At 45.0% G+C, this 132121-nt stretch overlaps 2 protein-coding genes across 4 annotated transcripts in view; one reads left to right on the top strand and one right to left on the bottom strand.

Moving 5' to 3' along the window:
* Positions 1-10537: 10537 nt before the first annotated feature.
* On the bottom strand, positions 10538-53845 carry FUCA2 (alpha-L-fucosidase 2). The gene is made up of 7 exons (XM_044291185.1): positions 53499-53845; positions 46668-46855; positions 37732-38071; positions 37316-37526; positions 34183-34373; positions 31310-31415; positions 10538-10754 (listed from the first exon to the last, which is right to left on the bottom strand). The coding sequence occupies exons 1-7, from the start codon at positions 53843-53845 to the stop codon at positions 10569-10571; spliced, it is 1569 nt and encodes a 522-aa protein (XP_044147120.1). The 3' UTR covers positions 10538-10568.
* A 31272-nt stretch (positions 53846-85117) lies between these two features.
* The window catches only part of PHACTR2 (phosphatase and actin regulator 2), a 336884-nt gene continuing 289880 nt past the window's right edge, over positions 85118-132121 (top strand). For all 3 annotated transcript variants that reach the window (XR_006388641.1, XM_044289592.1, XM_044289591.1), the window contains exon 1: positions 85118-85417. Coding sequence is in view for 2 of the 3 variants with exons in the window: in XM_044289592.1 (XP_044145527.1) it covers positions 85159-85417 (259 nt within the window). In the remaining variant the exon portion in view is untranslated. The remainder of the gene's footprint in view (positions 85418-132121) is intronic.

The raw sequence follows: 132121 nt of genomic DNA, 5'->3' as shown, positions 1-132121 counted from the left end.
ATATTGTCCATAGTACATTGTATATTGTATATTTGCTCTCTGTATAGCAATATAAACACCTGTATACTTACCGTATTTTTCGCTTTAGAAGATGCACTCCCCCCCAAAGTGGGGGGAAATGGCCGTGCATCTTATAAAGCGGTAACTTCGCTGGCTACTATGCTGCACAGTGCCACAGCTGTTAAGTACATTCAATCCGAACGGGTCCGCAATTACTGTACTGTACTTACTGTAGTACCTTATGTATAGCATTACGATGGCGCAGACCGGCAGCTCTCTCTGTCATGCACCGCCTGCCACAGCTCCCTCCTCATGCGCCGCCTGCCCGAATGCCTGCTTATCTCACTTTATGAATAAACAGGCAGGCGGCGCATGAGGAGGGAGCTGCGGCAGGCGGCGCATGACCGAGGAAGCTTCCGGTCTGCGCCGTCTTAATGATACACATAAGGTACTACAGTAAGTACAGTACAGTAATTGCGGACCCATTCGGATTGAATGTACTTAACAGCTGCGGGGCCCGGTGTATTAGAGTAGAATCACTGCACCGGGCCCCGCCATGAGTGTCTCCGCCTCCTCCCTCCACACTGATGCATCTGATGGGGGATCTGTAGATGACACTTATAGGGATCTGTGGATGACATAAGTGTCATCCACAGACCCCCCCCCATAACAGTGCATCACCCACAGATCCTCCCATAACAGTGCGTCATCCACAGATCCCCCCATAACAGTGCGTCATCCACAGACCACCATTAGTATAAAACCTACCAAAAGCACACCTTTTGGTTCAAAATATTTTTTTTTTTTTTTTCTCCTCAAAAACCTAGGTGCGTCTTATAAAGTGAAAAACACGGTAATTTATCTGTACATAACTATTCCTACTTTCTACACTATCCTTATCTGTATATAAAACCCAGCTTGAATGCTGTAACAAGGCCAGACCCCATTACAATCAATCGCTGCAGCAGGCGGCAGTATCCAGATATACCCGATATGGTACATTCTGGACGGCTGTTCTTCTGACAGAATGTACTGTATATTGCAGCTGTGAAAGAAGCCTTGTGTGTGCGCAATTATTTGCTATACCACTGTAATAAATAAAAATATCGTTTTTATGAAGGAATACTTTATTTTAAGAAGGTCTTTCTTATTAGATTACTTGATTAATCGTAAAAAAATAATCAATAGAATACTCGATTACTGCAGCCCTAATGCAAACTGTATTTCATTACCCTGTATTATAGATGTGTAATGACAATAAAGTTGAACCAAATCAAAATCAATAACATGACCCCCTCCCCCCAATACCAGAGATTGGTAGCATATCACAAATAACTATACGGTTAATTAAAACATTTTTCCATAACCCAGAACTGAACAAAATCACTTTCAGGGCTCATGCACACAAATGTATTTTATTTCGGTCTCTGTTCCTTTTTTTTGCGGACCGAATACAGAACCATTCATTTCAATGGGTCTGCAAAAAAAACTGAAGTTACTCCGTGTGCATTTTGTTTCCGTATTTCTGTTCCGCAAAAAAAAATAGAACATGTCCTATTACTGTCCGCATTATGAACAAGGATAGGACTGTTCTATTAGGGGACAGCTCTTCCGTTCCGCAAATTACGAAATGCACACAGACGTCACCTGTAGTCTTTGCGGACTGCAAAATACATATGGCCATGTGCATGAGCCCTTATATTTAGATAAAACTACTCCATATATATCTAGTTGAGGCTCTGTTCACATGTTTTAAGTATTTTGAGAGGATCTCCTGTAGTATACAGTACAGACCAAAAGTTTGGACACACCTTCTCATTCAAAGAGTTTTCTTTATTTGCATGACTATGAAAATTGTAGATTCACACTGAAGGCATCAAAACTATGAATTAACACATGTGGAATTATATACATAACAAAAAAGTCTGAAACAACTGAAAATATGTCATATTCTAGGTTCTTCAAAGTAGCCACCTTTTGCTTTGATTACTGCTTTGCACACTCTTGATGAGCATCAAGAGGTAGTCACCTGAAATGGTTTTCACTTCACAGGTGTGCCCTGTCAGGTTTAATAAGTGGGATTTCTTGCCTTATAAATGGGGTTGGGACCATCAGTTGCGTTGTGGAGAAGTCAGGTGGATACACAGCTGATAGTCCTACTGAATAGACTGTTAGAATTTGTATTATGGCAAGAAAAAAGCAGCTAAGTAAATAAAAACGAGTGGCTATCATTACTTTAAGAAATTAAGGTCAGTCAGTCCGAAAAATTGGGAAAACTTTAAAAGTGTCCCCAAGTGCAGTCACAAAAACCATAAGCACTACAAAGAAACTGGCTCACATGCGGACCGCCCCAGGAAAGGAAGACCAAGAGTCACCTCTGCTGCGAAGGATAAGTTCATCCGAGTCACCAGCCTCAGAAATCCCAGGTTAACAGCAGCTCAGATTAGAGACCAGGTCAATGCCACACAGAGTTCTAGCAGCAGACACATCTCTAGAACAACTGTTAAGAGGAGACTGTGTGAATCAGGCCTTCATGGTAGAATATATGCTAGGAAATAGAGTTGAGCGAACACCTGGATGTTCGGGTTCGAGAAGTTCGGCCGAACATCCCGGAAATGTTCGGGTTCGGGATCCGAACCCGATCCGAACTTCGTCCCGAACCCGAACCCCATTGAAGTCAATGGGGACCCGAACTTTTCGGCACTAAAAAGGCTGTAAAACAGCCCAGGAAAGAGCTAGAGGGCTGCAAAAGGCAGCAACATGTAGGTAAATCCCCTGCAAACAAATGTGGATAGGGAAATGAATTAAAATAAAAATTAAATAAATAAAAATTAACCAAAATCAATTGGAGAGAGGTTCCATAGCAGAGAATCTGTCTTCATGTCAGCAGAGAATTAGTCTGCATGTCATAGCAGAGAATGAGGCTTCACGTCAGCCACCACTGCAACAGTCCATTGGCATATATTTAGGCCCAGCACACACACAGGCAGAGGAGAGAGGTCCCGTAACAGAGAATCTGTCTTCATGTCAGCAGAGAATTAGTCTGCATGTCATAGCAGAGAATGAGGCTTCACGTCAGCCACCACTGCAACAGTCCATTGGCATATATTTAGGCCCAGCACACACACAGGCAGAGGAGAGAGGTCCCGTAACAGAGAATCTGGCTTCATGTCAGCAGAGAATCAGTCTGCATGTCATAGCAGAGAATGAGGCTTCACGTCAGCCACCACTGCAACAGTCCATTGGCATATATTTAGGCCCAGCACACACACAGGCAGAGGAGAGAGGTCCCGTAACAGAGAATCTGGCTTCATGTCAGCAGAGAATCAGTCTGCATGTCATAGCAGAGAATGAGGCTTCACGTCAGCCACCACTGCAACAGTCCATTGGCACCAGTGATGGACCCGAGCTGCGTTGGGTGCCACCCCGCTGTGACCATGCTTCATCCTCATCCTCCTCCACCTCCTCCTCATCCTCGTCCTCCAGTAGTGGGCCCTGGCTGGCCACATTTGTACCTGGCCTCTGCTGTTGCCAAAAACCTCCCTCTGAGTCACTTCGAAGAGACTGGCCTGAAAGTGCTAAAAATGACCCCTCTTCCTCCTCCTCCTGGGCCACCTCCTCTTCCATCATCGCCCTAAGTGTTTTCTCAAGGAGACATAGAAGTGGTATTGTAACGCTGATAACGGTGTCATCGCCACTGGCCATGTTGGTGGAGTACTCGAAACAGCGCAACAGGGCACACAGGTCTCGCATGGAGGCCCAGTCATTGGTGGTGAAGTGGTGCTGTTCTGTAGTGCGACTGACCCGTGCGTGCTGCAGCTGAAACTCCACTATGGCCTGCTGCTGCTCGCACAGTCTGTCCAGCATGTGCAAGGTGGAGTTCCACCTGGTGGGCACGTCGCATATGAGGCGGTGAGCGGGAAGGCCGAAGTTACGCTGTAGCGCAGACAGGCGAGCAGCAGCAGGATGTGAACGCCGGAAGCGCGAACAGACGGCCCGCACTTTATGCAGCAGCTCTGACATGTCGGGGTAGTTGTGAATGAACTTCTGCACCACCAAATTCAGCACATGCGCCAAGCAAGGGATGTGCGTCAAATTGGCTAGTCCCAGAGCTGCAACGAGATTTCGCCCATTATCACACACCACCAGGCCGGGCTTGAGGCTCACCGGCAGCAACCACTCGTCGGTCTGTTGTTCAATACCCCGCCACAACTCCTGTGCGGTGTGGGGCCTGTCCCCCAAACATATGAGTTTCAGAATGGCCTGCTGACGTTTACCCCGGGCTGTGCTGAAGTTGGTGGTGAAGGTGTGTGGCTGACTGGATGAGCAGGTGGAAGAAGAGGAGGAGGAAGCCGAGAAGGAGGAGGTGGCAACAGGAGGCAAAGAATGTTGCCCTGCGATCCTTGGCGGCGGAAGGACGTGCGCCAAACAGCTCTCCGCCTGGGGCCCAGCTGCCACTACATTTACCCAGTGTGCAGTTAGGGAGATATAGCGTCCCTGGCCGTGCTTACTGGTCCACGTATCTGTGGTTAGGTGGACCTTGCTACAGATGGCGTTGCGCAGTGCACACTTGATTTTATCGGATACTTGGTTGTGCAGGGAAGGCACGGCTCTCTTGGAGAAGTAGTGCCGGCTGGGAACAACATACTGTGGGACAGCAAGCGACATGAGCTGTTTGAAGCTGTCTGTGTCCACCAGCCTAAATGACAGCATTTCATAGGCCAGTAGTTTAGAAATGCTGGCATTCAGGGCCAGGGATCGAGGGTGGCTAGGTGGGAATTTACGCTTTCTATCAAATGTTTGTGAGATGGAGAGCTGAACGCTGGCGTGTGACATGGTTGAGACGCTTGGTGACGGAGGTGGTGGTGTTGGTGGTACATCCCCTGTTTGCTGGGCGGCAGGTGCCAACGTTCCTCCAGAGGCGGAGGAAGAGGCCGAGGCGGCAGCAGCAGAATAGGCCGAGGCGGCAGCAGCAGAAGAGGTAGCAGGGGGAGCCTGAGTGACTTCCTTGGTTTTAAGGTGTTTACTCCACTGCAGTTCATGCTTTGCATGCAGGTGCCTGGTCATGCAGGTTGTGCTCAGGTTCAGAACGTTAATGCCTCGCTTCAGGCTCTGATGGCACAGCGTGCAAACCACTCGGGTCTTGTCGTCAGCACATTGTTTAAAGAAGTGCCATGCCAGGGAACTCCTTGAAGCTGCCTTTGGGGTGCTCGGTCCCAGATGGCGGCGGTCAGTAGCAGGCGGAGTCTCTTGGCGGCGGGTGTTCTGCTTTTGCCCACTGCTCCCTCTTTTGCTACGCTGTTGGCTCGGTCTCACCACTGCCTCTTCCTCCGAACTGTGAAAGTCAGTGGCACGACCTTCATTCCATGTGGGGTCTAGGACCTCATCGTCCCCTGCATCGTCTTCCACCCAGTCTTGATCCCTGACCTCCTGTTCAGTCTGCACACTGCAGAAAGACGCAGCAGTTGGCACCTGTGTTTCGTCATCATCAGAGACATGCTGAGGTGGTATTCCCATGTCCTCATCATCAGGAAACATAAGTGGTTGTGCGTCAGTGCATTCTATGTCTTTCACCGCTGGGGAAGGGCTAGGTGGATGCCCTTGGGAAACCCTGCCAGCGGAGTCTTCAAACAGCATAAGAGACTGCTGCATAACTTGAGGCTGAGACAGTTTCCCTGGTATGCATGGGGGTGATGTGACAGACTGATGGGGTTGGTTTTCAGGCGCCATCTGTGCGCTTTCTGCAGAAGACTGGGTGGGAGATAATGTGAACGTGCTGGATCCACTGTCGGCCACCCAATTGACTAATGCCTGTACCTGCTCAGGCCTTACCATCCTTAGAACGGCATTGGGCCCCACCATATATCGCTGTAAATTCTGGCGGCTACTGGGACCTGAGGTAGTTGGTACACTAGGACGTGTGGATGTGGCAGAACGGCCACGTCCTCTCCCAGCACCAGAGGGTCCACTAACACCACCACGACCATGTCCACGTCCCTTACTAGATGTTTTTCTCATTGTTATGGTTCACCACAACAACAAATATATTATTTGGCCCAATGTATTGTATTCAAATTCAGCGGGATATAAATTTGAGGCCTAGTATTTAGGCGCTGGGTGACCGGTATGGATTTAGTGACAGAATTAGACTTGGAAATGCACAGAAGCGGGTGTGTGTGAAGTTATTCTGAATGACCCAATGTGCACCTTGAATATTATATACCCTTTTAGGGATAGATTTCAAATAGCTCTGATATAGCAGAAACCACTAAATTATGAAATTGCTAAATTGGGAATTGTATTTCAACCCAGAACAAAAAATGTGCTTTGACGGACACTAAATAACTTTCCCAGCCACAACAGGACAGCGTTAACGAGAGATTTAGCAGGATATAAATTTGAGGCCTAGTATTTAGGCGCTGGGTGACAGGTATGGGTTTAGTGACAGAATTAGACTTGGAAATACACAGTAGCGGGTGTGTGTGAAGTTATTCTGAATGACCCAATGTGCACCTTGAATATTATATACCCTTTTAGGGATAGATTTCAAATAGCTCTGATATAGCAGAAACCACTAAATTATGAAATTGCTAAATTGGGAATTGTATTTCAACCCAGAACAAAAAATGTGCTTTGACGGACACTAAATAACTTTCCCAGCCACAACAGGACAGCGTTAACGAGAGATTTAGCAGGATATAAATTTGAGGCCTAGTATTTAGGCGCTGGGTGACAGGTATGGGTTTAGTGACAGAATTAGACTTGGAAATACACAGTAGCGGGTGTGTGTGAAGTTATTCTGAATGACCCAATGTGCACCTTGAATATTATATACCCTTTTAGGGATAGATTTCAAATAGCTCTGATATAGCAGAAACCACTAAATTATGAAATTGCTAAATTGGGAATTGTATTTCAACCCAGAACAAAAAATGTGCTTTGACGGACACTAAATAACTTTCCCAGCCACAACAGGACAGCGTTAACGAGAGATTTAGCAGGATATAAATTTGAGGCCTAGTATTTAGGCGCTGGGTGACAGGTATGGGTTTAGTGACAGAATTAGACTTAGAAATACACAGTAGCGGGTGTGTGTGAAGTTATTCTGAATGACCCAATGTGCACCTTGAATATTATATACCCTTTTAGGGATAGATTTCAAATAGCTCTGATATAGCAGAAACCACTAAATTATGAAATTGCTAAATTGGGAATTGTATTTCAACCCAGAACAAGAAATGTGCTTGAACGGACACTAAATAACTCGCCCAGCTACAGCACTAAGGACAGATTTATCTGGATATAAATTTGAGGCCTAGTATTTAGGCGCTGGGTGACAGGTATGGGTTTAGTGACAGAATTAGACTTGGAAATGCACAGTAGCGGGTGTGTGAAGTTATTCTGAATGTCCCTATGTGCACCTTCAATATGATCTACCCTTTTAGGGATAGATTTCAAATAGCTCTGATATAGCAGAAACCACTAAATTATGAAATTGCTAAATTGGGAATTGTATTTCAACCCAGAACAAGAAATGTGCTTGAACGGACACTAAATAACTCGCCCAGCTACAGCACTAAGGACAGATTTAGCTGGATATAAATTTGAGGCCTAGTATTTAGGCGCTGGGTGACAGGTATGGGTTTAGTGACAGAATTAGACTTGGAAATGCACAGTAGCGGGTGTGTGAAGTTATTCTGAATGTCCCTATGTGCACCTTCAATATGATCTACCCTTTTAGGGATAGATTTCAAATAGCTCTGATATAGCAGAAACCACTAAATTATGAAATTGCTAAATTGGGAATTGTATTTCAACCCAGAACAAGAAATGTGCTTGAACGGACACTAAATAACTCGCCCAGCTACAGCACTAACGACAGATTTAGCTGGATATGAATTTGAGGCCTAGTATTTAGGCGCTGGGTGACAGGTATGGGTTTAGTGACAGAATTAGACTTGGAAATGCACAGTAGCGGGTGTGTGAAGTTATTCTGAATGACCCTATGTGCACCTTGAATATTATATACCCTTTTAGGGATAGATTTCAAATAGCTCTGATACAGCAGAAACCACTAAATTTTTAAATTGCTAAATTGGGAATTGTATTTCAACCCAGAACAAAAAATGTGCTTTGACGGACACTAAATAACTTTCCCAGCCACAACAGGACAGCGGTAACGAGAGATTTAGCGGGATATAAATTTGAGGCCTAGTATTTAGGCGCTGGGTGACCGGTATGGATTTAGTGACAGAATTAGACTGGGATATGGCCAAAAAATAACCACACTATTGCTGGTTAAATGCACTTGGTGATGGGCGCAGCTTGCCCCTGATGTAGTATATGGCCAAAAAATGAACAGACTATTGCTGGTTAAATGCACTTGGTGTCACAGCTTGACCAACCACACTACTGAGGGTTAAATGCACTTGGTGACGGGCGCAGCTTGCCCCTGATGTAGTATATGGCCAAAAAATGAACAGACTATTGCTGGTTAAATGCACTTGGTGACGGGCGCAGCTTGCCCCTGATTTAGTATATGGCCAAAAAATGAACAGACTATTGCTGGTTAAATGCACTTGGTGTGATAGCTTGACCAACCACACTACTGAGGGTTAAATGCACTTGGTGACGGGCGCAGCTTGCCCCTGATGTAGTATATGGCCAAAAAATAAACAGACTATTGCTGGTTAAATGCACTTGGTGTGACAGCTTCACCCTGATGTAGGCTTTAGCCAAAAAACAAACGCACCATTGAGGGTTAAATGCACTTGGTGACAGGCGCAGCTTGCCCCTGATGTAGTATATGGCCAAAAAATAAACAGACTATTGCTGGTTAAATGCACTTGGTGTGACAGCTTCACCCTGATGTAGGCTTTAGCCAAAAAACAACCACACCATTGAGGGTTAAATGCACTTGGTCGCAGCTTGTGCTGGCGCACCACAAGACACAAAATGGCCGCCGATCACCCCAGAAAAATGTGACTGACAAACGGTCTGGGCAGCCTAAAAACAGTGAGCAATTGAGGATCAGCAGCTCAATGATCCACAGCTGCAGATCGATCAGTTAATCAAGTCCTTTGGAGGAGTTAATCTGCCTAATCTCGCCCTACTGTCGCAGCCGCAACCTCTCCCTACGCTAATCAGAGCAGAGTGACGGGCGGCGCTATGTGACTCCAGCTTAAATAGAGGCTGGGTCACATGGTGCTCTGGCCAATCACAGCCATGCCAATAGTAGGCATGGCTGTGATGGCCTCTTGGGGCAAGTAGTATGACGCTTGTTGATTGGCTGCTTTGCAGCCTTTCAAAAAGCGCCAAGAAAGCGTCACAAAAGCGCGAAGAAAGCGACGAACACCGAACCCGAACCCGGACTTTTACGAAAATGTCCGGGTTCGGGTCCGTGTCACGGACACCCCAAAATTCGGTACGAACCCGAACTATACAGTTCGAGTTCGCTCATCCCTACTAGGAAACCACTACTAAGGACAGGCAACAAGCAGAAGAGACTTGTTTGGGCTAAATAACACAAAGAATGGACATCAGACCAGTGGAAATCTGTGCTTTGGTCTGATGAGTCCAAATTTGAGATCTTTGGTTCTAACCACCGTGTCTTTGTGCGACGCAGAAAAAGTGAACGGATGGACTCTACATGCCTGGTTCCCACCGTGAAGCATGGAGGAGGTGTGATGGTGTGGAGGTGACACTGTTGGGGATTTATTCAAAATTGAAGGCATACTGAACCAGCATGGCTACCACAGCATCTTGCAGCGGCATGCTATTCCATCCGTTTTGCGTTTAGTTGGACCATCATTTATTTTTCAACAGGACAATGACCCCAAACACACCTCCAGGCTGTGTAAGGGCTATTTGACCATGAAGGAGAGTGATGGGGTGCTGCGCCAGATGACCTGGCCTCCACAGTCACCGGACCTGAACCCAATCGAGATGGTTTGGGTTGAGCTGGACCGCAGAGTGAAGGCAAAAGGGCCAACAAGTGCTAAGCATCTCTGGGAACTCCTTCGAGACTGTTGGAAGACCATTTCTGGTGACTACCTCTTGAAGCTCATCAATAGAATGCCAAGAGTGTGCAAAGCAGTAATCAAAGCAAAAGGTGGCTACTTTGAAGAACCTAGAATATTACATATTTTCAGTTGTTTCATACTTTTTTGATAAGTATATCATTCTACATGTGTTAATTCATAGTTTTGATGCCTTCAGTGTGAATCTACAATTTTCATAGTCATGAAAATAAAGAAAACTCTTTGAATGAGAAGGTGTGTCCAAACTTTTGGTCTGTACTGTATGTCTGACAGAAGACTGTACCATATCCCACTAGATAGGCATACAGTGTCGTATCACAAATAGGTTCCTACTGTAATTTTTTTTTACCATGCAGTACTTTCTTTGATGTATACCTTTGTATGGAATTGGGTAGTCCATTATGCTATTCTATAAGACATATAAAATTATACCAGCCCAACGGAAGCAAAAAGGTCTGGTAAATGGAACCCTATTGATACTTATACATAGGCTCTAATCTAGTTGCAAACAGAGCCTTTATCAGCACTTTACAGAAATCCAAACTTTGTCTGGTGCCTTGGGTTAAATACAGCTTCGTTCAGATTAGTAATCTTCAGTGCCCAGCCCCATGGGACTGCCATTTGTGAAGGATTGGATGTTGGCAGTGACACAATCATTCCTTTCTCTCCCAACGGCAACCATTTTAGGTTTTGTTCATATCCAACCAGATGTACCTGAAACAGAGAATCAATTTTCATCACATTTTAACAGCAACCCTTTTTGTTATTGACAACACAAGTAAAAAAAAATTGGTGTAAAAAAAAAAAAAAAAAAGATTTTAAAGGGAACCTACCTGAGAGTAGCCTGCAGTGTGATTCTAATGATCATTGTCTTTCAGCAATCAGATGCGGCAAAAGCTCTGAAAACGCTCTTTTATCCCTTGCCCGCGCTATTTTCTAGTCATGCTTTAAGTCAAGGCAACTTCGCACCCTTCTCTGACCCTTTGCCTGCGACTGACAGCCGGCAGTTCGGCAAAGCCTGCCAAACTCTCGTGCATAAGTGCCGTCAGTCAAAGTGAAGGGGCAGGATAGGGGGTGCGGTTACCTTGACTTGAAGCAGGACTAGAAAATAGCGCAGGCAGGGGATAAAATAAAGTTTTCAGAGCTTTTGCTCCATCTGACTGCTGAAAGAAAATTACTATTAGAAACACACTGCAGGCTACTCAGGTACTGCTGGCGGTTTGGGATGGTTTTTGGAGGTGACCGGTTCCCTCTAAAAAGGTATATCACAATAAATAGAAGGATCCATATAGACATTCGTTACACAAAATTAAGGGCCCTTTACACTACCCAAGCATCGGCCAGATAATCTCTAACAAGCGTTCGTAGGAACGCTTGTTAGCAATTATCTGCTTGTGTATTAGGGCTGCAGCTAACGATTATTTGAATAATCGATTAGTTGCCGATTAATTACTACGATTAATCGGAAAAAACGACAAAATTACAAAAAAGAGAGGTTTATATGATCTTACTTGAAAAATTATGTTCAAAGGCCATATTAAAACAAATTGTGGACGACACTATTATGGGGGATCTGTGGACGACACTATTATGGGGGATCTGTGGACGACACTATTATGGGGGATCTGTGGACGACACTATTATGGGGGATCTGTGGACGACACTATTATGGGGGATCTGTGGACGACAATATTATGGGGGATCTGGGACGACACTATTATGGGGGATCTGTGGACGACACTTATGGGGGATCTGTGGCTGACACTTATGGGGGATCTGTGGACGACACTTATGGGGGATCTGTGGACGACACTTATGGGGGATCTGTGGACGACACTATTATGGGGGATCTGTGGACGGCGTAGTTATGGAGAGGGGGATCTGTGGACGGCGTAGTTATGGAGAGGGGGATATGTGCACTGTTATGGGCATAACAGTGCACAGATCCCTTTCCTCATAACAGTGCACAGACCCCCCTCCCCATAGCAGTGCCATAGACAGATCCTCCCCCCTCCCCATAGCAGTGCTATACACAGACCCCCCCTTCCCATAGCAGTGCCATAGACAGATCCCCCCAACCCCCTAACAGCCCCGGCCCCGATGCTTGCATCTTTATTTTACCTTTTTACAATGACGCTCCCGCTCCTGTAACAGCCAGGCAGAGCGGACGGCGGCGTAACGTCACTCAATCACGTGACGCACCTGCTCCGCCCACTTCATGAATGAAGGAGGCGGAGCAGGCGTGTCACGTGAGTGAGTGACGTTACGCCGCCGTCCGCTCTGCCTGGCTGTTACAGGAGCGGGAGCGTCATTGTAAAAAGGTAAAATAAAGATGCAGCGACCGCCCGAATAGCAACGAATCGGCGATTATTCGATAACTGGATTCGTCGACAACGAATCCAGTTATCGAATATAATCGATTACATCGATTAATCGTTGCAGCCCTATTGTGTATAGATGCCACCGATTACCTGATGAACGAGCAAAATGCTCATTCATCAGGTAATCGCATCTTTCATGCTTTTCATATGACAACCAGCTATATAAAGAGGGACTATCATTACTAGTCGTAAGTTACTGCCGTTACAGGGGCCGTACTGGGACAGTACCAATGAAAAAATCTCTAAAACTGTCCCCCCAACACAAGGCTTCAGGAAACAAAATTAAGGCAAGGTGTAGCTAAGATTTGCAGATCACATTTTCAAGCATCTAGCTCCAATTTGTGGCATGTGGGAGAAGCTTAAAAGCCAAGCTGAAAGCACAATTTATTAGCCACGTGAAACGTCAAAAATCGTATCAAGTCCCATGGGATGATTCTGCAGTGCCTCCTGTTCTTCAATGTGCCAGCTATTGCTATGTGTTCCAAACTGAGAGGGACAGAATCTTTGAACTAAGAGACCTTGGTTTTTCAGTCCGGCTATGTACCTAGCAAGAGGTATCAGTAGTTGGGAGACCAGAAACGACGTGGAATGGCAGCAATAGTTGCACAGAGGCGAAATTCTGCATGGATGGATCATCTCAGTAGAAGAATGGCGCATAGTGATCCAATTTGTACTACAAGTGAAATTGGATGTCATGTCCCAAACCTAGAATGGCAATATAGTGTATACACAAAGAATCTGAAGACATCTGTACGACATTGGGCTACGAGCCAGAAGACCAGCTACAGGGCTCCACTGACCAGGGGTGGACTGGAAACTTCCCTAAAAGTGTCCCCATTTTGTAGACAGGTCCAAGTTGATAGAAGGAAGGACAACACAAGTAGGTGGGGTGGGGGGGGGGGGGCAGCAATACCGCAGTGCAGCACAATACTGCCACAGCAGGACCAAATACCACAATACAGCACAAAATACTGCTGCCCTTGCTATATTCAACTTTATTACCATCCTGAGGACAGTGATATATTTGAATTAAGGAGGGCACCTCATCAGGTGCATAAGTACCTGATTCTCCTAGCAATAATTAATGCTAATGGGGAGGAGGGCTCTGGTGCCCCCTGGACATTGGCCCACCTGGAAAATTCCTTGTAAGGGCTATGGCCAACCTGCCCATGCCACTCAAAGGCCATCACAGCACAGCAATGGAGGTCTATGCTCTTTAGCGATGAGTCTCGGTTTTGTTTCTGATGTAGCGATAGCTAGAGATTGACCTGGAGACCACATGAGCAATACCAAGAAAAGGCCTTCACAAGTGAGTGTCACAGTGGTCCTAGTCCTGGGATAATAGTGTGGGCTGATACAATATATGATAGCTGGACCCTCTTAGTTTTTATTTCAGTCACATTAACATCTTGGCGTTATATTAATTTGGAGCTGTTTATCAACGGGAGAATGCCATGCTGCATGTTGCTCATGCTACTGTGAGCAGCATGTGTGGCCTAAACTTACTAAGGTGGTCTTCAGCATCTCTAGACTTGTCTTCCGTCGATCACATCTGGATCTGGAATGTGAATGGTCAGCAATGGCAAAGGGAGCTGCCATCAGTGGATCCTGTTGGTTTATGTGCCCATCTGCATTCAGCGTGGGAGAACAAAATTCTCAGGTCTTGTGTTTTTCTTATAGCTACTTTTTAGAAATGTCAGGTGGGTGGATGATAGAATCAATCTGTAACTTGTTATTTGAGGACTAAAGGGACTTTATAGTGATGTGTGGTCCTGACGTGTATAAATGACACATTGATGCCCAGGTAAGAAACAGATGAACACAGAAGTTGGCCCAAAGAGACTCTGTTTGCTGCAGCATGCTCCACAAAAATACATCATGCCTTCATTATTTTTCTTGTGGATTCTCAGTACCCATAAGGGGGGAAAAAAGCCTCCCTGTGCCTCCAAACCCCCTTTTCAGAAAGTGGAAAGGGCGGTATAGAAACACCACTGGCACCTATGGTTTACACTGTTTTACACCAGAAAAGTGGTATAGGCGGATGATAAACCTCCCCCATAGTTTTGTTTTTCATCCTTAGTTGAAAATTGCCCATCCCTAGGAAATATCCATGTCTATGCAAATGAGCCCATTGAGTTAAATTGGTTGCACAGGCTGTTTCAGTTGTACGGATACAAATATCTGTAATTACTATAATAGTGATAACACCAAATCGCAATAAATACCATCTCAATTTTTACTTTACTGTTTTTTTCTGGGGTTTTTCTTGTCTTTTTAGGATTTTAAAGAACAAAGAATATAAGCAAGAAAAAACACTAAAAGAAAAACGGGTCAGTACATGAAACTTGGAAAAAAAATTGAAAAACACAAGTAGACTACATACCTCCTAGATGGCAATGAAAGCAAGATCAGTACCGGAGACCTCAAGTGAGAGAGATGCAGGTGCTAATTGATAAAAAGCCGAACCAATTAGAGAATAACAGCACTCAATCTAACCCACTAAGCCACCATGGTGTAAAAAAAAAACGCCCACATACTACTGAAAAATGAGAAAGTTGTGGCTCTTGGAACGCAGCATAATAAACTATTTATTTTGCATAAGACAAACTACTGTTATGCAAAAGGAGTAATAAAATAAAATAAAAGCATACATATTTGGTATTGTTCTAAATGTACTGACCCATGGTGTAAAAGTAAAATGCTAGTTATGCCACATCCATTACTGCCCTCTAAAAAATGTATAAAAGTTAATAAATAAGTTATATGTACTGTATTTTTCGCCCCATAAGACGCATTTTTCCCCCCCAAAAGGGGGGAAATGTCCCTGCATCTTATGGAGTAAATACTAATGAGCGCTTCCATTATGAAAGCGCTCATTAGTACTGGAGCAGGGGTCTTATTAACATTGGGGGTCTGATGGGGGCTGTGAGCTGATGTCTGATTAACATTAGGGTTCTGACTGCTGGTCTGACCTGAGGTCTAATAAAAATTAATTTTTTTCTTATTGTTCTCCTCTAAAACCTAGGTGTGTCTTATGAGCCGATTCATCTTATAGGGCGAAAAATACTGTATATAATAAATGGTGTCCCTAAAAATACAGTTCATCCCACAAGTCCTCTTATATCTACAGAAAAATAAAGTTGTGGGTTTTGGAAGGCCAAAAATAAAAATTTTTTGCCAGATGTGCCATTATTGTAAAAAAGTAGTAAAAACTGCAGCCTTCCCGCCCTTCTACCCCTCCCCCAGTCACCTGCTGAGCCGGTCTTGAGACTGCCTTAACCCTTCACACCATTCTTAGGCCGACACCTGATTATCTGGGGTTCTTCCCCTAAGTACACTGTGCATGAGTGGAGGATTTAACCCCTTCCTGCCTCTTGTCATTGAGGCCAGCTTCCTAGTAAAAAAATAAATAAATCTTATAAATAATAATAATAATAATAATAAAGGAAATGTGCGTCCATACGGGTTCCCCTCAGCCGCAGGGCCACCCGGTCTGTGTGGTCTCACACTGGGCCCGTGTCCTATCTTGGGTAAGGGGGACCTCACATAGTTCCCAATCCGCCCTCCGGGGCTGTTTTGGTTGATGATTCTCCACCTGTGCAATCCAGTGACGGACCACTGCAGGATCCCAATCCGTCCTCCGGGGCAGTTTGGTTGATAATTCTCCACCTGCTCAATACAGCGGAGAACCTCTGGAATTCCCAATCCATCCTCCGGGGTCGTTTGTTTGATAATTCACCTTCGTAAATCACGTGGAGGACAGCTGAAGTATTCGCAATCCACCCTCTGGGTCGTTTGGTTGATAATTCTCCACCCGCGCCATTCAGTGAAGGATCTCTGCAGGTTTCCCAATCCGTCCTCCGGAGACGTTTGGTTGATAATTCTCCACCTGCGCCATACAGTTGAAAACCTCTGGAATTCCCAATCCACCCTCCTGGGTCGTTTGGTTGATATTTCTCAGCCGGCACAATTTTATACAGGACCTCTGTTCCCATTCCACCCCCTGGGTAGTTTGGTTGATAAGCCCCCACCTGCACAGTCCGCAACTGCCAGGGGCGAGATTCTGAGGGGTAGACCTGCGCGCTAGCGCACCACAGCAGGTCATCTTCTCCTCAAATATCTCCACTCCCCCTCCCTCCCCGCTCAGGCGCACCCTCTCTCACAGGAGCGGGTCCGTCCGAGGGAGGGGGGAGGGGAGGGGGGGGGGGGGAGGGGAGGGAAATCACTGTTTCAGACCCTGACATGAATCTGAAGCAATCTCCTAATGGTGGCCAGCAGCACTTGTCGTAGGCATTACCCCCTTCCTTAGGCGGAGTAATTGCACTACTTCGGGATACAGTACTGACCTTATACATTGTCCCCTGCCATAGGTGGACTAAGTACAATAACACTGATTTCAGTGCTGGACGTATACAGTACAGACCAAAAGTTTGGACACACCTTCTCATGAAAATTGTAGATTTCACACTAAAGGCATCAAAACTATGAATTAACACATGTGGAATTATATACATAACAAAAAAGTGTGAAACAACTGAAAATATGTCATATTCTAGGTTCTTCAAAGTAGCCACCTTTTGCTTTGATTACTGCTTTGCACACTCTTGGCATTCTCTTGATGAGCTTCAAGAGGTAGTCACCTGAAATGGTCTTCCAACAGTCTTGAAGGAGTTCCCAGAGATGCTTAGCACTTGTTGGCCCTTTTGCTTTCACTCTGCGGTCCAGCTCACCCCAAACCATCTCGATTGGGTTCAGGTCCGGTGACTGTGGAGGCCAGGTCATCTGGCGCAGCACCCAATCACTCTCCTTCATGGTTAAATAGCCCTTACACAGCCTGGAGGTGTGTTTGGGGTCATTGTCCTGTTGAAAAATAAATGATGGTCCAACTAAACGCAAACCGGATGGAATAGCATGCCGCTGCAAGATGCTGTGGTAGGCATGCTGGTTCAGTATGCCTTCAATTTTGAATAAATCCCCAACAGTGTCACCAGCAAAGCACCCCCACACATCACACTTCCTCCTCCATGCTTCACGGTGGGAACCAGGCATGTAGAGTCCATCCGTTCACCTTTTCTGCGTCGCACAAAGACACGGTGGTTGGAACCAAAGATCTCAAATTTGGACTCATCAGACCAAAGCACAGATTTCCACTGGTCTAATGTCCATTCTTTGTGTTCTTTAGCCCAAACAAGTCTCTTCTGCTTGTTGCCTGTCTCCTCCTAACAGTTGTTTTAGAGATGTGTCTGCTGCTAGAACTCTGTGTGGCATTGACCTGGTCTCTAATCTGAGCTGCTGTTAACCTCCGATTTCTGAGGCTGGTGACTCGGATGAACTTATCCTCCGCAGCAGAGGTGACTCTTGGTCTGCCTTTCCTGGGGCGGTCCGCATGTGAGCCAGTTTCTTTGTAGCACTTGCTTGTTTTTGTGACTGCACTTGGGGACACTTTCAAAGTTTTCCCAATTTTTTGGACTGACTGACCTTCATTTCTTAAAGTAATGATGGCCAATCGTTTTTCTTTACTTAGAATTTGTATTATGGCAAGAAAAAAAGCAGTCTATTCAGTAGGACTATCAGCTGTGTATCCACCTGACTTCTCCACAACACAACTGATGGTCCCAACCCCATTTAACATTTTTTGTTATGTATATAATTCCACATGTCTTAATTCATAGTTTTGATTCCTTCAGTGTGAATCTACAATTTCCATAGTCATGAAAATAAAGAAAACTCTTTGAATGAGAAGGTATGTCCAAACTTTTGGTCTGTACTGTACATTCCCCCTTCTGTAGGTGGCGGCATTGCATCTCCACTGAGTTCAGTACCTGCCGTATTCATTAGCTCCTTCCATAGGTGGTGGGATGACATTATCACTGGTTACAAGGTGTGCTGCATGCATTACCCCCTTACTTAGGTGCTAATTGCACTCCCACAGGGTACAGGACTCGCCATATGCATTAATTCTCGTCGTGGGTATTAACCCCCCCCTTCTTAGGTGGGGTATTTTCACTACCACTGGCTTAAGTACTCCATACGCATTCCACCTTCCATAGGTAGGGTAATTGCACCACCATTGGATACGGTCCGACTGTCGCGCTATCCTTCCATAGGCGGAGTGTTGCACATCACTGTGCTTCCTGCCTGCCTTACCCCCCTTTAGAAAGTGATCCACTAGCAGGGGAATAACTGGACACAGTTAGATACGGCAATTCAACAGTCGGTTCTCGACGGTGCCCGGTACTCTTACTCTAGTGCTATATGAGTGCCGTCAGTGGATACGGTGGCTATTCCTCATTGTGTTCTTTTGGTGCTGGTTTTGGGCATGATTATAACTCCTCTGTCTTCTCAGTGGGTTTACTAGCACTACTTGTGTCCTAAAGACTCCCATCTCCATGTTCCAGTCGGTCATGATATTGTCTGCATCAGTAGTAGTGCGTACACCATTGCACATATATGGTGAGTACGTTCCAGCAAGTCAAGTGCTTCACTGACTGTATTCTCTATCCACCACTCCTTCTCTGGAAATGTGGTTATGCTGGCACTCTGGTAGCAGCTACAGCGTATTGTCCTCCACAGGTGCAGCCTTTCGCTAATGCTCAAAGTTCGTGATCGCTGTAGTGGGACATCCCCTCAGGTAGGGGCCATACCCTGGCGCTAGCTTAGGAGTTGCTCCTGTTCAGCGCCATTCCAGGTAGAGTTTTTAAGGTTGCTCTACTTAAACTGGGGCATTATGGTACGTTGCTTCTATGGATATAGTCTCAGGCCTCCCTCTCAGTTTTTGCGCTGACGGGGCAAGCGCTGGCTACTACTGTGGGAGCGGTATTGCATTACCACTACATACTTGGGTTCTGTCTGCTCAGCTCTTTCGTCAGGTGATGGACTCTTCTAGCACCGAGTTTGGTGGCCTTTGTGGGTGCCCCCCTCCTCTGCTGGGGTATAGGGCTAGCAATAAAGTGCGACTCCCCTTGCCTGGCTTCCTCCTCAGGCAGAGTTTTTTGCGCAGCCACTTAATCCTTGGCTACTTCTGTAGAGCACCAGTCTCAGATGGGAAATGGGCTTGGACCTAGCCTATTCTTCCTCTGAACTTTTCCTCCTCTGGATCATGGTTCATAGACACCCCGCATGCCTTGGTAGTTCCTATGTTACTACTTTCCCTCATCTGCATTTGCACAGGGTATTCTTTTGGTGGCCTTCCATTCCAAACACGCTCCCCCGACTGGTGGGCTGTGGCGCCCTGCACATCCCTCCTTCTATGGGGACTCCTTCCATTGGTCTGGGTGTGCTAACGGTATCTACAAGAAAGCTCCCCACCTTCTCTCCCGAGCAGGAATTCCGGAAGCATACGACATGGATGCCCTGACATCTCCTTGGCGGGAGTTCTCCCTCCTTACGTGTTTTTTCTCTCCTACCCAGGGTTCTACGGAGGATCAGATGGAGGGCATTCCGACAAATCCTAGTCGGAATTGGCCCAGTTGCGCGTGGTACGCCGACCTCGTTCTCCTTCTAGATGTCCCTCGTCACTTCCACTCAGATGACCTTCTTTCAGGGTCTGGTCTTGCATCAGTATTTAGGGTCTTGGTTGACGGCGTAGCTATTGAAATAGTCATCCTGAGGTGGAGGAAGTTTTTTCGGCGGACGTCGTCCGCACTATGATTCAGGCCAGGAAGCCTGCACCGCCTAGGATCTATTATAGGACCTGGCGGTCCTCCTGGGCTTCTGTGAAAGATGGGACATTCACTCAGTTTTTTCTCTGTCCACGTTCTTATCCTTTCTACAATCAGGGTGGACCTTGGTTTAGCCCTTAATTTTCTTGATGGATCAGGTGTTGACGCTTCTATCCTGGGGCAGCTTCCAGCATCTTCTGGTTCCCCTGCTGCCCATGGAAACTTTCCTTCAGGGAGTGGCACATATGGTTCCTCCGTACCGTCCTTTACCGCCTTGGGATCTGAATATAGTTCTCTCAGCGTTCCAGTCTTCTCCCTTTGAGCCCTCTCTCCGGCTCCTGTCCTAGAAGGTAGTTTTTTTTGTGGCTATCACATCCACCAGACGGGTGTTCAAGTTGGGGGTGCTCTCTTGCAGAGAACCCTTCCTGGGTCTTCACAAGGATAAGGCGATTCTCCAGCCCATTCCTTTTCTCCCAAAGGTGGTCTCTGTCTTCCACATCAATGTAGAAATTGTCCTTCCTTCACTGTCCCTCTTCTCACTCCCTAGGGAAGGGAAGGAAGGGAGTTACGTCATTGACGTCAGCGCTCTGATCATTATTGGCAGCCTCCAATCCCTTCCGGCGTACGGAACCCCCCCTTTTTTTTTGTCATCCGGAGGTTCCATGCAAGGGATTGGCGGCCTCCAAGGTGGCAATTGCATGATTGATTCGGTCTGCAAATGCTGTACCATTCTGCCCTTAGGTGTCACGGCTCGCTCTATTGAGCGGTGGGTGCTTCTTGGGCTCTGAGGCTTAGAGCTTCAGCTGCCCAGTTGTGTAACGTGGCTACCGGTCCCCCTAACACACATTCACTAAATTTTAACAGGTGCATACTTATGCATCGGTGGACGCTGCTTAGGCCGCATGGTCTTGCAGGCGGCAGTTTCTTAGATACCAGCAGGAACGCTTGCTTCCATTGGTCTGTGGTTTTTCCCTCCCCATGTGCTGCTTTTGGACGTCCCACGGTTCCTGTGTCCCACAATGAATATGGGTGAGAAAAGGAGATTTTTGTATAACTGACCAGTAAAATCTCTCTCGCTCTTCATTGGGGGACACAGCACCCACCCAGTATTGTTGTTCAGCCACTGTTGTGGCAGTTGCTGGTTAGAACCCTGTTGGGGCTTTTGGCATGGTTGGTGTTCCATGTTTTTTCTTGGTTGGCTTGCTTCTCCTACTGCGTGTACACAAACTGAAGCTCTCTCTCCAGGCTGGAGGGGGTATAGCTGCCAGGGGAGGAGCTAACAGCTATTACTAGTGTCAACGCCTCCTAGAGGACATAGCTATACCCACGGTTCCTGTGTCCCCCAATCAAGAGCGAGAAAGAGATTTTACTGGTAAGTTATACAAAAATCTCCTTTTCCTATCATAGTGCCGGCCATGTGTGGTCTGCAAAACACTACGGTCGTCTGAATGAGCCCTTATATTGATAACCTATCCTGTGGATAGGTCATCAGTATATTGAAACTGCACAACGCCTTTAAAAGCTCCCCTTCACTCCTTTACCATGTACGAGTGAAGCATCTGAGCATTTCCTTGTCCTTACCTTGTGCAGCGGGCCGGTCCCGCGCCAGGGGTCTCTTCTACAGGTGTTATGCGAGTTTTTTTTTATAGTTTTTTTTTTTTTTTAGTTTTTCGTGACGCCAGTTGCATTTCAGCAACGAGCGACTAAGTCCCCCTATGTAGAAGGGGATGGTGGGACCCAGGTGTAGGAATGCCAGAGTGGTGTAAGGGTTGCCTATAGTGTCCCTATAATACTGGTATTAAAGTAGTTAACAGCTTTACTTGAATAAACTTTCATCAGGAAACAATCTTCCAACTTTATCTTGGTCATCAGCAGATTTAGGCTCAACTTCTGGCAGGCAAACACATTCAGCCCGCTACATCTGTACTCTCTCAGCTATGCTATGTTGGCTAGATTCTCTATCTTCTGTATGCTGCAACTTTACTTATTTGTATCCGGATCTGTATCTTTGTCTTTCGTTCTGTCTCTCTTTATCTTTATCCAGATAAATCTTTCTTCCTGGCTTTGGAGGCACTCAGCTTAGGCCCAGCTGAGCAGGCAGTGCTCTGCTGGCCAACATACGGCTCTACCCTTACAGGGAGGCAAACTCAACTACTACTAACACCTCCCTCTCTAGAGAGGGCTGGAATGGGTACAAGGTTCCACTACAGAGAAACTAGCTTTGCCAATGTTGCCGCCATCTGCTAGTGAACCAGGCACATTACACTTGATCAGTCATTTGCAAGGAAATGAGAATACACATTATGCAGGACATGGCAATATATGCATAAGATGACCCAAGATCAAAATTGGAGATAGTGGGGGTGCAAAAAGGTGGTAATGCCACTCTGGGGCATTACATTCCCTGGCACTTAAGAACCAAGCCGCTCTCGGCTTGTGCTTAGGGTATACATAAATACTGATATATGCTCTTCGGGCACTTGAAACAAAATACAAAATGCTGCATAGGAACAGACTTGCGTAGACTGACATAAAAGACGGCCATCATCCTTGTAAACAGCTCTTTGTGATCTGGTTATTGTAGTTATTAAAGGGGTTATCCAGGTTTTTTCCCCCTAAATTTTGCTGTGGTTGATGTGTGTTATAACACTATTATAGATGACAAAAATTTCCTTACTGCGCCATTGACACACTTTCCCAGTCTAAATAGCTTGCGGGCACTTAACTCTAAATTCCTGCACTGCTTCCCCCTCTACAGACTCTGTATAAAATTGCTATTTTGTTCTTTACGGTGCTGAGGACTGGGTGATTTCTCCCTCTTCTGTCCTTCAGAGTCTGCCATGCTTTTCTCTGCATAAATACACAGCCTGTGTAATTCACCCTTTTCCATTGCACCAGTGTTTGTGTGCATTTTCTAGCTGCAATGTAATTCAGTACAGCCTCTGATCTGCTCTCCCTGAAGAAATTGATGCTTTCCACCCTGTCCATACTCATATGTGCCATGATTTGGTTCTTGTGTACCACCTTAAAACTGCATGTACTAAACACTGAATTACCATTCAAATCAAATCAATTTAAAGACGATCAAATTATAGCTTTCAAATTTCTAGGACATGAAACAGTGAAACAAGTACAACTGGTTTGCACTGGTCACACCCAATTTTCAAGGCATTGGCCCACATTCACTTATCAGTCTATGCCAGTTTGCACTTTAATTATCTACTGATTATGCAACTATTTTGTAGCCATCTCCTCTGTTCAAAAATTGATTGTGGTGGTGCAAGTGACAGTTTACCCTATATCTACAGTGCCTTAAAAAAGTATTCATCCCCCTTGACTTTTTTAGTATTTTGTTACATTACAGCCTTAAGTTCAATGTTTTGTTAATCTACATTTTATGTGATGGATCAGAACACAATAGTCTAAGTTGGCGAAGTGAAATTATAAAATATATAAATAAGACTATTGTTTAGAAATAGAAAACTGCCATGTGTGTATGTATTCACCCCCTTTTGTTAGGGAGCCCATAAAAAGCTCTGGTGCAAACAATTACCTTCAGAAGTCACATAATTAGTGAAATGATGTCCACATGTGTGCAATCTAAGTGTCACATGATCTGTCATTAGATATACACACCTTTTTTGAAAGGCCCCAGAGGTCACAAACCAAACACTGCCATGAAGACCAAGGAACTCTCCAAACAAGTAAGGGACAAGTTGTTGAGAAGTACAAGTCAGGGTTAGGTTATAAAAAAATAAATAAAAAAATATTGAAATCTTTGATGATCCCCAGGAGCACCATCAAATCTATAATAACCAAATGGAAAGAACATGGCACAATAGCAAACCTGCCAAGAGATGGCCGCCCACCAAAACTCACAGAACGGGCAAGGAGGGCATTAATCATAGAGGCAGCACAGAGACGTAAGGTAACCCTGGAGGAGCTGCAGAGTTCCACAGCAGAGACTTGAGTATCTGTACATAGGACGACAATAAGCCGTACGCTCCATAGAGTTGGTCTTTATGGCAGAATGGCCAGAAGAAAGCCATTACTTTCAGCTAAAAACAAAAAGGCACGTTGTGAGTTTGCGAAAAGGCATGTGGGAGACTCCCAAAATGTAAGGAGGAAGGTGCTTTGGTGTGATGAGACTAAAATTTTACTTTTTGGCCATCAAAGAAAACGCTATGTCTGGCACAAACCCAACACATCACCCAAAGAACACCATCCCCACAGTGAAACATGGTGGTGGCAGCATCATGCTGTGGGGATGTTTTTCAGCAGCCGGGACTGGGAAACTGGTCAGAGTTGAGGGAATGATGGATGGTGCTAAATACAGGGATATTCTTGAGCAAAACCTGTCCCACTCTGTGCTTGATTTGAGGCTAGGATGGAGGTTCACCTTCCAGCAGGACAATAACCCAAAACACACTGCTAAAGCAAGACTTGAGTTTAAGGGGAAACATATAAATGTGTTAGAAAGGCCTAGTCAAAGCCCAGATCTCAATCCAATAAAAAATAAATAAAAAAATCTGTGGCCAGACTTAAAGATTGCTGTTCACAAGCGCAAACCATCCAACTTGAAGGAGCTGGAGCCGTTTTGCAAGGAGGAATGGGCAAAAATCCCAGTGGTAAGATGTGGCAATCTCATAGAGACTTATCCAAATCAACTTGGAGCTGTGATTGCCGCAAAAGGTGGCTCTACAAAGTATTGACTTTAGGGGGGTGAATAGTTATGCACATTTACTTTTTCTGTTATTTTGTCCTATTTGTTGTTTGCTTCACAGTAAAAAATAAAATAAAAATCTTCAAAGTTGTGGACATGTTCTGTAAATGAAATTATGCAAATCCTCAAACAATCCATGTTAATTCCAGGTTGTGAGACACCAAAATATGAAAAAAGTCAAGGAGAAGTCAATACTTTTGCAAGGCACATTTTGATTATATATATATATATATATATATATATATATATTTTAGGCCTGCACAATATATCGCCAAAGCAATCGCAATAAATCGCCATATCGCAATCGCCAATTAGCCGACCCAAAAATGCTGCAATTGTATTACCATATTTTTCGCTTTATAAGACAAACTTTTTTCCCCCAAAAGGAAGGGGGGGGGGGGGAATGGCAGTGCGCCTTATAAAGCGATGGTTGACTTTTTACGTGGCTGACACGGATGTATCGCCGGCCGCTATGTTGCACAGCGTGGCCGGCGATACATCAGTTACAGTGCGAGGGGGGGCTGGAGGCAAGTCGTTATTTTAATAAACATATGTTCTTCTATTTATTCTATTTTATTTATCTGTTCTGCGCAGTGCTATTAAGAAAATGGCAAGTTTTGTATTTTGTACTTTTGCAGTAATGCAAATATGTTATTTAATTTAGTAAAAGATGTTTTATTTTGAAAAACACTGTGCAATTCAGTTCTTGAGTTAAGCATAACTACATTTCGGCATTTGTGTGTGCTTTTGCCTTGAAAATCCAAGCAAATAGACCTCTAGCACAATTCCCTTAAAATATCGCATCGCATATTGTTATCGCAATTTTTAGGGCCCTAATCGCAATCGCACAAAATTCCCATATCGTGCAGCCCTAATATATATCTCAAATAGAGAATACACAGCTGTTCATATCTGGTATAAAAAAGATTTTCATACAGGCATACTTTTATAAATGTGCCACATTTAAAAAAAAAAAAAAAAAGAGAGACAAAATTCATGCCATCTCCCAATCTAACTATAATGCCGCTAAGCCCAATAATATTGGCAAATCCTTAAAGGGATTGTCCGGTCCCAAAACCAATTTTAGTCATGGCCCAGAAAGAAATAGCTACTCACCTATTCAACCCTGCTCTGTTCCAGTGCAGAAGTTCCTGTACCCATTCTTTCTAGAAAAGTGCCACTGCATCCCTTCACTGGCTTCAGCAGTGGGTGAGGTCTCCTTAAACGAAACATGACCACAGAAGCTCAGCGGTCACAGGGGACTGGAAGAATGGGGATGAAGTGCCAGTGTTTTTCTTTCCTTTTCATTCTTTTAGGGCCCTAACTAAAACTGGTTTTGGGGTTGGACAACTGTGACAAATAAAGCATGCTGCATTTGTCTGGATGTAATTTTTTTTTTTATCCTTATCATTACAATGATACATGGTCTCTGGTGGTTAGTTTGCATACCTAAGCTGTTGCCCATCCACATAAACTACAGCACAACAAATCCTTGATCTGATAAAGACATATATTCCACATATACAGCCAGGTCCATAAATATTGGGACATCAACACATTTCTAACATTTGTGGCTCTATACACCACCAAAATGGATTTGAAATGAAACAAACAAGATGTGCTTTAACTGCAGACTGTCAGCTTTAATTTTAGGGCATTTACATCCAAATCAGGTGAACGGTGTAGGAATTACAACAGTTTGCCTATGTGCCTCCCACTTGTTAAGGGGCCAAAAGTAATGGGACAGAATAATAATCATAACTCAAACTTTCACTTTTTAATACTTGGTTGCAAATCCTTTGCAGTCAATTACAGCCTGAAGTTTGGAACGCATAGACATCACCAGACGCTGGGTTTCATCCCTGGTGATGCTCTGCCAGGCCACTACTGCAACTGTCTTCAGTTCCTGCTTGTTCTTGGGGCATTTTCCCTTCAGTTTTGTCTTCAGCAAGTGAAATGCATGCTCAATCGGATTCAGATCTGGTGATTGACTTGGCCATTGCATAACATTCCCCTTCTTTCCCTTAAAAAACTCTTTGGTTTGGATTTCTAATCCATTGTGGTGGTGCATAGAGCCAAAAATGTTAGAATTGTGTTGATGTCCCAATATTTATGGACTTGACTGTATATAAAAATTCAATATACAAAAACATAATATTCCTGATATAATCTGAAAGGAAAAGGAGTAGCTGAACAGACATGTCAATGTCAAAAGAAATATGCATGTTTATAAAAGTAAAAAAAAATATGACATAGCTAGCAAAAAAAGATAATTATATAAATTTTGTCCATGCGACCTCATTTGGAGTATTGTGCGCAGTACTGGAGACTAGTGATGGATGAACATCTGCCGGGACGGTTCGCAATCAAATGTTCGCAGCGGGTCCCATTCATTATAATGGCAGGCGAACCAGAAAAACCTTCAGCTCATATTTGCAGCCAAGAAATAATTACTAGAAGTGCACAAATAGTCCCACAACATGGACAGTGACATACCAGATGTACTATTCGAATTTGTGATCTCCATTCATTATTTTTTTCAATGCTAAATATCGGCAATATAATTTTCACGTATGTGCATGTGCAAATGTACTATACAGTACCCAAATGCACTATAAAGAAAGTATATTAGTATATAACACCCCGCTTCAATCAGTTTTTGGGGAGGAGGACTGGTATATCACACCAGTAGAAATTATTGGTTCCAATATCGCTTGTCCCTCTATATACCTGCAGTATCGCAGCAGAACCGCACACAACTGCCGCACAATACGAATGCACTATAATATACTTTCTGACATAGAAAGTATATTATAACATTGTACAAGGAAGGCAATCCATTAGAATATACATAAAGATAAAACGTAACCTTTAATAATTTTACTATGAGGGTCCATTCACCCGCAAAACACGGACACCGGCAATGTGAATTCCCCAATTTGTAGACCGCACATCGCCGACACTATAATAGAAAATGCCTAATCTTGTCTGCAATTGCGGACAAGAATAGGACATGTTCTATTTTTTTGCGGAAACGGAAGCACAGAAACGGAAGTGCGGACCTGCAAATGTGGATCCGCAAATGCGGATGCGGACAGCACATTCCAGCCCCATTGAAAACGAATGGGTCTGCACCCGTTCCGCAAAATTGCGGAACGGATGTGAACCCATTTTGCGGACGTGTGAATGGAATAGATATCCCTCAAAATGAAAATAAATTACATTATTAAAGTTAAGCAAAAAGCATAGATGTGGTAGGCAATAACAAGTGCTCGGCGGCACAAAATCAGAAACCATATGTCCTACCACAATCCGGGGGGTTCCAGTGCACATCCATGATTCCCGGAGGGAAAGCAAAAAACATCTATCCCTGGGCTAGATGATGATGTGGTATTGAAAGACAGGGTGGGCAAAGAACTGTCCATGATATTGCCCTACAGGGGGTGCTATTCTGGCCCTGATAGCCTAACCACAGACCACCCGCCCTGATAAGAGCGACCCCGTCCGGAACCTTACCCTATATAACAATGGCCCTAGTAAGCCCCTAGACTTCAATGTGATCACTATATAGATCTATGTGTTTTTGACTCATTATAAAAGTATATTATAAGTATATCGCACCCCTCCGTGTATCACACCTATCGATAGCACACCTATACCAGTCCTTAAAAGGACTTTTGTGGCCCTATTAGCTAGCGTTTAGTGTCCCTAACAGCCTGTCCCTGCTCCATACAGCAACCTCTCTCTACACTGGCAAAACACTGGATGTAAAATGGCGGCCAGATGAGGTTTATTTATAAGGTAGGGGGTATGTCCATGTGCTGAAATGTCTCAATTGGCTGTCCTGTACCACCTGATGGATGTGTCATGGGTCAAAGTTCTTCATAATGTAAAATAATATGGCGGGGCGCGAATTTCTCCATATGTTCGAATGTGCGGCAAATCGAACACACAAAGTTCGCTGCGGAACAACCGCCGGGCGAACCGCAAGGCCATCTCTACTGGAGACCATATCTCCAGAAGGATATTGATACTTTGGAGAGAGTTCAGAGAAGAGCTACTAAACTAGTACATGGATTGCAGGATAAAACTTACCAGGAAAGATTAAAGGACCTTAACATGTATAGCTTGGAGGAAAGACGAGACAGAGGGGATATGATAGAAACTTTTAAATATATAAAGGGAATCAACAAGGTAAAAGAGGAGAGAACATTTAAAAGAAGAAAAACTGCTACAAGAGGACATAGTTTTAAATTAGAGGGGCAAAGGTTTAAAAGTAATATCAGGAAGTATTACTTTACTGAGAGAGTAGTGGATGCATGGAATAGCCTTCCTGCAGAAGTGGTAGCGGCAAATACAGTGAAGGAGTTTAAGCATGCATGGGATAGGCATAAGGCCATCCTTCATATAAGATAGGGCCAGGGCCTATTCATAGTATTCAGTATATTGGGCAGACTAGATGGGCCAAATGGTTCTTATCTGCCGACACATTCTATGTTTCTATGTTTCTATGTTAACTTTGCTGCAATCGTTTTCAGCCAGCCAGTAAAAGCACTTTTATAACACACAAAAACCTCAATATTACAGAAACTTCCTAATGTGAAACCATACAGACAGTTTACACTCTGCACTTGAATGGTTTACAGAGTATTGATCCATATCAGAATATCGGGGAGTTTTTAGATAAACTGCACGAATGGTGTCGCACAGCTTTTTCAGCCAAAGCCAGAAACGGATCCTGCAGGAAGGAGTATAAATCCTTCCTTTATATTTTTCATTCTCTTCTGACCCACCTCTGGCTTTGGCTAGAAAAAACTGCATCAAAAAGTGTCACAGAAAGCGGTGTGTGAAACCACCGTTTGAAAAGAAAGTTTTTATGAATGAGTCCAGTTCAGCAACTTCTTTTTATGCCACTGTATAAAAAAAAAAATAATAATATATGGGAAGATGGGTAGCTGGCAGGAAAAGTAAAAGAAGAGCATAAAGGTTTGGGAGTAACAACCAGGGTCGGTAATCAATGTAGCATACAGTGGTAGACACATGGAGTCCCTGACCTATGTAAATGAAATCTCAAACTTTGCGTTCCTCACATGTGATACCTCTCCTATAGAAGCAATGCTTTTACATCCGTAATGCAGCATGAGATATTGTGCGCCTTCATATAAAAGCACAATATGTAGGTTCATGTTATGGACCTGTTAAAACTTAGAGTCTCCCTGTATGGTGCCCCTGTAGCACTGTTTCCAGGGGAGAATACCTGCATTATACCCGAAGTGATACACATTCTATATGAATCTGTGAGGCACAAAATGTGTGCGCCTCTATACAAAACCATGCTAAATGGGCATTGTATGTTATGTGTATGTCCTTATACTCCTGAAGAAGGGGATTTGCTATTGTCCCCGAAACACGTTGAGCTTATTTAAAATAAAAAAGTCTTTCTAAGCCTCCATTGAAGTCCCTGGCTACATCATTGGGATACTGAAGTCTACCATACTCTCACGGCGATCTCGGCAAGGGAGGAGTGGGTACTAGTGTCTTCAGCTTATCTTGCACCTCCTATTTTCATTATTTTATTATTATCCATGATGCCACTTTTTATCATTTTTTGGCACTGTACAATACTCAAATCACTGCACCAACGGTTATTGGCGCTCCTAGCATATCTTTTATACTTTTGTTTCGAGTTTTTTGCAGTTCACCCTTTTTAAGTTGACTGTTTAGGTAGCAGCCTATATCAATTGTACTATCAATAGCAGTTTTTTATTTCTCTATGGGAATTTCTTCCTTCTGTTATTTTTGGATACTCTAGTAGTCCTCTGGCGCTTCCACATTTCCTATTCTCCTTCCTCAGTCTCCCTTTTTTCCCCCCTTGTTTTCCCTGGCAGTGACCCTAATTTCTACTTCCCATTTTTTTAAATTCTACAAACAGGCACTAAAGCAGAGGTAGACACAAAAGGGCAGATTTAAAGGGATTGTTTCATCCTGCAATGTGATCCCCTGTTTAATGCAGAGCCGCCAATAGAGATAGCTTTCCATCTTGCTCGTCTAGCCTCTGCAGAAGCATGGCAGTATAACTGTGAAGATTTTTTTTCTGCATGGAAAGTAAGAAGGAACTATATGGTCAGCCTGAGCTCACCCCCTACATACAGATTAGCGGCAGCACCACCAAGGGCTACATGTGGAAGCAAAAGATAATGGAAAAGGTCTTGATGGCATAACGTATAGTAACTGCCTTTCAGGGTATTTGGTATGAAAATGATTTAATGAGCTAAGACCTTTAACATGAACCAAATTCTACTACTGAATGACATTGATATATCTTTTGTTATTTATATGCTTTGTTAGCATACAGCATAGTAACATATAAAATGCTGTATTTCTGTAATTGAATCTGATGATTGACAGCTGCAGACAGGACACCCTTTCTGGGCAATATATAGGTGTCCTATACATTGATGTCATTTAGTGCACACTTTCAACAAACCAAAAACTATTACTGACCTTCGTCTTCCCACTAGATCGGGGTTCTCCAAGGGTTATTTTCCAGCTGGAGGGCCACTTCAGGAATGTAGCATACACAGTCTGCTCTTCAGGTCTACATGTATACCTGTGGAATAAACAATGCATTAGTATTCATAAATATGTTTGTTTATAACAATGCTCTATATTCAGTAAGCAAGAAATTAATTTCTGTAGTTCAGTGCAAATGTATCTGTTTGGCTTGAAAATGCTTAGTGTATTCCTGTGGTCTCGGTACACAACACAGTGACATGTCACAAGTTTTGATGGGTGGAGATCCAGATGCAGAAGTGCTTGGGTGAGCAAGGTCATTGGTTTGGCTCTTCTTCTTGATGCAATTAAGGCCGCGTTCACATCACCGTTTCTCCTTTCCGTTCTCCGGCTCTGTTGGTGCATGCAGGACTTTCGTCTCCGCTCAAACGTCACGTTCTGAGCGGACACCGAACGGACCCCATTATAGTCTATGGGGTCTTTAGGCTCCGTTACGCTCAGTTAGGTCTCAGGTACCTGCAGAATCAGTCCTTTCCGTTTTCCTGCTCCTCAACAGAGCCAGAGAACGGAAAGGAGAAACGGTGATGTGAACGAGGCCTAAGGCTACTTTCACACTTGCGTTTGGAGCGGATCCATCTGGTGTCTGCACAGACGGATCCGCTCCTATAATGCAAACAATGGTATCCATTCAGAACGGATCCGTCTGCATAACAGTTTTTTCAGATCTGATTTTTCACTTCGTGAAAACTCAGATCCGACAGTATATTCTAACACAGAGGCGTTCCCATGGCGCTTCAAGTTAGAATATACTAAAAGAAATGTGTACATGACTGCCCCCTGCTGCCTGGCAGCACCCAATCACTTACAGGGGGCTGTGATCCGCACAATTAACCCCTCAGGTTCCCCCCTCCCTCCCCAGTATTATATTCTTTGGTGGCCAGTGCGGCCCCCCTCCCTCCCTCCCTCCCCAGTATTATATTCATTGGTGGCCAGTGCGGCCCCCCCTCCCTCCCTCCCCAGTATTATATTCATTGGTGGCCAGTGCGGCCCCCCCTCCCTCCCTCCCCTGTATTATATTCATTGTGGCCTCCCCTCTCCTCCCCATCATTGGTGGCAGCGGAGAGTTCCGATCGGAGTCCCAGTTTAATCGCTGGGGCTCCTGGCTGCCATAGTTACTTAGCAATTTTATTAGAAGCCTACTTACCTGCGATGTCTGTGACCGGCCGGGCGCTCCTCATACTGGTAAGTGAAATGTCAGTGCTATAAGCAATGCGCCGCACAGACCTTTCACTTACCTTTAGGAGGAGCGACCGGCCGGCTACACACAGTGCAGGTAAGTATAATGCTTCTAAAATTGCTAAGTAACCATGGCAGCCAAGACTGCAGTAGCGTCTTGGCTGCCATGGTAACCGATCGGAGCCCCAGCGATTAAACTGGGACTCCGATCGGAACTCTCCACTGCCACCAATGGGGGGGGGGGGGGTTAATTGTGGCACCTGAGGGGTTAATTGTGCGGATCACAGCTGTAAGAGATCAGGTGCTGCCAGGCAGCAGGGGGCAGTTATTACACAGTTCTCAGTATATTCTAACTTGAATCGTCCCCATCACTATGGGAACGCCTCTGTGTTAGAATATACTGTCGGATCTGAGTTTCACGATCTAACTCAAATCCAATGGTATATTCTAACATAGAGGCGTTCCCATGGTGATGGGGACGCTTCAAGTTAAAATATACCATCGGATTGGAGAAAACTCTGATCCGATGGTATATTAATAGGGACTCCTGACTTTACATTGAAAGTCAATGGGGGACGAATCCGTTTGCAATTGCACCATATTGTGTCAACGTCAAACGGATCCGTCCCCATTGACTTGCATTGTAAGTCTGGACGGATCCGTTTGGCTCCGGATGGCCAGGCGGACACCCGAACGCTGCAAGCTACGTTCAGGTGTCCGCCTGCTGAGCGGAACGGAGGCCAAACTGTGCCAAACTGAGGCATTCTGAGCGGATCCGCATCCACTGAGAATGCATTGGGGCTGTACGGATCCGTTCGGGGCCGCTTGTGAGAGCCTTCAAACGGAACTCACAAGCGGAACCCTGAACGCAAGTGTGAAAGTAGTCTAAAGCAGGTACGAATCTGCAGCATGTATGAGTCTATGCATCCCTCTGATACATCTCCAAAGACAGCCAAGCAAAGCCCATCATAGCCCAAGTGGCAAAGCAATCAGCTGAGGGCCTGCTCTCCTTCATTTTAGCAATTTGTGGATCACAACTTCTGATAAGTCACCCACAAAAAAAAAAAAAAAAAAAAAAAAACAGTATGTAAATGATGGCACCCCAACGGTCCAGAGAATTGGGGCGACTAGTCCCTTGTTCCCAGCTTCGCTGCACGTACGGTCACTTACGCTCGTTGAGGGTCCAACACCTGCAATCCCTACTAATCAGCTGTTCCCTGCAGCCTCCTGTGAATGTAGAGGTAACCACAGCTCTGCTTAAAGTGTAGTGCCCGTATCATAAGTCATCTCCCATTCATTTCAATGGGAGCTGAGCTGTGGTAATCCAGCACGGAGATGTGGTTTCCTCTACATTTACAGAGCTAGTTCCAATGCCGGAGCCCCCTTCAGCTATCACATAGGACTGACTGATGCCAACTGATATCTATAGACACAGAGGAAGCAGTCAAATAGCCAGTACGGTGATATCCGAATGAGACAGAAAGAGAAGCACAAGTACAATAGTAAGTTGCAGGGCCTGGCAGGCGAAGCACAGGGAAAATGAAAAGTAAGTTCCCAGATAATACCATTAATAATCATAACCAAACAATTTCTGAGTTTTTACAGACAATAAGTTTGCTTGTTTTTACCAAACTCCTGGTGTCGTTGAATCATTCTGAGCTCTCCAAGGCTTTGTACTATAAATGGCCTCTCCATTAACATCAAGCCATTTCCCCATCTGTTTCAAACGCTCTTCAAATACAACAGGAATTCGACCATCATGAGTGGGACCAATATTCATCAGTAGGTTTCCACCACACGATACAGTTTCAACTAACTCCTGTTGAAATGCAAATGTCACATGATTACTTACCTGTACACAATGTACAAAATGTACAAAAAGGTTATTTTTGAACTTAAAGGGGCTATCCCATGACTAATGTAAAAAAATGAGACATCATATAGTACATGACAATACCTTTCTAACAAAGTTAGAACCAGCTCTGTACCTCACATGGGTCCAGAGATCTCTCCATTCATTGCTCTGTTAGAGTTAAATCAAGCTGACAACTCAAAGGAGTGTCCTCTATGCTACAGTGTCAGGAGGCGTGCCCATGCTCTCCCCATCTTAGCTCAGGGGGCGTGTCCATGCTCTCCCTATCACAGCTCAGGAGGTAGTTGAAAGATGATACTGAGCATGTGCGGCCATCTCAGTAAGCAGGTCAAAGAAAATAAGTGGCGCTATACAGTTACATTTTATTGAATAACTCAGTAGCTATACCAAATTTTTAATTACAGGCAATTACAAAAGTACTCAGATCCAGGTGCTGGTTTGAAAACTGTAGAATATTTGTCGTGGGACAACCCCTTTAATGAAAAGTTTAAATCTTGACTCTCGTAAATGGGTTTTCTGAGATATTTTATCTTCGGGATAGGTCATCAATAATCAGATCTGCAAGGGCCGGACAGCTGGTTGAAGAGAAGGCTGCGCTCACGGCAGCGCAGTCTTCTCTCCATTGTTTACTTGCTCACCATTGGCATCGCAGTGGCGAGCAGGTGTAATTACAAGAAGCCGTCCCATTCACTTCAATGGGACAACTCGTTCCTATACAAGTGTATACTACAGAGCCGTCCCATAGAAGTGAATGGGACGACTTCTTGTTATTAAACCTGTTTACAACCAGCTGATTGGCAGGGGTTCTGGGTGTCGGACCTTCACCATTCTGATACTGATGAACTATCCTGAGGATAAGTCATCAGTAAAATATCTCGGAAAACCTCTTTAAGCCATGAAAAACATTATTGACAAGCAGCAAAAAGGAAACTTCACAGACATGTCAGCAGCAACTACTAAGAAGCATCAAGAAATACAGTGCAAATAAGTCCTTAAAAGGGTTGTCCCAGGATTTTGATCTTGATGACCTATCCTCAAGACAAGCCATCAATATCAGATGACTAGGAGTCCAACACACTGACAGCTGCCAGTCAGCCTGTTTTCTGTAGCTCCATCTGAATGCAGGTACCAGCTCTGTCCGCTAGCCAATGGATGAAGCTGTGTAGTTCCAGCGCTGGAGCTACAGCAAAACAGATTATCAGCGGGAATGCAGGGTGTAAGACTCCTGATGATCTGATATTGATGGACTGTCCTGAGGATATGCCATCAGATCAAAATCCTGGACAACCCCTTTAAGAGGTCTTCTTTTGTAAAGTTGTTAAAATTATATTCAGTTTCTTAGCTATATGTGTGTGCGAAATATGCGCAACAACCAACATGGCTGACATTACAGCTATAAAAAGGATTCTCACCCAGCCTTCCCAGACGCTTAATCACAAATGCATTTACACTGCAGCTGCTGGTGCATACATCAAATGTATCCATAGGCGCCATTCATTCAGCCGAAGGCCAAAAGTGTGTCCAGGTGGTGTACCTTTTATTTTTGTAGTATAGAATAGTGTACTTCATTATACTGTGAGTATACCATGGGCGCCTATGGCTAACGTGCCATTGTAAGCATATATGTGAGGTACACACTAACATGGGAGCCTATGGCTGACATATACCACTGTAAGCATATATTGTAATGTACACACTATAACATGGGCACCTATAGCTGACAGATACCACTGTAAGCATATATTGTAATGTACACACTATAATATGGGCACCTATGGCTGACAGATACCACTGTAAGCATATATTGTAATGTACACACTAACATGGGAGCCTATGGCTGACATATACCACTGTAAGCATATATTGTAATGTACACACTAACATGGGCGCCTATGGCTGACATATACCACTGTAAGCATATATTGTAATGTACACACTAACATGGGCGCCTATGGCTGACATATACCACTGTAAGCATATAGTGTAATGTACACACTAACATGGGCGCCTATGGCTGACATACCACTGTAAGCATATATTGTAATATACACACTAACATGGGAGCCTATGGCTGACATACCACAGTAAGCATATATTGTAATGTACACACTAACATGGGCGCCTATGGCTGACATATACCACTGTAAGCATATAGTGTAATGTACACACTATAACATGGGCACCTATGGCTGACATACTGTATGCTACTAGTGTAAGTGAGAGGAATCTGTTGGAAGTAAACATCTGGAAATTCTCCCTGTCGGGAAAGCTGAAGACGGCCCCCGACGTATTTTCCATATGGCAGTCTAGGATATTTGGGTAAAAAGCGTTGGAAGAGCAGTAATAACAGCTATACTGGTGCTCACCCCAACCTTCTCAGATACATCTAAATGATATGTTTAACATCTTGATATGACAGAGAAAAGTCTAGGAGATACATTTACTGGTGAGGTTCTTATTTTAGGGAGATGTGCTGATTAATGTCACCAATAAAGTTCTGTCATTGTGTTCAGCATTAAAGGGGTTGTCAGAGACAGGCCACCAATATGAAATTGCGGGCACCACCACTGATCAGCTGACTGAAGGGGTCAGTGGTACTTTCTTCATGTATACAAGGCACAGCGCCATACTTCTGGTAGTGGTTGTACCCGGTATTGCAGCTCAGTCCTATTCACTTGAAAGAGACTGATGTGCAGAGAGCTACAATACCAGACACAGCCACTACCAAAGGTAATGAGTTCTGCTTGGTAAATAATGGAGAGGACAGAGCTGAAGTGCTGTGGCCCCTCCACCCAGAGGAGTGACAGATGTCATTGATCTGATACTGATGGCAAGCAGTCGATACTGCAGTCCCGATAAAACCTTTTACATTTCACAGTCAGACCTACCTGTACTAGTTCTTCAATCGTCAGTAGCTCAGATATTAATGCATTCCTCCGGTATCCCCAGGAGCGCTTGTCAATAGTCATACAGTTCTCCCATTTGTGAGCTAGCAGGTGACCCGGATTGTAGCGGTCACTACATGTGTAATAGCCGCCATGCTTACACATGCAGTCAGATCCCCACCGGTCATTAGTTACTACGCTATCTTTAACTGGGCTAAAATGGGTAAAGGATATAAAGATATTTATGAAATCATCTGCAATTAATGAGAATAATAATAAACGTCTCCGTCAGTCACAAAGCAAGCTCAGCTTTTTCCTTATATTCCATTAACATTACCGGAGAATCCCCGACCCCTAATAGTCATATCTAATTGACATTCCATAGAAATCTGCACAAAGACTAAAAATGGCCAACTCGCCTTTCATTGTAGAGCCAAGCCAGGAAGCCAGTGGTGTTCCAGTAGGTACTGGGGGCATCACCATCTCCATCTGACCACAGAATTTCTGGTCTATACCTTACGACAATTTCATACAATTCAGGCAAGGATTTGCTATTTGGAAAATAGCACGTTTGGAAAGCATTCTGTTTATCAGTCAGAAAAAGAGGGTTGAACCACTCAAAAAGAGAGTGGTAAAGTCCAAAGCGCAAATCTGTATACTTCCGGATGGCATCTGCCAGCTCACCGACTAGGTCACGCTTTGATCCCACATCCAAGGAGTTCCAATTCCATGAATATTTGGAGCCCCATAAGGTGTAACCTTTAAAGAAAATAGTGTATGATTACAGAAAAAAAACAACAAGAAAAAACGAAAGGGCTACCAGACTATAATCAGAGGCAAATTGGCAATGCTGCAATCAAAATCAGGAACAAAGCGCAGTGCACTACCCAATGTGGTGGGAAAAAAAGCTGCGCGTTTAAAAATTCCGAGAATACCCCATATCGGGGTTCAGCAACTGCTGGCACTCCAGCTGCTGTGAAACTACAATTACCAGCAAGCTCCATTCACTTACACGGGAATTCCAAGAACAGACAAGAATGTGTGCATGCTGAGAGTTGTAGTTTCACCACAGCTGGAGAGATGGAGGTTGCAGATCCTTTCCTATTTGTTGTTAATTTGCACAGATCTCTACCGTGGATTTCTCTGTTTGCATCTGCAGCAAATCTGTATCAAAATCAGCAACTAACACATACAGATTTTTGTACTCTAAGGCCTCTTGCACACGACCATATGGCTTTTTCAGTATTTTGTGGTCTGCAAAAAACGGATCCGCAAAAATACGGATGACGTCTGTGTGCATTCTGTTTTCTGCAGAACGGAACAGCTGGCCCCTGATAGAACAGTCCTATCCTTGTCAGTTATGCAGTACAATAATAGGACATGTTCTATCTTTGAACGGAACGGAAAAACAAAAATGAAAGGCATAAGGAGTACCTTTTTTTTTTGCAGATCCATTGAAATGAATGATTCCGTATACGGAACGCAAAAAAACGGAAAGTAAACGGAAAAAAATAAAAAAGTTTGTGTGCAAGAGGCCTAATGGGACGAGACAACTATTGTCACAGAATCACTTGCAGTAAGGCTACTTTCACACTAGCGTTCGGGCGGATCCGTTCTGAACGGATCCGCTCATATTAATGCAGACGGAGGCTCCGTTCAGTACGGATCCGTCTGCATTAATAACTTTAAAAAAATTCGCAAGTAGCCTGCGCGGATCCGTTCAGACTTTCAATGTAAAGTCAATGGGGGACGGATCCGCTTGAAGATTGAGCCATATGGTGACATCTTCAAGCGGATCCGTTCCCATTGACTTACATTGTAAGTCTGAACGGATCCGCACGCCTCCGCACGGCCAGGCGGACACCCGAACGCTGCAAGCAGCGTTCAGCTGTCCGCCTGTCCGTGCGGAGGCGAGCGGAGCGGAGGCTGAACGCCGCCAGACTGATGCAGTCTGAGCGGATCCGCTCCATTCAGACTGCATCAGGGCTGGACGGCTGCGTTCGGGTCCGCTCGTGAGCTCCTTCAAACGGAGCTCACGAGCGGACCGACGAACGCTAGTGTGAAAGCAGCCTAACGGGTTGTCCCGCCATGTGCATGTCATATTCATTGTATAGACTGTAAAAAATATCAATGATTGTTGTTGTTCACATGCTGAAGAGTTATGACATTTACTTACATAGTATGGCGCCACCTGGTGTATAAAGTGTATAATATTGTGTGTATCCACCTAATGGGCTAAGTGGTGGACACACATGCTCAGTCACTCTCTCCACAGACAGGTCTTTGCATAATGATCTACCGCTAACCACAGAGCGTTCTTCAGGGAAGGGAGCCATTACTATTAAAGGGATTCTGTCAGCAAGATTTTCAATATAGAGCTGTTCATATCAGTCTCCATTATCTAATTAAAAATATACTAGTTTTACCCCCACCTGTCCTTTAATTTTTGAAAGGTCTGTCCCTCCGGCCGTTTGTGCCCAGCCGCGCCCCTTATTTCGTAGCCCAGAGCTGCCCCACTGCTAATTATTCACTCCTCTCATCGGCGATGGTGCGCCGTAATCTCACGCACCTCATGCACCAGCTGTCTGTGCACTTCACTTGCGGGCACTGACCTGTCAGGGTGCATGAGCAAGATTACGGCACACCATCGGCGATGAGAGGAGTAAATAATTAGCAGTGGGGCGGTGCTGGACTACGAGATAAGGGGCACGGCTGGGCACAAATAGCCAGAGGGACAGCCCTTTGGGCCCCTTAGTAAGGTAATTAGCATATAAATAAGAACTTTTTTTTATCAAAAAAGAAAAAAGGACAGGTGATGGTAAAACTAGTATATTTTTAATTCGATAAAGGAGACATAGGATGATATGAACAGCTCTATATCGAAAAATCTTGCTGACAGAATCCCTTTAACTCACTCAATGTAGTGAACACAGGGAGAGAGAGAGAGAGAGAGAGAGAGAGAGAGAGAGAGAGAGAGAGACACAGAGAGAGAGAGACACACACAGAGAGAGAGAGAGAGAGAGAGAGACACACACAGAGAGAGAGAGAGAGAGAGACACACAGAGAGAGAGAGAGAGAGAGACACACAGAGAGAGAGAGAGAGACACAGAGAGAGAGAGAGAGAGAGAGAGAGAGAGCGAACGAGGAGAGACAGACAGAGACAGAGAGACAAGAGAGAGAGGAGACAGAGAGAACACAGACGATGAGGAGAAAGAGACACAGAGAGGAGAGAGCGAAGCCACAGAGAGAGAGCGACACAGATAGAGAGAGAGACACAGAGAGACACAGAGAGAGAGAGACACAGAGAGAGAGAGACACAGAGAGAGAGAGAACAGAGAGAGAGAGACACAGAGAGAGAGAGAGGACACACAAAGAGAGAGAGAGAGAGACAGAGACACAGGAGAGAGAGGACACACACAGATCGACCACAGAGAGAGAGAGAGACACACACAGAGAGAGAGAGAGACACAGAGAGAGAGACACAGAGAGAGAGAGAGAGAAGAGAGAGAGAGACAGAGAGAGAGAGAGAGACAGAGAGAGAGAGAGAGAGAGAGAGAGGAGACGGAGAGACACACAGAGAGAGAGAGAGAGGAGAGGAGAGAGCCACAGAGAGAGAGCACACAGAGAGAGACTACCAGTTGCGTGTCCAAGTAGTGAGAAAAAAAAAAAAAGGCAATGACCAACAAAGTGGAAGCCAAACAAGTCAACTACCCGACAAGGGCAACCAAAACGTAACCTGTAGAACAATAATGATGGGTGGGTGCTGTGTCCCCAAGGAAGAGCGAGAAAGATTCTACTGGCAAGTTATACAAAAATCTTGTTTTCTCGCCCATTTCCTTGGGGGACACAGGAGACCTTGGGACATCCGAGAGCAGTCCAAGAAGGGAGGGACCACAGCCCAAGGCGAAGCCACCGTAGGCATCATGAAACCGCTGCCTGCAAGACCAGGCGGCCCAAAGCAGCATCCGCCGATGCATGAGTGTGCACCCTGTAAAATTTGGTAAAGGTGTGCAAGGAAGACCAAGTGGCCGCCTTGCACAATTGTTCATCCAAAGCCCGATGTCTCTGAGCCCAAAAGGCACCGACCGCTCTGGTGGAATGAGCGGTGACACCGAAAGGCGGAATCCTGCCCTTGGCGCATTAAGTTTCAGCAATAGCTAATTTGATTAAACGGGCGATAGCCACCTTGGAGGCCGCCAATCCCTTGCGCGGACCCTCCGGAACTACAAAGAGAGAGTCCGAGCGACGAAAGGGGCCCTAACAACGTCCACAAGTGGTGAAGTTCCCGTTCCCGAAGGTGGGAAGGGGATAGACACAAAGAGGGGAGGACGATGTCCTCATTTAGATGAAAGGCGGAGACCACCTTCGGAAGGAAGGAAGGGACGGGACGGAGAACAGCCTTATCTTGGTGAAAGAACAGAAAAGGCTCAGAACAGGTAAGGGCCGCCAATTCGGACACCTGTCTGAGAGACGTGATGGCCACAAGGAACTTGACCTTACAAGATAAAAGTCATAAGGAGATCTTCCGTAATGGCTAGAAGGGGGAAGCTTGCAACGCCAAGAGCACCAAATTCAGGTCCCAGGGCGGAATCGGGGAACGGTATGGAGGAACCAGGTGGGCCACTCCTTGGATGAAGGTCTTGACAGGTCCAAAAGGAGCCAGGGGACGCTGGAAGAGGATGGACAGTGCCAAAACCTGACCCTTCAAGGAACTGAGACCCAGCCCCAGGTCCAGGCCGGACTGGAGGAAGGCCAGAACCATGGGGAAAGAGAAACAGAAAAAGGAGGAACACCCAGATTCTTACAGAATCCCAAATAAGACCTCCAAGTCCGATAATAGATCTTAGACGAGGCAGGCTTCCGGGCGCGGATCATGGTGCAAACCACATCCGCGGAAAACCCCAGGGCGCGTCTCCCAGGAGCAGCATTAGATCAGCGTACCAAGACCGGCGAGGCAAATCTGGAGCGACCAAGATCGTGGGAATGCCTTCTGCCGCGATCTTTCGGAAAACCCGAGGCAGTAGGGGAATGGAAGGGAAAACATACAGAAGGGAAAATTCTTGCCACGGAAGAACAAGGGCGTCGGCGCAGTACGCCCTCGGGTCTCTTGCCCTTGGGAAGCTTGTGGTCCACATCCGGATGACCCCCAACGAAGGTTAATGGACTCGAATACGTCCGGATGTAGGGACCACTTGCCCGGATCGATGGTGGTCCGGCTGAGGAAGTCCGCCATCCAGTTCTCCACCCCTGGAATATAAATTGCTGACAGGGCCAGAATGTGAGCTTCCACCCAGAGGAGAATGCTGGTAACCTCTCGCATTGCGCTGCGAGTGCCTGCGAGTGCCTCAATGGTGGTTTATGTATGCCACGGCCGTGGCATTGTCCGATTGGACACGGACGGGGCGGCCTTTTAGCAGGGGAGTCCAGTGACGGAGCGACAAGATCGCCCTCAATTCCAGGGTGTTGATCTGAAGCCTGGACTCCAATGGAGACCAAGTGCCGTGGATTGACCGGGGAGGAAACACCCCCCACCAACCCTGCAGACTGGCGTCGGTGGTAACCACCTGCCATGTCATTGGAAGGAAGGATTTCCCCTGGAGAGGGGTCCGCAACTTGGGGAGTTAGAAGGAAGGACCGGTCCAGACTCTCCGGGGACTTGTCCCAGGCGCAGAGGATCGCCCTTTGAAAGGTGCGAGAATGAAACAGTGAGAACGGAATCACCTCGAAGCAGGCAACCATTTGTCCCATTACCCGCATGCTGGATCGGAAGGACGGATGGCTGTGAAGAAGATTGCAAACCGACCTGTGGAGGGCCAGACGCTTGTCCGTTGGAAGACGGACCTCTGCCGCCTCCGTATCCAGCAGCATCCCCAGGAAGATCAATCATCTGGAGGAAATCAGGGAAGGTTGAGAAGCCAACCGAACCGTCCCAGGGTCTCCACACTGGCGGACATCTGAGGAAAAGAGGGCGCCTTGATGAGGACGTCGTCCAAGTAAGGCAGCAGAAAAAACACCCCTGGAGCGGAGTAAAGCTAGGACAGGGGCTAGGACCTTGTTGAATACCCGAGGAGCCGTCACCAGGCCGAAGTAAAGGGCGACAAACTGATAGTGATCGTTCCCTACTGCAAAGCGAAGGATACAATGGTGACACTGAGCGACCGGAACGTGGAGGTAGGCATCCTGAATGTCGATTGATGACATAAAGTCCCCCTTCTCCAGGGAAGCCACCGCAGATTGGAGGGACTCCATCCGGAATCGCCGAAAAGGTTTAGCCGTTTTAAGTCTAGGATTGGCCTCACCGAGCCTTCCTTTTTGGGGACCACGAAGAGGTTTGAGTAGAACCCCTTGAATCGGTCCACCGGAACGATGACTCCCTTGTCTAGTAGGGTGTGAATGGCTGCAGTGAAGGCGGCCGCACCCTCGATCCGGAAGGGAGAGAAGCGAACTCGATTTTGTATCCGGAGGGTACAATTTTGAGCACCCAGACGTCCCTGAAAAGGAGAAGGCAGCTCCCCACCCGGGTGGGTGGGGGCGCACCTTCAGGCGGGGGGCTGCTTGGCCGTGGAGGGGCGGGCAGCATGTGATTTACGCCAGGTGGGCTGAGCCCGAAAAAAGGGCTTCTTGTTCCTATCCTGAGAGGGGCAAGATGAGGACCGGCTGTGAATATAGACCCGGAGGACCTGCGGGAGAATCAGAAACGAGATGAGCCAGAGCGACCCTGAGGGGTGCCCTTGGGTCTGGACTGGGGAAGATGGGTGCTCTTGCCACCCGTGGCTTCTGAAATAATTTTGTCCAAACGGGTCCCGAATAAACGGGAGCCCATGAATGGTAGCCCAGTAAGGGAATGTTTGGAGGCAGCGTCCGCCGCCCAAACCTTCAGCCAAAGTTCCCTTCTGACGGAAACAGCTAAGGCAGATGAGCGTGCTATGAGGGCACCCGCATCGAGAGAGGCCTCACAGATAGATTTTCCTGCCTGAACTATTAGTTGGGCCAAGAATTTGAGGTCCTGAATGGGGACGTCCGATCCCAAATCCAGTTCATGCTGGGAGCCCCATTCGTAGACCGCTTTCCCCACCCAGGCGGAGGCAAAGAACGGTCTGAGGGCTGAACCTAAGGAAGCAAAGATGGCCTTGGAGAGGGATTCCATATGACGGTCCTCGGTGGAATGAAGTGAGGAACCGTCTGCTACAGGAATGGCTGTAGACAGGCGGGTCAACCTTAGGCGGGGACGCCCATGTGGCAACACAATCCGCTGGATTAATGGATAACATATGTCCAGTTTCTTGGGGGAGGTAAAGAAGGCATCAGGGCGAGCCCAAGCTTTATAGACCACTGAAGAGAAGTCGGCGTGGGGAGGAAAAACCTTGGATGCTTGTTTGGAGCGGAAAAAAGACACGCCGGTCTGATCAGTGTTGGGAGGGTCATCGTGTATCTTAAAAGGTATCACGAATGTTGGTAATGAGGTGACCGACTGCGGAGGCTAGTTTGGACGGTAGTGCCGAGTCCATGTCCCAATCCGAATCCGCCGGATCTCTCTCAGAGGGCGTGTCCAGAGGAGAGGAGAAGAGAGGAGAGGACCGACTGAGTCCGCACGCGTGGCGGGGAGAGAGACGCATCAGAGGAGGATACGCACAGCCACCAGAGGAGGATACGCACAGAGGAGGATAGAGCAGCCACCTCTCACCATCCTGAAGTCTACACCCTCAGTCCATTCCTTCAGCGACTGGCACCGCAGTGGCAGGATGCTGGAAGAGGAACTTGGAGTGTGGGCGACCCTCGAGCTGGCAGGATGCAGGGGAGCTAAGCTGTCCTGGTCCACCTTGTCTTCTGTGGGGGTGGGGGGGGGGGGTTGGGGGGGGGGGGGGAGAGGCAGCAGTGCGGATGACCGGCACTGGCGCAGCTCGACCCCGGGAGAAACAGAGGTCCAGGCGTCTCTGCTGTCCCTGAAAAAATAAAAAAATAAATCTGTATTAAAAATAAAATAAGGTATAAGGTTTAAGGAGAAAAAACAGGGAGTGTCTTGCCTCCTTGGACACTAAGCAAAAACTGGTAGTCTCTCTCTCCAGGCTGAGGGTATAGCTGCTGGAGGAGGGGCTTAACAGTTTTCACTTAGTGTCACGCCTCCTAGGGAGCTGAGCTATACTCTAAGGTCTCCTGTGTCCCCCAAGGAAATGAGCGAGAAAGCTATTTATTTTGGCTGTTCTGCAGTGAATAGACAATCACTATGCAAAGACTTGGCTGTGGGGAAAGTGGCTGTGCATGTGTGTCCACCAGCAGCATTCAGCTCATTACATGGACATACACATTGCAATACCCTCTGAACATTAGGTGGCGCCATACTATGCAAGAAAATGTCATACTTGATTGAAAATATCATTTTTATCCACAATTTCAATGCTGATCTCATGGTCCTTATACATGGGATGATTACTGGGATGCTTATTATACGAATGCTCGTTCCCAATAATTGACCTGTGTAAAAAGTGCTGCCAATCACAAGCATCATTTCTGGGCAGATAGTCCAAAAACAATGAAGATGTGCAATCAGAGTAGAGCTCACTCATCTCCATACAGCAAAGGTGATTGCAGCATGTAGCTCTCACCTCATCTGATGAGCAGGCAATTATAGGTTTGTTCCAGATATTTTGCTACTAATCTGATTCTTCTAAAAGTTCACACCTCCATTTATCTGATCCAGGAGAGAACAGCCTGCGAGAGTTTACTGGATATAGCCCAGCCCGATACTGTTGTTCACTGCCAGACCCTATTGATTATAATGGGATCTGGCGAGGACGTTTTCTGGAGAAATGCCAGGTTTTTCGGCTAGACAAAAAAAAAACATAGCATTTTTGTCCGGCTGAAAACCGGCACTTATGCCAGAAAGAGGCCAGATACCATTAAAGTCAATAGGGTCCGGCAGTGAACGTCACTGCTGATACAGCTGCCAGATCAGTTAAACAGAGGTTTGGACCTACCTTAACATACGTTTGGTAGGTTAGTAAGTATGGGCCAGATGTAGGCGAGTATGACTGCAGGGTCAGGCTATATAAGTTTGTCTGCAGACCCATAAGTCTGTTTCGGAGCTATAGACACAAAAATCTAGATCAGTTGCTTCATTTCTTTACTCCGTATTGGGATAGTGACACAATGGGTTGTGCAGGCGGAGATAGTCTTTTAGCGTACTGCTTAATTATATGTAGTATCATGGGAGCTTTTGACGATGTAACTGAAGAACGTTCAGCCTCTCCACAATATAGGTTCATAATACAAACTGTTGTATGACGGACTGTAGTCTGGAATCCGTTAGAAGCTGGCTACCAAGCTGAAGCAACAATAGTAACCCCTTAATATTCACCTTCATGATGTTTAGAAGTGAGGACGACATACTTGGCACCCGACTCCTTTAATACGTCTGCCCATTGCTTTGGGTCATAGAACTCAGCAGTAAATTGAGGTGCAAAGTCTTCATAGCGGAAGCCTGGAGGATAATTCTTTGACATAAAACGGACATAAGGCTCCGACTTAGATCCTTGCCAATACCACCTAATAAAGAACAAATATTGCCATTGTACTCGATGTTCTTAAAGGGAAGCGGTCAGCTACTTCAGCAGCGACGGGCACTATGTAGTATGTCTGATATATGGCTGCCTCTGCAGGTCCAAAGACATATGCAGTCTATACTGCTGAGAAACTGAGGCCAAAAATGTGCTTTCTCTGAACCTCTGCAAGCCCCAAAATACAATAACTTATTATTAATGTGATCTAATAATGAAATGATCCATAAGCCTCTCTAGCAGGAGATTAAAGCACACTGTATAGTAAAGGGAAAAAACACTGCACACATGACTAAGTGATATGGCTCCTATCCCAGTGGGATGTTATATACTGCCAACATCTAGAAATACTATGACCCCCCTGGTGCCACCAGTACACCACCTTATCTGCTGCAGCTAGAGCCACATCCAGCGGGCCCAAGAGTCTCTGGTGAGGTGACACTGCGGTCATACATAAAAGTGAAACATGGATGTAAAGACGTATTCGTAAGGTTTTCATGATCAGGACACTTTGTTAAAGGGACATACTAAGAAAGATTAAGATGGATGATTGTTTTCCATTTAGAAATGTATTACCAATGCTCAGTCTAAATATCATTTTATATGTATTAGTTTCACATTATCTTTTTTTATTTATAGGGAGTGTATCAGCAGTTCTGACCACTGCTAAAAACTGTAGGTAGGTGCAGGGGACAGCAGGACAAACAAACCTTTTATGGAGCTTTTATCATCAGGAGTAGTGTGAATATGAAGTTTTATTCTGACAGATTCTGCTCCTGAAAGTGCCCAGGCGGTGGAGCTGCTCTCTTCATTGAGCCAATTCTCAGCCCCTACCATCTGCTCTGAGTGACGGCAGCATCATCCAACCAGGAGACCCCTACAGCTGTCCCTCAGAGCAGAGGAGAGAGGTTGTGAAGCAGTTAAATGACAAGAGCACTTTACAGTGCAGCACCACCCCCTGGGAACTTGCAGGAGCAGAACCTGGAAGAATTAAAGTTCACATTTACACTAATCCTGATAATAAAAGCTGCACAGTGCTAGTGCTGTTAGCAGTTAAACATGATCAAAACTGCTGACAGACACCCTTTAAATGTAGCATTTATCAGCAGAAATAAAAAAGTGCTTAACTCTCAACTTGTTGGAACTGGTCACCTTAGGCCCCATTCACATGTCCGTAAAAGGGTCCGCACCCGTTCCGCAAAATGCGGACCCGTTCACTTCCAGTCCGCAGCTCCGCAAAAGATAGAACGTGTCCTATTCTTGTCCGCAGCTGCGGACAAGAATAGGCATTTTTATGGGGGGTGTCGGCCGGGTGTGTTGCGGATCCGCAATTTGCGGGTCCGCAACACACCATGGACGTGTGAATGGACCCTTAGAGTGGTTTCTAGGTATACACCGTAATTTGGCTTAAAACCTCTCCAAATCCTGATTCTTTAAAGGGAGTCTGTCACTGCAAATTCACAAATTAAACTGTTCCTGGTGCCCTGCACTTGACATGTACAGTAACGCAAACATACCTTTATTATCTGACTGAGCCCCTGTAAAACGTCTTTTAATCCATATGCATATGTCTTGAAAAGAGCCCAAGAGGCAGTCCCATCGGTAATGGTGCCTAGGCACTCGCAACTGGAGCCCGGCTCCTCCCCTGAGCACTGAATAGAGCCCGGCTCCTCCCCTGAGCACTGAATAGTGCTAAGGCACATTTACATGACAATTTTTTGACCATGCAATCAAATACATTAAAAATTTAGGCAAAAACACACACTGATAAGATTTAGTAAGAAGTGACAGTACAGCCATTTTAATCCAGTGTTCCTCATCTAGCTCCTCCACTTAGGGTGTACTCAGCAGTAGCGGTTGTGGTGCGATTCTTGCCACTACTGCCATGGGTTTTGTGGTTGTAGTGAATTACCTGTAGAACCACAGCACCTAAGGGTGCCTTCACACACAGCAGATTCTGTTGCAGAAATGTCTCCTAGTGAAAATCTATTCCATTCCTCTGAACCAGGGGTTAATTCCATGTGCTTACCAGTAGGGATGAGCGAACTTGTGTTTTCAAGTTTGATGTACAAGGTTCGGGTTATCTAAGAATTCCGTTATGGATTCCGCTACTACAGATCATACTAGCGGAATCCATAACAGAAAACCTTGTATGCCAAACTTGAAAACACAAGTTCGCTCATCCCTACTTGCCACCAAAACAAAATCTATCATATGTGAAGTTGCCCTAATGCCACCTGCACACTTTGCAGTGTATGTGCATTTTTTCCAACCGGAATCAGGTGCAGAAAAACCGCAGCATATTACAGTACCAGCAAAGCGTATAGGATTACACTAATGCATACCTCCCAACCATCCCGGATCCGGCGGGACAGTAGCGGATTTTAGTGGCTGTCCCATGGTCCAGGGCACAACTGAGCTGTGTATGTGTGTATGTGTGCAGTCAGAACCACACTATGACCACTATATGGGACTACATGCGGACTGCTGGTCACAGTACAGCTGAGGTGTGTGTGTGTGCGCAGTCAGAACCACACTATGACCACTATATGGGACTACACGCGGACTGCTGGTCACAGTGCAGCTGAGCTGTGTATGTGTGCAGTCAGAACCACACTATGACCACTATATAGGACTACATGCGGACTGCTGGTCACAGTGCAGCTGAGCTGTGTATGTGTGCAGTCAGAACCACACTATTACCACTATATAGGACTACACGCGGACTGCTGGTCACAGTACAGCTGAGCTGTTTATGTGTGCAGTCAGAACCACACTATTACCACTATATAGGACTACATGCGGACTGCTGGTCACAGTACAGCTGAGCTGTTTATGTGTGCAGTCAGAACCACACTATTACCACTATATGGGACTACACGCGGACTGCTGGTCACAGTACAGCTGAGCTGTTTATGTGTGCAGTCAGAACCACACTATGACCACTATATGGGACTACATGCGGACTGCTGGTCACAGTACAGCTGTGTGTGTATGTATGCAGTCAGAGCCACATTATGACCACTATATGGGACTACATGCGGACTGCTGGTCACAGTACAGCTGAGCTGTGTATGTCAGAACCACACTATGGCCACTATATGGGACTACATGCGGACTGCTGGTCACAGTACAGCTGAGCTGTGTATGTCAGAACCACACTATGACCACTATATGGGACTACATGCGGACTGCTGGTCACAGTACAGCTGAAGTGTGTGTGTGTGCGCAGTCAGAGCCACACTATGACCACTATATGGGACTACACGCGGACTGCTGGTCACAGTACAGCTGGGCTGTGTATGTGTGCAGTCAGAACCACACTATGACCACTATATGGGACTACATGCGGACTGCTGGTCACAGTACAGCTGAGCTGTGTATGTCAGAACCACACTATGGCCACTATATGGGACTACATGCGGACTGCTGGTCACAGTACAGCTGAGCTGTGTATGTCAGAACCACACTATGACCACTATATGGGACTACATGCGGACTGCTGGTCACAGTACAGCTGAGGTGTGTATGTCAGAACCACACTATGACCACTATATAGGACTACACGCGGACTGCTGGTCACAGTACAGCTGAGGTGTGTGTGTGTGTGCAGTCAGAACCACACTATTACCACTATATGGGACTACACGCGGACTGCTGGTCACAGTACAGCTGAGCTGTTTATGTGTGCAGTCAGAACCACACTATTACCACTATATGGGACTACACGCGGACTGCTGGTCACGGTACAGCTGAGCTGTGTATGTATGCAGTCAGAACCACACTATGACCACTATATAGGACTACACGCGGACTGCTGGTCACGGTACAGCTGAGCTGTGTATGTATGCAGTCAGAACCACACTATGACCACTATATGGGACTACACGCGGACTGCTGGTCACGGTACAGCTGAGCTGTGTATGTGTGCAGTCAGAACCACACTATGACCACTATATAGGACTACATGCGGACTGCTGGTCACAGTACAGCTGTGTGTGTATGTATGCAGTCAGAGCCACATTATGACCACTATATGGGACTACATGCGGACTGCTGGTCACAGTACAGCTGAGCTGTGTATGTGTGCAGTCAGAACCACACTATGACCACTATATAGGACTACACGCGGACTGCTGGTCACAGTACAGCTGAGCTGTGTGTGTGTGCAGTCAGAACCACACTATGACCACTATATGGGACTACACGCGGACTGCTGGTCACAGTGCAGCTGAGCTGTGTATGTGTGCAGTCAGAACCACACTATGACCACTATATAGGACTACACGCGGACTGCTGGTCACAGTACAGCTGAGCTGTTTATGTGTGCAGTCAGAACCACACTATGACCACTATATGGGACTACACGCGGACTGCTGGTCACAGTACAGCTGAGCTGTGTGTGTGTGCAGTCAGAACCACACTATGACCACTATATGGGACTACACGCGGACTGCTGGTCACAGTACAGCTGAGCTGTGTGTGTGTGTGCAGTCAGAACCACACTATGACCACTATATAGGACTACATGCGGACTGCTGGTCACAGTACAGCTGAGCTGTGTGTGTGTGCAGTCAGAACCACACTATGACCACTATATGGGACTACACGCGGACTGCTGGTCACAGTACAGCTGAGCTGTGTGTGTGTGTGCAGTCAGAACCACACTATGACCACTATATAGGACTACATGCGGACTGCTGGTCACAGTACAGCTGAGCTGTTTATGTGTGCAGTCAGAACCACACTATGACCACTATATAGGACTACATGCGGACTGCTGGTCACAGTACAGCTGAGCTGTGTGTGTATGTATGCAGCCAGAGCCACATTATGACCACTATATGGGACTACACGCGGACTGCTGGTCACAGTACAGCTGAGCTGTGTGCAGTCAGAACCACACTATGACCACTATATAAGACTACATGCGGACTGCTGGTCACAGTACAGCTGGGCTGTGTATGTGTGCAGTCAGAACCACACTATGACCACTATATAGGACTACACGCGGACTGCTGGTCACAGTGCAGCTGAGCTGTGTGTGTATGTATGCAGTCAGAGCCACATTATGACCACTATATAGGACTACATGCGGACTGCTGGTCACAGTACAGCTGAGCTGTGTATGTATGCAGTCAGAGCCACATTATGACCACTATATGGGACTACACGCGGACTGCTGGTCACAGTACAGCTGGGCTGTGTATGTATGCAGTCAGAGCCACATTATGACCACTATATGGGACTACACGCGGACTGCTGGTCACAGTACAGCTGAGCTGTGTATGTGTGCAGTCAGAACCACACTATGACCACTATATGGGACTACACGCGGACTGCTGGTCACAGTACAGCTGAGCTGTGTATGTCAGAACCACACTATGGCCACTATATGGGACTACATGCGGACTGCTGGTCACAGTACAGCTGAGCTGTGTATGTCAGAACCACACTATGACCACTATATGGGACTACATGCGGACTGCTGGTCACAGTACAGCTGAGCTGTGTATGTCAGAACCACACTATGGCCACTATATGGGACTACATGCGGACTGCTGGTCACAGTACAGCTGAGCTGTGTATGTCAGAACCACACTATGGCCACTATATGGGACTACATGCGGACTGCTGGTCACAGTACAGCTGAGCTGTGTATGTCAGAACCACACTATGACCACTATATGGGACTACATGCGGACTGCTGGTCACAGTACAGCTGAGGTGTGTATGTCAGAACCACACTATGACCACTATATAGGACTACATGCGGACTGCTGGTCACAGTACAGCTGAGCTGTGTATGTCAGAACCACACTATGACCACTATATGGGACTACATGCGGACTGCTGGTCACAGTACAGCTGAGCTGTGTATGTCAGAACCACACTATGACCACTATATGGGACTACATGCGGACTGCTGGTCACAGTACAGCTGAGGTGTGTGTGTGTGCGCAGTCAGAGCCACACTATGACCACTATATGGGACTACACGCGGACTGCTGGTCACAGTACAGCTGGGCTGTGTATGTGTGCAGTCAGAACCACACTATGACCACTATATGGGACTACATGCGGACTGCTGGTCACAGTACAGCTGAGCTGTGTATGTCAGAACCACACTATGGCCACTATATGGGACTACATGCGGACTGCTGGTCACAGTACAGCTGAGCTGTGTATGTCAGAACCACACTATGACCACTATATGGGACTACATGCGGACTGCTGGTCACAGTACAGCTGAGGTGTGTATGTCAGAACCACACTATGACCACTATATAGGACTACATGCGGACTGCTGGTCACAGTACAGCTGAGCTGTGTATGTCAGAACCACACTATGACCACTATATGGGACTACATGCGGACTGCTGGTCACAGTACAGCTGAGGTGTGTGTGTGTGCGCAGTCAGAGCCACACTATAACCACGATATGACTGCTAGGAGCAGCGGAGCTGTGTGTGTATGTATGCAGTCAGAGCACCCTAGAAGTACAGGGCCATCTATTTAACCCATTAACCCCCTACTCCCCTTTACTTTGCGACTTGTAAACACAGGACTACACCTGCACTGGCAGCCTATTGCTCCCACACAGCCCCTGCAATCACCTCTCCCCGGCTCACCAGAACCACTCGCTGCCGAAGCTGGGCACGGAGAATACCCCCCAGTGTATGAAGATGCCGAATTTCACGTCATCGAACCAGTCCGGAATCGGCCGGGAATCCAGCGACTCCCAGGTGGGCTCATAGGTGATCCTTGCAGCCCCGAGCTGAGCGGGGACGAGGAGCAGAGCGGCCAGCAGGGGGAGCATGTTGTCCAGCGCCCACTGACCCGTGGTTACTACAGCTGGGCAGCTTCTTCCTGTCCTCCCGGGCGCCCTGTCACGTGACACAGCCGCCAGTATATGAGGAAATTCGTCTCTTCGGTCATGCGGCTCCATGACATTAATGATGCTCTTCCTCATCCTCATAGCACGGGACTTACCATGAGCCACTGATAGTACTGGGAAAATGTGTCTACAGATATAACATGACAGCGATAAAACACTGCCAGGCGTCACATTGTAAGGCTACATGCACACGACCCTGTGTGTTTTGCGGTACACAAAAAAAAACAATGGATGACATCCGTATGCCATAATTATTATTATATTTTTTTTTTTGCTGAACCATTGTAACAATGCCTAAGGCCATATTGCTGCCCGTATACAGTGGGTCCGCAATAGATGGGCACCGGCCGTCTGCATTCCGCATCACAGATGCGGACCCATTCACTTGAATGGGTCCGCAAAACGGAGCTGCGGTGTGGAATGGAGGCACGGAAGCACTACAGAATGCTTCCGTGGTGTTTCTGTTCGTGCCTCGGCACCGCAAAAAAATGGAACATGTTCTATTTTTTTGCGATGCGGATGGATCACGGACCCATTCAAGTTGAATGGGTCTCTATTCGTCCCGGCCGCCACACTGACGCTGCCCGTGTATGAGGCCTAAAACGGACAAGAATAGAACATGTTCTCTTTTTTTTTGCGGGGCTACAGAACGGACCTATTGAAATGAATAGGTCCGCATCCTATCCACAAAAATAAAATAAAATGAAAAGGACACTTAAACAAATAACGTTCGTGAGCATGAGGCCTTAAATCCGTGAAAAGGTGGTCAGTGATGCCTCCATGAAGATGTCTGTGATGGATCCGTGTGTCAGTTTTATTTTTTATGTCTGTGTTGTCATGTGTTGTCTGTCTTCATAAGGGCTCATGCACACGACTGTATGTATTTTGCGGTCCGCACAAAACAGATCCGCAAAAAATACGGATGACATCTGTGTGCATTCTGTATTTTGCAGAATGGAACAGCTGGCCCTTCATAGAATAGTACTATCCTTGTCCGTAATGCGGACAATAAGGGTCCACTAACATGTCTGTAGAATGGATCCGGATCAGTTCCACAACGTTGCGGAACGAATCCGGAATCATTCATTCTTTATAGGGCCGGAAAAGATGTGGACAGCACACAGTTTGCTGTCTGCATCTGCATTTCCGGAACGCGGCCCCGATCTTCCAGTACGGCTCCCGAAAAAAATAGAACATGTCCTATTCTTGTCCGCAATTGCGGACAAGAATAGGCAGTTCTATGAGGATGCCGGCCTGCTGTATTGCGAATCCGCAATACACTACGGATGTGTGAATGGACCCTAATAGGACATGTTCTATTTTTTTGCGGAAACGGAATGCACACGGAGTAACTTCCGTTTTTGTTGTGGACCCATTGAAGTGAATGGTTCCGCATAAGGTCCGCAAAAAAACGGAGCGGACACGGAAATAAAAATCCGTTTGTGTGCTTGAGCCCTAAGTGAGTATTGGTGACAGCAGGTATGAGTAAAGCCTCATTCACACGTCAGTGTTTCACAAATGTGTGCTGTACGTGTTCTCCACGGACAGCACACACCCCATTCATTTTAGGCCTCTTGCACACGAATGTATTTTCTTTCCGTGTCCGTTACGTTTTTTTTGCGGACCGTAAGCGGAACCATTCACTTCAATGGGTCCGCAAAAAAAAACGGAAGTTAGGGCTTGTTCACATGACCGTGCAGCTTTTTACGGTCCGCGAATTGCAGATCCGCAAAAAAGGGATACCACGCGTGTGCTTCTGCAATTTGCAGAACGGACCAGGAGGCCCATTATAGAAATTCCTATTCTTGTCAAAACGGACAAGAATAGGACAGGACTTATAATTTTGCGGGGCCGCGGAACGGAGCAGTGCTGTCAGCATCTTTTTTGCGGACCCATTAAAATGAATGGTTCTGTAAACGGACCGTATGCGGAACGCATAAAACGCCCCGTATACGGAACGCAAAATACGTTCGTGTGAACAAGCCCTTACTCTGTGTGCATTCCGTTTCCGTATGTCCGTATTTCCGTTCCGTAAAAAAATAGAACATGTCCTATTATAATGTCCGCATTACAGACAAGGATAGTACTGTTCTATGAAGTGCCAGCTGTTCCGTTCTGCAAAATACGGAATGCACACGAATGCTATCCATATTTTTTGCAGATCCGTTATTTGTGGACCACACAATGCATACAGTCGTGTGCAAGAGGCATTAATGTGTGTATTCACACATAAGTGTTTTAGCACGGTCCATGGGTCAGTGTTTTTAGCACGGATGCATGCTCTATTTTGCCCGTGTTTACTGATCAATCACGTCCATTATAGTCTATGAGTCCGTAAAAAACACAGATGCCATCCGTGTTGCATCTGTGTTTCACGGATCATTAAGAAGAGATGGTTTGAAAATTATTTTTCAGCTGTTCAGTGTCAGTGATACACGGATAGCACACGGACAGCAAAAAAAAACGGAAACACGGACCCAACACTAATCCTTCATGGATGCATCACTGACCACCTGCTAATGGATTTGAGCATGGACACGTACATGTGAATGAGACTTAAGGGTCCATTCACACGTCTGTTGTTTCTTTCCTGATCTCTTCCGTCTTTTGCGGAACAGATCTGGACCCATTCATTTTCAATGGGTCCTGAAAAAAAATCAGACATTGTGCTGTCTGATTTTTTTCAGGACCCATTGAAAATGAATGGGTCCAGATCTGTTCCGCAAAAAACGGAACAGATCAGGAAAGGAACAACGGACGTGTGAATGGACCCTTAAGGCGTGGGCTACACGGTGAGTTACTGGCACTGGCATGGACACGCCATAATGTCAAACGGTACATGAATAATTCTGTCATACTCTACCTCCCAACTTTTGAAAAGCCCAAGGAGAGACGGGATCAGCAGCGCATGTAGCGCATCCGGCCAATGCCTATCTATGCACGCCCAATCCTGCCCAGTCCCCTTTGTGCCCCCACATAGTAGTTATGCCCCCTTATTCTACCCTCACAATAGAATGCACCTTTACAATGCAACATGGGGGATGTTGGAGCAAGCTGCGGATCCCTGCTTGACTATTGCATTTGACTATATCTGTGTCCTCAGGATTCAGATACAAGGAGGAGATTTAACAATACTGATACAAAGGAAAACTGGCCTAGTTGTCCATAGCAACCAATCAGATTCCACCTTTTTTTTCCCAAAAGAGATCGGAAAAATGTAAGGTGCAATCTGATTGGTTGCTATTAGGCTTATAGTTTCAAAGTCAATTTGTTCAGACACTTTGTTTTAATGCTGTCTGGAGACCTGTCTCTGTACAGCATTAAAATGTATTGGCTCCGTGGAGGTAAAATTAGTTTCACCTGAGTCGCGCAAGAATTCGGAATTCATTTTTGCATCTTTAAAACATTAAAAATTCTGAATCCAAAGTCGGGTTTGGTACAGGCTGGTACCTCGGTATCAAACCCGACTACGGATTGCTATTTTGAAATATTTTTAAAGACACAGGAGTGATTACCGAATTCATTCAGTAAAGTCTTGCGCGACTTTGGCTGAAACTAATTTTTCCTCCATTGAGGCAATACTTTTTAATGCTGTACAGAGACTGGTCTCCAGACAGCATTAAAACGGAGTGTTTGAACGAATCGACTTTGGATCTATGATCTAAAGCACAATTTGCTCAACACTAGATTCTATGGGCAACTAGGCCAGCAAATGACATTTATCATGCAGAGAAAGTTAATACAAGGCACTTACTAATGTATTGTGATTGTCCATATTGCTTCCTTTTCTGGCTTGATTCACCTTTCCATTACATTATACACTGATCGTTTCCATGGTTACGGCCACCCTGCAATCTATCAGCAGTGGTCGTGCTTGCACAATATAGGAAAAAGCACTAGTCTATGTGCACTCCGGCAGTCCCGTTTACCCTAGAGAACAGGCATTTTTTTCCTATATCGTGCAAGCACAACCACCACTGATGGATTGCAGGGTGGTCATAACCCTTGGATACGAGCAGTGTATAATGTGATGGAAAAATGGATCCAGCCAGCGAAGGAGGCAATATGGACAATCACAATACATTAGTAAGTGCCTTGTATTAACTTTCTCTACATGATAAATGCCACTTGCTGTGGTGAGAGAACCCCTTTACGTAAAAGCCTAATATAACAGTGCCAAGCAGTCTTTAAATTATAATGCCACACACAGTAACAGGTCCACAAAGTGCTAAAATAACATTGCCAGACAATCCGCAAATAATAATGCCATTCATCGCCCATGGTAAACCACAGGATAGGTAATACGTTTCTCATGTTGAGGGTCTGACCGCTGAGACATGCACCAATTACGCGAACAAGGAACCCATGTGTCCTGTTTGAATGAAATGGTGATTTAGCATGTGCTGCCATGAATTTAAAGTCTATTGGACTGTCAAAGTTGGACAAATAGCAAAATGTACTATCTCTGGCAGCGCCATATAGTTAAATAAGGACAGTGAGTCCCTGAACTACAACCCGCCCACTTGCCAAACCTACTTGCAGTGTAAGCCCTAAATGGCAGAACCACAACTGGACGATAGTCCCTACACTAGTATAAGGGCAGGATAAACAAGACACACAAACGGACAACACAAAAGCAGTATGAAATGGGTCAGAACCAGATGAGCTACACGGTACTAAAAGTGAGACAGAGAGAGGTCAGAATACAAGCCAAGGTCAGAACCAGACAGGCTACACAGTAACCAAATGTGAGATAGTGAGTAGTCAGAAGACAAGCTGAGTAATCAATCAGCAAATGCAGGAATGGGGAACTACTTTAACCTTTTTTTTTTACCTTTTTAGTCTACTAAACTGTGTACAGTTCTGGGCTCCTGTAAACAAGGCAGACATAGCAGAGCTGGAGAGGGTCCAGAGGAGGGCAACTAAAGTAATAACTGGAATGGGGCAACTACAGTACCCTGAAAGATTATCACAATTAGGGTTATTCACTTTAGAAAAAAGACGACTGAGGGGAGATCTAATTACTATGTATAAATATATCAGGGGTCAGTACAGAGATCTCTCCCATCATCTATTTATCCCCAGGACTGTGACTGTGACGAGGGGACATCTTCTGCGCCTGGAGGAAAGGAAGGTTTGTACACAAACATAGAAAAGGATTCTTTATGGTAAGAGCAGTGAGACTATGGAACGCTCTGCCTGAGGAGGTGGTAATGGTGAGTATAATAAAGGAATTCAAGCGGGGTCTGGATGTATTTCTGGAGTGTAATAATATTACAGGATATAGCTACTAGAGAGGGGTCGTTGATCCAGGGAGTTATTCTGATTGCCTGATTGGAGTCGGGAAGGAATTTTTTAATAAATTGGCTTCTACCTCACAGTTTTTTTTTTTTTTTGCCTTCCTCTGGATCAACTTTCAGGATGACAGGCCGAACTGGATGGACAAATGTCTTTTATCGGCCTTATGTACTATGTTACTATGTGTACTGCAGTGTACTGTGCTTTTACCGTTATCTTATTAGATCCTGCCTCTGGGAGTGCTAAGGCTCCTTTCACACCTGCGTTCAGGTGTCCGCTCGTGAGCTCCGTTTGAAGGGGCTCACGAGCGGCCCTGAACGCAGCCGTCTGGCCCTAATGCATTCTCAGTGGAGGCGGATCCACTGAGAATGCATCCGCCTGTCAGCGCTCAGCCTCCGCTCAGTGAGCGGACACCTGAACGCTGCCAGCGTTCGGGTGTCCGCCTGGCCGTGCGGAGGCGAGCGGATCCGTTCCGACTTATAATGGAAGTCAATGGGGACGGATCCGTTTGAAGATGCCACAATATGGCTCAATCTTCAAGCGGATCCGTTCCCCATTGACTTTCAATGTAAAGTCTGAACGGATCCGCTCAGGCTACTTTCACACTTAGAAAAATTTTCTAAGTTATAATGCAGACGGATCCGTTCTGAACGGAGCCACCGTCTGCATTAATATGAGCGGATCCGTTCAGAACGGATCCGATCGAACGCAGGTGTGAAAGTAGCCTAAGATGGTAGGCCCCTGGTTACAATGTCAGCCATATGGCACTGTGCTATTGTGTTTTTGGGGTGAGTGAGGCAGTCTTGGAACATAGAGATAGCCCTCGTCCCACAACCTAGTTTAACGGCAGCTAATTCATTCAAGCCACGCACCCGGAATCTTCAGTTCGTCCGACTAAAATCTTGAGCAGGCACAGTGCCGCCTACTGCCTGCGCCTGTGCGATCCAACCGCTCCTGAGGGCAACAGCCTCAAAAGTGTCACTGGTCATGTGCCGAGCCCAGTGATGTCTTCTTATCGCTGTTGCCCTCAGGAGCAGATGGGTCGCACAGGCGCAGGCAGTAGGCGGTACTTGAGATTTCAGCCGGACGAACTAAAGATTCCAGGTGCGTGGCTTGAATAAATTAGCTAACGTAGCAGAGGGGGCGGCGCCGTTAAACTGGGCCGTGGGACGATACTGCATAGCGAGGAGGCGTGCTAGGGCTATAAACTAAGGCGGTCTAGGCACTGTAGGGGGGCGTTACTGGGCTCAGAGGGTGAAGAATAACGCCCCTCTGGGCATCTTTGAGGTTTATTTGCATAATACAAAGATCGCTTTTTTAGCAAAATGAAAGCATGAATATATGAGAGAAAACCAGTGCAGGAGATAAGGTATTTTATTAAACATAAATATATGGTTAGATGTCGCACTAGGAAAAATAGAAACCAAATGGTGCTCCTGTAAAATTGAGACCACTCTCTCAATATATGGTATAGAACAATTGAAATTGAATACAGGGCACTCAGAAATCTTGACCAGGTGGTTGTAACAGATAATTTTATTGATGCTATATTTCGATAAAACCAAATAGAATATGGTAAAAAAATAATAATAATGAGAAAGGTAAAATGCACAATTATTTCATCCTATATAATAACAACACTCTATTTGAGTTATACAATCCGCTACATACAGATGCACTGTTAATACGATAAATACATATTGTAATTAATCGATTTAAAAAGGGCCTCCAGGCGGAACGTGTTGTGACCAGTATATAGGATGGTATCGCAATACCTACAAGTTCAATCCAATAGGTTAGTGTAGTCTAAAGTTAATACCTGAGTATAGTTAGTGTGGACCAGAAATCAAATAACCCGCATTTGTTAGCGGCAACGTCCAGCCTAAACAGATCGGAATGACAGCGTCCAGCTGGAACAAATATAGGTAGCGGCGTCCCGCTACTAGATTACTTGCAAGTGAATGAATTAGTAAACGACCAAACCTTGACTTGTGACCCTTCTCCTGAGTGTGCCTCTGTTCGTACAGCACTTGTAGAATCTGGAGATTGCAGGTGGCTCTGTGGATTAGCTGTTCAAGCCTGTAGACCTCCGCTTGTAATTAGGAATTCTGCAATGGTAGCAAAGAATTTCGTCTGTAGAGGTCCACCGCTGCTTTATAAGTTGGTCAGTCTTTGGTACTTGGGTCTTTTTAGGGGGGGTGTCGCACCAGACGCGTTTCGGGGTCTAACTGTATGCCCCTTCCTCAGTGGTATGCTTCACCCCTTCCAATACCCCTCTTTTATGCTCGAACATATGTGATTTCATTGGTCCTTGTTTAAACGTCAGGTCCGGTTCATTAATTATTCAGATGTGCTTCATTAGTGTTAACTATTTCATAGTATGTTGCTGGATAAAACGTAACTGAAGCAGAATTTTGTAAGAATCAAATAATGGTATATAGTAAATCTATATATCCCACAAAAAGAAAAGCATATAAATACAAGCATGAAAATAACACACCCAAGCGCTATGCGCTAATTGTACGGCTAATATGTGCTGGTTCCAGATATTTTGAACAAGATGTTATTTCACACAAAAATATTAATAGTCTCCCACCAATTTTAGAAGTTTAAAAATGCTATATTCAATATATACGATATATAGGTATATTGATTAAAAATATTAAAATTTTTTAGATACTTAGAATAAATAAATATATAAAAAATGAATAAATAAAAATGAGGAGGCATATATTCGTGTGTATTATCATAATTATATATGTAACTCTTTTATAATATTCAAAAGAGATACTCTGTATAAAAGACAATATAGAGGAATTGTTTCCAATATATGGTGGATATTACATATCAATTCTTTATTGCGGCTTGGGTGTGTTATTTTCATGCTTATATTTATATGCTTTTCTTTTTGTGGGATATATAGATTTACTATATACCATTATTTGATTCTTACAAAATCCTGCTTCAGTTACGTTTTATCCAGCAACATACTATGAAATAGTTAACACTAATGAAACACACCTGAATAATTAATGAACCGGACCTGACGTTTAAACAAGGACCAATGAAATCACATATGTTCGAGCATAAAAGAGGGGTATTGGAAGGGGTGAAGCATACCACTGAGGAAGGGGCATACAGTTAGACCCCGAAACGCGTCTGGTGCGACACCCCCCCTAAAAAGACCCAAGTACCAAAGACTGACCAACTTATAAAGCAGCGGTGGACCTCTACAGACGAAATTCTTTGCTACCATTGCAGAATTCCTAATTACAAGCGGAGGTCTACAGGCTTGAACAGCTAATCCACAGAGCCACCTGCAATCTCCAGATTCTACAAGTGCTGTACGAACAGAGGCACACTCAGGAGAAGGGTCACAAGTCAAGGTTTGGTCGTTTACTAATTCATTCACTTGCAAGTAATCTAGTAGCGGGACGCCGCTACCTATATTTGTTCCAGCTGGACGCTGTCATTCCGATCTGTTTAGGCTGGACGTTGCCGCTAACAAATGCGGGTTATTTGATTTCTGGTCCACACTAACTATACTCAGGTATTAACTTTAGACTACACTAACCTATTGGATTGAACTTGTAGGTATTGCGATACCATCCTATATACTGGTCACAACACGTTCCGCCTGGAGGCCCTTTTTAAATCGATAAATTACAATATGTATTTATCGTATTAACAGTGCATCTGTATGTAGCGGATTGTATAACTCAAATAGAGTGTTGTTATTATATAGGATGAAATAATTGTGCATTTTACCTTTCTCATTATTATTATTTTTTTACCATATTCTATTTGGTTTTATCGAAATATAGCATCAATAAAATTATCTGTTACAACCACCTGGTCAAGATTTCTGAGTGCCCTGTATTCAATTTCAATTTTATTAAACATGGCAATGGTGAGAGCTTAATATGGTCAAACCAGGTGACAGATTCCCTTTAATAGGGGCTTCCCAGCTGTCATGTGCCTATCCTAAGCATAAGCGCCAATATCAGATTTGGGGGAGACAGACTCCCATCACCCCCGCCAATCAGCAGATTGAAGGGGCTGCAGCAGTCCAGAGAGTGCTACAGCTTCTTCCTCAGGCCTCATGCACACGGCCGTTGTGCGGCCGTTCTGTGCATTGGTGTCACCGCCAGATCTCTAAGAAGTTCTGACAGACGTTTTTCTGTACCTCCTGCATGATGTTCTTTTGTTTTGGTTTCGCTTTGACATCTCTTCTCCCTCTTCCAGCTGTCATCTATTAGCAGTGATTGCCTCCCTTTATATCCCCTCTTAGGCCTCTTTCACACGGGCGTCATGTTTTTTGCCCGGATAAGAGGCGGGTGCGTTGCGGGAAAATGCGCGATTTTTCCGCGCGAGTGCAAAACATTGTCATGCGTTTTGCACTCGCGTGAGAAAAATCGCGCATGTTTGGTACCCAGACCCGAACTTCTTCACAGAAGTTCGGGCTTGGGATTGATGTTCTGAAGATTGTATTATTTTCCCTTATAACATGGTTATAAGGGAAAATAATAGCATTCTGAATACAGAATGCTTAGTATAATAGTGCTGGAAGGGTTAAAAATAATAAAAAAAAGTTAACTCACCTTCTCCTCTTGTTCGCGTAGATCCCGGTCTGTTCTTTAGCTGTGGGCTGAATGACCTGATGTGATGTCAGATCACATGCTCCAATCACATGGTCCATCACCATGGTGATGGAGCATGTGATCTGACATCACCACAGGTCCTTTAGCCCACAGCTAAAGAACAGACCAGCATCTACGCGAACAAGAGGAGAAGGTGAGTTAACTTTTTTATTATTTCTAACCCTTCCAGCACTATTATACTAAGCATTCTGTATTCAGAATGCTATTATTTTCCCTTATAACCATGTTATAAGGGAAAATAATACAGTGAATACACTGTCACCTAGAACCCATGCGTGAAAATCGCACCGCATCCGCACTTGCTTGCGGATGCATGCGATTTTCACGCAACCCCATTCATTTCTATAGGGCCTGCGTTACGTGAAAAACGCACAAAGAGGAGCATGCTGCGATTTTCACGCAACGCACAAGTGATGCGTGAAAATCACCGCTCGTGTGCACAGTCTCATAGAAATGAATGGGTCAGGATTCAGTGCGGGTGCAGTGCGTTCACCGCACGTATTGCACCCGCACGGAAAACTTGCCCGTGTGAAAGGGGCCTTATACTGCGGTTTATACTACTTCCTGGATTGTGCTCATTGTTAGAAGTTTTCTACTGCTGGTTTCTCAGATAAGTCTATCCCTTTATTTGTGTTTTCCTGTTGGCTTGATTCTAGGTGACCCTGACTCCCTCCGTATTAAGTGCAGGGACCGGTGGTCATGTCCCCCTATTATAGGGTTTTCAGGTGTCACTCAGAAGGTGCTTGAGTGGGAGCTTCCTGAGAATCAGAAGGCGCTGATGCGTTTTTTGGGTTTTGCCAATTATTACAGGAAGTTCATTTTGAATTATTCCTCTGTTGTCAAGCCACTCACTGATATCACTAAAAAGGGGGTAGATTTTTCCTCCTGGTCGGTAGATGCGCGTAAGGCCTTTTTTAGTATCAAAGAGAGTTTTGCTCCCATCTTAATACAACCTGATGTCTCTCTGCCTTACATTGGTGAGGTGGACGCCTCTGAGGTGGGTGTGGGTGCAGTCTTGTCTCAGGGTCCCTCTCCTGCCAAGTGGCGACCGTGTGCCTTTTTCTCGAAGAAGCTCTCCTCCGCAGAGAGAAATTACGATGTGGGAGATAGGGAGTTGTTGGCCATCAAGTTAGCGTTTGAGGAATGGCGCCATTGGCTAGAGGGAGCCAGACACCCTATTACCGTGTTTACCGACCATAAGAATCTGGCCTACTTGGAGTCAGCCAAGCGTCTGAACCCGAGACAGGCCAGATGGTCTTTGTTCTTTTCAAGGTTTAATTTTGTTGTCACGTTCCGCTCTGGGGTTAAGAATGTGAAGGCGGATGCCCTGTCACGTTGTTTTCTGGGAGGGGGGAACTTTGAAGACCCGGGTCCCATTTTGGCTGAAGGGGTGGTTGTCTCTGCTCTTTATCCTGAATTGGAGGCAGAGGTTCAGGCAGCCCAGGCAGAGGCTCCTGATCTTTGTCCTCCTGGGAGGTTGTTTGTGCCTCTCGCTTTACGACATAAGGTTTTTAAGGAGCACCACGATACTGTCCTTGCTGGGCACCCGGGGGGTAGAGCCACAGTGGATCTCATTGCTCGGAGATTCTGGTGGCTGGCTCTTTGTAAGTCGGTTGAAGGTTTTGTGGCAGCCTGCGAGACCTGCGCTCGTACCAAAGTCCCTCATTCACGGCCATCAGGCCCTCTCCTCCCGTTACCCATTCCTTCCCGTCCTTGGACACATCTCTCCATGGACTTAATTACGGACCTGCCTTGTTCCTCGGGGAAGACTGTGATTCTGGTGGAGGTGGATCATTTTAGCAAAATGGCGCATTTTATTCCTTTTCTTGGGTTGCCGAATGCTAAAACGCTGGCACAGGGATTTGTTGATCACATTGTCAAATTGCATGGCATTCCTTCAGACATAGTCTCTGATAGGGGCACGCAGTTTGTTGCCAGATTCTGGAAGGCTTTCTGTTCTCGCTTGGGGGTTCGGTTGTCATTCTCTTCTGCTTTCTACCCGCAGTCGAATGGCCAGACAGAGAGTGTCAATCAGAATCTGGAGACATATCTGCGCTGTTTTGTGGTGGAGAATCAGGAGGATTGGTGTTCTTTTTTGTCCCTTGCTGAGTTTGCTTTAAATAACCGTCGTCAGGAGTCCTCTGATAAGTCGCCATTTTTTGGTGCATATGGGTTTCATCCGCAGTTTGGGACATTCTCTGGAGAGGGGGTCTTCTTGTTTACCTGATGAGGAGAGATTCTCCTCGTCTTTGTCATCTATTTGGCAAAAGATTCAGGATAATTTAAAGAGCATGAGTGAGAGATATAAGCGTGTGGCAGATAAGAGACGTGTGCCTGGTCCGGACCTGAATATTGGTTATCTGATCTGGTTGTCTACTAAGAATATCAAGTTGAAGGTTCCCTCCTGGAAGTTGGGTCCTAAGTTTATTGGGCCTTACAAAATCTTATCCGTCATCAATCCCGTTGCCTTCCGTCTTGATCTTCCTCAGACTTGGAAGATCCATAATGTTTTTCACAAGTCCCTATTAAAACCTTATGTCCAACCCACTGTTCCCTCCTCTTTGCCTCCTCCTCCGATTGTGGTTAATGGTAATCTTGAGTTTCAGGTCTCTACGATTGTGGATTCTCCTGTTATCCGCGGTTCTCTCCAGTACCTTGTTCATTGGGAGGGTTATGGTCCTGAGGAGAGGATGTGGGTCCCAGTGGCGGACATTAAGGCTACTCGTCTTATCAGGGCGTTTCATAGGTCCCATCCTGAGAAGGTGGGCTCTGAGTGTCCAGAGTCCACTCGTAGAGGGAGGGGTACTGTCACCGCCAGATCTCTGAGAAGTTCTGACAGGCGTTTTTCAGTACCTCCTGCATGATGTTCTTTTGTTTTGGTTTCGCTTTGACATCTCTTCTCCCTCTTCCAGCTGTCATCTATTAGCAGTGATTGCCTCCCTTTATATCCCCTCCCATACTGCCTCACTTTGTAGTTTATACTACTTCTTGGATTGTGCTCATTGCTAGAACTTTGCTACTGTGGTTTCTCAGATAAGTCTATCCCTTTATTTGTGTTTTCCTGTTGGCTTGATTCTAGGTGACCCTGACTCCCTCCGTATTAAGTGCAGGGAGCCGGTGGTCGTGTCCCCTCACTATTATAGGGTTTTCAGGTGTCACTCTGTCTAGGTACGTGGACATGCAACTTTCTATCACAGAGATCTTTGCATGGGCTGACCAGTCAGGGAGAGCTATAGGGCTTTAATAGGGCTCATTCTTTTGTTTCTTAGTTTGGGATCAAGTCAGTCGGATCTTTATTTGTTACTTCTTGTTTTCTGCAACACCATCTGTGACAATTGGGGACTGCAATTTACGTTCCCCAATGTACGGGCAACGTCCATGCGGCGGACAGGACGGATCGAGACCCATTCAACTTGAAAAACTAAAAAATAAAACATGTTAAAAAAAATTGCGGTGCAGAGGCACGGACAGAAACACCACGGAAGCACTCCATAGTGCTTCCGTGAGGTTCTGTATCTCCATTCCGCACCGCAGCTCCGGATTGCGGACCCATTCAAGTGAATAGGTCTGCATACTTGATGCGGGGAGCACACGGCCGATGCACGCACATTGCGGACCCGCAATACGGCCAGGCAACGGGGTGCATGAGACCTCAGCCTGTGATATTAAATTAATCATTTGGGATAGAGCTGCAGTATAAAGTATGTCCTATATGCAATATGTACAGCATGCAATATTCTTTTCTTCTGAAATGCAGAAATGCTTTCTTCTTCAAATGAAGTTTCACCACAATACATTTTAAACCTTTTCTACTTTTTCTTCTTAGCTGTTGGGCTTGATTCTTTGGCAGCTTGACCTTTGTGGAGGAAATTGCTTTCACACATTGAGCGTCTGACACCAAAACTAGATGGCTGTGAGCTTCCTGATGAGAAACTAGATGTGACAATAAACTAGGCCAAATGATTTCTTTAAGCAGCTTCTAAGATTGACAATGTTAACGCAGTCATTTATCAAAAATGACACTGCCCATATGACCTTAGTTCTGGTGTTTTAGCCATTGCAAAGAGATGCATACAATCAAGCACATAGCCATGCAATATCCATAGACAAACACTGGTATGAGCTGTACTTAAAATATTTGTGACTTCAAATATGGGGGCTGTGATTGACGGCAGATACAATAGCGCCCTGTTATTGCTGACAGGAGTGAGGTGGGTGAGGTTTGCTGTATTCTTGACAGCTCCTATCAGCCAAAGTGCACAACAGAAGAGCAGACCCGTCCTCCCACTAAGGTGCCCGCATATAGAGCTGATGATAGATCTGCATTAATGTCATTGGTGATTTTTTATCCCATGCAGTGCTTTTAGTCCTTTTTTCCCTTTCTTGCACAGAACAAGTGAAATTCTGTTAGATGTATGAGATGACTAGGGACTAACAAGGAGCTTCAATACTTTTAGGTTCCTTGCAACCCTGGATAACATTTGGAGGATTTCTAGAACTGCATGCGCACATTGCAGACTGCTGTCTGGTAAACCTGTAAAAAGCCCTATTCACTTAAAGGGCTTCTGTCAGCAGAAAAATGGGCATTAACCCTTTCATGACCAAGGGTCATTGATGCCCCAGTGTCCAGGTCAAAATTTACAAATCTGACATGTGTCACTTTATGTGGTAATAGCTTTGGAACAATTTTACTTATCCACGCCATTCTGAGGTTGTTTTCTCGTGACACATTGTACTTCATGATAGTCATATATTTGAGTCAATATATTTCACCTTTATTTATGAAAAAATGCCAAATTTACCAAAAATTAGGAAAAATTCACAATTTTCCAAATTTCCATTTCTCTGCGTCTAAAACAGAAAGTGATACCTAATAAAATATTTGTTACTTAACATTCCCCATATGTCTACTTTATGTTGGCATCATTTTGGAAATGTCATTTTATTTTTTTAGGACGTTAGAAGGCTTAGAAGTTTAGAAGCAATTCTTACAATTTTTAAGAAAATTTCCAAAACCCACTTTTTAAGGACCAGTTCAGGTCTGAAGTCCCTTTGTGGGGTTTACATAGTGGAAACCCCCATAAATGACCCCATTATAGAAACTACACCTCTCAAGTTACTCAAAACTGATTTTACAAACTTTGTTAACCCTTTAGGCGTTCCACAAGAATTAAAGGAAAATGGAGATGAAATTTAAAAATTTCACTTTTTTGGCAGATTTTCCATTTTATATATTTTTTTTCTTTAACACATTGAGGGTTAACAGCCAAACAAAACTCAATATTTATTACCCTGATTCCGCGGTTTACAGAAACACCCCACATGTGGTCGTAAACTGCTGTACGGGCACACGGCAGGGCGCAGAAGGAAAGGAATGCCATACGGTTTTTGGAAGGCAGATTGTGCTGGATTGGTTTTCTGAACGCCATATGTTTTTTATTTTTCTGCCGATCGTCTTGTGCAGGGGCTCGTTTTTTGCAGAAAGTGTTGAGGTTTTTATTGGTATCATTTTTGGGTACATAGGATTTTTTGATCATTCATTATTACACTTTATGGGGCAAGGTGACCCAAAAATTGGCTGTTTTGGAACAGTTTTCATTTATTCATTTTCACAGCGTTCATCTGAGGAGTTAGGTCATGTGATAGTTGTATAGAGAAGATCGTTACGGACGTGGCAATATCTAATATGTATACTTTTTCTTATTTATTTAAGTTTTACACAATAATAGCATTTCGGAAACCAAAAAAATGATGTTTTAGTGTCTCTATAGTCTGAGAGCCATAGCTTTTTTATTTTCTGGGCGATTGTCTTAAATAGGGTATCATTTTTTGCGGGACGAAGTGATGGTTTGATTGATACTATTTTGGGGGTCATAAGCCTTTTTGATCGCTTGCTGTTGCACTTTTTGTGATGTAAGGTGACAAAAATAGCTTTTTTGGCACAGTTTTTTTTTAATTTATTTTTATGGTGTTTATCGGATGGGGTCCATCACATGATATATTTATAGAGACGGTCGTTACGGACGCGGTGACACCTAATATGTGTATTTTATTTTATTTTTTCATTTTTTTATAGGAAAAGGCAATGTCTTTTTTTTTGTTTACATTTTTATTTATTTATTGATTTATTTTTACTTTTATTATTTTCACTTTTTTTTTATCAGTTCCCTCTTGGATCTTGAAGATCCAGTGGGGCTGATAGTTGTACTATACTTTGCAATGCTCTTGCATTGCAAAGTATAATACTTCCAGACTGCCTGTAGGTGGCAGCACTGGACGCCTTTGCCATGGCAACCGGACGCTTTTGCAAAGCGTCCGGTTGCCATGGCAACCATCGGGCGCTGCAATCACAGCGCTGCAGCCCCGATGGTGGAGAGGGGGAGCCCCCTCCCTCTGTTAACCCGATGGATGCCGCAACCGCAGCATCTATCGGGTTACAGGAGAGTGTCAGCATAGAGCTGACACTCTCTGCTGATGGCGGCGGCTCAGGAATGGAGCCGCCGCCATCGCACACAGAATGGGGAATCGGGGGCAGCGCTGGGGGGGGGGGGGCGGCCAGAAAATTAATGCAGGGGGCGGGGAGGGGGTGGACCGCATCAGGGCAGGAAGGAGATCAGCGCAGCTGCGCAGGAGGCACAGATCTCCATGGTGGCACAGGTCAGCGGGGCACAGATGGGGGGGACCACAGAGAGGCACACCAAAGGCTTGGAGGATCGGGGGGCACGAGGACACCTTACCGATTTCAGGCTCTGATCTGCAGAGCGCAGATCAGAGCCTGAAACCGGCATTTTAACGCTGCCGCGATCCGATTGGTTAGTCTGCACAGACTAACCAATCGGATCGATTGCCGGCAAGGGGCCACTCTGATTGGTCCCTTGCCGGCATTACTGCACTGTATGCTGTCCGTGACAGCATACAGGGCAGGGGCAGAAGCTTTAATCCAAGCGTTTTGCAGCGCTTGGATTAAAGAGCTGCCAGAACGTATATATACGTGGTAGCTGCACGGGGTATGTGCAACTATCACGTATATATACAGATTGCAGACGTGAAAGGGTTAAACTGGCTGACATTAGCAATGTGCTAATGTCAGCTGAACATACCCATCTCACTACGTGCCCCGGTTATTTAGAAAATAGAACTTTGATTATATGCAAATTAGCCTCTAGGAGCAGGGGGGGTGTTGTTCCTGCTCCTAGAGGCTCTGTTCTCCCACCTCTGGCCACTCCCTTGTAGACTTCATTGACAGGGCCAGGCAGCGTTCACATCATCCTGCCGGGCACTGAGTTTGGGTAAAATCTTCAGCCGTTTAGTATGTGGCACAGGCGTTGTGAAGAAAGAATGCTCGCCAACAGCGGACTTCCTTACTGTGCCTGCGCCGCATACGTCACAGACTCACCCGGAAGAAGAGCGATGCTGGCACCCCTGAAGATGCTAGGGAGACTCTTCCCCATCGCGGCCTGCTATTGGCTGCTCCCCCCATTGCCGAAAGTGTTTGATCTGCGCCACAGGAAGATACAGCAGCGGTCATGCAGGAACGACACGGGTGTCGGGGAGAGGGGTAGATATAATCTATATGAGGGGCCGGGCATTGGGGAGAATGTGTTAGACATTGGATAACCCCTTTAACAGCCATTCTCCGGCTGGTGATGTGCCTGTACAATCACCATGACATTATAATACATCAAGGTGCACCTACCTGAGGTCAAAGCAGGATAGGGTTAAGTGATACGAAATCTGGACAGTGCCAATATCTCAGGAACTGAATTTTTTTAATCAGATTTGAAGATTTCACTAAGAAGCTCTCTCTAAATATTAAATAAAGCTGTAGAACACGTAAAAAGTTCATTTCCACCTTTTTAAAAATCTAAATAGGTCCAACATTCTTGTTGATTTAGAATTATGGAGGAAGAGGTGAATTTATAAAAGATTGGAATTTGGTGTAAGACGCGCTGAATTTAAGTCACACAAATTTTGTCACGTTTCGGGAGCTCCATGTGCCATAAACATAACTCTCCACTTTTAAGTGGACTATATGATTTATTATTATTCTATATTATTCAGTTTCGAAGTTAATTTAATGGTATCATTTAGTGATGGTAACATACCGAACACCGTGGCCTATTTTTTCCATACAATTAAAGTATTTAAATTATATTTTGGTGTGTTTTGTTTATGTACTGATTTATGGGATTTATGACACCATGGTATGGCTGTTACTCTGAATGGAACCGTAGGGTTTCAAGCTATTGGTGAAATCTGCTGTCTGATCCCATTGATGACAAGCCTTGATACTGCAACAGTTGTTATCCAGAACTGGATACGTTCTCTCCAGTTAGTTGCTTGCTTTCACTGAAGCGATGGGAGTACTGTCTTATATATGTGATGAACCTGTATTAAGCAGATTGCATCTGTAATGAATTTGTGCATGCAGTGATGTTGTAGAGTCTGTGAGTCTCAGTGAACTGCAAAAAAAAGCCGTTGAGGTGCTTAGCAGATGGAGAGGATTGAAAGAACCAGACAGCAGAAAGAAAAGTGACTTTCTCCTTCCTCAAGTGAATGATGGATACAATAAAAATGTAAAAAGGGAGCTCCAAAGCAATGCTGCTAAGTACATTTTTATTTATTTATTTAAAACAATCAAAAACTATAAAACACAGGCAACGCCCATTGTGGTGGCAATCTGCCACCTTCCTCAGGCACATATCAAACAGAATGTAAACACAAGCTTATATACACCCCACAGGAAATGACATCATGGATTTCAAACTTTAAACTGATAAACTTGTTTTTTACACAATCAAAACAAAAAATATAATATTCCTTGTAAAGAAGTAGAATAAAATGGCTAATGAAAATTGTGCAAATACACTATTGCTTCGTTTGTGAACTCTTCAGAATATTAGATCTGTATAAATTTGACCTAAAACTACATCAGATTTTCACACAAGTCCTAAAAGTAGATAGAGATAACCAAATCAAAAAAATGAGTCAAGAATATCAGACTTATTTATTTATTGAGGGAAAAAAATCCAATATCAGATATCTGTGAGTTGCAAAACTATATATACCTTTGCTTTTAGTGTGACCCTTCTGTGCAGCAATAACTGCAACTAAATGTTTCTGGTAATTGTTGGTTAGTCCTTCAAATAGGCTCAGAGGAATATAGCCCATTCCTCCATACATCAGAGCTTCAACTCTGTTGTGTTAGTGAGTTTCCTCCCATGAACTGCTTGCTAAAGGTCCTTCCACATGTCTGTTGGAATAGGGTCAGGACTTTGACTTGGCCAAGTGTGGTGGTATATATAGCAACAGGGCCGTTTCTAGAGGTGGGCGAGGGGTGCGGCCGCCCGGTGCACATCCCTCAGGACAGAAGAGGGGGGGCGCCGTCAGCAGGCCCCAGCGCCGGAGGGGGGCCCTTTCTGTCCAGAGGCAGCAGTAGTGGAGATGAGCGCTTCAATTGTGGAAGCGCTCATCTCCAAATTCATCTGTATCGCCATCCTCAGGACAGCGATACAGATGAATGGTGCGGAGGAGCAGGGGAAAGGCATCTCCCTTGGCCCTTCTTCTGATAGGCTACAGGCTTAGCCATACAGAGCGGGACACAGGCCAGAAGAGGCCTGCATCGCATCACTAAGCAGCATAAGGTAAGTATATGTGTTTATTGTTTTTATTATAGTACAGTATGGCAAGAAGGGGGGTGGGGGCCCTATATACTGGCACAATATGGGGGGCACTATGGAGAAGAGGGGACGCATCTACAGGGGGCCCTCCATACTGGCACAATAGGGGGGGGCACTGTGGAGAAGAGGGGACACATCTACTGGGGGCCCTATATACTGGCACAATATTGGGGCATTATGGAGAAGAGGGGAAGCACTATGGGAGCCCAATATACTAGCACAATATGGGGGGGCACTATGGAGAAGAGGAGAAGCACTATGGGGGCCCAATATACTGGCACAATATGGGGGGCACTATGGAGAAGAGGGGAATCACTATGGGGGCCCAATATACTGGCACAATATGGGGGGACACTATGGAGAAGAGGAGACGCATCTACTGGGGGCTCTATATACTGGCTCTCATTATGGGGGCTCTATGGAGAAGTGGGGGGTAGACATTCCTCTAATTCTATAAGGCAGTCCTCAAGGCCCTGATCTTTTCAGACCTGGAAAGAGCAGGCCCGGAGTACCTCAGGAATTGGAGGCGCCTGGATTGTCCCTGGCCAACATTTTCCAGGTGTGGTCCCCAATACTGGAAAGAAGGGACGAACCCCCAAAAGTGCAGAGTGTGTCACAGGAGGGGGATACGGAAGGACACCACCACTCAATGTGACACTTGCCCCGATCATCCGGGCCTCTGCGTTATCGATTGCTTTAGGGTGTATCACACTTCCATGGAGTGCAACATTTTTATAATCCCCTACAGTCCCCTAGAGAACATAAAAAACTATAGCTCTCAGACTTTGGAGACACGGAAACAATTTTTTCCCCAAAAAAAAATAGTTTTAGAGCAGGCATCCTCAAACTGCGGCCCTCCAGATGTTGTAAAACTAAAACTCCCAGCATGCCCAGACAACCTACAGCCATCAGCAGTGCATGGTGGGAATTGTAGTTTTACATCTGGAGGGCCGCAGTTTGAGGATGCCTGCTTAGTGTCTCCAAAGTCTGAGAGCCATACATATTGGGCATTGCTGAGTCTGTAAAAATCTTCTCTATAAAAATAACATTTAACCCAACCCCCCGAAAGAACAGCGTAAAAAATAAAAATAAAAAAAGTGTTAAAAAAGCCATTTTTTGTCACCTAACATCACAAAAAGTGTAACAGCGAGCGATCAACATGTCATATGCACCCCCAATTAGTGCCAATAAAACCGCCATCTCATCCTGAAAAAAATGAGCCCCTACATTAGATAGTCGCCCAACAAAAAAAAAAAAACTGTAGCTCCCAGGCTATGGAGATACTAAAATATTTTTTTTGGGTTCCTAAAATGATAATATAGTGTAAAATCTAAATACATTTTAAAATGTAGATATATTAGGTATCGCCCGTAAGAATGTGCCCTATAAAAATAACATTTTACCAAACCCCTCGGATGAACAGCGTTAAAAATATAAAATAAAAACGGTGCCAAAACACCAATTTTTGGGCAAAATTTCCATTTGAATCCTTTTTTCCTGGTAATAAAGCAAGGGTTAACAGCCAAACAAAACTAAATATTTATTGCCCTGATTCTGTAGTTTGCAGAAACACCCCATATGTGGTCGTAAATGGCTATATAGCCACATGGCAGGGCATAGAACGAAGGGAACGCCTTATGGTTTCTGGAAGGCAGATTTTGATGGACTGGTTTATTTACACCATGTCCCATTAGACCCCCCCTAATGTAGCCTAGACTAGAAACTCCAAAAAAGTGACCCCATCTAAGAAACTACACCCCTCAATGTATTCAAAAGTTACTTTACAAACTTTGTTAACCCTTTAGGTGTTCCACAAAACTAAATAGCGAATGTAGAAACAATTTTAGAATTTCAATTTTTTGTTACCTTGCCTCAAAAAAGTGTAATATAGAGCAACCAAAAATCATATTTACCCTACAATAGTCCCAAAACAACAACCACCTTATCCCGTAGTTTCCTAGATGGGGTCACTTTTATGGAGTTTCTACTCTAGGGGTGCATCAGGGGGCTTGAAAGGGTACATGGTGTAAATAAACCAGTCCAGCAAAATCTGCCTTCCAAAAACCATATGGCATTCCCCTTCTTCTATGTCCTGCCGTTTAGCCAAATAGTAGTTTACAACCACATATGGGGGGTTTCTGCAAACTACAGAACCAGGGCAACCCATATTGAGTTTTGTTTGGCTGTTAACCCAATTGTTTCTCCATCTGCCATTAACTCCTGTGGAACACCTAAAGGGTTAACAAAGTTTGTAAACCCAGTTTTGAATACCTTGAGGGGTGTACTTTCTTAGATGGAGTCACTTTTTTGGAATTTCTATTCTAGTGGTGCAACGGTGGGCTTGAAATGGGACATGGTATAAACAAAACCAGTCCTGCAAAATCTGCCTTCCAAAACCCATATGGCGTTCCCCTCCTTCTATGTCCTCCCGTTTGGCCAAACAGTAGTTTAGGACCACATATGGGGTGTTTCTGCAAACTACAGAATCAGGGCAACCCATATTGAGTTTTGTTTGGCAGTTAACCCTTGCTTTGTTCCTGGAAAAAATTGATTATATTTGAAAATTTTCTAAAAAAATCAAAATTCTTTAATTTTATGTCCATTTGCCATGAAGTCTTGTGGAAGACCTAAAGGGTTAACAAAGTTTGTAAAATCAGTTTTTAATACCTTGAGGGGTGTAGTTTCTAAAATGGGGTCATTTTTGGGTGGTTTCTATTACGTAAGCCTCACAAAGTGACTTCAGACCTGAACTGGTCCATAGAAAATTTCAAAATTTGCTTCTAAACTTCTAAGCTATGTAACATCCCCAAAAAATAAAATGACATTCCCAAAATGATACAAACATGAGGTAGACATATGGGGAATGTAAAGTCATCCAAATTTTCGGGGGTATTACTATGTATTACAGAAGTGGAGAAACTGAAACTTTGAAATTTGCTAATTTTTCAAAATTTTTGGTAAATTTGGTATTTTTTTGTGCAAAAATTTTTACTTTTTTGACCAAATTTTAGCAGTGTCATAAAGTACAATAAGTGACGAAAAACAATCTCAGAACGGCTTGGGTAAGTCAAAGCGTTCTAAAGTTATCAGCACTTAAAGTGACACTGGTCAGATTTGCAAAAAATGGCCAAGTCCTTAAGGTGAAATAGGGCTGAGTCCTTAAGGGGTTAAAACCACCTAGACCTGGTGGAGTTGATCGAAAAGGTCAAGCTGAGCAGGGGCGGATTGGCATAGACCCTACAGGGAAATTTCCGGGTGGGCCGATGCCTAGTAGGGCCACCCAAGCTCCCCTTATGGCCACCAGCCAGGTTTATAATTAACTGATTTTCTCTTACGCACCTGGCAGGCAGCTGCAGGTGCCCTCCTGAATTTAACTGTTTCAATGTCCTCTGGACAGTGATACAGTTGAATATTGTGGAGCAGATGGCAGTATATTGTGTTGCACTGTGATATGTGGTTCAGCTGGGGTCGTATATTGCTCTGCACTATGGTATTGCTGGCCCTGCCTACTTCTGTTGTCTCTGCCTACACATGTTGGCCCTGCCTAATTATGTTGCCCCATCTTCTGTCAATTTGGACCCACCTGAAATGTGGGGCCACTTAAACCTTTTTTTCCAGGGCCACTTTTAGTTCCCAGTCCGCCCCTGAAGCTGAGGATAACTTAATCTGCAGAAGGGGTCATGTATAAAAACCCAAACAGATGAAAATTCATCAAAGAAATACTGGACCTAATCCACAACTTGGCAGTGTGCCGCTCATGTTGGCCATTTACTGGCAACACCTGTGTTAAAGAGGTTGTGTCACTTCAGCAAGTGGCATTTATCATGTAGCGAAAGTTAATACAAGGCACATACTAATGTATTGTTATTATCTATATTGCTTCCTTTGCTGGCTGAATTAATTTTTTCATCACATTGTGCACTGCTCGTTTTCATGGTTACCACCACCAGCGGTGGCCATGCTTGCACACTATAGGAAAGCATGGCCACTGCTGATGGATTACAGGGTGGTCGTAATCATGGAAACAAGCAGCATTAAATGTGATGGAAAAATGAATCCAACCAGCAAAGAAAGCAATATGGATAATCACAATACATTAGCAAGTGTCTTGTATTAACTTTCTCTACATGAATGCCACTTGTTGAAGTGACACAACCCCTTTAACGTCACCTCAATCAAGTCTTTCGTAGGTGTAGTAATTAAGGAGCTCCTCAAGTATTGCCTCTAATCCGTCAATGTTTGATATGGACATGTGCGAAACATTATGATAGGTTGGACGAAGGTAGTATGAAGTCGCTATGATGCCCACAAGAAGATATTAGTGGACAGATTTTGAGCCAAGACCTTGGCTCAAAGTGGTATGTATAGTGTCTCTTTAAAGAGTATCCTAACCTAAAATTGTGTATTTGTTAGCAATACATTAGAAGGTCCACACCGCCAGGACCCAAAGTGCTATGTTTTAAAAAGGGCCAGATTGGGTTAAAAATAATGAAGTATTACTTATCCTCCCAAATCCCCCAGCACTGTCATTCCATCACTACTCTGATCCTTGTTGCCCTCCAATTTTTATTCCAGGCTCAACGTACAACAAATGGCTGGAAATGGCCACTCAGCCAATCACTACTTCAATCACTACTGCTCTCCACTTCCTGGTCCAGGCTCAACACACAGTAAATGTCTGAAAAATACCCACTCAGTCAATCACTGGGGTGCATCTAGCCTTTCTGCTGCCTGAGGCGATAACTGAAACGGCGCCCCTCCCAGGCCAATTTCTTAACCTAACCCCTTTGCCACAATAAAAGCACTCATTGCCCATGGCCCTTCTGCTGCCCCCCTCTTGCCGCTTCCTGGTGCTGCCTGAGGCAATCGCCTCACCTGGCCTCATTGGTGGTGCAGCCCTGACTGCAGCAGTGATGCCCCGTCCACACCACGTCACTGATGCGGCCAGTGATTGGCTGTACAGAATCCTGATATGTATGAAACATCACAGCCACAGCTAAGAAGCTCACTGAACACACTGCGCCTTCTTGAATATACCAATGCTACACACTGTGACCCCATAAATCAGTGGCACACAGTGCCCATATACATCATTGCCACATAATGTGTCACCAAAAATTATGCCCCTAACAAAATGCCACACAAGTTCCCACCAAAAAAAATGCTAGAGCTTGCAAGGGCTTCCCAAAATTGACAGTGTCCCCCAGAAAATATGTCAACCACAGTGCACCAGAAAAAATCAGGTGGTCACAGATTCCTGGCTCTTTCTATTCATTCATCTCTATTGGACTTAAAATAACCAATTTAAAGCATTTTTACTGAAAGTAGGGGGTTTGGGGTTGTTCTCACAATTTTCCCTTGTTCTCCAAGCTAACAATTATTTTAAAACTGGTTCATAAGAACTTGCCAAATCCCTCTTCTGAGCAGTGGTGAGCAATACAGAAGTGGCAGGGTCAGGAAGGCTCATAGTGAGAGGGACAATAGGGGGGCACACAGAAAAACTAGGAAGAGTGCCATTTAAGATAAACTGGCAGCAGCAGGCAACATTAGTGTGCAGAAGAACACAAATGAGGTAACTGGTGTGTGTTTAGGGAAGGAGGAGGCTATAAAGGCCACCATTCTTTAGCCTCACCTCAGCGCCCTCACACAGTAATTATGCCCGTTTAGTGCCCCCACACAAACGTTATGTCTCCTCTGCCCCCTTCATGCTCACCTTACAATAGTAAAGCCTGTACGGGTAACAAAATAAAAATTTATGCTAATCTAGCCCTGTTCTCCTGGTGAATGGAGCATATCCTGACCTGCTCTTCCCCGCAGTAGACACACTGAAGTGACATTGTCGCACCTGCTCACCCAAGCACAAAAGCGTACAGGCTGGGTAATGATCAGAACTACCTGGCCTATGCAGGCCCAATGACATCATAGGATCTCACCTGCTGCTGGGGACAGCACAGACCAGGTAATGGGTGAACCAGAGAGCCTTTGCCATTGCAGTCTACTGTGTCTGCATCATCAGGATGCAGGGACAGATGAAGGCAGGACATATCTCGTCTGGGACAGCTGCTGAAATCCAACACTGTCCCACCGGATTCTGGATAATTATGAGGTATAGGTTTTGAGCTGTACATGCTAGCAACACCACTGAGGCCAGTGACTGGCTGCAGCAGTCATGTAGAGATTTGGCACATTATCACTGCAGCAAAGTAAACAAAGAGTGTTGGAGCAGTAGCAGAATGGGATTTACCAGGTGAGTAATGGTTATTTTACCACATTCCATAGTGTTATCCTCCTTTTTAAATTGCCATTTTAGTGTGTAATGGAAGGGGGCCCATTCAAACATTTGCAATAGGGCCCAGCCTTTCCTAGTTATGCCCCTGACCTTTGCAATGCATAAGTTGATGTCCAAGTTTATCTTATGGGCTAATGTCAGGAGTTTCTCAGCTTAGAAGAAAAACAAGTCATCTATTTGCATTGTGAGACTGATCCACAGAAAGTACATAAGACCAGCTGAGAGTACAGGTTATATGCTCCTATTATTTTGACAATTTCAATATGTTTAGCGTACCTACATATATCCAATATCTGTGGCTATTGGTACATCATTGTAGCTTATGCTTCTTCCTATTTTTTATTCCATTAGTTTCTTCATATACACCTTACCCTTATATTTTATTTTGCCTACTGCCCTTCTTTAAAGGTTAACTGTCATATTTTTTATTATTTGATAGTTTATTAAAGCTAGGCATGTATACCTGAGTTAGTCTGTCAATGATTGTCAAAAGATCTGTAATTACCTTATAATAACAGCTTTCATGAATGTCACCTTTCCACTGCTCCCTTAAAAGACAGTTGCTATGACTTGTCTGTCTCCGGCTAGGAAGACAGAGGGGCGGATCTTCACACTGCATGCCTGCATTGGGCTTCAGAGTGAGGAGGCGTGTCTCAGTAATCCAATCTGATTGGCTGGCAGGGAGCTGCTTGCTGCAGCAAGTGTGTATGGCAGGGGTCATCAAACTTTTTAAACAGGGGGCCAGTTCACTGTCCCTCAGACCGTTGGAGGGCCGGACTATAGTTTAAAGGGGTATTCCCATCTTGGACAATGGGGGCATATCGTTAGGTGCGGGTCACACCGCTGCGACCCGCACCTATATAGAGAACGGAGCCCCGAAAGTGAATGGGAGCATACCGCGCATGCACTGCCCATGCTCCCATTAATTTCTATGAGGCCGACGGAAATAGCTGTGCCAGAGCTCGGCTATTTTCGGCAGCCCCATAGAAATGAATGGAGGGCAGCTGCGCATGCGTAGCGCGCCCTCCTTTACTTTCGGGGCTCCGACCCTCACCTATAGGACAATGGGGGCATATCCTAGCGATATGCCCCCATTGTCCAAGATGGGAAAACCCCTTTAACTATGAACAAATTCCTATGCACACTGTACATATCTTATTTTGAAGTGAAAAAACAAAAAGGTAACAAATACGATATAAATAAAATGAAGAACTTGTAAATTTAAATCAGCAGACTTACCAGTACTTCAATGGGAACTGTGGGCCTGCTTTTGGCTAATGAGATGGTCTATGTCCGGTTCCTAATTGTCACTGCTAGTCGTAACACGTGATGCAAGTGTGCATCGGTTAATCTAGATCTGGTTGGAGATTTCAGATGTTTCATTCTGGAAAAAGTCTGTTCACAGACATAAGTGCTGCCAAAGATGGTTACCATTTTGAGTGCATGGTTCCTGAGATTAGGATATGCCTCAGAGGGCAGAGATGCATAGAAATTAGGAAGGCTGCTTGACTTGAATGCGTCTTTCAGAGAGTCACAATTCTGCAGTTCAGCTAGTTCCATTTGGTAAATTGTATGGACATTTTCAATGTCAATAGAAAATGGGTTACGGAAAAGCTGTATGTCCTGTTCATGGAGATGAAGCTCTTTAAATCTAAATTTGAACTCCTTTTGCAACGTTTCCAGTGAATCCACACATGTTTTGTTTGGGAATGCAACCAATGGTTTTTCTGCTAACAGGTTTTGAGTTGTGGGGAGATGGCAGAAGTCTTCCTCCTTCACTTGTTTGATGAGAAGGCCTAATTTTACTTCAAATGCTTTCACATGTGATTGCATATCACAGATGAGCTTCCCTTTTCCTTGAAGTTGCAGATTGAAACTGTTGAGTAGCTCTGTTGTATCTGTCAGAAAGGCAAGGTGCCATTCCCATTCTGCATCATTGAGCTCTGGTACTTCTTTGTTTTTTGAAAGTAGAAAAGCTGTAATCTGTGGAAGTAAGTCATAGAAACGTCTCAAAACTCTCCCTCAACTCAACCAACGGACTTCTGTGTGGTACAGAACATCTTCATGGGCAACATTTAGCTCAGACAGAAATTCCTGAAATTGTCTGTGGTTTAGTGCATGAACTCTAATGAAGTTAACACAAGATACCACAATTTTCATAACACTTCAGTGATTTACAACACAGCGCTTGTTAATGGATGAGGCAGTGTATGGTAATTGGATGAGGATGGTTATGTTTGTCCATCTCTTGTTTAATGTGAGCAATTACTCCTTTCTTAGACCCCACCATGCTAGGAGCGCCATCAGTTGTCACACTGGCTAGTTTAGCCCAATCCAGCTCCAAACCATTCACAGTTTGGCAAAGCTTTTCATATATATCCGCTCCTGTGGTTGTACCTTTGATGCTGTGCAGTACTGCAAGCTCTCCTGTGACTTCAAAATAGTCATTCGTCCCACGAATAAAAATTTGAAGTTGTGCAGAATCACGAACATCATTGCTTTCTTCGAGTGCCAAGGAAAAATAGCTACGTTTTTTTGCGTAGTTTTGCAAATGCTTTGCAGATGCAAATTGTCTCTTATTTCTTCAATCCTTCGTGTAATTGAAGGTCCTGAAAGACTCGCTGTACTAAATAAAATCGGACTTCTCTCGACACATCTCTTTGGCAACAGAAAGAAGGCATTCTTTAACAAATTCTCCCTCCACAAATGGTCTGCCAGTGCGCGCTATTAGCTTGGCAACTTGAAAACTTGCTCGCAGTGATGAAATATTTAGCTGCTTCTGCTTCACAAAAGTATTTTGCTGAGTTGTCAATGTATTTTTCAGTTTTAATATTTTCTCACTTCTCCGACCAAACAATCATATGTATCTTCATGTTGAATTTGATAGTGGCGACGCAAATTGTATTCTTTGAACACAGCAACTATATTCTGGCATATCAGACACACAGCTCTTTCCTTGTACCGCATGAAAAAGTAATCATAAGTCCACTGTTCTTTGAAAATCCTACACTCCGAGTCAATTTTTCTTTTTCTTGACATTATTGTTTCCTAGGGATTCCAAATTGCTACTAGTAAAATACCAATATGTATATATATATATATATATACACACACGCACACACAGTGTATGAACCCCCACTTGCAGGTCTCTACCCCCGACTTGGACACTTACCTCTTGCAGGCTCTTCTATGCAGACCAGCTCAGTCCCTGACGGGGTTCTGTTATATTTCCCTATATAACGGGCCAGATTGATATCTAAATCTGAATACTGAAAAGGAAACATGTATCAAATTTAAGTTTTTCTATCAAGGAAACCCCTTTAATCAGTAATGTTTTTTTTTTTTTTTTTTACCCTTGAGTTGACTTTCTGGTTTGGAATGGCTATATAAGCAGGAAGATGCTATTTTAGTATCATGGTTGGCCCATGGAAAGAAAAATGGCAGTTGGCTGGGTTGGCATGCTCTCATTTCTTCCTCAAAGAGACTTGGATAATGAAATATCAGGGTGCCAGTCTGCATTTCAACAGGTCAGATAACGGTGGGAGATATGGTCTCAACCAGACCATAGCTGTGGTTAAGCTGTTCAAGGAAGCTGCTGATGACAGAAACTACAGTGGTCCTGCTTATATAGCCATTCCAAAACAGAAAATCAATTCAAGATGAGGAAATGGTAAGTAAATATTTACAAAAAAACTAATTTCCCTACCCCTGAACGGCTCCTTCTCCTTTCTTCTTCTCCGGACTTCCTGTGACGCAGCTGCACATAAGTTTCACAGGTCTGGAAGGAGGTGCGCCTGCGCGGCAAGACGAATAGAACCAGTGGCACATCCAGAGCTCCCCAATACTATACTGCAGAAACAGATAATTCCACAGATAATATTAGTGCCACACAGAGCCCCCCATATAAAATACCCCTTCTTTGTGGCCTCAGTAAATGTCCCCATAGTGCCCCCCATCAATGTGCCAGTGAAAGGTGCCCCATAGATGCCCCCCAATCATGTGCTAGTGAAAAGTGCCTCTCCCCCCACTCATGTATCAGTAATAAGTGCCACTCTCCTCCCCCCCCACTCATGTGCCCCCCATCATGTGCCAGTCTCCTCTCTGCTGCCACCCCCCATGTGCCAGTAATAAGTGCCAATTCTCCCCCATCATGTGCCAGTCTCCTATGGAGATGAGCGCAATGGAAGTGCATCGCTCATCTCCTGCTGTGCCCTGCAGCCGCCACCGCTGCCTACAGAACTGCTGAAACGGCCAAAACACCCGGCGGGCCGGATCAGTGTCCTCGGCGGGCCGACGTGGTGTATGGGAAGTAAGGGAAAGCAGTTTTGGTCTGAGAGAACTGGCAGAGGAGACATCTTGAGAAGGTCCTCATATTGTAAATGTTTAAACACCTGTAACTAAGGGAAAAACTCAAGGAAAACAGTGGTATGTGAAGAAACTAAAGATTGCTTTATGCATAATGCTGCTACAGCAGTAACATATGCAAAACATTTTTTATTTTTTTTTATGAAAACATGACAGTTACCCTTTAAGTATTTTTAGTCCACGCCTCAAATGTATCTGTATGTAGTTTAATCCAGCCTATAAATATAAGCATATTTTGCATTTACACTTGTTATTTCCCAAGATGTAATGTTGGTATAGTGCTACTTGTATATTTTGTACAGCCTTTCTGGGTCCATCTCTGTATATTGGCTGAGGTGGAGATCCACACATGCTCAGTCTTGATCACAATGTCCAGGAGGCTCGATGAAAAAAGGGAGTTCTTTCGGGAGGTTCAGCATAACTCCTGGGCACCACTGAAACTGTACAGTACCTCCAGGAAAGTACCCAAAATGTGTTTGGTGCCAGGATGCTGCATAATAGACACTTCCAGTAGAGTGCTGTGTCACAAAGGAGACATAAAAATAGGGCAGGTTTGTGGACCTCCAAAAAGGCAGTTATAAAAAGATGAGAAGTATAGTCTTACTTTTCTTTCTGTTCCTTCAGGTATGCACAGGGATCTCCCATGGTGTGGAGAGCTGGTTGATTCTGAAGCTGCAATGTATTCCCTGCTTCTCAGAGAAGATGCAGAGCCAGTGATAAGAGTGTAGGACAGCATCACTGTAATTGCACTTGTCAGGCAATAGCTGGGTATATAAGCATTTTTTAATATGTGTAAGTACAAAAATGTTTATAATTATGGGCTTGTTAAACTATAGACAATATTATTTGTTAGAATAGCCTCTTTAATCGCCTTCCTGTAAATGGATCTGTTTTTTTTTTGGGCTTTTACAAATATATCATGGTTTATGACGTGTTTTGTGGCATTACTATATAAAAAAAAAGAAAGAAAAGAAGTTCAGGATGGGATGTGGTCACTTCCTGTACCTTGGCAGTTTGAAGATTTTGTTTGTACGCTCAGATGCAGACGATGATGTTTTCTCACCGAGTACACTTGCACTTGTAATCTCTTTAGTTCAATTTATGGCAAATTTTTCTATTCCCGAGGAATGCATAGACCCAACAGAGAACAACCCCAACTGTGCTTTAGGGCCAGCCTGGGAATCAGTGACAAAACAAGTAGCAAAGATACCAGCCAAGCAACAATTGAAAGCAGAAATGTCTTCTCCAGTTCTTCATCATGGTTCATCCTTCCAGGAACTCTTCACCAGAGCTAGATCCAAAAGTGACACCATGTCGTTTGTTCAAGTCAGATTGCTCAGAGTTAGAGTTACTGGGTCAGGTAAAAAGATTTTCTAATAATGTTTGTATTGTGTTGTTAATATTTGCACTGTACAGTTAACGTTTGTATTCTGCAACAATATATGCATGTACATATATCAGCAAAAGAAGGCTCTTGCAGTCCAATGGCTGGTTTGGGTGATTGTCATAAAACACCTTATTTTGGCTGCTTAAGGATGCTTTCACGCTTTCAATCACAGTTTTTAGTGGTGTTTTTCTACACTTGTTTTTATTTGTTGTTAAAACGCCAGCTCCAGATGTTAGGTAAAGGTCTATGTAAAATATGAAACGCAGGACACACGTGTTTTTTTTTGCTACTGGTGTTTTTGTTAATTAGGTGATGTTTTTGTCTTTCTAGCTTTTTTTTTTTTAAAACACAGCATGCTGTAACACTTGGTGTTTTTTTGGGGGTGTTTTGCTAACAATTTTTCTATAGAGGAAAAACGCTGGTGGTAAGCCACAGTGGATCAAATTTATTTTTTGAAAAAAAAAAAGAAACCATGTTTGAAACCTTTTCAATGGCACTTGCGTCGGCCTCAACGCTTTCCCGAAAAGGGGGCATGGCAAGGGGGGAGCGGGGCTGACGGCTCCACATTTATCATTTTCTATGACAATTTTCTGGCGTAAAAGAACACTGAAATCTATGCCAGCCAGGGGCACAGAATGCCAGATGCTGTGTCATAAATCAGGTGCAGCATAAGGCAGCACACTTAGTTTTCAGAGCCTGGATAAAGATGACGCTTGCTTAGGAGCTGAGCGGGTGCCATAGCTTACCACCCTGTTGAGTCCTGTACGATAGATTGTAGAAATTCTCTTTATGACTTCAGAGCTCTGTATTGCTTGGGAATGTAGATGTAAGCTTTGTGGGTGCTTGCTGTTTCACAACTCTGACCACTGACTTTTACCCCTTCAGATGCCATGGTCAATTGTGAGCGATAATTTACCAAGCTGCTTATGGTAACCAAATGGCCCTCTGCAACAAGAGTGTGGGAGCCTTTTGATTTCTATGGTAGCCTGAGGCCTTCTGAAGGCTCCTGGTCCTGCCATAGTTAAGTCCTATTAAGCCTTGGTGTTAGTAAATGCTGGGAGCTTTGTTTAGCCAGGATGCCACAGGTTCCCTCCCCAGGATGTTGATACACTTGAATACTGTGGTCAGTAATTGGTGCATGTGCTTTGCTGTAAAAGAAGAAAATGCCCTAAATGGTTATTGGAGTTTTATTCTCAGCGTTGAAATGCACACGTGCAGGATCTCGGCAAGAGGAGAGGATGGTGTAACATCAATACAGGGTTGGCCAGAGATACACTGGGGAGGTGTTAGTCATGCAAAACGCCAATGGGGCTTGGGCACGAACGGCACTGTCCCGGGGCACTTGCGAGCCCTTATTTGCATATCTGTGAAGTCTTGTTTTCTCAGCTTTACAAAATCGCACAAGAACAGTACAGGTACCATTGCTATCATGTGTTTGTGTCCATGCATGCAACAGTAGCAGTATAAAACATGGTAAGTTGGTGACAGACTCCCTTTACAGCACTGAAAATCTGATGGGCAGCAATATATAACTAAGGTAAGCAAGTTTTATGCAAAAAACATATATATATTTCCTCATTTCCCTGGTTCTTTTCTGGCCCTTTGTTTATATGCAATAACAACCATCTCTGCCCCTCCCCCTGCTCTGCTAAGGGAGTGGATGCAAGTACTGCCCCGAGTGACATGTCTGCCTGCTGGGAGACTCTGCAGCATGTTGTATGTGTAGGACTACAAGTCCCAGCTGTATAATGACACTGCTAAGGGAGTGGATACAAGAGCTGGTCTGAGTGCTGGAAGACTCAGCAGCATGTTGTATGTGAAGAACTACAAGTCCCAGCTGTATAATGATACTGCTAAGGGAGTGAATACAAGTGCTGCCCTGAGTGCTAGGAGAATCAATCAGAATTGTCAATGCTGCAGCTACCCAGTCTGTGCAGCTGAAGGGGTTAAGAATCCTAGGAGAGAGCAGACAGCCGGCAGTGAAGGGGGCGTGGTGTGACGTCTGGTTTACAGGCTTGTAAACGAACTTTATCAGAGCAGGGAGAGAAGCTGACATTACAGGTCATGTGACCCTCAGTCAAATCTGATAAACCAGGCACTGCAGATAAAGTGAGTTAGGCTACTTTCACACTTGCATTCAGAGCGGATCAGTTTAGTGTCTGCACAGACGGATCCGCTCCTATAATGCAGACGATGGGATCCGTTCAGAACGGATCCGTCTGCATTATAGTTTAGAAAAAATTCTAAGTGTGAAAGCTGCTCAGACGGATCCGTCCAGACTTTACATTGAAAGTCAATGGGGACGGATCTGTTTGAAAATTGAGCCATATTGTGTCAACTTCAAACGGATCCGTCCCCATTGACTTACATTATAAGTCAGGACGTATCCGTTTGCCTCCGCACGGCCAGGCTGCAGCGTTCGGGAGTCCGCCTGCTGAGTGGAGCAGAGGACAAACGATGCCAGACTGATGCATTCTGAGCGGATCCGCATCCACTCAGATTGCGTTAGGGCTGGACGGATCCGTTCGGGGCCACTTGTGAGAGCCTTCAAACGGAACTCACAAGCGGAGCCCCGAACGCTAGTGTGAAAGTAGCCTTAATTGGAAAGATGTTATATTTGCCTCGTTAGGAACATAGAACAAAAAAATAAATAACTCGGACAACCCCTTTAACAGGTTATTTGGTGTGAACAATAAATTAAAACGAACAATGTAAAAAAAAAATATAATCACTTTTTCTGTATTTGCAACACATAAAATATATATAAATTACAAAGTAATTTATATGTACCCTTAAACAGCACCAGAAAATGCTATTTCTCTTGCATAAAACTAGGCCTTATACACAGGGGTGCACCTAGCTTTTTTGCTGCCTGAGGCGAAAACTGAAATGCCACCCCCCCAATTTATTAACCTAACCCCTTTACGGCAATGAAAGCGCTCATTGCCCATGGCCCTTCTGCTGCCCCCCTCTTGCCCCTTCCTGGTGCTGCCTGAGGCGATCGCCTCACCTGGCCTCATTGGTGGTGCAGCAGCCCTGCTTATACAGACATAACTGGTTGACTTTTTATCGGGTAGGTAACTAGTACTTATAATACAAAAGGCAGATAAGGTCTGTGTGATTAAAGTGATCATGCATCAGGTCTGTGACACCTGATCAACAGCCTATGAGAGGTACACCATTTTCATGTTATATGTGCCTATGGTTTTTCAGTTGACTGTACCTATCTAATAGAAGATACCTGCATGCAACATGACTGTCATGCATGTGTATCATGTACTGTTCACTTTAGGACATGGTATATTAGGACTATTTTTAAAAGTTACAAAGAGGCATCTTCCAGGTAAAGAGAACCATCTCACTAAGCCTACTTTCACATCTCTGTTTGGTGTGGATCCGTCATGGATCTGCACAGACAGATCCGCACCCACAATACAACCGCATGCATTTGTTCAGAACGAATCCGTTTGTATTATCTTTAACATAGCCAAAATAGATCCATCTTGAACACTATTGAAAGTCAATGGCTGACAGATTAGTTTTTGTGCCATATTGTGTCAGTGAAAACGGATCCGTCCCCATTGACTTACATTATGTGTCAGGACGGATCCGTTTGGCTCAGTTTCGTCAGACAGACACGAAAAAGCGTTTTGGTGTCCGCCTCCAAAGCGGAATGGAGGTGGACTGGAGCCAAACTGATGCATTCTGTGCGGATCCTTATCCATTCAGAATGCATTAGGGCAAAACTGACTTTTTGCCAAGCATTGGAACATGACAATGGAAACATCCAAACCGAATATCGATCTGTAGAAAGCTATTTCAGGGTGTTTGCCCCTCATCTGTATGGAGTAGGATTCTGGCTGATTGATTAGGGGCAAACACCCCAAAACAGTTGTCTACAGATCAATATTTGGCCATCTTCTCCTATTTAACCCCTTAAGGATGTTTTTCACCTTAAGGACTAGGCCACGTTTTGGAATTCTGACGTGTCACTTTATGTGGTAGTAACTATGGAGCACTTTTACTTATCCTTGCCATTCGGAGATTGTCTTCTGGTGACACATTGTACTTCATGATAGTGGTAAATTTGAGTCAATATAAATCACCTTTACTTACAAAAAAAAATCCCAAATTTACTGAAAAAGTGAAAATATTCGTAATTTTCAAAATTTTAATTTATCTGCTTTTAAGGCAGATAGTGATACCTCACACAATAGTTGTGATACCTCACACAATACTACTTTATGTTGGCATAATTTTATAGATGTCATTTTTTTTGGGGGGGGGGGGGGGGACGTTAGAAGGCTTAGATGTTTAGAAGCAATTCTTAAAATTTTTAAGAAAACTTCCAAAAACCACTTTTTCAACCACTTGCCCATTGCCCATTGACTATAAACATCCTGGGCGGTCGGGTTTATCTCTTATCGGATGTTTAAGTACGTCCTTTGAGAGATGGCAGGTGAACGCTAATCGTGCAGCTGCCGGGCGGGGGGGCCCGCTGTCAGTGACAGCAGGACACCCCAGAGAGAAAACGTGTCTTAGCTTGTCACTGTGGAGTGATCAAGCTGGTAGACGATCATAAGGTGCATTACCACGACCCGGTACAGGATACAATAAAGTTTATTTTGAGACAACGCGTTTCGGGGTTTCGACGGCCCCTTTATCAAGTCTACATGGAGCATAGATAATAGGAAAAGTACAGTAAAAAATTATAAATAAAAACATATATATGTACTTTTCAAAGTTGTATATGGAATTTGGTATAGACAGATGTGTACATGTATATGTACGTTTAAGAGTCGTATATGGAATTTAATATACAGTTATATATTTGCATGGATGAATATATAGATATTGATAAAACATATAGATATCGATAAAACAGGGGAAAACACACTCCATTGGGTGGGCGGGTGCATCAATAATTATAAGAATATATAAATATATATATAAAAATACATAAAAAGATGGCTGTAAGAAATCTCCCTGTATACATTCATAAATAAATATGTTAATTATAATTAAAATATATAAAACCTAGATGATAAAATATTCAAATACTCGGTTAGGTGAGTAGATATCTCATTGGTACTGATTCATTAGTACATGTGAAAATACCGTATATATATAATTAGCTGACGTATATTATTGGTAAGACTGTCATATGTTGGCACATATTTGGCAGGAAATATTTGCGTATTAAAAAATACCCATGTCACCCTAGTTTTTTGTGCAGCTGAGTGTGTACTGCCTGGTTTCTTCAAAAAAAGGCGCATGTCCGTACCTGTGGGGTCATGTGAAACAAAAGAAGGGGGGGGGGGGGGATGGGAGGGGGTTCATTTAAGACTTTGGCTAAAATGGACCAACCAGTAAATTTATATACATTATGACCCTCTGACCCTATTTTTCTTCTTTTCTCTCCTTTCCCTCTTCTCTCTCCTTGTTTTCTCTGTCTTCCTCTCCCTTTCTCCTCCTCTCCTACTTTCTCTCTCTTCCCCTCTTCTTTCCCCTCCATTCCTCCCATATCTTTCTCTTCTCAATCCCATATATATATATATATATATATATATGTATATATATATATTATTCTTTCTATTCTCCCTTTATTTGTTCATGCCTTATATAAATAAAAGAAAAATAAATGGGTTATCAAATAAGTATACACAAATGTATCTACTTTAGGTTGGTTACCTTGATTTTGTTCTTGTTATTACACTTGGAGTGAGTGTAGCGGTTCACCGCTACAGTCCTATGTGCAGCACGTGTAGAAAGGGCGCGCAGGCAGAGAGGTCTGCGCTCGCTGTGAGGGAGTTGATATCGGGAGGTCAGGGCGTGGTTATGCAAATTATATATATATATATATATATATATATATGGGATTGAGAAGAGAAAGATATGGGAGGAATGGAGGGGAAAGAAGAGGGGAAGAGAGAGAAAGTAGGAGAGGAGGAGAAAGGGAGAGAAAGAAAGAGAAAACAAGGAGAGAGAAGAGGGAAAGGAGAGAAAAGTATGTATATATATTTACTGGTTGGTCCATTTTAGCCAAAGTCTTAAATGAACCCCCTCCCATCCCCCCCCTTCTTTTGTTTCACATGACCCCACAGGTACGGACATGCGCCCTTTTTTAGAAGAAACCAGGCAGTACACACTCAGCTGCACAAAATAATAGGGTGACACAGGTATTTTTTAATACGCAAATATTTCCTGCCAAATATGTGCCAACATATGACAGTCTTACCAATAATATACGTCAGCTAATTATATATATATATATATATATATATATATATATACGGTATTTTCACATGTACTAATGAATCAGTACCAATGAGATATCTACTCACCTAACCGAGTATTTGAATATTTTATCATCTATGTTTTATATATTTTAATTATAATTAACATATTTATTTATGAATGTATACAGGGAGATTTCTTACAGCCTTCTTTTTATGTATTTTTATATATATTTATATATTCTTATAATTATTGATGCACCCGCCCACCCAATAGAGTGTGTTTTCCCCTGTTTTATCGATATCTATATATTGATCCATGCAAATATATAACTATATATTAAATTCCATATACGACTCTTAAACGTACATATACATGTACACATCTGTCTATACCAAATTCCGCATACAACTTTGAAACATACATATATATGTTTTTATTTATTATTATTTTTTACTGTACTTTTCCTATTATCTATGTTCCATGTAGACTTGATAAAGGGGCTGTCGAGACCCCGAAACGCGTTGTCTCAAAATAAACTTTATTGTATCCTGTACCGGGTCGTGGTAATGCGCCTTATGATCGTCTACCAGCTTGATCATTCCACAGTGACAAGCTAAGACACGTTTTCCAATATATACCCAAGTGGCGACTTGGCCTTCGTCCCAAGGGGCTTCTTGACGCATCTGGCAGCACTGACCTGCACCTTTTATACCTCACAGCTCACCTGCAATACGGTTGTACTTAACTTCGGTGCAAGGTGAGTCTATCGTATCCACCAGCTCTTTGAAGGAAGCTGTTGTACCTCGATTTACTTACCCTATGAGCGCCTTTCTCACCCTTTGGCCGTTACCCTACCCCAGAGAGAAGGCAGGGACCGTTCCTGGGTGTCCCTACCTTCTATTGCTGTATACACAAAAAATAGTACATAATCTACCCCATCAAGTGAACAGCGTAAACAAAAAACTAATAAAAATTATGCCAAAACTGCTTTTTTTGTCACCTCACCCCCCAAAAACCCATAATTTCATTTAAACAAAAAGTGGCTGGCAAGGAGCTGCTGGCTGCAGCAAGTGTGTATGGGAAGTGAGGGAAAGCAGTTTTGGCCTGAGAGAACTGGCAGAAGAGCCATCTTGAGAAGGTCCTCATATTGTAAATGTTTAAAATGGTGCCAATAAAAACTACAGCTTGTCCCGCAAAAAATAAGCCCTCATGCAACTCAGTCAACAAAAAATAAACCAAGTTATTGCTTTAAAAAACCATGACAGAAAATTCCATGTTAGAAAATCCAGATGCCGCTTCTTCCCTTCTGAGCCCTGGCGTATCATCCCCAAATACCAGTTTACAACCACAATTAGGGTGTTAATATATTCATGAGAAAATGGGTAGGAAATTGTGGGGGGATATTCTCCTGTTATCTTTTGTGAAAAGGAAAGTTTGGGTCTAAAGCACCATTTTCTTGTAGAAAAAAAAAAGTTATTTTTCATTTTCATAGCCAAGGATTATAAATTCTATGAAACGCCTGTTGAGTAACTTAAAGTGCTCACTACACCCCTTAAAAATTCCTTGGGTGGTGTGGTTTACAAAATGTGGTCACTTTTTGAGGGTTTTCACTGTGGGTGTACTTTAGGCTCTCATGCAACATAGCGCCCTAAGACCATTTCAGTGAAATCTGCCCCCCAAAAACCATATGGCGCCCCTTGCCTTCTGAGCCCTGCCGTGTGCCCATACAGCAGTTTACAACCACATATGGCGTGTTTCTGTAAACTGCAGAATCATGGTAATGAATATTGAGGTTTTTTTTTGTTGTTAACCCTTGATGTGTTACAGGAAAAAAAAAAATTGAAATGGAAAATCTGCAAACAAAAAAGTGAAATTTAGAAATTTCACCTCTATTTTGCTTTAACCCCTGTGGAATACTTGAAGGGTTAACAACATTTCTAAAAGCAGTTTTGAATAGTTTGAGGGCTGTAGTTTCTAAAATAGGGTATTTATGGGTGGTTTTAATTATGTGGGCTCCTCAAAATGACTTCGGAACTGAACTGGTCCTTGAAAAAAATTGAATTTGGAAATTTTCTTAAAAATTTAAAATATTGTCTCTAAAATTCTAAACCTTCTAACGTTCTAAACAGGGGCGTAGCTAAAGGTTCACGGGCCCTGGTGCAAGAGTTCATCTTGGGCCCCCTTTCCCTCAGTGCTTTGTGGCCAGGGGCAGGGGAGCACGTAGCCTTTATGCTGCCTGAGGCAAAAATTGAAACGGCACCCCCATCCCCATGCCAAATTCTTGACCTAACCCCTTCCCTCCAGCCAGAGGTGTAACTTGATCAGCATGCACTTTCTATAATACTGGTGTTTTCTTATGCGGCACAAGGGTGTTTGGGACCCCTAAGGCTCCTGGGCCCGGTAGCGACTGCTACCTCTGCACCCCCTATAGCTACGCCCCTAGTTCTAAAAAAATAAATTACATTACTAAAATGATGCCAACATATAGTACACATATGGTGAATGTAAACAATCTCTAAATGGCTTGGATGAGTTAAAGCATTCCAAAGTCTTTACCACATAAAGTGACATTTGTCAGATTTGCAAAATTAGGCCTGGTCAGGAAGGGGGCAAATGGCCCGGTCTGGATGTGAAGTGAAGTCACTTTGTGGGGCTTAGGATACTTTCACACTAGCGTTAGTGTGAGTTCCATCCTAGGGGCTCAATACCAGAAAAAACTGATCAGTTTTATCCTAATGCATTCTGAATGGAGAGCAATCCATTCAGTATGCATCAGGATGTCTTTAGTCACTCTTATGGTATTTGACTGGAGAAAATACCGCAGCATGCTGCGGTATTTTCTCCGTCCAAAATTCAGGAACACTTGCCAGAATTGAAATGCATTAATGCCGATTCCGGCACTAAGTGTTCCAGCAAAACAGATCCGGTTTTCCGGTCTGTGCATGCGCAGACCTTTAAAAATGCAAAAAAATAAATAAATTGTCACGAGGGTATCGAGAACCACGCCTGACTCCGTTATACCCGGGGTCAGGAAGTCGCAGCGGTTGGCTGCACGCTCTATTTAAGATAGGGCTGTTTTCCTTATGGTAGCTTTCTGGGTTTGCTTTGCAAACCCTTTTGGCTCACTCAGGGATCCGTAGCTCCTTCTCCTCAGCTGTTCCTTGTCCAGCACTCCCAAACCTCCTTATTTTCCTCTCTCACACTTCTCTGGTTGCCAGAGATAGAGCTTCCTGCCCGGACATCTATCCTGACCCACTGGAGCTGTGTTGCTGCGTTCTCTGGTAGTTGATCCAGAACGCTACCCTCCGGATCCCTGTTGGACCTTTGTGGACAGTTGTTGTCGTCCACCTGGGGGTTTATGTTTGTCTGTGTTTGTCTGTCCTCTCCCTGGTGTTTCCCTCTTAGTGCAGTGGTGAGGACTAGCGATCCCACCGGCCCGTTCACTATCTAGGGCTCATTTCAGGGAAAGCCAGGGTTTAGGTACGTGATCGCCGCACGGGTGAGGAACCCGTCTAGGGACGTCAGGGCAGTCAGGTGCCAGCCGCAAGGTGAGTTAGGGGTCACCACCTTTCCCTCTCCCTTAGGCAGTAGTGTAGTTGCGGCCTGCAGTATGTGGGGCGCACCACACAGGAACTACATTGCCGATTGAATCAACACAGACATAATATACGACGCTTATATCAAAAACATAGTCTGTCAAGACACTGTGCAACAACCACAGAAAAACAAAAACACCCAATAAAAATCATTCCCATAGAACATATACCTGAAAACCCATTTAATCGGTTTGACATTTTACAGAAACGGGAGGTCTTCTGGATATACCAACTTGATACGCTAACACCCCATGGTCTCAATGAACTTAGTGAAACAGTACTCTAACCAAATAGCATATGCCATTACCCACACCCTATATTTTACATATTATCTACCCCCCCTTTTTTAATCTAGTATCTTTATTTATATTTTACATTTTATTTCCCTGTATTTTTAAAGATTACTATTATTTTTATACATAATGTCCGTCTGCCAAGATATCCTTCTGGCTCCCCCCCTCCCCCCTTTTTTACTAAAAACCGTGTGTCTTATGCACACTATTGTTTCTGCTATATAGTTTATTGTTTAATGTTCACACCAAATAGATTTATACTCCAAAGCGTTCGTTTTGTGCGGTATCATCCCTCTCATCTCCCTCTCCCTTTTATCTCCCCTGCTATCTCTTCATTGCCATATAGTACTCAGCAAGCATCCTTTTAGCCCGTCTCACTAACTTACATGTCAGGAGGTGAGATAATCTCCCTCACCACTCCGGACAGCGTAGCTCTTCTCAGCGCCTCCTTTACTATCATACAGGACCAAACAGCATCCCTGTGGTCCGCCCCACTAGCCTACGTGTCAGGGGAAGGGGGCGGATGGGGGCGTGTCCTACCACTTTGTTCAGCCTAGCGCTTCCCAGCGCCCCATTTACCGAACGAAACATAGCCACCCCTCCAGCGTCACGTCATAAAGGTGGGCGGGACATAGTAACCCGTCCTGGAATATGACCGCTCTTCGCCGGCTTCGGCTCATAATTACTACTGGTGTATATTTTCTTCCTCAGTGATCACCGGACACCTTGGTTAAGTGTGCCCAATCCTGTTTTTACCAAAGACCGATAGAATTCTGATCATTTTAATTTATGTCTACTTATACTAACTCCGCCCATAGCCACGCCCCGTACAATTGCGGAAAGGCGCCAAAAATAAGTGTATAAATAAATTCAAACTGTTGTGTATTGTATTACTGATTGTCCTGAAGAAGAGGGTCCAATTCCCTCGAAACGCGTAGACTAATAAATACCTTTTTAACTCACCATTTGTGTGATACATCTAGCTGAGCAGCGCCCAAAGGCAATAGCTATAAGCAGTTCCAGTTTTTTCTCTTTTTTGGTTTATCTTACTTTGCTTCCGCATTTAATCGCTAAATGCGCCCTGGAACGAAGGCTGCAGCAAGGCACTCCCCGGTTGCTGGTCGGGTCCATCTACCAGCCAGGCTCGTCAAAGATGTTGTGACTCTTCACAACACATTCTGGTAAGCGCACTACTTTTTGCATTATTTCAGCATCCTATACTGTACTACACATTTGGCGCTGCCCTCTCTCTTCTCCCCTCCCTTCTCCCTTAGGCAGGGCTTTCCCTGTTTTCCTCCCTGTGCGTGACACCGGTCATTACATTATCTCTGGCTCTTATTTTGTGTAGGTAAAAAAAAAAATATATATATTATTATTATTATTTTTTTACCTACTTAGAATCCAGTATGGATCAAATTGCTGCTCTGTCCAAACAATTTCATGGCCTGTCTTTGGAGGTGGTAGGATTGAAGGCGTCGGTCCTCCAGCAACAGCAGCAATTACAACTGACCGCAAGCCCAGCGGTTGCTACTGGTAACCAGGTTGTTGCGGAACCCAAGGTCCCTCTCCCTGACAGATTTTCTGGGGGAAGGGACAAGTTTTTGGCATTCCGTGAGGCCTGTAAGTTATATTTTAAACTGCGCCCTCACTCCTCTGGTAATGAAGATCAGCGGGTGGGGGTTGTTATTTCCCTGCTGCAGGGGGACCCGCAATCCTGGGCATTCTCTTTACCTACTGATTCCCAGGCTCTTCGGTCAGTGGATGAGTTTTTCGGGGCCTTGGGTCTCATATATGACGACCCTGACCGAGTAGCACTGGCTGAATCAAGATTACGGAGACTCTTACAAGGAGAACGGCCGGTAGAGGAGTATTGCTCTGAATTCCGTAGGTGGGCTACGGATACCCAATGGAACGACCCGGCTCTCAGGAGTCAGTTCTGCTCTGGGTTATCCGAAAGGGTTAAGGATGCGCTTGCATTATATGAGACCCCCTTTTCCCTTGATGCGGTTATGTCCCTTTCTATCCGTATAGAGAGACGCCTTAGGGACAGGTTGAAAGAACCGGAGAAATTGGTAACTCCTCTCAAGCAGCAGTTAGTCTGTACGGACTTAGACGAGCCTATGCAGCTAGGAGGAACTACTCGTCAGGTCCGTCCTCCTGAGGCTCGCCGTAGGCGTGGGGTTTGTTTTTTTTGTGGGGAGAGGGGTCATTTCATTAATGTCTGTCCTTCTTTCCTCAGAAACAAAAGACCGTCTGAAAAACTACTAACCCCAGGCTGTGTGGAGGATGTCAGCCGGGGGGTATACGTCTCCTCCATACGTACATCGCAATTTGTGTTGCCAGCGGTTATTGTTTTTGGTGATAAGACGGAGACTATTTCTTTCTTTTTAGACAGTGGAGCAGGGGTAAATTTGATAGATGCCAATTTTGCCCGCACTTTGGGTTTGTCTCTCTGTACGTTACAGAGACCCATTCCCATATTTGCTATTGATTCTGCTCCCCTGTCTCAGAGAAACCTCACCCACATTGTTCATAATATACACCTTCGGGTAGGGGACCACCATAACGAGATGCTTTCAGGTTATGTTCTGGAGGGGCTTCCCACTCCGGTGGTGCTGGGTCTTCCCTGGTTGGTAGCGCACAATCCAGTAGTGGATTGGCAGGCCAGGGAGATATTGGAGTGGAGTGAGCAGTGCAGAGAAAATTGCTTAAATAGCAATTGCTTAGTCGCCTCCATAACTACCCTACCTACATTTATTTCGGATTTTGAGGATGTTTTTTCTGAAAAGGGTTGTCAGAAGTTACCACCTCATCGTCCTTATGATTGCCCGGTTAACCTTATTCCCGGCGCAAAATTACCCAAGACCAGGTTATATAATCTTTCGGGTCCAGAGAGACAAGCCATGAAAGATTATATCTCCGAGAGCTTGGCTAAGGGACACATCAGGCCCTCTTCTTCACCCGTGGCTGCAGGGTTTTTCTTCGTTAAAAAGAAAGATGGGGGCCTGCGTCCTTGCTTAGATTTTCGCGAATTAAATCGGATAACCATCCGAGACCCATACCCTCTTCCTCTCATTCCTGACCTGTTTAATCAGATTGCGGGTGCTAGGTGGTTCTCCAAACTTGATCTTAGGGGGGCCTACAGTCTGATTCGTATTAAGGAGGGGGATGAGTGGAAGACAGCGTAACACCCCTGAGGGGCATTATGAAAATCTAGTTATGCCTTTCGGTCTGACCAATGCTCCTGCCGTCTTTCAACATTTTGTTAATGACATTTTTAGTCATCTAATCGGCAGGTTTGTGGTAATATACCTAGATGATATTTTAATTTATTCGTCTGATCTGAGAACACATGAGGAGCATGTCAGACAAGTACTGCAGGTCCTACGGACGAATGAATTATATGCTAAGATTGAAAAATGTGTCTTCGCCATTCAGGAAATACAATTCCTGGGTTATTTTTTATCTGCTTCAGGTTTCCGTATGGATCCTAGGAAGGTCCAGGCAATTTTAGATTGGGATCTTCCTGAGAACCTCAAAGCACTACAACGGTTCTTGGGCTTCGCGAATTTCTATAGGAAATTCATTAAAAATTATTCACTTATTGTAAAACCGCTTACTGACATGACTAGGAAGGGGACTGATTTTTCTAAATGGTCTGACGCCGCTAAAGTTGCTTTTTCCTCTCTAAAAGAGAGGTTTACCTCAGCACCTGTACTAGTCCAACCTGATGTCTCTCAGCCTTTTATTGTTGAAGTCGATGCGTCAGAGGTGGGAGTGGGGGCGGTGCTGTCTCAGGGTCCGTCTCCTGGCAAATGGCATCCTTGTGCTTTCTTTTCGAAAAAACTATCTGCAGCAGAAAAGAACTACGATATTGGCAATAGGGAACTATTAGCTATTAAACTTGCGTTTGAGGAGTGGCGCCACTTCTTAGAGGGGGCAGTCCACCCCGTCACTGTGATTACGGACCACAAAAATCTCCTGTACCTCGAATCAGCTAAGCGTCTCACCCCCAGACAGGCTAGGTGGTCGCTATTTTTTACCAGGTTTAACTTTGTTATTACCTATCGTCCTGGGGCAAAGAACACCAAGGCTGATGCACTATCTCGTTGTTTCCCTGGAGGGGGTAATGTGAGTGATCCGGTGCCCATTCTTCAAAGAGGAGTGGTTGTCTCTGCGGTACACTCTGTTTTGGAGGGGAAGGTGTTAGAGGCCCAGGGGGACGCCCCGGTCTCTTGCCCCTCAGAGAAATTGTTTGTACCGTTGAACCTACGTTTCGAATTATTAAAGGAACATCATAATTCGGCACTTGCTGGGCACCCGGGTAGTAAAGCAACCTTGGAGCTATTGTCTCGTCGTTTTTGGTGGCCAAGGTTGCGTCAGGATGTATTGGATTTTGTGTCTTCTTGTTCTACCTGTGCGCGCAAAAGTTTCACATACACGTCCTGCAGGGTCTCTATTACCACTCGTCATTCCCAATAGACCGTGGACACATCTGTCAATGGATTTTATCACTGACTTACCTTTGTCTGCGGGTAAAACAGTGATTTTGGTAGTAGTGGACAGGTTTAGCAAAATGGTACACTTCATTGCGTTACCCGCACTACCTAATGCTCAGACTCTTGCTCAGGTATTCGTCAGTGAAATCGTGAAGCTTCACGGGGTCCCCTCCGATGTTGTTTCGGATCGGGGTACCCAGTTTATTTCTAAATTTTGGAAAGCTTTTTGTTCCCGTTTGGGGGTACACTTGTCCTTTTCCTCAGCTTTCCATCCTCAGTCGAATGGACAGACTGAGCGAACCAACCAAAACCTTGAGACATATCTAAGATGTTTTGTGTCTGAAAACCAAGAGTTGTGGTCATCATATTTACCGTTAGCTGAGTTTGCCATAAATAATCGTCGTCAGGAATCCACTGGCAAGTCACCATTTCTTGGTGCATATGGTTTTCATCCCCAATTCTGTACTTTCAAAGAGGGGGGGTCTTCTGGGGTTCCCGAAGAGGAACGTTTTTCGTCATCTCTTTCATCGGTATGGCAGAAGGTGCAAGCTAACTTGAAAAATATGGGAGGTAAATACAAATGCATGGCTGATAAGAGACGGTCGCCAGGTCCGGACCTAGGAGTGAATGACTATGTGTGGTTGTCTACTAGGAATATTAAATTGAAGGTTCCCTCTTGGAAACTGGGTCCTAGGTTTATTGGCCCTTACAAAATTGTAGCCATCATTAACCCCATGGCTTTTCGCCTGGAGTTACCTCAGACTTTTAAAATTCATAATGTTTTTCATAAGTCGTTACTCAAAAAATATGTTCCACCTCTAGAACCATCACCGCTGCCACCCCCTCCTGTTGTCGTGGATGGTAATCTAGAATTTCAGATATCCAAAATTGTTAATTCTCGTCGGGTCCGCCGCTCTCTTCAATATCTGGTGCATTGGAGAGGTTACGGTCCCGAGGAAAGAATGTGGGTTCCTGCGTCTGAGGTAAACGCCGACAGGTTAGTTCGGGTTTTTCATGCCTCTCATCCTGAGAGACCTGGTCCTGAGTGTCCGGAGGCCCCTCGTAGAGAGGGGGGTACTGTCACGAGGGTATCGAGAACCACGCCTGACTCCGTTATACCCGGGGTCAGGAAGTCGCAGCGGTTGGCTGCACGCTCTATTTAAGATAGGGCTGTTTTCCTTATGGTAGCTTTCTGGGTTTGCTTTGCAAACCCTTTTGGCTCACTCAGGGATCCGTAGCTCCTTCTCCTCAGCTGTTCCTTGTCCAGCACTCCCAAACCTCCTTATATTCCTCTCTCACACTTCTCTGGTTGCCAGAGATAGAGCTTCCTGCCCGGACATCTATCCTGACCCACTGGAGCTGTGTTGCTGCGTTCTCTGGTAGTTGATCCAGAACGCTACCCTCCGGATCCCTGTTGGACCTTTGTGGACAGTTGTTGTCGTCCACCTGGGTGTTTGTGTTTGTCTGTGTTTGTCTGTCCTCTCCCTGGTGTTTCCCTCTTAGTGCAGTGGTGAGGACTAGCGATCCCACCGGCCCTGTTCACTATCTAGGGCTCATTTCAGGGAAAGCCAGGGTTTAGGCACGTGATCGCCGCACGGGTGAGGAACCCGTCTAGGGACGTCAGGGCAGTCAGGTGCCAGCCGCAAGGTGAGTTAGGGGTCACCACCTTTCCCTCTCCCTTAGGCAGGGCTTTCCCTGTTTTCCTCCCTGTGCGTGACACCGGTCATTACATAAATACCGGATTCGTTTTTCCGGATAACACCGGAGAAACGGATGCAGTGTTTCAATGCATTTTAAATGCTATCCGTTTGCACACGGATTTCCTGATCCAGCAGGCAGTTCCAGCGACGGAACTGCCCGCCGGATCTTCACAACGCAAGTGTGAAAGTGCCCTTACATAGTAGAAACCACCCATAAATGACCCCAATTTAGAAATTACACCCCTCAAGGTATTCAAAACAGATTTTACAAACCCTTGTAAACCCCTGTGTTAACCCTTTATATATTCCACAAGAATTAAAGGAAAATAGAGATGACATTTCTACATTTCACTTATTTGGCATATTTTTCATTTTAATCCATTTTTTTCCAGTAACACATCAAGGGTTAGCAGCCAAACAAAACTCAAAATCTACTACCCCGTTACTGCGATTTACAGAAACACCCCATATGTGGTCGTAAAACTGCTGTATGAGCGCATAGCACGGCACAGAAGGAAAGGAGCACCATATGGTTTTTGGAGGGCAGATTTTGCTAGACTGGTTTTTAGACACCATTTGCCATTTGAAGCCCCCCTGATGCACCCTACAGTAGAAACAACCAAAAAGTGACCCCATTTTGGAAACTACGGGATAAGGTGACCGTTGTGTTGATACTATTTTGGGGTACATATGATTTTTGATCACTTTATATTATGCTTTTTGTTAGGCAAGGTTACCAAAAATGACTGTTCTGGCACAGTTTTTATTTTTTGTTATTTACAATGTTCATCTGACAGGTTAGATCATGTGTTTCTTTTTTTACAGACAAGACGATATCAAGTATGTCTACTTTTTTTGTTTGTTTCAGTTATACATAATAAAGCATGTTTTTCTATTTTTCTGCCGATCATCTTGTGTAGGGGCTAGTTTTTTATGAGAAGAGTTTACATTTTCATTGGCACCAATTTTGGGTACATAATATTTTTTGATCATTCAGTATTGCTCTTTATGGAGCAAGAAAACGAAAAAATGATAATTACACTTACCGGTAATTTGATTGTCAAGAGTCCATGACGGCACCATGAGAGAGGGTCCGCCTCCCAGGACACGAAACCCACAGGTATAAAAAATGAGGAGCCTCTCTCTTCCTCAGTCGATTTCAGAGACCAGAAGCCCCCCATAATCCAATCCTCCAACTTTCATCGCTTGCTTGCTCGAAGACATATGCTCTCTTCACGTTTAATTATATCCTCGTGACCATCCCCAAGAACCGTCACCAACACCGACGTAAAAAGGGTGGGAAATTTAGGGGTGCTGTCATGGACTCTTGAAAATCAAATTGGCGGTAAGTGTAATTATAATTTTTCCCTATCATCCATGACAGCTCCACAAGAGATCCCAGAGAATAATTAGGGTGGGACCACGGCCTGGAGAAACTTACGAAGAAAGATCCAACCTATAGTGCTTAAAGAAGGTCAAGGGAGATGACCAAGTTGCGTCTTTGCAGATGTATTGGATTGAAGGTTCTGCTCTCTCTGCCCAAGAAGTTGCCACCACTCTTGTTGAGTGAGCCGACCATCCCCGGGGAACCGGCTTCTGTAGGGAAACATAAGCTAAACAGATAGCCTGCCTTATCCACCTAGCTAATGAACTCTTGCTAGCTGATTCTCCTTTATTAGGGCCTGCAAATTGTATAAACAAAGAGGTTCACTTCCTCCAGCCCTTGGTAGCATCTAAATAAGCCAGCACACATCTCCTAAAATCCAAATGATAGAGCTTCCTTAGGGTTCTAAGGGTGATCACAAAAGGAATGGAGAAACACTTCTTGTGAAAATTTAAAATCGGAGAATACCTTGTGGAGAAATGTTGGATCGGGGTGAAGGGTAATCCTGTAGTCCTGAATGGACATATAAGGAGGGTTGATGGAAAGAGCTAGCATCTCACCTAATCTCTGTAACGGGGTGCCGAAGGCGCACTTGGTCTCCCATCAGCCGCAGACCTGCTGCTTAGCTTTGGGAGCGAGGATCTGTGTTTGACTTCATTCCCAGGGCGGCTTTGCTAGCTGGGAGGCTCCCTGCTCCTAGGTCTGCCTTAAGCGCCGAGCTGATCACTTGGTGCTCGATTGGTCGGTCTGTCGGTCATGTGATGCTGGCCATGTCACATGACCCTCACTCCCCACTATAAATACAGGCAGCCTGCTAGCCACAGGTTGCCTGTTAATTCTAGGTTCCTGGCATTTTGATAGACTACTGAATACTACCTGACCCTGTTCCCTGACGATCCTTTGCCTGCTCCTCCTGTACTGCGCGTCTCTCCTGGTATCCTGACCCTGGCTTCCACCTGACGATTCTTTGCGGACTCCTGTTGTACTTCGTTTCTATCCTGGTATTTGACCTCGGCTTTCCTGACTATTCTCTGCTCATTCCTTAGTACTGCGTAGCTCTCTAGGTATTGACCCGGTCTGTTCACGTTCCGTTATTTGTCTTGTCTGTCTTCCCAGCACGTATCCTAAGTTAGGGACTGCCGTCTAGTTGTCCCCTGTCATTAGGAGGGTGGAGCGCAGTGGTCACTATCCTCCTCCCTGTGTGTAGTGTACGTGACCGTCACAATCTCCTGGCCGATGTGATGGCGACTAAAAAGACATTTTAATATTAGAATCTTAATGGGGACTTCAGAGAGGGATTCAAAGGGTGCCTTAACCAAAGCATGAAGGACCAGGCCAAGGTCCTGAGGAGGGACCCTAGCGATCCTAGCCGGGGTGTTCCTAGCAACGGCCTTACTAAATCTAACAATCAAAGGATGAGCAGCTAGACTTGAATCAAACCAAACACTTAGGGCAGAAATCTGAACTTTTAAGGTAATTAAGGCCAACCCCTTATCTAATCCCCTCTGGAGAAACTCTTAAATCCTAGGGATGCTAAGCTGACAAGAAGGTGAAGGAGGTATCCCTTTAAACTTAAAGAAAACCGACCATACTCTAGCGTATATGCCTGTAGTCACTTCCTTCCTACGCTTTAATAAGGTAGAGACTACCGACCCTGATAGCCCCTTTTGGATCAGTAGCGACCTTTCAAATAGCAAGCCGTCAAGTGAAGGCCTTTGACTGGGGGATGTATCACTGGGCCTTGACATCAGAGATCCGGAATTTCTGGAAGGACCCATGGCTCCCTGACCGACAGTAGTCTTAACCAGGTGAACCATCCTCAACGGGGCCGAAAGAGGCTATCAAGATCACAGAAACTCTGTCTTCCCTTATTTTGTTCAACACCCTGTGAATCAATTGTAATGGAGGGAAAGCATAGAGAAGACCCCTGCCCCAGGGCTGAAGGAAGGCACCCACTGCTGTGGGAGAATCCCCTGGACAAAGGGAAAAGAACCTTTTCATCTTCCTGTTGCTTCCTATAGCAAAGAGATCTATGTCTGGCAAACCCCACAGGCTTAATATCTTTGCAAATATGTCCTGATTCAAGGACCACTCCCTTTGGTCCAGTCTGTTTCGACTAAAGTAGTCTGTTTTCCAGTTGTCTATACCCCTGATATGAAGGGCCTATAGTGACAACACCTTCCCTTCCAACAAGAGAAATATTTGATTCGTAATTCCCATCAACTCCTTATATTGGCTTCCTCCTGGATAAGTTAAGTAGACCATCACAGAACCATTGTTGGACAAAACATTTCAATGCCGATTCTGAAGCCAAGGCAGGATTTTCTGCAGAGTCTTCAGAACCGCTCTCAATTCCTTTGCATTGGAAGAACTCTCCCTATCTGCACTGTCCCAGGATCCCTGAAAAACTCTGTCCAGAACATGGGCCCTCCACCCAGATGGACTGGCGTCTGTAGTGACTACTAAAGGGTTTACCACCTTCCACAGGACCCCCTGATCTAGATTTTTCTGTATCAGCCACCATTCTAGTGACAGACGGGTCTTCCTGGGGATTAGAATCTTGCTGTTCAGCTCCTCTGGCCTCCCTGACCATGACTGGAGAATCTCGCACTGGAGCTCCCTGGAATGAGCTTGAGCACACAGAACTGCTGGAATGCATGATGTCAAGGTACCGAGGACAGACATAGCTTTTCTAAATAAAACACAAGGGCATAGAATTAGATCTCGTACCACTGACCTTACTTTGTTCACTTTGTCACAAGGTCACTGCCTGTTCACAAGGTCAGAAAGGATCTCTGGCAGGTCGAGTTGAGCAAAATCCCCAGGAACCTCTGCGAGGATTTCTCCATGTTCACTATCCAACCCAATGATTCCAGGATCTGAATTACTTGGTCTGCCTGTGAAAGACAATTCTGCCTGGATTGGGCTACTATAAAAAAAATCATCCAGGTAGGGAACAAAGAAGATGTCCTTCTCTATTATGTGAGCAGCCATCTCCGCCACCAACTTGGTAAATATACGGGGAGCACAGAAATCCGGAATGGAAGTACCTGGAACTGAAAGTGTCTTACTCTCCCCTTTAGATGCAGTGCCACTCTCAGAAATTTTTGATGACCAGGATAAATCGGCAGATGGTAATACGCATCCTTTATATCCAGGACTACCATAAAACAATCTTTGTAAAGGAGGTCTACTACAGATCTGAATGTCTCCACCTTGAACTTTCTGTATTTCAGAAATCTGTTCAACCCTTTTAAATGTATAATTGTCCTGTAATCCCCATTTGGCTTCTTCACTAGAAAGAGATTGAAATAATACCCTAAACCCTCTTCTCCAGGAGGGCAAGGAATAAAAGCACCTTTTCTTTATAACGTATCCACCTCTTTTTCTAGCGCCCCTTGCAAATTCAGATTTATTTCTGAAATAAAACATTTTTCTGGCTGAGAAGAACTGAACTCCAACCTGAACTCCTCTTTTAGAGACGTTAAGATCCAATTGCTGTTTTAAATTTTGGTCCAGGCGGGGAGGAAGTTTGACAATCTTCCTCCCACCCTGGCATCATTGTGTATTATCCTACCTGGGAGCAGAGCCCTGACCCCTGAACATAAGGCCGTTTGATTTAGAAGAGGAGAATATCCATCTGTTATCCTTTCTATCCATGTTCCTATCTTTACCAGGAAATCTTTTATTCTCACGAAAGGGGTTATATTGCCTGCAGAACCCAGAGGGAAACCCCTTTTTCCTATCACCAGCCTTTTCTAAAATGTCATCTAAGGTGGAGCCAAATAAATACTTTCCTTCTCAAAGGATGTTACATAGGCGGTTCTTGGATGCTACATCGCCAGACCAATTTTTTAACCTTAATGCCCTCCGGGCAGAGTTAGATAACGAAGCGGCTCTTGCAGATAATCTAACAGCGTCTACAGAGGCATCTGCTAAAAAGTCAGCCGCCATATCAATAACTGGAATATTCTCCAATAATTGTTCTTTGGGGACCCTATCTTTAATCTGAGACTCGAGCTGTTTGATCTATAAAAGCAGGGCTCTAGCTGTGCAAGTAGCGGCAATATTACACTTGGGAGGACCCCAGTGATTCCCATGTGCGTCTCAAAAAGCTGTCTGCCTTCCTATCCATAGGGTCTTTTAGCTGACCCAAATCATCAAAGGGGAGGGCGGATCTACGGGATACCTTTGCTATGGGAACATCAGTCTTTGGGGCCCGATGCTTTTAACAGCTGATCCGTATCCTGAATAGGAAACAGTGGTTTACCACCTCTGTCCCCCTAAGAAGAAGAATCCGAGCCCAGCTTTCCGCTTTCTAACAAAAAAATCATCTTTTTCTGAACTAGAGATAACAGAATACACTGGAGATTTATCTTGAGATTTATGAGGAACCTTCTTGGATTTAAGGACGTTCCCCACTTCCTTTCTAAATAACTTTTTCATGTATTTCATCATGGAAGGTGATTCTTCCACAATTGTAGACTCAATACAAGGGTGACAAAGTAGCTTAGTATAAGCGGGAGCTAACTTTGGTTTACACAATCCACATTCTTTGTATTTTGTTATAGAGGATGCCTTTTTGAGTTTATCCTGAAAAACAACAAGACTGCCATAAGCCCGTATTCATAGAATGTCACATACCACCATACATACCCTCCATCCATACTAAAGGCGCAGGGGTAGATGGCTTCTTCTGGTCACTAGTACTCTCCATGACCTTCAACAGCCTTGATCCGGACCTTCCCGACAAGAATCTGAGCTTGTAGATGGGTATCTGAATTAAAAAATTGCTTTTTCCCGCACTAGCTGGTTTGCAGGATCAAATCTCGCGGGATTTCACACGCTCCCATGTCTCGCACACACGTGACACATCCGACTCATCCTCTTATTATTATAATATGACTCCACCCCCTCCCAGCTTAGCGTGCCGCATGAGGAGCCTGCCTTGACTGCCGGAGATGCCCGCAACAGCGGGAGGCACTTCCACCCGGGAGGCACTTCCACCCGGGTGAGGGAATAGTGAGACGGCGGTGGAGCGAGGAAGCTCATCGCGCTCGGCACGTATTGAAGTCAGGCTACAAGCAGGAAGATGAAGGCACAGCCGCTTACTACAGATGCCCCGCTTCCCAGTATAGTGCCCCATGGTGCTGTGTCTTCAGGGTGTGTGGAGCAGAGAACTCTCTCAGATGTCCAGGGAGAAACTACTCCCCTCTATGGCCATACCTGTAGGATCCACTTCCTAGAAGAGGAAACCACTGAGAAAGAGAGAGGCTTTTTTATACCTGTGGGTTTCCTGTCCTGGGAGGCAGACCCTCTCTCATGGTGCAGTCAAGGATGATAGGGAAAAATTGGTTGTTTTGGCACTTTTTACAGCATTCACCTTAGTGGGTAGATCATGTGAGATTTTTATAGAGGAGGTTGTTATGGACGCAGCGATACCTAATATGTGTATTTTTTTTTATTTATTTATTGTGGTTTTACACAATTTTTTTTTTGCAGGATGAGGTGACGGTTTGATTGGTCCTATTTTGGGGTATATATGACTTTTTTGATCACTTTTAATATAATTTTTTGGGTTAGTTAGGGAGGCAAAATTTTAATTCCATCACACTTGGTTCTTCAAGATTCAGTGGGTTTGTTGGCTCTTCAGTACACTGTATAGCATAGTATAGGCTTAGATATACCATGGCAAGCCAGATGCCTGTGAAAGAGTCTGGTTGCCATGGAAACCATCGGGACACTGCCACAGCAGCATAGTGGCCCGATGGGGGAGGGAGTTCTCTCCCTGTTAACCCCTTCCATTGTAACGGTCCCTATGAACCATGGCATGGAAGGGGTTAAACGGGTCACATCAGCCATTCTGAAATTTACAGGGTGGCACATCAGGAGCTGCGGGAAGGGGGGGGGGTTATCAAATATATATTGTCACTGCCTGCCCTGTGAGAGGTCTGAGAAGATCAGATAGACTTGCAGCCCGTGAGTCTTCCTTACTGTCTGTTGTTGTGGGCAGGATCTCGCCGCTCCACAGGTTCTGCTCATTTGCTGTTTAGTGACTCTATTTTAGCCTGCCTCTCACTGTAGACCTTGCGGTTGTTATTTCCTTCTGGAGTTCCAAGTTGGTTGTTAGAGGTTCTTATACTTTTTACTCATCTCAAACTAAGTCCTCCTGTTTCTACTTTGTGTGTGTGTATTGTGTCTAGGTCTCAGGGAGACGCTGGTCCCTTCACGGTGGAAGGTCCCGGCAGTCTCATCCCTGCACCCTAATTTAGGGTTTGTGTCAGTTTTAGCAGGTCTTAGGTTCCGGTGTATGAGCTCTTCCACCTTTAGGATTAGCGCATACTGTTAGCAGTCAGGGAGAGGCTCACGGATAACTAGGAGGTTACCTTCTCCCTCCTCACTAGCTTTGGGGCCTAGTCTGTGTTTCTGTTGTAGTTTGTTTATTTGGTGTTCTTCCTTTCCCCACCTACCTTGACATTAACAACCACCCTTACCGTCATTATTTTCCTTGCTTTGTGCAGGCATGGATACTGTTAATGCACTAGTTGATCGCATGCAGGTATTATTTTTGGAGAAAGCTGACCTCCGTCATTCTGTTGCACAGTCTCAGGATTCACATTCCATTGGGAACCAGGTCAGCCTTGAACCTAAGGTCGCTTTCCCATACAGGTTTTCTAGGGGAAGTGATAATTTTGTTAGTTTCAGAGAATCTTGTAAATTGTATTTTTGTCTGCGTCCAATCTCCTCTGGGGACCAGAATCAAAGAGTGGGGATTATTATTTCTCTGCTGAAAGGTGATACCCAGTCCTGGGCCTTTTCTCTACCAATCGGTTCGCAATCCCTATGATCGGTGGATTAATGGGCGTAATTTATGATGACCCAGACCGGGTTTCCCTGGCCGAATTTAAGCTGCATAGCTTGAGTCAGGGAGAACGTTCTGCAGAGTTGTATTGTTCTGAATTTAGGAGATGGGTGACTGATTCGGAGTGGAATGACCCAGCACTCCGTAGTCAGTTCTGTCAGGGGCTGTCTGAGAACCCTGATTCTTTGGAGGAGGCTATGTCCCTTGACTGTACGGATTGATAGATGCCTCAGAGAGAGATGCAAGGTTCTCCTCTCTCGGTATGAACAATCATTTGGGGAAACAAATCTCCTGTCCCCCGGGGTACTGAGTCACTTAAGCTAGTGTCTGATGACGAGCCTATGCAGTTGGGACAGGTCTCTTCTGACCCTGGTAATAGGAACCTCAGGGTTCAGAGAAGACTTTGTTTCTTCTGTGGAAAAGAAGGACATTTTATTAATGTTTGTCCTTATATCAAACCTCAAGATGAGAAAAAAAAAAAGGGGGGTTCTAACTAAGGCTACTTTCACACTAGCGTTTGATCGGATCCGTTCTGAACGGATCCGATCATAATAATGCAGACGGAGGCTCCGTTCAGTACGGATCCGTCTGCATTAATAACTTAGAAAAATTTCTAAGTCCGAAAGTAGCCTGAGCGGATCCGTTCAGACTTTCAATGTAAAGTCAATGGGGGACGGATCCGCTTGAAGATTGAGCCATATGGTGTCATCTTCAAGCGGATCCGTTCCCATTGACTTACATTGTAAGTCTGGACAGATCTGCACGCCTCCGCACGGCCAGGCGGACAGCTGAACGCTGCAAGCAGCGTTCAGCTGTCCGCCTGGCCGTGCGGAGGCGAGCGGAGCGGAGGCTGAACGCCGCCAGACTGATGCAGTCTGAGCGGATCCGCATCCATTAAGACTGCATCAGGGCTGGACGGAAGCGTTCTGCTCCGCTCGTGAGCTCCTTCAAACGGAGCTCACGAGCGGACAGCAGAACGCTCGTGTGAAAGTAGCCTAATAGATCTAATTCTCTTACTCTTGGTAACATGGATGGGGAGTCAGAGAAGGTATTTTTGTCTTTTACCTGTTGTACCTGATTTCTCCTGCCTGCCATGGTGGCGCGAGACTCAAAAAATATTGAATTAGAAGTATTTGTTGACAGTGGTGCAGGAAATAACCTTGTTGATTATCAATTTGTTCAGAGTCATGGTTTCAAAATAAGCGCATTAAACAAAGGGATATCTGTGTTTCCTATTGATTCCCCTTCTCTCTCGCAAAAGTGTCTGACTCATATGGTGCAGGATATTCATTTGAGGGTGGGTGATTCTCATGTTGAGTTCATTTGTTGCTTTGTGCTGAAGGGTTTGCCTACCCCTCTAATGCTAGGTGTACCATGGTTGATCAGACATAATCCTACCATAGATTGGAAAACAAGACAAATCAGTAATTGGAGTGATTTCTTTATGGACAACTGTCTCGCCGCATCATTTACAGTGCAGGTGGAAGAAGTATGCGAACCCTTGGATTTAATAACTGGTTGAACCTCCTTTGGCAGCAATAACTTCAACTAAACGTTTCCTGTAGTTGCAGATCAGACGTGCACAACGGTCAGGAGTAATTCTTGACCATTCCTCTTTACAGAACAGTTTCAGTTCAGCAATATTCTTGGGATGTCTGGTGTGAATCGCTTTCTTGAGGTCATGCCACAGCATCTCAATGGAGTTGAGGTCAGGACTCTGACTGGGCCACTCCAGAAGGCGTATTTTCTTCTGTTTAAGCCATTCTGTTGTTGATTTACTTTTACTATGCTTTGGGTTGTTGTCCTGTGTCAACACCCATCTTCTGTTGAGCTTTAGCTGGTGGACAGATGGCCTTAAGTTCTCCTGCAAAATGTCTCAATAAACTTGGGAATTCATTTTTCCTTCGATGATAGCAATAAGTCTCTATACCCAGCTGGTCTCTTAAAGGAGAGCCAGTACAATACCTATGCTGTGTTTAACCACTTCAGCCCCGCTAGGTGAAACCCCCTTCATGACCAGAGCACTTTTTACACGTCGGCACTACACTCCTTTCACCGTTTATCGCTCGGTCATGCAACTTACCACCCAAATGAATTTTACCTCCTTTTCTTCTCACTAATAGAGCTTTCATTTGGTGGTATTTCATTGCTGCTGACATTTTTACTTTTTTTGTTATTAATCAAAATGTAACGATTTTTTTGCAAAAAAATGACATTTTTCACTTTCAGCTGTAAAATTTTGCAAAAAAAACGACATCCATATATAAATTTTTCGCCAAATTTATTGTTCTACATGTCTTTGATAAAAAAAAATGTTTGGGCAAAAAAAAAAATGGTTTGGGTAAAAGTTATAGCATTTACAAACTATGGTACAAAAATGTTAATTTCCGCTTTTTGAAACAGCTCTGACTTTCTGAGCACCTGTCATGATTCCTGAGGTTCTACAATGCCCAAACAGTAGAAAACCCCCACAAATGACCCCATTTCGGAAAGTAGACACCCTAAGGTATTCGCTGATGGGCATAGTGAGTTCATAGAACGTTTTATTTTTTGTCACAAGTTAGCGGAAAATGATGATGATTTTTTATTTTTTTTTTTTTTCTTACAAAGTCTCATATTCCACTAACTTGCGACAAAAAATAAAAAATTCTAGGAACTTGCCATGCCCCTCACGGAATACCTTGGGGTGTCTTCTTTCCAAAATGGGGTCACTTGTGGGGTAGTTATACTGCCCTGGCAATTTAGGGGCCCAAATGTGTGAGAAGAACTTTGCAATCATAATGTGTAAAAAATGGCCGGTGAAATCCAAAAGGTGCACTTTGGAATATGTGCCCCTTTGCCCACCTTGGCAGCAAAAAAGTGTGACACATCTGGTATCGCCGTACTCAGGAGAAGTTGGGGAATGTGTTTTGGGGTGTCATTTTACATATACCCATGCTGGGTGAGAGAAATATCTTGGCAAAAGACAACTTTTGTGTGACATGTGTGACACTTTTTTGCAGCCTAGATGCGCAAAGGGGCCCAAATTCCTTTTAGGAGGGCATTTTTAGACATTTGGATCCCAGACTTCTTCTCACACTTTCGAGCCCCTAAAAAGCCAGGGCAGTATAAATACCCCACATGTGACCCCACTTTGGAAAGAAGACACCCCAAGGTATTCAATGAGGGGCCTGGCGAGTTCCTAGAATTTTTTTTTTTTTTGCATAAGTTAGCGGATATTGATTTTTTTTTGTTTTTTTCTCACAAAGTCTCACTTTCCGCTAACTTAGGACAAAAATTTCAATCTTTCATGGACTCAATATGCCCCTCACGGAATACCTTGGGGTGTCTTCTTTCCGAAATGGGGTCACATGTGGGGTATTTATACTGCCCTGGCTTTTTAGGGGCCCTAAAGCATGAGAAGAAGGGGCCCTAAAGCATGAGAAGAAGTCTGGAATATAAATGTCTAAAAATGTTTACGCATTTGGATTCCGTGAGGGGTATGGTGCGTCCATGTGAGATTTTATTTTTTGACACAAGTTAGTGGAATATGAGACTTTGTAAGAAAAAACAAAAACAAAAACAAACAAAAAATTTCCGCTAACTTGTGCCCAAAAAAATGTCTGAATGGAGCCTTACCGGGGGGGGGGGGGGTGATCAATGACAGGGGGGTGATCAATGACAGGGGGGTGATCAATGACAGGGGGGTGATCACCCATATAGACTCCCTGATCACCCCCCTGTCATTGATCACCCCCCTGTAAGGCTCCATTCAGACGTCCGTATAATTTTTACGGATCCATGGATCGGATCCGCAAAACACATGCGGACGTCTGAATGGAGCCTTACAGGGGGGTTATCAATGACAGGGGGTGATCAGGGTGATCACCCCCCTGTCACTGATCACCCCCCCTGTAAGGCTCCATTCAGACATCCGCATGATTTTTTACGGATCCATGGACACATGGATCGGATCCACAAAACACATGCGGACGTCTGAATGGAGCCTTACAGGGGGGTTATCAATGACAGGGGGTGATCAGGGTGATCACCCCCCTGTCAATGATCACCCCCCCTGTAAGGCTCCATTCAGACATCCGCATGATTTTTTACGGATCCATGGATACATGGATCGGATCCACAAAACACATGCGGACGTCTGAATGGAGCCTTACAGGGGGGTTATCAATGACAGGGGGTGATCAGGGTGATCACCCCCCTGTCAATGATCACCCCCCCTGTAAGGCTCCATTCAGACATCCGCATGATTTTTTACGGATCCATGGATACATGGATCGGATCCACAAAACACATGCGGACGTCTGAATGGAGCCTTACAGGGGGGTTATCAATGACAGGGGGTGATCAGGGTGATCACCCCCCTGTCACTGATCACCCCCCCTGTAAGGCTCCATTCAGACATCCGCATGATTTTTTACGGATCCATGGATACATGGATCGGATCCACAAAACACATGCGGACGTCTGAATGGAGCCTTACAGGGGGGTTATCAATGACAGGGGGTGATCAGGGTAATCAGGGTGATCACCCCCCTGTCACTGATCACCCCCCCTGTAAGGCTCCATTCAGACATCTGCATGATTTTTTACGGATCCATGGATACATGGATCGGATCCACAAAACACATGCAGACATCTGAATGGAGCCTTACAGGGGGGTTATCAATGACAGGGGGTGATCAGGGTAATCAGGGTGATCACCCCCCTGTCACTGATCACCCCCCCTGTAAGGCTCCATTCAGACATCCGCATGATTTTTACGGATCCATGGATACATGGATCTGATCCACAAAACACATGCGGACGTCTGAATGGAGCCTTACAGGGGGGTTATCAATGACAGGGGGTGATCAGGGTGATCACCCCCCTGTCACTGATCACCCCCCCTGTAAGGCTCCATTCAGACATCCGCATGTGTTTTGCGGATCCGATCCATGTATCCATGGATCCGTAAAAATCATGCGGACGTCTGAATGGAGCCTTACAGGGGGGTGATCAATGACAGGGGGGTGATCAATGACAGGGGGTGATCAGGGAGTGTATATGGGTGATCACCCGCCTGTCATTGATCACCCCCTGTAAGGCTCCATTCAGACGTCTGCATGTGTTTTGCGGATCCGATCCATGTATCCATGGATCCGTAAAAATCATGCGGACGTCTGAATGGAGCCTTACAGGCGTGTGATCAATGACAGGGGGGTGATCAATGACAGGGGGTGATCAGGGAGTGTATATGGGTGATCACCCGCCTGTCATTGATCACCCCCCTGTAAGGCTCCATTCAGACGTCCGCATGATTTTTTACGGATCCATGGATACATGGATCGGATCCACAAAACACATGCGGACGTCTGAATGGAGCCTTACAGGGGGGTTATCAATGACAGGGGGTGATCAGGGTAATCAGGGTGATCACCCCCCTGTCACTGATCACCCCCCCTGTAAGGCTCCATTCAGACATCCGCATGATTTTTTACGGATCCATGGATACATGGATCGGATCCACAAAACACATGCGGACGTCTGAATGGAGCCTTACAGGGGGGTTATCAATGACAGGGGGTGATCAGGGTGATCACCCCCCTGTCACTGATCACCCCCCTGTAAGGCTCCATTCAGACATCCGCATGTGTTTTGCGGATCCGATCCATGTATCCATGGATCCGTAAAAATCATGCGGACGTCTGAATGGAGCCTTACAGGGGTGTGATCAATGACAGGGGGGTGATCAATGACAGGGGGTGATCAGGGAGTGTATATGGGTGATCACCCGCCTGTCATTGATCACCCCCTGTAAGGCTCCATTCAGACGTCCGCATGTGTTTTGCGGATCCGATCCATGTATCCATGGATCCGTAAAAATCATGCGGACGTCTGAATGGAGCCTTACAGGGGTGTGATCAATGACAGGGGGGTGATCAATGACAGGGGGTGATCAGGGAGTGTATATGGGTGATCACCCGCCTGTCATTGATCACCCCCCTGTAAGGCTCCATTCAGACGTCCGCATGATTTTTTACGGATCCATGGATACATGGATCGGATCCACAAAACACATGCGGACGTCTGAATGGAGCCTTACAGGGGGGTTATCAATGACAGGGGGTGATCAGGGTAATCAGGGTGATCACCCCCCTGTCACTGATCACCCCCCCTGTAAGGCTCCATTCAGACATCCGCATGATTTTTTACGGATCCATGGATACATGGATCGGATCCACAAAACACATGCGGACGTCTGAATGGAGCCTTACAGGGGGGTTATCAATGACAGGGGGTGATCAGGGTGATCAGGGTGATCACCCCCCTGTCACTGATCACCCCCCCTGTAAGGCTCCATTCAGACATCCGCATGTGTTTTGCGGGTCCGATCCATGTATCCATGGATCCGTAAAAATCATGCGGACGTCTGAATGGAGCCTTACAGGGGGGTGATCAATGACAGGGGGGTGATCAATGACAGGGGGTGATCAGGGAGTGTATATGGGTGATCACCCGCCTGTCATTGATCACCCCCTGTACGGCTCCATTCAGACGTCCGCATGTGTTTTGCGGATCCGATCCATGTATCCATGGATCCGTAAAAATCATGCGGACGTCTGAATGGAGCCTTACAGGGGGGTGATCAATGACAGGGGGTGATCAGGGAGTGTATATGGGTGATCACCCGCCTGTCATTGATCACCCCCCTGTAAGGCTCCATTCAGACGTCCGTATGCTTTTTGCGGATCCGATCCATGTATCCGTGGATCCGTAAAAATCATACGGACGTCTGAACAGAGCCTGACAGGGGGGTGATCAATGACAGGGCGGTGATCAATGACAGGGGGGTGATCAGGGAGTTTATATGGGGTGATCATGGGTGATCAGGGGTTTATAAGGGGTTAATAAGTGACGGGGGGGGGTGTAGTGTAGTGTAGTGTTTGGTGCGACTGTACTGACCTACCTGAGTCCTCTGGTGGTCGATCCTAACAAAAGGGACCACCAGAGGACCAGGTAGGATGTATATTAGACGCTGTTATGAAAACAGCGTCTAATATACCTGTTAGGGGTTAAAAAATTCGGATCTCCAGCCTGCCAGCGAGCGATCGCCGCTGGCAGGCTGGAGATCCACTCGCTTACCTTCCGTTCCTGTGAGCGCGCGCGCCTGTGTTCGCGCGTTCACAGGAAATCCCGGCCCTCGCGAGATGACGCGTATATGCGTCGTTGAGCGCAGGGCTGCCACCTCCGGACCGCACATCTGCGTTAGGCGGTCCGGAGGTGGTTAAAGGTTGCAGAAACAATATGTTTTGCTATGGAGATAACCATGTCATATACCTAGTAGGTTATCTGTTTACAAGATCATAGTAAACTTGGGGGAAAAAAAATTCCTACATATTATTTAGATAGAACAGAGTTCTGAGGTTTAGAACGTTTCAGACAGCTTCACAATGCAATGCTTTCTGAAGAATAGTGGGTGACCTATGAATAACTACATGAATCTGTTCCAGTCAGCCTACATACATTGTACAGACCTTTCAAATCATGTGCTAAGTGAGAAACCTAGAATTAATGTGTGGGTTGCAGTGTTAAAGAATTGTTTTCTTTACTTTTTATATAGCTAGCAGCACAAATAGCACTGCAGGAAATGCACATACGTCACCTAGCATAAAGCTATTTTCTCGCATGCTGGTGTTACACGTGCAAACTACTAAATTAAGGCCAAGAACTAGCAGCAGGTACAAGTTAGTTCAAATCAACACAAAAGCCAAATGATTTTCTCAATTTTTCTATTTCTGTGGCTGATGAAAGAGAGTAATTGCCAAATATTGCAGAGGAACTCCCTATGCGTCATATCCTGGGTACCAAGGCTGAGCATGCACACATTTATTGGGGACCAGAAATTTATTTATCATTTATCACAACAAATAAATGTTTAATTAGTAAATCCTGCTTTAAATTCAAATATGTTCACCTTACCCAACCAAATAAAACTTGATTGATTAAGGCTACTTTCACACTAGCGTTGTTTTAATCCGGCGTTCAATTCCGACACTGGAACTGCCCGCCGGATCCGGAAAAACGTGTGAAAACGGATTACATTTGAATCCTGATCAGGCTTTCGATCACAATGGAAAAATGCATTGGAAAAAACGGATCCGCCATTTATGGACTTTAACTTTTTTTTCACATTTTTCGGGTTTAACATGCAAAAGCCGGATCCGTTTTGACTGAACACACGGGGCCGGATCCGGCGTTAATGCAAGTCAATGGGAAAAAAGCCTGATCAGGCGTTCAGTCAAAGTGTTCAGGCTTTTTGGCCGGAGGTAAAAATACTGCATGCTACGTTTTTCTGAAAAGCCTGATCAGTCAAAAAGACTGAACAGAAGACATCCTGATGCATCCTGAAGGACTGACTCTCCATTCAGAATGCATTAGGATAAAACTGATCAGTTCTTTTCCGGATTTGAGCCCCTAGGACGGAACTCAGCGCCGGAAAAGAAAAACGCTAGTGTGAAAGTACCCTAAAATATTTGACTAGTCATTTGAAAAAAATATTTTGGCAAATATAATTGTTGTAAAAATAAATTGTAGGCCAAGTATATTTTTTAAATATACAAAACTATAGAAAATGATCTTCCAATGCACATCTTAAAGTCTCAAAGGCTACTTTCACATGAGCGCTTTGGTTTACGATTTTAAGATCCAGCACAGGATCTCAAAACCGGACCAAAATGGTTCAGTTTGATTTAACACATCAGGATGCATCTGTTCAGTTAGAATTCGGTTGTATTAAATTGAAATGGAACAAACCGCATCTGTCACTAAAAACAATGTAAGTTGATTAATGACAGATCCGAAAAAACGTTTCCAGATGCGGTGTGTTCCGTTTCGATGACCAGACACAAAACCACAGCTTGTAGTGGTTTTGTGTCTCGTCACAAAATGGAATGCTGCTGGAACAGAATGCATATTGATGCATCCGGAATGGAGCATACCCCTTTCACAATACATTGACCCTAAACGGAACTGTTGGCCCAGTTTTGTGATCCTCTACCGGAGAATGATGTCAAAGAAGCCTAATACTTTATTTTGTCCATCATTATAAAATAGCATGTGGTGAGAGACCCACTTACACATTGAAAAAAAACTTCTTACTCATAGCTTGTTTGGTCACCTGCACCTTGGCTGTAGAAGATTATAGCATGCTGTAACATTGCTTGCATGTAGATGCAGTCGACATTAAAGGGTATCTGTCAGCAGACCTATTATACTGGCTGACTTGTTGCATGTGTGCATGGCAGTGGAAAACATCTGTGTTGGTCCCATCTTCATATGTGGCCGCATTTCTGAGTAGAGTTTTAATATATGCAAATGAGCCTCTAGGAGCAACGGGGGCATTGCCATTAATCCTTGTGACTATGCTCTCTCTGCAACTGCCCAGGGGCATAGCTATAGGGGTATCAGGGGAAGCGGCTGCTTTGGGGCCCAACTCAGAAGGGGGAGGACTAACTCAGGGCCCACTCAACAGTATTGTACAATGACATTATATGCAGTAACAGTATATACAGTGAAATGACATACAGTATATACTTCTAGGAAACAGACTGAGAGGCTACCGGGCCTGGTCCAAGAGAACGATCTTGACTAGTCACAGGAGTAGGAATTGTATAGAAGTAAGGGGGTACACAGAAGTTGCTGGGAGGGGCCCCGTTAAAAAATTTGCTGTGGGGCCCAGTCACCTCTAGTTACGCCACCACAACTGCGGCATCCTCAGCACTTTCATTGACTGGGCCAGGCAGTGTAAACTTGATCACGCCTGGCCCTGACTTCTCCTAAAAGTGATTATAATGCATAGGGTGCAGGAGTTGCAGAGAGGCCGCGGAACTGTGGTGAGCACTGTGCTCTCCCCACAACTTACCAAGCACAACGCTGTACACTGTATAGCGGCTGTGCTTAGTATTGCAGCCCATTCACTTCAATGGTACCTTGCTGCACATAGGCCATGTGACTTATGACCAGGCCTATGAAGAGGCAAACAGCTGATCGGCCGTGGATGTCAGGAGCCAGATCCTCACCAATCAGATTTTGATGTCTTATCTTGAGGATAAGTTAGTTACATTCTATTCCTCAAAAACCCTTTAAAAGCCCAGTGCCTCCACTACACAAGATGTTAACAAAAACCAGATAAGTTTCCGTTAGGGAGGATCCTGATTATACCTCATTAGAGCATCTGTCAAAGTAAATATATAAATGAAGCCCACAGTATTAGGGAAAACTGATCATTACTGATTATCAATTCATTATAGTATTAGTATATCTAACTGTATGGACTGCCTAACAAATCTCATTTTGGTGCACCTGGAATAAAAATATAGGGGTGACTTATAGTGATGATCGAGGATGCTCGGCTGAACATTAGTTCGGCTCGAGCATCTCAATGCTCAACACATTGTGGTGTTCGGACGAATACCGCGTGTGCTCGAGCGCCATGCCCGAGTCTCCTCCCCGCACGTGTTTAAACATGCAGGTAAGTACTGCCACTCACTGTAATGCCATAGCCATGTTGGTTACTGGCATTACAGTGATTGGCTGGCCGGAACGCGTCATCAGGTGCTATAAAGCACCCGATGACACGTGGTTCAGCTAGTCTTAGTCAGGGGGAGCTGTGCTGTAGAAGGGAAAGATAGTGTAGGGAATTAAATTTTATCTTTTGGTTAGGCAGGGTTGGTGTTGGAGACCCAAAAGTCCTTTTAAGGACTATTTTTGTGTCTGGCAGCAATATATATTTTTAGTGCAACCTGCGCTAAATAACTTGCAATTGTTTGGCCGCTGCAGACAGCGAAATTATCTGCGCTACATTTCCTGTGTAACGTGTGCGCAGCCTAAAAATATCTGTGACACCCAGTGTACTTTTTCCATAGACGGTGTCCGCTGCGGACAATTACATTACCTGCGCTATATCTCCTGTGTAACGTGTGCGCATCCTACAAATATCAGTGACATCCAGTGTACTTTTTCCATAGACGCTGCGGACAGTTAGATTACCTGCGCTACATCTCCTGTATAACGTTTGTGCATCCTAAATATCAGTGACATTCAGTCAAATTTTTTTCTCTGCTTTTGGCAGCAACATTACCTGCGCAACATCTCCTGTATAATGATTGCACATCCCAAATAGCTGTGACATTCCCTGTAATTTTTTATTAGCCTCTGGTGACAGCAGTGACATTACCTGCGCTACATCTCCTGTATAACGTTTGCGCATCCTAAATATCAGTGACATTCAGTCAAATTTTTTCGCTGCTGGTGACAGCAACATTGCCTGCGCTACATCTCCTGTATAACGTTTGCACATCCCAAATAGCTGTGGCATTCCCTGTAATTTTTTATTAGCCACTGGTGACAGCAGCAGCATTCCTGCGCTACATCTCCTGTATAACGTTTGCGCATCCTAAATATCAGTGGCATTCAGTTTAAATTTTTTGCGCATACACTTACAAAACCTGTGCTACTGTACGCGTGACATACTTGCAAGCATATATAACATTTAATATGCAGAAGGCAAGCAGTTACCGTAGGGACATGGAAGTGGCTGTGCTCTTGATGGTGCACGCAGAGGCCGTTGCCCTGGGCACGGTGAAACTGTGCCTGCTGCCAGAGCACAAGAAACACACTCATCCACCATACCTAGCTTCATGTCCCAGTTTGCAGGGTGGTGCAGGACACCACTTTTGAAGTCACACGAGTGCGACCAGCTGGTCGGTTGGATTGCAGCAGATAATGCTTCCAGTCGGTTAAGCACCACCCTGTCTTCCACAAAGTCCAGTCTCAGTATCCACGAGTCTGGTCAACATAATCCTAACCCTGATCCTCCTTCCTCCCACAATGGAGAGTCTTGGCAACCAAGTGATCCCACACTCGGATATTCTGAGGAGCTCTGTTCCTCACCATTCCTTGATTTGGGCCTCTCGCCAAACCCGCTTGAAGAGAGACATGAGGAGATTGTGTGTACTGATGCCCAAGCTCTTGAGCATCCAAAGTCACAAGAAGGTGATGGTGGGGACAGCAATTAGTGTTTCAAGAGGTGGATGATGATGATGAGACACAGTTGCCAATAAGTCAACGGCAATTAGTGTCTCAAGAGGTTGATGATGAGGATGAGACACAGTTGTCAATAAGTGAGGATGTTGTTAGGTCAACAAGTCAGGAGGATGACCAGAGTAAGGAAGTGGAAGAGGAGGTTGTGTATGATGAAATTACTGACTCAACCTGGGAAGGTGGCAAGCCGAGCAAGGAAAGCAGTACAGAGGGAGAGGGATCCGCAGAACCGCAACAGGCTGGAAGAGGCAGTGGGGTGGCAAAAGGGAGAAGACAGGCCTGCAACTGTTCCCCGGAGCACCCCCTTGCGGCAATCTCCCTTGCCACGGGGTAGGTGTTCTGCAGTCTGGCGCTTTTTTGAGGAAAGTGCAGACGATAAAATAATTGTCATTTGCAACCTGTTCTGTACCAAAATGAGCAGGGGCATGAACACTAGCAAACTCACCACCACCAGCATGATCTGCCATATGGCATCAAAGCACCCTAATAGGTGGGCCGAATGCCTCGGTCCACAATCAGTGTCTGCGGGTTGGCCAATCCCCTGTTTAAGACGCAGGTCCGGATGCCTCCTGGCCTTCACCTGGACCTTTGCAAGCACTATCAGCTAGCACATCCACTTGCAGCGTACAGATGTCCATACCCCAGGCCTTTGAACGAAAGTGCAAATACCCAGCCATCCACCCACAGGCCACAGCACTAAATGCGCACCTTTACAAATTGCTGGCCCTGGAAATGGTGCCACTTAGGCTTGTGGACACTGAGGCTTTCCGCAGACTGATGGTGGCGGCGGTCCCTCGTTACTCAGTCCCAAGCCGCCACTATTTTTCCTGGCTTGCCATCCCCGCCTTACACTAGCATGTGTCCCGTAACATCATCCGTGCTCTGACCAACGCAGTTATTGGGAAGGTCCACTTAACTACTGACACATGGACAAGTGCTTGTGGCCAGGGACACTACATTTCCCTGACGGCACACTGGGTGAATGTTGTGGAGGTCAGGAGTAAGTCGTACCCTAGGATAGCACAGGTGCTACCGACGCCAAGGATTGTGGGCCCTACTTCATCAGGATTTCCGCCACCACCTACATTAGTGGCTGCAACCCCCCTTCTCCTCCTCCACCTCCTCCTCCACTTCCACCTGTGAATTATCATCTTGCAGCACCAGTCAGCCATCAGTCAGTAGCTGGAAGCAGTGTAGCACTGCAGTGGGGAAGCGGCAACAGGCCGAGTTTAAACTAATATGCATACCGCCGCAGAGCTGTGGCAGGGTATAAGGGACCAGACTAAGCTGTGGCTCTCGCCACTCAACCTACAACCAGGCATGGTTGTGTCTGATAATGGCTGTAACTTGGTGGCGGCTTTGGAGCTCAGCAAGCTCACACACATACCATGCCTAGCCCACGTGTTCAACTTAGTGGTTCAGCGGTTTTTCAAAACCTATCCCAATTTGCCTGAGCTACTGGTGAAGGTGTGCCGCGTGTGTGCCCATTTCCTAAAGTCATCTACAGCTGCCGCCGGTCTAGCAATGCTGCTGTGCTTGGAATTGCCAGCTCACCGACTGTTGTGCGACGTGAGCACACGCTGGAACTCCAAGTTCCAAATGTTGGCCAGGCTTTGTCAGCAGCAGAGGGCAGTAGTGGAATACCAGCTGCAACATGGTCGTCGCCTTTCCAGTCAGTTTCCGCTCTTCACAAGCGACGAGTGGGCATGGATGTCTGACCTCTGTGAGGTTTTACGCAACTTTGAGTAATCAACACAGATGGTGAGTGGCGATGCCGCTATTATCAGCGTAACAATCCCACTTCTATGTCTACTGAAACGCTCACTGCTCACAATGAAGGCGGACGCTTTGCATGTGGAAGAGGTGAAAATGGGGGAAGACAGTACACAGGGTGATAGCCAGACCACCCTCCGTTCATCTTCTCAGCACGAATTGGATGATGAGGAGGAGGAGCAGGAGACTGTTGCCTCCGCTACAGAGGGTAGTACCCACAGCAGGTTTATTCCATCTGTTCAGTGTTGATGGTCCGAAGAGGAGGAAGAGGATGAGGAGATTGAGAGTCATCCTCCTGATGAGGACAGCGAAGTCTTGTCTGTTGGGACTCTGGCACACATGGCTGACTTTATGTTATGCTGCCTTTACTGTGACCCTCGCATTATATGCATTTTGGCCAACACGATTACTGGTTGTTCACCCTTCTCAACCCACGCTACAAAGAGAACTTCTCATCTCTCATTCCTGTAGTGGCGAGGACTAGCAAAACGATGCAATACCAAAAGGTCGTTGTGGAAAAATTGCTACTATATTTCCAGCTGACCAAGCAACCTAGGAGGGGGGACAAGGGGAACACACAGCAGTTCCAACAGAGGCGAGGCAAGGCAACACTCTCAAAGGCCTGGGACAGTTCCATGACACCCCGCCAGCAACCTCACCCTGATGCATGGCCTAGTGTCACAAGGAGAGAAAAGTTTTGGAACATGGTGAAGGAAGTACATAGCAGACTGTGTCAGCATCCTCAATGATCCTTCTGTGCCTTACAACTATTGGGTGTCCAAGCTGGACACGTGGCTTGAACTGGCGTTCTACGCCTTGGAGGTGCTGGCCTGCCCCGCCGCCATCATTTTGTCAGAGCGGGTATTTAGTGCTGCTGGGGGCATAATAACTAATAAGTGCATCCACCTGTCAACTGAAAATTCTTACAGGTTGACTCTTATCAAAATTAATAAGACCTGGATTGCACCTGACTTCTCTACTCCACCAGAGGAAAGCGGCTGAACATAAAGGCACTTTAAATGTGGCTTTTATGGTGTTTTAAATACACTGTATTCCCACGCACCCCTTCCACCACAAAAAAGGGTATATGGTTCAATCTTCCTTTTCTCATCCTCCTCCTCCATCATATCAACATGCTTATTACGCTGCCCTCGCTCCTAATGTTTTAGAGGGTCAGCTCATCAGCAGGCCCTCAACCATAATTTATTGGACAGGAGCACATTCAGCTTCTGCGCTGCTGAATGAGTGCACGCATACTGTTGTCTCTTGGCAATTGCTTCAGTGATCGATTTCTGACTGAATGCGTGATGAGGAGTAGGAGAAGGAGGAGCAGGAGCATCAGGACCGGCAGATGAAGGGACGGACAGACAGCTCCCTTCGGCTGAGGTGGTGGAGCCTTGACTGCCAGAAACAGCATGTGTGCCAGTGGGTGATGTAGTGGTTGCTGCAGCAGCACGGTTCTCCCAGGCCACTTTATGGCTGCATATGTTGATGCAGGGCTGTAGTGCCAACATTGGCACCCTGGCCACGCTTCACCCTCTGCCCACAGTAGGTGATTTTACCCCCAACACTACGCACTGACTGACTGCTACCGCTGCTACCTCCTTGAGCCCCTGTACCACTACTTCCCGAGCAGGTAGACTCCCGTGAAGTGGGTGGTCTATCCCGGTGCGTTTGGCTCCCGACCTCCCACTGCTGCCACCCTGCTTACTCCCAGCCATGCTAGCGACTTGCTGGCTCACGGGCAAGCTGCCACCCTTATCCCAATGATGATAAAGCCCCTTCGTCACCCAGCTCCCAAGTGCGATCAGCTACATCATTATCGAGTAGTGTCTGCACGTCACTGATGTCCTCCTCAACCGTCTCTGGGTCAGGAGCCTGAGCACTCTCAACACCAGCTCCCACGCCACTCTCCTCATCACTACTGGCCCGCCTAGCGGAGGAAGTGGCGGACGTCTCCTCCACATCTTGGCTGGGCAGTAGCTGCTGACTGTCCTCTAGTAGCTCTTCCTCGCTGAAAAGTGGAGCAGAGCCTACAGCATATAATATTTATCCCGGTGAGTGAACAGAAAAGGAGGCAGGTTAAGGACAGGTGAGGGCACAGGGCCTGCTCCCGGGCTATGCCAACTAAGGGTTGTGTCTGAGGAAACCCACTGACTCTTGGCTGGGGGTGTCTGATGTAAGTTGCGACGAAGTCAAATAACCAAATGTTAGATCAAATATTTTTTATTTCGCCACTAATACACAGCAAACAGGGCTTTAGAATATATCACTGCACCACTAAATGGCAAATAGACCCAATTTTTTCTATTTTTACACAAAAGGCTTTTCAACAGATAAGTGCAACAATGAAAGGTGAATATATTTGTATTTCGCCAGTAATACACGACAAACTGGGCTGTAAAAATATCTCACTGCACCAGTGAACAGCAATTAGGCCCTAATCTTTTTCTATTTTTACACAAAAGGCTTTTCAACAGATAAGTGCAACGATGAAAGGCGAATATATTTGTATTTCGCCAGTAATCCAGGAAAACAACAAAAAATTGTCCAGCACTGAGATGAATAAAAGTCTTCAATCTTTATTCCATAAATTAAAAAAAATACAATTCTTCACATGGACAGCGGTAACGCCACCAACGCGTTTCGATCTATCATATTTTAATCATGGTATGGGTCAAATGCAAGTATAGTACTCTTATATACCTGGAATGAAAATGGCTCCACCAACCAGGTTGGAATTGCTATTAGCACACAGGTGGTTGTGATATCAGCCATTCCTTGCATTTAACCCCTCTGTTCACAATTACACATAAAAACAATGTCATATAAAAGAAAAGTGCAACAGAACATTTGACACCCAGTTGCATATGTTTTTAAACTTTGATGAGGCAAATCCAAACACCCACAACTCTACTATAAACTATAAAAAGGAAATTGCCCTTTGTAAACGGGGATATTACATGAGCATATATAAACATGCAAAGCTTTGGAAAATGACATTATTCCTCTGACTCCGGCAGGATCTACTGAGGCACAAAGGCATATCAGGGCCACTATATTAAATTCCATGACATTGTACTGCAATTCATCTATGCCACATACATTTTTCACAAGATACATTCCAAAATTAAATTGTGTGTCGTGTACAATGGCGAATTACCTCAGGGTGTTTTAAATATTATATTTTATTTTTGTAGGCCAATCGGGTTAGTAGTGATACATTATTTCACGCTTCATATTTAGACCGTTAGGGGCTATTGGGCATTATTACTGTGAAGGGGGCACAATGGGCATTATTACTATGAAGGGGACACAATGGGGATTATTACTATGAAAGGGACACAATGGGGATTATGTGTCACGAACGTTCCCGCGACAGGTGGCAGGAGATCGGTGAGACTGGTAACATGTGGTTTGATCTGACATGTTTTCCGTTTGGATCAAAGGACGTCTGTGTTGTTTCTAGTGCTTGCCACACCTTCTTTTCCCAGGTGTGGCTATTGGGGTCATTTAACCTTCTCTATTTTTAGTTGCTTCCCCCACAATGCTGTGCGGTTTATAGCTTCTGTTTGGACCTTTGGATAGATTGTGGTTGGATCTCCGCTGAGTTCCTGGTGCTTCAATTGCTCCTTTGAAGTTAAGTCTTTCCTTTCCGTTTTGTATTTTGTTTGGGTTCTGTGTGTTGCATTTCCCTATTGTTTGTATTAGGCCTGTAGGAGACTCCTGTTTGTCCTTCCTTTTGGAGGAACAGGTATTCTCGTCCCTGCCTTTAGAACCAGGGTCCTATAGGACTTGATAGTACTCTATTTATTCCTGTGTATGAACTCACCTACGTTTAGGGTTTGTTCATACTGGTAGTCAGTTAGGATTTTGGTTAGGGTTTTCACTAGGAGGTGTCCATTTTCCTTCCCTAGTTCTCAGGCCTGATTTCCTGTTCCCCCTTTCCCTCCTTTGCTCGGTGTGGTGTTTCCCTCCCACATCGAAGCGTGACATTATTACTGTGAAGGGGGCACAATGGGGATTATTACTGTGAAGGGGGCACAAAGAGGGCATTACAACTGTGAAATGAGCACAGAGAGGGCATAACTACTGTGAGGGAGGGCACAATGTGGGCATAACTACTATGAGAGGGAACACATCTGTACAAAACTACTGTGAAGGTTGTACAATGAGGGCAATACTACTGTGAGGGGGAACATTTTTTTTTACGTATTGGGGAGGGGGGTGGCAGAGAAAGGACCCGTCCTGGGTGTCAAACACCCTAGGCACGCCACTGTTCAGGACTGTTGTCACCACTTCAAAAATCTTCCTCTAAACGGAAATCTAATGGACTCCATTATAGTCTATAGGGTCCTTAGGTTCCGTTCGGCTTAGTTATGTGCCGAATCCATCCTTTCTATTCTCCTGCTCCTATAATGGAGCAGGAGATTGGAAAGCCTAAGTGACCTAAAATAACATTATACACATAATAAATGGGACATGAGGTGAGACAACCCCTTTAAGGCGGAAATTGATCAAAACTGGTGCAAAGGAAAACTGGCTTTATTACCCCTAGGAACCAATCAGAATGATCCTTTAATTTTCCAAAGCAGCTCTGAAAATAAAATGTGAAATCTGATTGGTTGCTATGTCAACTAAGCCAGTTTCCCTTAGCACAAGCGTCTTGTTATACTTGTGCTTCTAGATTATTTATTTTATTTGTTTTTTTTTTACTCTTCATGATTATGACTTACAATACACACACAGCTCTGTTACATGCAAACACACAAAGTTGTAATACATGCACACACACAGCGATGCTACGTGTACACACACAGCTGCTTAGCTCCTCCTGCTCTATAACTTATCTCAGTAACTGCAGCTTAGAGACCTTCCACCCCAAGTATTTTTCTTTTACTATCACAGTTCTCTGCTGTGCTGTATGTGCTGATTGTTTAGCCTCCTCCTCTTGCTGCACTGATCTCTCACAGATTGGTGTTGGGCAGGTGTGGTGGTATAAATAGCAAAATAATTTGTAGATATCGGAGTAGGAGAAAAAAAAACTGACATTCTTATGGCTGGCCATAAAACCATTGATGCCTTATTCCCAAAACCAGAACACAAGGTCTGCATAAACAAATTCAGGGGAACAGAACAACTCCACTTAGAAAATATTTCACCCCATCATAAACCCTATTGTAGCATTTCAAATGTCCTAGACATGGTGAAGCCATTAGAAAGGCAAGGTAGAGGATACCATTGCCTGCAGTAGAGGTCATATATCAAAAACCATAGAGATGAAGATTTATCAAAGAAATATTGGACCTAATTTATAACTTGGTCATGTGCTGCTGAGGATTGGAATTAGGTCATCCACCGGCATCACCTGTGTGAACGTCACCTCAATCAAGGCTCTGTAAGAGGTGGTAATAAAAGAACGCACCCCGTTCTATCTCTAACCCCTTCATGTTTGATATGCATGTGTCTGGGACACTGTGACAGGTTGGATGAAAGTAGTATGAAGTGGTTCGGATGCCCACAGGAAACTTTATCTTAGTGGCCAGATTATGAGCCAAGCACTGACCTCATAAAACGTGATCAAAAAAGGCTATTAGTGTACACATTAGCCTCTTTCTCACATAGAAGCGGGAGAAGGGGGGGAGCGCAGACCTTCTTAAAGGGGTTATTTTCACTGCAGCAAATGGCATTTATTATGTAAACAAAGGTAATAAAAGGCCCTTTGTGATGTATTGTGATTGTCCATATTGCTTCCTTTGCTGGTTGGATTCATTTTTCCATCACATTATACACTGCTCATTTCCATGGTTACGACCACCCTGCAATCCAGCAGTAGTTTCCTATAATGTGCAAGGACGGCCACCACTGATGGATTGTAGGGTGGTCATAACCATGGAAATGAGCAGTGTACAATGTGATAGAAAAATGAATCCAGCCAGCAAAGGAAGCAATATGGATGATAATAATAATACATTAGGAAGTGGATTGTATTAACTTTCTCTAAATGACAAATGCCACTTGCTAAAGTGAGACAACCCCTTTATGGTGTGTGTCCCTTCAGCTTTGACATTTGTTTGGGGGACAACTCATTTGATGAGCTGGTCGACTTTCCAGCAACTCCCTAGGCAACCAGGCTTCCACCATCTTGTAACATATTAAGTTCTGTTTCTTTTATCTCTTTTATTTTCAAACTTATCGTATTTGTTGCATTGTATTTGTAAGTCTTGTATTTTTACCTTGTGATAACTGTATTTTTCGCCTTCTTGTGTTCTAAATGATTTCACAAACTCAGAAGAAGCATTATGGATATTGGTGTAGTAACCCTGTGAATGCTAGAGAGAGAAGTGGGTTGAAGTGGGTAATTGTGAGTTACCTAGTTTAAGCTGTCTTATCTTCTTAAATGGTGGTAAGTAATATCTCATAGATGTGGATGTCGGATAGCTAAAGGGGGAAGATTTAGCATAACACTGTGGCTCAAAGTAGCAGAGTGGGAGATTGACCTTACAGGGGTTTTCCCATCTCAGACAATGGGTGTATATCGCTAGGCTATGACCCCATTGTCTGATAGGTGTGAGTCCCCTCACTCGGACCTGCATCTACACTGAGAACAGAGCCCCGAAAGTTATGGACAGCGCACTGCTTATGCGCAGCTGACCTCTATTAATTCCTATGGAGCTGCCGAAAATAGCCAAGCACTGGCTCGGCTATTTCCATCAGCTCCATAGAAATTAATGGGAGTGGTGGCCGCACCATTCACTACTATGGGGAGAGCCGGAGGACCTGTGGGTTTTCCGGGGTCCGGCCACCACCAATTGCTCTCCCCGTAGTAGGGAATGGTGCGGCCACCACTCCCATTCATTTCTTCCCAGCTCCGTTCTCGGTGTAACTGCGGGTCCTAGAAGTGGGACATGCACCTATGAGAGAATGGAGGCATATCCTAGCTATATGCCCCCATTGTCTCAGATGAGATTATTCCCTTTAACACCTGGATGACCTTTCAAGCTCCCATCCTGAGTCATGACCTTGACAGGCAGGGAGAGAAAGAAATGTGCACACATACATCTCTCGCATTGATCTAACAGAGTGCTCTGCGAGTGCTCTGCTTGAATATTTAAGGAAGCAGTCAGGAGGCCTAGAGCTCCTGGACCACCCTGACTGAGGACTATAAGATGCTATATAAATAGATATGGTTGGGATCTGCCCCAATGGTAGCCTTCAGATAAGAACACAGCAGCCTTTTAGCGGTGAAATCAAAGCAACGGTTGTCTTTTATTCTTAACAAAACAATAAGGCAGTAATTGTCAGTGACCAGCTTGCCCCAGCCCTCAGAGCTGAACCCGGACATATCCCCATTTTAATCCAGGCAGCCCCCCTGACTTGAGCATCGGAGCTCGACGAACCGTGACGAACCGGGCTCTCCTTAGGGCTGCCAGGTGGAGGCTTCTGCCCAGCAGTGAGTCCGGTGACGTCACCGGCACTGATGGGCGGGCTTTAGCACTGCCCTAGCCTGTAAAACGGCTAGGGCAGCGCTAAAGCCCGCCCATCAAAGCTGATGACATCACCGAACACACTGCTGGGCGGAAGCCACCGCTGCCAGTGTGTTATTGTAAGTAAAAGAGCCCTTGTCCTGTGAAATTCAGCGCAGGGCAAAGGAGAGCATCGGTGCATGAAATGCTCCGATGCTAATATCAGGGGGGCTGCCTGGGTGAAATTATGGGTATGTCCGGGTTCAGCTCTGAACCCGAATAACCCCTTTAAGGAAACTATAAAGTACCGTATCTATAGCACAACACAGGAATGGTTTTGCACAGTACCGTAACCCCAAGGGGTGTTTGTGGACCTCTCTTTGTCCTCAGTCTTTCAAGCACAGCAACTCCAGCTCAGACTCTGATCCCACACAGCCCTCTACAGAGATCCACAGTCAGAGAGTCAGACACTGCTGGCTGTTTTTTTGTAGGCCAGTCAAAACCTGGCCTTGTACATGGGGAGTAGTCACCCACGCAGCACTATAACTACTCTCAGTAAAAGCCGTCCCGGATCAGCTATTCACAGCTATACTAAATAACAAAGTGTCAACCAGCTACTGCTGCTGAGGCCAAGAACCTTGGTGACACATATCTACCATCAACGATGGTCCCTTGTGCCTTCCTGCAATATATATATTGTGGTGTCTCACAGGGTGAAGTAATTGAGGGTATATACGTGTCTCCCAGGTTCTTAGCATATGCTGAAGAAAGTTGTTTAGGAAA

Source organism: Bufo gargarizans, chromosome 4 (genome assembly GCF_014858855.1).
Source record: "Bufo gargarizans isolate SCDJY-AF-19 chromosome 4, ASM1485885v1, whole genome shotgun sequence".
In the NCBI taxonomy this organism is placed as follows: Eukaryota; Metazoa; Chordata; class Amphibia; order Anura; family Bufonidae; genus Bufo; species Bufo gargarizans.
Note: the sequence above shows the minus strand (reverse complement) of the source record. Positions and strands in the feature narration are given on the sequence as shown.

Coding starts and splice junctions, on each gene's coding strand:
- FUCA2 (XM_044291185.1), bottom strand. CDS start 53,845: ATGAGGATGAGGAAGAGCATCATTAATGTCATGGAGCCGCATGACCGA. Junction 34,374..37,315: donor CGATTGAAGAACTAGTACAG/GTAGGTCTGACT, acceptor GCATTTCAACAG/GAGTTAGTTGAAACTGTATC. Junction 31,416..34,182: donor TCAACGACACCAGGAGTTTG/GTAAAAACAAGC, acceptor TTTATTCCACAG/GTATACATGTAGACCTGAAG.